Source organism: Populus trichocarpa, chromosome 3, assembly GCF_000002775.5.
Source record: "Populus trichocarpa isolate Nisqually-1 chromosome 3, P.trichocarpa_v4.1, whole genome shotgun sequence".
Taxonomy (NCBI): Eukaryota; Viridiplantae; Streptophyta; class Magnoliopsida; order Malpighiales; family Salicaceae; genus Populus; species Populus trichocarpa.
Genome location: NC_037287.2, coordinates 8,904,339 through 9,048,517, shown reverse-complemented (window position 1 = coordinate 9,048,517; position 144,179 = coordinate 8,904,339). Strand labels below are relative to the sequence as shown.

The following is a 144,179-nucleotide window of genomic DNA, read 5'->3' as shown; positions in this document are numbered from 1 at the left end:
TTCTGAAATTCCTACTGCTTGAAATCCAGGAGTAGAATTCCTGGAAGGATCGAATTCCACTCCAAAACTGCCAAAGGTCAGCTTGCACCTATCACTCTCAGGGACTCGAATATGTTGTGCTATGATTACATTCTGATTTTCATGAATGTTTACTCGTGAAAACTTGTCCTGCAAATTAGCTGCATTCAATTCCATGCTCTTAGAATTATCTGTGGGAGGCGAACTGGATTTTGTTGGTGTTCCAATAACTCCAGGGCTAGTAATGCTTGATTTCTGGCTCGACTTTGGTTTCCACTCTTTATTATGCTGTGAAGCTGCACAAAATTTTTTGGTTAAACAAGTCCCAGAAATTTCAGAAAATAAGTAGAGCAGTCCAGTCATTGCAAGTTTTCATTAATGTTCCTCATACTTATAAGTGTACAAACTACGGAAAGAAGCTAATAACTCAACTAAAATTAAAAAGCAGGAGAATTTTCATTCATTAAAATTAATAATGAAATATGATAGAATGAGATCAAGCACAGGGGAAATTAACAGTTAATATCAAAACCCTATTAGGCCATTTATATCAATTTTCAAGTACGAAGCCCCTTTGCAGCAAAGGTGTATCTCTAAAACACTCCAGAATCTGGACGACATTCAATGCTCAACAATCTAAACCCTTGAAGAAATAGCATCATTAAAGCCCAGTTGTGATGTAACACATGCTGTAATAATAGTACTTAAGTTCATATAGAAATCACGCCATAATAACAACCATGAGTGGGCAGATTAATGTAAATAACGAGCGCTTTTCAGATGTCAAAAAAAAAACCAGAAATGGATGATTCAAAGCAGAAAAGGTCATCACAGACTATTGTTATCGAAACAGCAGCAAGAACAATTTAAAGGACAATAATCTAAGAAAAGAGCTTATGGAAGATGTAAAACCTTTTGGATAACCCACAGTTTGTTGATGAGGCCTGCTGTTATACTGGTTGTGTAACAATGATCTGTTAACAGGAACGCTGGGCATTGATTCAATCACAGCAGTTTGACGGACTTGATCGGTATTAGATATTGCAGTTAAAGGATGAAATGATTCTGAGAATGAATTACTTGATGACAAATCTTTGACAGCATTTTCAGACTGCCGGCGACCACCCACCACCCCAACCTCACGCTTAATCGCCCCAACAACACCAGATGATCTAGAATCGGGAGATGGCACATGCACAGGATCTGTCGAGGAGGAGTACACCCCAACAACAGAATTGCTTGAAGCTAGCGATGCATCATGTTGTTGAGAATTATTGGGTTTCACCACTTGTGCCCGTGAAGTAGTAGCATTAGAAGCTGTAGATCGCTTTTCCTCTGATACCACTTTCCTATCACCAGCCCTTGACTTAGCATCTCTGTTGTATCTAGGTTCAGGATAAGTAGGCCCATTAGAAGTTTGAGATGAACTTTGTGCGTTAGAAGGCTTTAAGTTGTTGTTTGAAATTCCTGCTGAACTGCTAAAAGAAAAATAAGGATCTTGTTCAATTCCTTAAAAATAGTCAGTTCGATTTTCAACTGAAAGTAAATAATGATTCAATAGCAAAGAACATAGGAACGATCACTTGTATGATGCAAAGCAAAACCACAGTGGAATTCCTTCATTGCTTCTTTTTTCAGTAAAAGTTGATATTCAACTCTTTAATAATAGTCACCAGGTTCCCTTTTTTTTCTACTGTGCCTTCTAAGTTAGAACCCTAGTAACCAAAGATTTTCTCAGAATAATAAGAACTTTCAAGGTGGAAACTAAATGAAGAAAGAATATCTCATTAAAAGGATACCCAAAAATCCTCTATTCTCTCAATTTCTTTTTTCCTTTCCACAATATCTCATTGAAAGTCCTATTTACCCAAGCTCCATTAAGTTTGCAAAAGAAATACCCCAGTGGAAATTAAGGGTTTCTTCATTATCTACAATGCACTGTTTAAAACCAGAATAATTGTCAATTGAATTCCGGAAACTCCAAAAGATTAGCCTCCCTTGTCCTGCTAAGAGTTCTTAAAAGAGACTAGCTGTGCTAAAGCAGCAATAGCTCTTGGAATCTAGGCACCAAGAACGGGTATGCGCTCTACATGAAAATAAAATTAGCCTATCAGCTCAAATTTGAAAAAAATAAAATAAAATAAAACCCCTCAGTTTTGTCTAGGAAAAACATGGACAGAAAGGGGGGAAAGGAGTGGTGAGAGAAAGCAAAGGAACTGAACAAAATAGAGAGAATATTTTCCCAAAGAAACAAAAACAGAGAATTTATCTTTTTCTCACCTAATTAACTGATGAGGTCTGCACTTTAGGTGCTCATTGGCCACCTCATGTAGGCCTAGGTAAAAGCACCTACCCTAGGAACTTACAAACACATTGACTTTGAGGTTTTTTAGCACTATTCCTTATCAGCTAAGGTTGTGGGTTGGGAAAGCTAGTAATTTGGCATGATTGCATATGTGCTTTCAGGTTGGTGAAAACACACATAATATAACAGTAACACTAACTGCATTAACAGAACCCTGCATGCTTGGATGACAGCCAATGCTTTTAGAGCTTGTTGCCCTTCTTTTTCCAAAAAATACAAGTAAAATTTAACATTTATCCAAGTTATGTAGCAGCTACTTATTTTAACTGTAAAAGTGAAACTTATAAGCTATAACTAAGTTCACAATGTCACTTCATGACCATTGCTAGTAGAACGGAAGCTCTCAAGCTGAGGATTGTGGTTTACTAAGGTCATGATCATATCAAATCTGTCTTAGTTCAGAAGCTTGAATGGTTATGTGATAAATATAAACAAAACGCTTTTGCACCAGCAAAGATTGCTAGGGTTTGTGAAAATAATTACCAGACTAGCATTTTGCACTCGGGCATAATAGGGCCACCAAGAACGACAGTCAGCGTAAGTAAATGAAAACAAACAGAAAAACAACGGCATGAAAAGTTTGTGAAAGAACCTGAAAAGGCATACCCTTTTTCTGTAACTCCACTGCCTTTCTCCTTTGCTGATGTTGAACCTTGCGGCAAAGCAGGCTTTGGTTCTCTATTTGCATTTTGATTAATTCTGTTGTCTCTCACGACACGGAATTCTCTGTTAACTCCTCTATTACCAATCGAATCAGTTCGAGTATGGCCTCCTCGTTGAGCATAGCGATCCAAAAATGTACGGGGTCTCATCCCTTGATCAAAATTCTCAGGTTGTTTTCTTGAATCCACAGAACCCCTGTAACTCATACTCTGAGGCCACAAGCATGTAAACTCATGAGTAAAATGTTAGATCAGTGCAAGCATTGACACGGGAATTAATGCAATAACTGTAAAACAAAACACTTAAACTTCAATTTGAAACAGCATTGTATACCTTTTAATCAAAGACCTTAATCCATGTAAATTATGTTCAATCTTAGCAGCTGTTCACCCGAATGTATTTAAGAATTTTTGACAGAAGAAAAATTAATTAATTCTGATGCAAGAGAGCATAGATACGAGAATTATGAGAGCACATTCTCCAAACAACAAAACTCACAATATGACATATCAAAAATTCCTTGAATGTTTGAAATTGCAAATTGAATTGGATATAAGATTTCCTTGAATCCTGTATTGCATAATTATTTAAGAGGTAGTAGAGACAAATTCCTTAAATGTGAACAGTTGCAAATTCTTAAATGGCATGGTCTAATAAGTTCATATTGGACTAATTGAACATAATAATAAAGCAGAAAATTTCAATCTGAAAACACAGAAAATAATGCAATGTCGGATGTTAATTCCAAAACTCTAATGAATTTATAGAATCAAATGTCTAGCAATCAATGATGATGGAAATCATGTGAGAAGAATTTAACAGATCAGCACTTTCCAAATGTTAAGCATAAAGCATATTGTGACTCCACTACAATAAGTAATAATTCACAAATGAGATCACATTAGCAATAGCATAAATATCAATTGGGAAAAATGATCAAGACAACAGGACAGAATTCAATTAGGAAAGATCACAAAATCATACCTCTTTCTTCTTATCTCTTTTTCTCTTCACCTCATGAAACGGATCTGATAAGAAAATCAAATAAAATTCATTTGAATAAGAGGGTTATACAACTAACACATCAAAATTAAATACACTTTCAAAAATGACCAAACCAACAAGGTAGCCAACACAAGCCAGAGAGGGGAAATCACAGCACACAAAGATACCATTTCATAGGACTAATAAGAAGGTTCAAGAAACACAGATTTTTATTTCCAACAAACTAAGACATTTTCTAAAAGAAGTCATGGGTAGCTACACCCATCTTCCTAACCTCCCTAAAACTCAAGTGATATATCCACACACATCATTGAAGAGCATCAGCTTAATGACCAACCAACTTACCTAACTTCCATGACAGGGACCATAAGCAAATGAACATGGCTCGGTGATGATGCACCACAGACCAAGCATGATGAACTATAATGAACCATTGAGCAGTCTACATTAAAGTAGCTGAAAATATGGATAGCAGATAATCATGAAACAATGATACTCAAGACGGACAGATTTCATCCAATGCTGTGACAAAAGTATGAATTAAACATGCCAATCACATTAATATCATGTTCCAGAAAATGCACATCAATAGAACTATAATTTTGGCATTCTCACACTGACAGCATTCTCACATCATAGAACAATCTGCTGATGACTTCTACTACATATAACAATTATCATTAACCTCCAAATCAATATTATAAGAAAACAATTTTACTTCAATAACATATGCGTAACCTAATAACCATTACCTCTTACCTCGCCCTTTTACTCTCACCAAACAAAGAAAAATCATATACCTCGGATGGTCTTTTCACCCCCTTCTATAGTTCCCCTCCCTTCCTTTCCACTCTAAAACACCAAACACACCTTAAAAATTTACTCTTGGCCCAACAACCATCAAGTTAAGAATTTCTTACCAACAAGCACAACGCAATTCCAATGGACCAAGATAACATGAAGAAAACAAACTTTTGAGAGGTCATTTGTTTTTCAAGCCTGGCACATTGAGAACTGCACACTCACTTCTATAATAAAACATCAACAGAAAGCACCTAATACCCACTACTCAAAACACATCACAAACACCAAAGCACACAAAAACGCAGCAAAGCTAAACATAACGTCGTGACAGTGAAAACCCCAATAGAGACCATCAATTTTCAACTTCCAGACTGGAAAACAACACAGAAAAAAAGGCCCATTGCACAAGCCATAAACGCCAGAACCAAAGCCAAAAAGAATTAACTTGTATTTAAAACTAAAACCCTTAGAACCCGGAAAATAAAAACACCATTCTTTAGCATATGCCCGTTATTTTCCAACTTGCAAAGTCTAAATACTTCTCACAGGAAACACGCACGCACAACAACCATCAGTCAACACAGCAAAAAATGAATAAATAAAAAAAGAGCAGACCTTGATTGAGCAGTTTTTGAACGGTCTCATTAGGATCCATGTTGGTCTCTTTAAGGACCATATAAATATCAGCATCAGAGAAATTTCCCACAATTTCTTTAATCGATTGTATAATTTTCCTCACTCTCGCTGACAGTGTATGCTGCTGCTGTCGTCCACTACCAGCACCACCACCACCAGTAACGGCAGAAGTAGCATCAGTTGTAGCAACCATTTCTCCCATGTCTCTCGATAATCAAATAAGAAAACTAAAATAGTAGTAATCAGAAATGTTTTGGGTATAATAATAATAGTAATAATACAGAGAGAGATATAGGGAGAGGTTAGGGTTAGGGTTTTGGGGGGTTTTTTAATAATTTATTGAAGGGGAGGGGAAAAGAAAGGGGAAGAGAAAGGGGCTATGGAAGAAGAAAAGGGTTGGGGTGGGAGGGTTATGTTTATGAGTTTTGCTTTAATTGGAACGAGGGTTTTTGAAAATCTCTCGTATCCATCTCCCTCTGCTGTCCCTTTCTTGTCATCCCGGATTTGCCCCCTTTTTTTTACTTTATTTCCATGTTTGCTCTTTTGTTTTTCTTCCTTCTTCTTCAAATGAAAAGGCATAATTTGCGTGCTTTCAATTTTGATGTCTAAACTTTACTGACCCTGTCAATTCGGTGCATCATTGTTTTTTTATTCCTTCTTAACCAAATTCCATATTGTTTAGAGTTCAACAACGTGATTTTGGATGCTCACCAGATAATTGTTTCGTAGCTGGTGCAGATTAACTTGTTTGTAATGTTGTTAACTAGCCAACTCACACGTGATTTATTACGGATTAAGTTTGCTGATATTTCAAAATATTCAAGTGGTTTAGAAGTAGGGTTTATGGATTGGATAATTGATTAATTTATTGGTTCTAGCAATTTGATTTATTCATTTTGTTTTAGTTAAGGTGGCTGGGAGCTTATACCTGTGTCTGGATAGGTCACGGTAACTAGTAGCTAGTACCTACAAAAAGTTCTCTTTTTAAAAATTTGATGACTCTCAAATGTTTAAATAAATATTTTTAAAAAAAGAAAAAATACAATAGTATTTTAAAGAGATGGTATCTGAAAATATATATGCTAAAAATATTCAAAATGAATTGAAATCTAAATCTTACGCTCAAAAGATTCATTGGGCATTTATAGCCTATGAATCTTTTCATTTTGATGAGAGAAGGATTTGAAAAGTAATTTCCTTCTGATAATATCAATGAGTGATAAATACCTCATACACATCATTAATAAAAGATAAATATCTCTTACACGTTATTAATATTAATGGAATTGTGGTATGTCCTTAAAAGACTATTTTACACCTAAGAGTGTTTGAGATATGACCTTAAGATTTTATGTTAAGGATTACAAGAATAAACAAATGAAGTATTGTGGCCAAATATGGAGCCTAGAAAGATCATTAATTCTATATCCATTTGGGTTTGGCATGATGTCGAGCCTAGAGATGTTTGGTCTAACAATTTAAATATCTCTTACACGTTATATATATATATATATATATATATATATATATATATATATATATATATATATATATATATATATATAAACACTGATCTATCAAGGTTAAAAGGTTTTTTAAATATATGTGTTGTTAATGTATTTTTCCATATCATAAAAAAATTAAAATATTGAACTAAAATATTGATACTTAGTAACTCCCCAAGTTTTGTGTATTAAATACCCAAAGATTTGAAAAGTTATCAGTTTTAATGAGAATCTTTTTACATGAGAATTGTATGTCCCATTAACAAGAGATTTTTTACCTTCTTTGTGAGATTTATTTGTCCCCTATAGAATTATTGGGATTCATTATAGTCAGGTAGCTCATCTTTATTAAAAAAGATGTTTTTTAGAAAACAAAATGGCGACGTGCATTCAATGTAATATTTGAGTAGATTTCTAGATATCTCAAATGACTGAAAAGTCATTCTTCCAACAACAAGGGTGAAAAGTTGTTTTTTTTATAACCCTAGTCATTCTTGCTTTTATTTTTTACTCTTTGTAACTTTTGTAAAATAGTTTTGTTGAAAAATCCCTAAACTAGTTTTGCCTTAACCTGAGAAGAAAATATCTTTCTAGGTATTTCCCACCAAAACCTTTTTCTTCGTTTTCTTCTTAAACATCAAAATAGACCCAAAAAGAGTCAAATTTATCCTTATAAATAGGGATATCGTCGTAGCCTCAGGTGAGGAGTTCATGTTCCAACCTAAAACTAAAGGAAGTAGCAGGGCACAGAGATCCATCAGACTAGGTCTCAAAAGTAGAGGTGGAACCTTATTTTCCACCTCTAGTAAGGGGGAAAGTAGTTTTCTCTATCAGAACAGTTTTTTTTTTTTTGTTATTACTAAGGAACCTCAAAGAAATAAAGGTTGTCTTAGGCCTTTAAGGATGATGCCCTTAACACATTGGATTCAAACGACATGGCATTTATTAATAGTCGATAGCTAAAAGAGTACATAGCTCAAATGTCTACTAGGACTAAGCGTATAAGCCAACTGACCTCTTTTTTTCATGCATGCGTTGCGGTATTTTTTAATGTGTTGTCCTTCAATTGAGCTCCTCTAAAAAATAGTTTGGGATGGCTTATAATGAATATGATGCCCTAAGACATGGGATTGATAAGGCGAAGGTCACTTAAGATAGTCTGAGAGTTTTTCGAGTGCTAGTAGATAAGATATCCCGATATTTAGTAATTCCTGAACTCCTTGCTATGAAGAAAGAAGTCTAGAGTTTTTCGAGTGCGGTTGGAGACTGAGGAATTCTCTTAGGGAGTTCCAAGAAATTTTTAGAGAATTTATAATTTTATCCGAGATAGTTGGGGCCTTGGGGCAAAGTCTTTCTTGTCATGTCTATATTTTCATCACGTTATATTGTTACAGCATGTTTTAATGATTCGTGAATGCATATGATATCTATATAAATGTTACTATTGCCGGTAAAACCCCATCGGGCATGCTTGCTGTCCATGAGTTTCATAATGCATTTATATATTTGTCAATTGTCATGAGAAATATACTTTCTCCACGCGTAGTCATTGTGTGTGTATACAATTCTAATTACTTTTTCGTATTTTTTTTCTTCTTCTGAAAGTACACAAGTATATGTAAAAGCGGAAAAGAAAACAAGATTGGTTGTTTTTATAGATCATAATTTTAAATATTGTATTATGCCAAAGTGGATAAAGAATCCAAGAACAAAACTTGCATCAATCACATTGTTTGTTGAAAAAAGTCATGTCTAAATGGGATTTGTGTTCATCTTGATCATGAAGACTGACTTTGAACATAGGCAGTCTAAATGTTCAGGTCTTAAACTAATTTATGCAAAGATTAATGGCAGTATCAGATACATCGACGAGGAGGGGCATTGGATACAACGAAGAGTCGATCGGGAAAATTTTTGTTGGAGGTGCACAGTACATAACAATTCTAGTTGGGAAACCAGCATATCCCTTTTTTTTTCTTTCAAGAAATAACCACAGGTATCCTTTTTCCCTTTTCTTTTATTTTGTTTTTAAAACATATCCCTGAATTATTTTCTCGGCAGTGCTGGCTATGATGATGGGTCAAACAGGCTCTCTTGTTTTTCCCAGTCAAGTTGGCTATGAATTAACAACATGCAGTCAGGATGGCATTTGCCAGCTTGTTTCTGAGAAAGAGCTCGTCGGCCCTTGCTTGTTGGGGCTCCTCTTCAGATGTTTCGAATCAACTTAATCCTATTTTCTTCAACAAACAGATAATTATGTAAAAAAAAGAAGCTTGTTATTGAATGGGTGCAACTCAATCCTCTAATAAACACTCACTCCAATGCAGGAGAAGAAAAGACTCTTGAGAGCAAGGCGACAGAGCAATTCTTCGACTAGGGAAATGGGAGAGAGGCCTTTCTTTCCTTGTCAAGGCAGGAAGAGCGAAATGGTAATCATAATTAAATCATTTTCAAAAACAATCAAAGAAAGCGAGAGTCGGAAAGATTCAAGTTTCTATAGTTGTTCCTGGTATCAAGCAAAATATTTAATTCATTGAAAACCAAAAATGAGAAGCATATGCGTATGACAGACAGGGAGATAACAAAATTTTGTATATGTAGCAGCAATTAACATTACCACTGGGATTAAATTATGAACAACGACTCCTATCTTCAAGAGAGAATGTTAAAATGATTAGACCATTTTAAATTATGAACCAAATAAAAGAAAAGAAAAGAAATATACTATATGTAGCATAACCTAATATATAGTTCAACATTATCCAACCAGATGAAAAGGAATAGACAGGAAGAAAAGAATCAAGAAGTTTTTAAGCAAAACATGGAACTGGGCGAACAAGCTTCATCTATTCAGCCCGCAAGATCCATGGAATGCTTAACCTGTGTTAGTTAAAGGTATACACATTTTCCATGCGCCACCATCTCATCTGTTTGCTAATCTACAAGTACTGTTCGTGTATCCTGGCTCGGTTCTCCTCCCACCACAACTTTGCACGCATTTCTCCAAGCGCCACCATCTCATCTGTACAAGTACTGTTCGTGTACCCTGTCTCGGTTCTCCTCCCACCACAACCTTGCACGTGTTTCTCCAAATGTTTCTCGGCTGCATCAAGAATATAAGAAAAAAAAACACATCCATTACACATGATTTTGATCATTAATTTAAGCAAAAAGTAAATATCAATGCCTACGTTGTTGTTTTGTATATGGGTAATGGAAAATTGGAAAAAGAGAACCCAGATCATTGAAAATTGGAAATATACAACCCTGCCCATTTAACCAGTATGTTATCAGTCAGAACAGTTTCATCACAAATCTCAAGCCCAAAATTCGCCTTGGTTTCTAGATCATCCATGAGAAATAGTTATGGCTCCATGGCAATTCTTTGCAGGCAACTAAGATTATCTAGACCACTATGATAGATGGCATGAGCTTATGGTGCAAGAAGGATTTGGCTCATTCCTTGACAGGAACTGAGAGGCTCAAACTATATTTTATAGCTCCAAAAATCTTCTAAAATCTAATTATAAGCCCCATCTACCGTGAATTGGTGCCATGTTTAGCTGTTGTTCTAGCCCAGCAAAAGCAGGTGCTAGACAAGTCAGCTCCGTCAGCAAACATCTCGATCAGTTTATTTGTCCAAATAACTAAAATCATGAGCAGTTTCAATTCCATCTTTCTCTAAATTATTCAGACCCACTGACCTGAACCTGACACGTCTAAGCTCTCTGGTGCCACCTGGCAGTGCTCTGATAGTGATGTATACCCCTGGTTCATCCTGTTCAACCCATTCAGTCTCCATATCACTTGCATTACTGATGGAAAGTTCTTCTGAGCGATCTGACTCTCTTGACATACTAGTCCTCACAGAACCATCTATTGATGATGTCTCAGTTTTAGCCCCAGCAATGCTAGAGAGCTTTGGTGTTGAAGCAAGACCAGCTGACTCATAATATTGGTGAGATTGCATTGGGTGGTGGTCAAGTGAATCTGATGACGAATAACCCATTCCTGTTGGATGGTGGAAATTGCTTGGGCGTTCTTTGCCCAGTGGAGGAGTCGTGGGACTGTCTTTGGCTGATTCAGGCTTTGAGCTCTGCAAAAGGAGACAGGTAAAATTAAACAATAAAACTAGCTCTATTATCAATGCCAGTTTTGTGAAGTACAATGAAGTAACTCTGAGCTCTAAAAAACACTGACATCCTGTATTACATTAAATCATTCAAAACCTAAAAGAGAATTAAGGACTTTAACAGTGCTCTTCAACAGTCTAACAAGATTCATGCTGATTACAATAGAGAAGGAAATGATTCATTCCAAGCAAATCAGAGCAAGCATTTCCTATCCCTAACCAAATGTTGCTAAACTTCAAAATTTAATTCACACTCACCTCATCTTCAGATCTTGGTGGAGGTGGAAGTGGGACTGATTGGTGATTGAACTGTTGAACATTGTATAATTCCATGACCTTGTCATAGTTCTCAGCCCACCAGCTTTGAGCTTGCCATTTATTGAACATTTCACGACTGATCAAAACATCAAAATGTTAAAATGATGAAAAAGGACCTGTCAGCATCTATAAAACCCAAGCAAAATGTTGGAGAAGGACGAATCATCCAGTTTTTTCTGGTATTAAAACTTTAAGGCAGTTGGTTATTGATGGTTACTCATCTAACAGATTCGCACTGCTATCATATGAGGGAAGCTAGTTTATCTTGATAGCAAGACACCCAACCATTGAAGGAAAGGCTTGACAGAGGAAGGGAAATGCGGTAACATCATATATCATTACTTATAAAGAAAACAACAACAACAAAAATCATGAACAATTGAGAACATCACAAACATGAAATGTTGCATAACTCTAATCAGGTTGGCATGAAACATGAATCTTGTTGTAGGTGAACAAAACTGTATATGTTAAGAAACCCAATTAAAGAAACACCAAGGAAAAAAAAATCAACATAAAAGTAGCATCGCTTTCGTTACAAGAAACAGATGGGTTATTACTCATTTCATTCAACATTTCAAACTACAAGTAAACCAGTGTAAATTCAGATTGAGATTAAGTGAGATAATTTCTGGCACAAACACACTGCAGCTGCTCTTTATCTTATAAATAAGTAGTTTGGCCACAGATTTCTCAGCAAAGCATTCTCAAGATCAAGAACTGCACAAGCCAGGTTCATGAAACATGAAAATACTTGTAAGTGCCAAGGTATATTATACAGCTGTAAGTTGCACATGCATGAATAACATTGTATTTGTCTATATGTAACAATGACAATCTGCTAATTTGACATTCAATGATCATAAGAGGATTAGAAAAGGTTCTTATTGTGTTTCAATTGCCAAAGAAATGATAGCTTAAGCAGAGAACCAACCAAAAAGAGTGAAAGCAATGAAATATTTCTTTCTTTAGTGGGAAATTTTGCTTATTCAAGCCTTCTAGAGCTGTAAGCAATATTCCTCATCAACTCTCAATTGTTGGATAGAGGGTGATCACTAAACTAACCCATCAAAACATCTTCTCCAGAAAATTTACAAGTTAAAACACGAACATTGCTCATAACTCTTCAAAGTTCTCATTTTCCCTTTTCTTTTCTATCTTTTCATTTCTCGTTGGCAAGATAGGAGATGATGAATGATTCCAAGTGCAGATAGTGAAGCATAAGCTGTTCTTGATTCCAAAAGAGAATAAGAAGAAGCGGGCAAGCAAAGTATAAGGCATCTACCGTGTAATTGTGTTGTGGATGGTTATTTTCTTTAGGCAATGCAATTTTCCTAGTATCTTACATTCAGGACATAGAACATTGTGGGCACCCATACCCACGTGCACATAGACACGTCTTTGGTCATTATTCTGCACTTGAATTCACCCATCAGTTTCCCTACATTTTCTACTGTTATGGTACAGCTGACTCAAAAGTTTTTGTCCTCTGCAGCTTTCCGATACCGTTCAGGATGACAAAGCTGTGATAAATGCCCAATTCAGCATCAAGAGCCATCTAACAACAACAACAACCCCCCCCCCCCCCCCCCCCACACACACACACAGAGCAAGAAAACATATGATTGCATTGATAAAAGAAGAACAATTAGTACCTGAATCGAATTCGCTTCAGATCATTACCGCCATCAGGCAATGAAACAAAAGTGATGAGCACACCAGGCTCAACTTGCGCAACCCACTCCTTAGGCTCATCTTCCTCCATAAAAACCACCGACTCCGTCCGCCCACTAACTGAAGCAGGTGTGCCTTCGCCACTCGATAGCCCTTTTAGTCTTGCCTCCGACTCTTTCCCCCACTTTCTCGGGGTCGAATTGGAACTTCCTGCTCTACGATACAAGCAGTGGAACCTCGCTGAGTCTGAGGCAGCATCAGACTCAGCATAGTTCCTGTTATTGTTATTGCTCGAGGATCCTGAACATGGCTTGCAGTTTCTATATGCTCCTGAAGCCTTTACAGCCATATCCTTCATCTATAACAGCAACAACAACAACCCTTTATCACTTTGCAATAAAACAGAGACAAAAAAACACTAACACGGTGTTTGTTAGGAGGGATTGAGTGTATTTTTCTTTTGACAAGAAATATAAGGATTTAATGAAGGATTGGATGGATCCTTATACTTTCATTTGTTTATAATTTTCAATGCTTTCAATTTGGATAGATTGACTCTTACTCTTCCCCTTCCTTGTTAACTGAAAAACTAGAGGAATGATAAACCATCCATCCTTTCTCTTCCCTTCCCCTTCTCCCAATCCATCCTCCCTGACAAACAGACCCAATTCCGGTTCAATTCTATTCATCCACCTTCTGTCCCAAAAATCTAGAAAAATGAATTCAAGAAAAGCCATATTGTGCTCATGGTTCCAATCTTGATTCAATCAAGCACTATAACTTTTTTTTTTTTTCAAAAATAAATTTGAAAGAAGTACTGCTGTGACATACGGCAGTAATATTAGACCCATATCACACAGTAACTAATTCCAGTTCTTCTTTCACCGTTTTGGTTTCAGCTCAAGCAGTCTCCAAGGGCCCGGTCGAAAACCCAGGCCCGAGTAGAACGAAAAGAAAAGATTGGAGTCGTTCAAAGGAAAAGCGAGGACCGAAAATGCCTACTCCCCTGGTAGGGCTATCCAAAGCAATCACCCAAGACAAGAATAAAGACAGCTGAACAAGACCATGCGGATAAAAGAAGGGTTGTGTGATTAGATTTTCACTTGATCTGGAAGACCAGTCTAAGAGACTGGCCTTTCTTAGTTACTCTCACCAGAAAGAGAAGGGGATCCAGGGGAAGTCGAAAGACAACTTACAGGCTTTCCTCAAAGCTCACAGCTAGTCCTCCTCTTTTTATATAATTTCTAAGCAGGCGGATTAAAAGGTAAGGAATAACAAGGTCAACCTAAGCTTAGTCGAATTATTACCCTCCTCCAAAGGACAGGGAAAGAAGAAATAAAGGCAAAGAAAATTTTGGGTTCTGCAGAAACTAGACAAAAACAAAAAAACAAAAGAACAATCATTAGTTTTTTTTTTTGGTATTTTCACTCAACCTATAAATTAAAAGTTGAAAAAGAAAATGAAACATGACCCCTCAAATCCAGCTTGTTAAAACAAGAAGTGTAATTCATATTTTTCCTTACTATATGCTTCGGTGCTTTCTGGGCTTTAGCTCCAAAAAAAATGAAAATAAAATTTAAATCCTTGACTCTACTACAGCAACCCAACAGAAGATAGAAAGGTGAATGAAGCAGAGCATGCATACTTGAGCTGTGAGTGCCTTCATGGCGTGCTTAGTCCTAAGCGTCTCAAAAGCAGCAACATCAACATCCTCTTCTCTGTCTCTCGGCGGCGAACATCGGTTGTTGAGTCGCTTTGAACACGCAATACAAGTCAACATCCTCTCCCGGTTTCTCTATACCTACAACCCAATAACACAGATCAGAGGCGCTTGTGCATAAGAAAACAAAATGAGCTACATATTCCATCCATAATCAATGCTTACAAGGAGAAAAGGGAGAGGTTGAGTTGCAGATGGGGTTCGGCCTATTTGAGATCCCACGGTTTGTCGTGATGGGTATATTTAATTGGCAACATAAATGTCAGGAAAGAGAGAGGAGAAGTGACCGTTAATGGAGGAATGAGAGGGTGGCTTTGAACCTATTCGTTAAAAATCATTATAATAAATATAAAGAGAAAAGGGGCTCCTTTCTTTAAAAATACTTACTCTTCACAGCTCTACACTGCCAGTTAGAATGAGTAACAGCTAAGAAATACCAAGACAAAGAAAGAAAGAAAGAAAAAACAACACCCTCTCTCTCTCTCTCTCTCCCCCTCTCTCTCCCCTTCACACAAGAAAAGCCAAAGGCCAAAAAGCATATTCTCTTCTCTTGAACGTGCAAGTGGGTAATCCGAGGAGCTGAGAGTTGAAAAGGTAAAAAATGAAACTATTGTTTTGATTCCGGGAGGCTTTAGACGAGGTCAGGGAATCAGTGTGTTGGAGACGCAAGGGGAAGCTTTTGTTTTTGTGTGTTATATTCGTTTTGGGTTTTTGGATGTTCGTTTCTTTTTCTTTTTTACCGCTTGTAAAGAGCTCTGTAGCTATTTATTTTTAAAAAGTTTATTATTTAAAAGTATTTTAAAATAATATGTTTTTATATTTTTCAAATTTATTTTTAATATCAGCACATTAAAATAATAAGATTTAAAATTATTAAAAAATTAATTTAAAAAAATTTAAATTTTTAAAAAGTTATTTTTTAAAAAAAAATAATAATTTTAGCTTGTTTGGGTATGAGATACCTAAAGAGAGAATAACAGTATTTTATAAAATTTAAAAAAATATATTTTTAAAATATAAAAACAAATATGATTTTAGTTTGTTTGAGTTTGGAACACCTAAAGAGAGAGTAACTGTATTTTATGAAAATTTTAAAAAAAATTATTTAAAAATTATTTTTATATTTTTTAAATCTTTTTAATTTTAATATAGTGATTTTAAAAATTATTTTAATATATTTTTAAATAAATAAATGTTTAAAAAATAATTATACTGTACTGACAAATACTCCTTAAAAGTAAAAGTAAAAAAAAAAAAAAAAAAAGGACACTCTATGCTCTCCTTTATTTTAGTAGTACTTTAGCTTATTCCATTTTATCCTTATTTTCATGATTGCGACTCATCCTTTTTACTTTCCAGCTTTGTCTGTTTAGCTTCCGATCTTCACTTTCAAGGCTACCACGGGCACGGTAGATTAAAGTTATACCGTGTTTAGCATCGTCTTGAACCCCTTTATGAAATATTTTAATTTTTTTTAATTTGACATTAATTATTTTTATGTTTTGAAATTATTTTGGTATATTAATGTAAAAAAAGAATTGATCTCGTAATGCCTGCCACTCGAGTAAAAAGTCCGAGGAAACCAAGAAAAAAGCCAGCAGAAATCGGACATGAGACAGGGAATTCCCTGGAGATTATTTATTTTGTTGTATTATTATACAACACTGTCACAGTTTGATTCAGAGGAGATAAAAGGGAAGATGGTGCCCCATGACGGTGGCAATCAGTGAGGAATTTTGGGTGGGCACATTTTCGGAACTGCATTGAGAGCTCCGGCAGGCTTTTATCAAATCATAAGGTGAAAAGGAGTCTGAATGATGACGGTGATGACGGTGATGAGGAGGAGCCCTCAAGAAATTCTCATACGAGAAAAGGCTGCCCTCTGTTTGTTTGCTAACTTCTATAGACTGCTTGAAATCAGTAAATCACATCTGGGCTCTTGCAACAACTAGAGGTGGTCCAAAGGGAGCAGTTCTAGAACACGTCTTTTGTTATCTGTCTTCTTTGCAAAAAGTACGATCCATTGTTTACAAAAAGTGTAAAATGGGATTGGAGTCTGCGGAACCTTTTCCTCCCAACATTGTTTCAAATTAAAAGCAGCTTGTATTCTTGCGTGTTTGATAATCTAGTGGAGGGTGTGTTTTTTTATTGAGTTTTTTTTTTTTATATATTTTTTTGTTTTCAGATGAAAAACAATTTAAAAAACATATTATAACGCAAAAACTCTCGTTTTAATAAGATAGTATTGATTGTGCTTTTTATTAGCTTAGGTTGCATTTAGTTAGTGTTCCAGGATAGAAAAGACAATATAAAATATTTTTAAAGTGAATTTTTATATTTTTAAAATAAAATGTACACGAAAACATGTCTTATTTATCCTTGTTCTCTTTGTCTCTTCTGTCCAAGATAAAGATCAAATGCTATCTTAAAAACATAAAATATCAAACTTGAATCTTTTAATTGATTCAAGTTCATTTAAAGTCCAACTAGTTTAATTTGTTAAGAGTATATAATGTAAGGGTGAGTAAAAGAATTGAAAAACTGAATAAACCGGAAAGACCGGAAAAAAAAATAACCGAAATAACCGAACCGTGAATAAAAACCGATTAAAATTTTGAAAAAATTGATGGTTCGGTTCGGTTTCGGTTTTATAAGCCTGAAACCAAAAAAATCGAACAGAAACCAAAGTCAAACCGGTTTGAACCAGTTTTTGTCCTAAAAAACCGAACCGAACCGAAATCAGCTGGTTTGAACCGGTTTCGGTTCGGTTTTTTTTTTAAATTCGGTTTGGTTACTTTTTTTTTATAAAAACCGAACCGAATCGAAAATGATCACCTCTGATATAATATGTATTTTGAGCTATAAATTATACTGTAGATCAAAAAAAAATTTAGTTTATATGACATGTACTTGTACTTTTCTAGTAGATCGTTTAGTTTAGATAATCATACAATTGAATCTAATCAAGTTAATTTTGCAATAAAATAAAACAATAAACTTAGCATGCATTCTTGGCATATAAATCAAAATTTATATGTAAATTAATCATAACATGCATGCAATCATTTATAATAACAATTATATAATTAATCTAAAATCAAAGTACAGCTATGGTACTTAATAGTTGAAAAAACTTATAATTAATGTGATTTAGTAATATGTTGTTGTCAAGAATCTATCTTTTGTCCTTGAAGTTTTATTGCGTCTCTCCTAATGCAAAGACATGATGTCAACAAACTTCTCATTATTCTAACAACACTATCTTGATTAATTGCACTGTTTATTAAGGTACATAAACCAAAGGAAAGAAACTCGCAATCTCTCTAAGAAAGATTAAGACTTAAGCTCTAAAATGGAAGGGGAGAAGCAAAAGAAACTGAAAAAAATAACTACTGTAGAAAAATATACAGAACCTCTCTCATTCAATCTCTATTTATATTGATTTTTAGAAACAAAATTGATGTAGAATTACAAAAATTAATTCCTGACATTTTGCCTTTCTACCTGTCATAAAAAATAATAAAATTCCAACTATTTTTTGCCTTATAAACTAGACATTTTATCTTTAAAAATAAATTGTTCATGAGAAAGAAGAGTATTCAAATTCTTTATTAGTAGACTATATATGTGTGTCTGTGCGCGCGCGCGCGCGTGCATTTGTGTATGGACAAAAAAAATAATTTTTTTATAGGCTAAATAATTATTTTATAATAAACTTAAATCCAAGTTTAAAATAGGTTAATAAAAAACAAACACAAATCAAAGCTCAAGACCTGGAAGAGCCCAGGACTCATGGCCTAAGCATGAGAGGAGCCGCGGTGAGCGCGTGCATGTAGTTAAATCCATACTATTTTGCTTAGGCTCACTTATAACCTTTTAACTTCTGACTATATAAACTATATGACAATCTTATATTTTTTCTATATAGGATTGAGGGTTTTTGGTTTCACAAAAAATAAAACCAAGAGTTCATTGAAATCAATTTCTCATTATGCATTTGTAGTTGATAACTTAGTGTATGTCATGATTTGTGCAAGGTTGAATATAACTCATGTTATTGGTATGGTCAGTTGGTTCCTCACCAAACCTGGTTAATAGTGAAATGGATACTCAAGTATCTTAAAGGTACTTTCAATTTTAGTTTAATAGTGAAATGGATACATAAATGCAAATATGGCTGGTGATGTTGATTCTATAAAGTCTATAACGGGACACATAATGACCTTACAAGGGGAGTGGTTTTATGGAAATCAAGGTTACAAAAATATGTTGCATTATCCAGTACAAAAGTTAAATACATTACTCTTACTGAAGGGGGTATAAAGTTGTTATGAATGAAGAAGTTTTTACATGAACTTGGCATAGTGTAAAAGAACTTTGTGTTACACTACGACAATTAGAGTACAATTTATCTTAGTAAGCATCCTACTTATCATTCTCGATTAAAACACATTAAGTTTAGATACTAACAGATTCGTGATGCTATGGAAATGAAGTTCTTTATTGTTGAGAAGATTCATACCGATAATAGTGTATCAGATATGATGGCCAAACTTTCACCGAAAGAGAAATTTGAGTTTTGTAGAAGGCAAATGGACTTGGTAAAGCCTTCGAAATGAGTTAGAAGGGGAAGAATTATTGGGTTTAGTCCCTCTTTTTTTGGACTATAACCCATATAAAGTAAGAAAAAAAGAGAAAAATGCTTAAAGCATTTTAGGTTATATAGGCGACTATGTATAAAAGTCAAATTTGACTTATTTTCAAAGTGTGAGCTGACATATACAAAAAAAAAAGGAGAGATTTTGGCCACAAAGTGAGAGAGAGTGAAGAAAAAATGTTATTCATTTTTGTGCCTTAATCTGGCGGTGATTTTTTATCCAATTAATATGGGATTTTGATATGTTATTCTTGACAACGAGCTCTTCAACTTAAATAGTGTTTATCACTTAGAAGCTTTCACCTTTGGATATATTCAAAAGATCTAATTAGTGAGATCTATCTCATTTACACTAATTGACAGCAACCAAACGTCTAGCAGCCAAAATGTTAGAAAGGTGAGAGAGAAAACTACTCAAACAAAAAAACTATTCCACATATATCTTTTAAATTTTTTTATGTGCGACAAGAGTCCTTCCCTTACAAGTTTTGGGTTTATAACGAGCATGTCCATATGTTCTGCACTTGATCAACTCTGTATTTTCAAGGTAATACAACATGCAAAAGTTTGGACAACTGTCAATTTTTTGGTATCCTAGGTTGAAGGGTTTCATCATGGATTTAGTAGCATAAAAGTTTAATTTTTAACTTATTTCCTTCAGATAAAATGTTTCTCGCTCATTCGAAAATTATGTCATTACCAACCTCACTTAACCTCTAATCTGACTTAATAGTGAACACATATGCAATGACCGATAATTTACTGTGATTTGTGGTTTGTGCATTCATCCCATAATAGTTCATCGAAGTTTTATAAAAGATCAAAAAACCTGATCGTGTGCGTATTTGATTCTTCATCTATGATTGGACATTCACCTGTATAGCCCTAATTCATTTTCATTACACTCATAACCATATTCCTATAAAGATTATTATTGTCATCTACAACTTCATGCACATTGCTAGAACTAGAAGTTGACCCAACCATCTTTTCTAACATGATCTCGTAAGGAACATATAGTTCTCCGTGTACAAACCAACATAGGTATTTCTCTATGAATCTTTTTTGTAGAAAATGCATCGTTAAAACATCTAGATCGAGAAATTTTTTATTCTTACACCTCTTACATGGACATCTAATACCGCCTCCACTAATATTTCTTGGATTAGATAATACATAATTAATAAAATCCTCAACTCCATTACAATAATTCATCATACGCAACTTTATTCTCACACCTCTTACATGGACATCTAATATCGCCTTCACTAATATTTCTTGGATTAGATAGTACATAATTAATAAAATTCTCAACCTCATTACAATAATCCATCATACGCAACTCTTTGAGTGAATCTTGATACATTCATGAACGATCATCAATTACTTATATTAAACCTATATAGAATATTGATGACAACATGTATTAATTAATTATGTAAAATAAATAAATTATCTAACATTGGTTTAACTCAAACTTATTCAATCTATTTTAATAGTACTCTTAAATCATTATCAATTATTTACATAAATTCAAATCCCTATATATTTACCAAAATTTTCAACTCATCAATAAAATTGACAAAATATAAAACGGACCCATTAAATAGGTCATCATTTATTTCATTACAGAACACATAAGTCACAAAATCAAAATCAATTTCACCAAATTACAAACAAATACAATTTTTTAAAATCTCAAACAAACTCTAACATGTACAAATCATACATTTATAGAACAAATTTCTATGGGAAAAACTTATAAAACAAGTAAACACACAAACAAATTACATATATATTACAAAAATATGCAATAAAAATTAATATTTTAAAATATAATTCAAATAAAAAATGGGTAATTTTATTTACTTGATATGAAAAATCCTAAAAAAAATTGAATCAAAACAGGAATACTAACAAACTGAGTGTTGGGATGGCTGGAATAAACACTAACTTTTTTTTCTAACCCTAAAGCCTAAATCGAACCGACGCCACCCCCCAAAGTTTTCTCTCAATCTCTCTGTCACCCCAGGCTTTCTCATCTGTCTCTCATTCTCTTCTCAATAGCCTCCATCGATCGCTCTCTCTATCATTTCCCTTTGTTATTGCTTTAGAGTTTAAATTTTTTTTTTTTTTTTGCCATGATTTTTCTTCTTTGTTAGTTTTTTACTTTCAAGCCATGATTTATCTTTTCTGGGTTTTTTTTTGCCATTAATACTATTATTTTGCTTTAGATCTACTGCTTTCTGGCAAACCTTTTCTTTTTGGGTTTGATTTTTGCATGGTACACTTGTTGCATGCTCTCTGTAAAGTTTTGTGTTTTCGTCTAAGCACAGGGTCAATATGTGCAGCTTTGTGATTGGATCTGCCTTGTTAACATTGTACCTAAATCCAATACATAGCAAGGTAGGCCATGTCAACATGTAACAAGAAAGGGTTCCGTTTGCTTTTCCCTACAAGGAGATCATGGCATTTAATGTCTGGAATTATAATCTGCAGGTAAAATAAATGGAAAGTAAAATTAACTTCTCAGGTTTTAAATTTATATTTTAAAGATTACCGGTTTGATTATAATAAACCTCATGGTCATTGAAGGCTTATCTAATTGTTAACTTTAGGGTCTCGAGAGATTAATCGAGGTGCGTATAACCTGGTTCAGATATCTACAATTAAAAAAATAATAATAAAAGTCTACGGTTGCAAAAAAGCTTAAAAAAATTCTAAATAAATAAAATCAGTTTTTTCAGGTTTTTCTTTAAATAATTGAATCAAACCAAATCAAAATTGATTGGTTTGAATTAACTAATATATTTGTGAATTAGTTTTTTAACAGAACAAAAAAACAATTGAATCGAACAAAAAACGCTCGTACAATTTGAACAATTTCATAAGCAGCTTGGCTTATTTGCCCCCTTGCTTCAAACTACCATGTTGTTTCAAGCTATATTTATTGTGGCTTTTCTTTTTTCGTACTTTCCAACGTATACCTTATACGATTTGTCTTGCGATTAAGGATTCACTTGAATTGTGTGAATTACATATCTCAAATTTAATTTTCAGTAACGCCAGCTGCAAACAACAATTCCACACTCTAATTATATATCCAAGTTTTAGTCCGCAGCTCTCTAACGTACGTGGAAGTGTGGTTATGAATTTTTAAAGTGTTTTTTATTTGAAAATATATTATAATAATATTTTTTAATTTTTAAAAAATTATTTTTTATATCAGCACATCAAAATAATTTAGAAATACCAAAAAAATTTTAATTTAAAGTAAAAAAATAAAAAAAAATTAATTTTTTTTTAAAACACTTTGAAAACATAAAAATAAATAAAATCACGTGTCAATGAGAACCGAAGTTATTTAGGGAGCGTTTGGTATTGCGTTTGTACCTGCGTTTCGTTTAAATTTGAATTTTTTTTTTTTTTTTGCTAAAATTGAGTGCGGTTTGTACTTTTTGGATCGTTTTGATGTGCTGATGTCAAAAATGATTTTTAAAAAATAAAAAAACATCATTGGCATGTATTTCGGTACGAAAAGCTATTTGAAAAGCACCCGCAACCACACTGCAAAGACGCTCACTTATCTCTGACATGATTCCCTGCGAGTCCTTCATTTTTTTAAGGAACTCTATAGTCAAAGTTCGAATCAAGTTGAAGGAAGGGTTTAATTCTAGTATCTAAGAAATTGATTAGAAAATATTATTCTAGAGAGAGAGAGAGAGAGAGTTGATCACGAAAGGAATGTCTTCTAATAATTAGTTGCATTAATTCTTATTAATCATTCAAACATTAGCACTTGCTACAAGAAGTCATGAACTTTCTACTTTCTTATGATTAATATGTTTGATGGTTTTATGTGTTGTTTTTTTAAAAGGAAATTGTTTGAAAAAACATTAAAATAATATATTTTTATTTTTTTAAAATTATTTTTAACATCGGTATATTAAAATTATCTGAAAATCCTAAAATAAATATTAATTTGAAAAAAAAATAAAAAAATTTAATTTTTTTAAAATATTATTTTTAAAATATAAAAACAAACAGGCTGATCACTCATAAAAATTAGATGAACGTAAACTAGTAAATTTGAGGGAGGGACATGTATTTGATATATATATATATATATATATCGAGGGTGGATTTATTTTAGGCCAAGAAAACGCAGAAAGATCTAAAAACATCATGATCATATCAAAGTGCTGTAATGTGGCCCAGAGAAGAGGAAGTTATGATCTGGTAGGACCATCCCACACCCCCACCACAAGGTCTCTGTTTCCTGGTCGTGGTTTTATTGGCACCTGGTTGGATATGTTTTAGACTAAAATGTATTTGTGATTTTTTTTAAGTATTTTTTATTTAAAAATATATTAAAATAATATTTTTTTATTTTTTAAAAAAATATTTTTAATATCAATATATCAAAATGATCTAAAAACACTAAAAATATATTAATTTAAAATTAAAAAAAAAATTAAATTTTTTTAAAAATACTTTTAAAATATAAAAACAACACCTTGCCAGTTGCCACGTCAGGATGAGAATAGATTTAAAAACAATACTTTTAAAATATAAAATATTTTCTGGTTATTGTGTTTGAATCATTTTGGCCTTGCAGGCTCATTTTCTATCATGAATTATTATCCAAAAAAGCTAATCCCTTCAAGCGATATAGCACAGATTACTATTCCTTACAATAGTTAGCACAGATTACTTCGGTAATTTTATGTTTTGTCTTTGTTACGGGGCTAAAGTGATCTTTTTACATTGACATTTTGAGTATTGTGTAGGATTACTTTTGATAATTATTTTTTTTATATAGTAAAAGTATTAATGTAATTCTTGAATAAAATAATTCAATGTTTTTTGTATAAAAGTATTTTTGTATTTTCATGTTTGATACAACATATTATTACCGTTCAAATTCTTTAGCATTGACTTCAGGGACTTTGTTGTAGTTTTATAATGGTTTGTTTTGTTATTATTGTTTAGTTCTAAAGGTATTTTTGATTTCGTAACAACAAAAAAACTTAAAAACTATTGACGCATGCGGCTGGATCCGGTGGTTGTTTTATTTACATTGATTATTTTTAATTTTGATTTTATTTTTTATTGCATCCTTGGTCATTTGATTTTTTTAATTTATTTTCAAATTTGGTCCTCATTTTGTTAATTGCTACATGTTTTGTTTTGAATCATTTTCTTGATTGATTTTTTTTTAATTCCACCCCTACGGATTTATTTTCATTTAATTTTTATGTTAAATTTGATCCTAATTTTTTTAATTTCTATTTTTAAAATCATTTTATTAATGGATTTATTTTTTTTACAATTCTATCTCTAAACATTTAATTTCATTTGATTTTTCCCTAAACATTTAATTTTATTTAATTCTTATGTCGAATTTAGTCCTAATTCTTTTAATAGCTAATTTTTTTTGTTTTGCATTGTTTTTTATTAATTTTTTTATTAATTTCATCCCTCAATATTTGTTTGATTAAGAATCTTGCTTCTTTATTTTTTCGGATTTGTCTTTAATGGGATCACCTCGATCTCATGACTTGAGTAATAGATCTGGAAGATTAAGCCGAGTCAACTTCTGTATATTTTGAATATTTCCTTTTGCTTTTCTATTTATAGGGTCATCCCAATTTCAAGTCCTAAGTCATGTATTTGATTTGTTAACATGTGTTGACTGCCGGGTTCTCTTGAGACTTTTTTTGTTATTTATTTTTACTTTGACAAGTTTCTAATATATATATTTTTTGAATTGGCTTATAATAAAATTCATTAATTGATATTTATTTTATTTGAGATTATTTTTTTATTTTTTTAATTAAATTGCATCCTCCTTGGGTTTTTTCTATCAAATTTTATCTTCATTTTTTTGTTGCTTTTGTAGGTTTTTTTATTAATATTTTTCTACTAATCTCATCATTCAAAATTAAATTAGTTGAGAATTATACTTCTTGATTAAATCTAGGTAAAAAATTCACGAGATATGATTTTTAAAGATTAGACTAGGTTTAAAAGTTTTGTCGGGTTTACCCTTTTTTTTTTCTTTTTCTAAATTGATGTTTTGTTCTTTTTGTTATTGATATTTTTATATTGACCTCATCCTTGGAACTTTTGTTTTGTTATTTTTGTCAGTTTAATCATCTTTTTTAAACTTTTATTTTCTTATTTTATTTGATTTAATTCTATTGGGTTAGCCCTCAATAATTTTTTTTCTATTTAACCATTTATCATTTTTTTAATCTATAAATAATATACCATATTACAAATGATTTTTAATTTCACCCCCTATGATTTTTTTAATCTTTCAAGTTTGTTTCTATTTCTTTTAATTGCAATTCCTTTTGTTTGAGATTTTTTTTTAAGATTTCATCATCATTTGATTTTTTTTCCTGTCATATTTTAGCCCTATTTTTTTTGTTCTTTTTCTTTTATAAGTTTTTTTATTGATAGTTTTTTAAACGATTTATTCCTTCAAAATTAAATTGAATAACATTTAAATTTATTGATTGAACTCGAATCCGTAATTTAACAAGTTGTAAGTTTTTTAATTTGACCAGGTTTAAGAGGTTCGTTTAGGTTTGCTTGGTTTTTCTCTTCTTTTTTTTAAGTTGATGTTTTTTGTTTTTTTTTTAGTTTGACTTTTTTTGTCTGTTTTCTTTCAGTTACGGTAGCATTGAGTTGTTTGATGATTTGAAAAGGTTCGGGTTGAGTCATTATATTGGTTATTGATTGATGTATGGACATTCTTTTTTGTTTTTTTATACAAAATAAACCAAATCGAGTTGAACTAAAACAAATCAATTTGAATCCGGTTTCTAGTTTGGTTTGGTTCTAGGTCTTAAAAAAAAAACATGTTTGGTTTTTTTTTTAATGTAAAAAACAAGTCAACCCAAAAATAATCACTTCAATCCAATTGCCAAGTGAATTTGGCAATAAACCAGTTGGCTATATTCGAATTGGCCACATATGAGACCCCAGTAAAATAATGAATCCAAAATGAACTCTCCCATGACCCAATTAAGCAAGTGATGAAGCCAATGGAATATTTATTAAACAACGTATTTAAATGGATTTTTTTTCCAGAGCAAGAAAGCATTTTTAACCACAAAAATTATCTTGCATTACTCATCTAATTTATTTTTTAACAATCCCTTCATTAATTGATTAAAAGATTAAAATAATACCATATGATCTTCCTTTTTCTTTTTTATAAATGAAGATATATCATTAATAAAAAAAATAAGAATCCACTTTTAAAATTATATTATTTTCATGTCTTCAAAAGCTTCATTATTGATAGTACAAGATTTTCAATGGTAACTCAACGCCTTGCAGATAATGGTTTCATTTAAAGAGGACGATAGGGAAAAATTCTGGATACCGGAAAGGTCAACTACGACAGTGAATCGTTCTGAGTATGAGGACTATCGCGTGATATCACGTGCACGGCCCCACATAGATGCCAGAGATAAGGAAGTGGGGCCGAAAAGGGAATCTTTGCCAGGTTTCCGGATTTCCCCTGAAAAACCTCCACTTCACCTCCATATATAATAATTAATTATTGTGATTTTTAGGATTTTTTAAAATTAACATTTTTTTTTAAATAATAAGCAAAATAACTCGGTTTCAAAAAGAATCGATAAAATATACAGTTTATATATATTACAATTAAAAAACATGATTTTTAAGGTTTTTGCTATTTAAAAACACAATATTTCAAATAATTTATGAAATGTGCTACACAAATTACAACAAGAAAAAATAAGAGAAAAATTAAAAAAAAAAAAAAACCTAGAAGACACAACAAAGCTTCTATTACAATAACGCCTGTACCTTTAGTATGTTTTTGGGGTCTTTCTCTTTCTTTTTCTCACATCTCTCTTATCTCTTCATTGTAATTTGTGGAGAGCCTTGAGAGAGAGAACAAAAAAAAAATCCTAAAAACACGCCAAAACTTTGATTATGACATTATCTGTACCATAAAAAATATCTCAACAAAACAAATCCAACGACACTAGTTAAAGTCATTAACAATTACTGAAGTGAGTTACACATGTCACCAAAGATAAGTGAGTCACTAGTCATCTTTGGTTAGCAAGTGTGACCCACTTGGGTCACCGTTGATAATTTTTCTTGATGTCGTTGGATTCGTCTCTTCAATATCTTATACGAACCAAGTCATGTTCAAATTTGACATTAAAATGTTTGATGATTAGTTTTGCGAGATCGAACATATCGCTCAAACTGTACATCGGAACGAGCTGAAGTTTTACAGGGAGATACTAGACTCATGAAAATGTATTTTGATATTTTTTCATGTCAAATGGAGTTTGTTTGAGAACATATTATTTCAGAAGGTCGAAGTTACTAGACAAATTTTATCAAATCTACCAGAATAGATATTTGTGTACTGTTTAAGATATATCTGGAGCTACAGGTAGAATTTTTCTGTGATTCAAGTCGGTTTAAAATTAGACATCTCAAGCTTCTCAACCATATATGACAAGCCAAGTAATTCATCCAGATGAGACAAAATGACGTGTTTGAAGTCAAGACTGAAAATCTGTCAGAAATGTGCGAAAATTAGAGATTTAGGCTACATGAAGGAATTTTGGCATGAAAACTTTGTTTTTATTGAACTATTTTATTTATTTACTTAATGTTTAATAATTATTTTTAATTTGGGTTTGTTCTGACCCATTAAACATTGTTTGTGAGTTTATTTTATTATTGGACATATGTTAATTGATTATTAGTTTAAATTCATTAGCTTGCAACCCAAAATGGATCTATTAGGGTTAGTTAGAGGAGACTATATTATATTTTTTTAGCTGCAAATTTCAGCAGCAAATTGAAGAATAAACATGAGTTTTGTTTTTTGTTTGTTTGTGGCAAAACAACCTTTCTTTGCAGGGACAAAGATCGCACATTAACTTATCAAAGATAACTAGCTTCGAGGCGTCATTCACATACTTAGGGTTCTTAGATACAATGTTATATCTGGATCCAAGTCTTTTTCCAATATCTTTGGTTCTTAGGTACATGATTATCTCTAGGTCAAGGTTCTATCAAACCTGATTTTTTATTTTTCGGGTTGTTATCTACTTTGTTGGAGGTTATTTGACCACGTGATCAAGAGGTTCACATCAAGATCTTTTTAATAGTACTGGTGGTGTTGTAATTGGAGTTTCTGTATACCTTCAATATCTCTTTATTTATTTATTTTTTCCCTCCCTTCTCTAATCTCATCTCATCATAATTCCATAAATTATTAACGTGGAGAAGCTTAAAGGTTGTATTTTTCAATCACGACACGTACAAACTGTCTTATTTCATCAATTTATTTGAAACTGTGTTTTTTTTTTAATTATTCTTTTTATAAAAAAAACATGCTAATACATAAAAATATTAATTTTTATTTTAGTTGAGCAGCCAGCTGCTTTGTATCAAGAGTATGAACTAGTAGGGTTTTTTTTTTAGGTTGTTGCAAGGATTTATTTGTATCCCTGCACTTGATTGCAAAATCAAAGATTCCAAGAGATTAAAAAAAGACAGTGTTAGGTTAAGAAATCATTAATATTTGATAAACATGTAAAAACTAACTCTTGAGTCAAAGTGCTTTTTTTAATTAGAAAATGGCTACATAGAAAAAAACTTTATAGTTGCACATCATAGTGTGCCTACGCACGCACTCATCTCTTATGTGTTATTTTTTTTAGGTTTTAAAATTAATGTTTTATGGTATATATATTGATAAAAAAGAAATTTTATAATGCTTATGAATTAACTAAGTAATAACTTAAAGAAATAAATAGATATAAATAAAAGAGAATGAATAAAATTCATGAATTATAGAAAATAATGAAAATATATTTACCTTGAATAACTATGGTACCATAAATTTTTCCATCAACATATGTAATTTCAATGATAAAAAACTATTTACATCAATTCTTTAATAATTAAAGAGATTCATTTCCTTTTTTTAAATTTGAATTTTAAAACCACCATTCAATAAAATTCATATTAATTTTAAAAATCAGGGAGGAATTAGTAGGGGTGATCATTTTCGGTTCGGTTTTTATATATATAAAAAAGTAACCAAACCGAATTTATTTTAAAAAAAACCGAAACCGACCGGTTTCGGTTCGGTTCGGTTTTTTAGGACAAAAACCGGTTCAAACTAGTTTCGCTCGGTTTCGCTCAGTTTTTTTTCGGTTTGGGTTCGGTTCGGTTTTTTCGGTTTCAGGCTTATAAAACCGAAACGGAATCGAACCGGTCGGTTTTTTCAAAATTTTAATTGGTTTAATCAATTTTTTTTCACGGTTCGGTTTTTTTGGTTATTTTTTTTCGGTTTTCTCGGTTTAATCGGTTTTTCGATTTTTTTTCTCACCCCTAAAACTTAATGATATTCTATTAGTTACTCATTGTGTGTCGATCTTGTAGAGAGAGATAGATAAAAAAAGACAGGGAAAATAAAATATATCACCTACTAAAAGTGATAAAAATAACTCTACTTCGGATTTCTTTTTTTTATTTGTTTTTTCCTTAAAGTGAGTCCAATGAGTAACTACTTTCTTAAATTACTAAATTAATGAGAATAAATGTATTTAAAACCGTGTAGTGTTTTTTTAATCCCAATTAATATTTAAAGTTATGTAAATATATCATTTATCGTCGTTGAAAAAAGCATTAATTGTCACATAAGCGATGTGCACGTGTTTCCATCTTTTTCTTTAAACATCGTTAACATGCAAAATTAATTAATGAGATCTCTATCAAATAATAATAATAATAATGAGATTCGTTGGCAAGCAATTCCCTCGTTAATTCTGCATATATCAAACTGTAGGTTCAGAATCATAAACTTTGTTTGTTTCACCTTTCCAGAACACAAGCAGCTGCTAGCGAGTTCCTAATCTTTAATCCGATTGTCTTAGATATTCTTTGCCATAACCTGGATCCAAGGAATACTTCTCTGGGTAGACCCTAGTTGCCTTGAAAAATCAAGCATGGCCACCAAAGATTAGTTAACATTTAATATCTAAACGTTCGGTAATATAATAGCGGTTGTTTTTCAAAGTGTTTTTCGATTGAAAATATATTAAAATAATTATTTTTACTTTTAAAAAATTATTTTTAATATTAGCATACGAAAACGGTTTGGAAATATAAAAAAAAATTAATTTAAAGTAAAAAATAAAAAAAAATTAATTTCTTTTTAAAACAGGGCTAAAGCAACACTATCTCACGTCCCTTTTACTCCCTTCAAAGGTGGGGAAAGTGGAGAATGCATGTTAAGAGCTGGATTATCAATCACACGCCATGTCTTCAAGCTAACCCTACAATATGTACTTTTGGAACTTCCTCTTTCTCCTCGTAAACCATATGTGACTGTGAAGGTATACAAGTATAGCGTAAAACTAAGCCAAAATCATAGCGTTCATCTTGGTAAGTAACTTGAGCTACTCAAATGAAAGGCTATAGGAAAAGATATGCTTTGCCTGTGAGGATGCAAAGAAAGAAAATAAAGTCTAGCTGTAAGGTTCTGATTATATCAAGTTTCTTTGTTCCTTGGCACCACAAAGTACGTAAAAACCATTGGAGCTTAAGGGGGCTCGTTTTTTTTTTCTCTCCCTCCCTCTGGTGCTTTGATTGAACATGAATGGTTTACTCTCACAAAAGCTTAGTAGAAACACAGGGGCGATGACCCGTGTAAGCAAAATGAACAGGAAAAAATACTGAAAATAGAGTTTAACTGGTCAAATTTTAGATTTTTTTTGTAGAGGTTATCGGTTTAAGTTTCACAAACCTTAAGGCTATTAGAAACTTACATGGTTGTTAACTTCAGGATCCGTTGGATTAGCCGAGGAACGCGTAAATTAATCCAGATATAAACCTATCTTAATAAAAAAAATAAACAAGAAAATAGATTGAGTTAAAATGTTACAAGAACGTCAATGTAAATACAAATGAAAACTAATCTAGCAGTGGAGAAGCACGTTCAAACTAATTGTTCCATTTTTTAAAGTTTAAGCACCCATTTCATAAAATCAAAGATCAAATAATCAATTAGAAAACTTCAATAAGTTCAAACAATGAATATATCATTGGCCTCTCTGTCCATTGTTTTTTTATTTTTTTATTATTATTAGAAAATAATATAAATCATATCTTTAAACCTCATTTAACAATTTAAAATATTAGATTGAGATGATTCTTTAACACTAATCCAGAACATATCCATAAAGCTTTCTAAACTAAAAAGCTCATTTTCAATGGAAGAAATTACAGGTGCATTTGGGAAAGCTTTAGCTTTTAGCTATGCCTTTTGGTTGGAGATATATATGTGGTTATTATAGCTATAAAAAATGATAAATCCGTATAAACACCCTTCAAATTACTAATGATTTGGATGATAAACCGTTATTATTATTTTTTTTGGATGAACACCCATTTCACTATATTAAATTATTAATAGACCCTTTTTTTATTGACATTATTCTTCTCTTTTTTTTTTTTACCATATGAACCATGATAAGTTTTGATTAGAATCTCTTTTGTCACCGTCATCTTTGGAACTCCACCTTTGTAACCACTAAAAATCGATACTAAAAAAAATAAATGTGAAGGATGCTGGTACATATTCAACTAAAAATATGTTTGATTATATATAATGTTAAAATGGTTTTATGTTTTGATAAACTTAAAAAGATAATTATAAAAAAATCTTTTAAGGGTGTGTTTGAAAACACTCTTGATGTTTTCACTTTTCATCCCAGAAAGAATGAAAATTAAAAAAAAAATTAAAAAAAATTATCTTCATGTATAGTATAATTAATTAATTTCCAACATAACCACTGATCTTATCTTGAGTGTTTATTTATGAGATTCGCCGCCCTATCGCTCCGCCGCTTTATACTCCTTTTAAAAGACGCTATACTTAATGGAACTAAAAATGTCAAAGAGAATGAGCAAGTGTTAAGCTTTTTTTATACCATTCTGTGTCGTTGGGCAGAGTTCATTGGTAGATCGACCACTCACTCACTTGGAAAAAATTGACAAGCCATCTGAGAATCTAAAACTCTTCAAGGCAGATTTACTGGATTACAGCTCTCTTCGTTCTGCTATCGAGGGATGCCAGGGAATCTTTCATGCTGCCACTCTCGTTCCCTCCACTGCAGCACCAAACCATGTCTAAATAATTAGAGTGGTAGACTGATAGTGAATGATCAAGAAAGATGCAGAGGGCGAGCCCCTTGGCTTGCTATCTTATTCTCTTCCACCTGGGATAAAACCATCACGTCCGTTCTGATCGATTTGGGTTTCGAGAGATCTAACCTATCTGAAGAGATGTGGTTTGCCATGTCTGGCGGTGCACTGAAAACTACAGCTCTAGGATTTACCAGCAGCATGAGAAGCATCTAGAAGGACATGTGGGTCCTTAAACACCTGACAGCATATTTTCTAACCCTTATCTAGATCAGATGCCTCCAATTCTTAAAGGGAATCAGGCGCCCACGGGGTCAAAGTCAAACCATTTGGCCCCAGTTCTGTAGCCATGCCCGCTTTCGAGCCATTGTTCAGTGCTCAAGCATGACTATCAACAACAGTGGTACATGGCTGGCTGTAAAAGAATGGTTTTATAGAGTAATATTATCCTTGTAAATCCTTTTGGACTCGTCAGAATCAAATTCTTAATTTCGCCATGATTTCCACGCCCATTGCCTTTTGGGATTAACAATGGCTCAAGTTCTCTCGGCTCATTAAGGCTACCAATGGCTTCTCTGTAGACAACCTTATCGCTTCTTGGAAGGGTCTAGTGGGGAAAGTGAAAATGGAACTTTTTCGGATGATAAACCGAAACCCCCCAGAGAAAATAACAGTAGACAAAAAAATTGAAATTGTTTGAAGAAATGCTTTAAAGGGATTTGTGCTCATACAATTAGAATTATAAATGACATTATTGTAATTATAAATTATAAATTATAAATGACAATTTTTATTTTTAGGCTCCAAGGGATTTTTCTTAAGAGAATGTAAAAAGCTAGCTCACATATAAAATTCAATTCATAATATAAAATTACATTGATTTTTTTTTTTTTTTTAAAAAAGCTTCAAAATGTAAATAAATACCAAAATCCCAACATTCCCAAACGGAAGATCATTACCCCTTAGAATCCAGTAGATTAATAATAATTAGGCCCAAATCTGGAGAGTGTATATGGAGGCCGTGGGGTCGTTATGTGTGTGTTGGAGTTGCGGGGATTTGAAGACTTGGTGCCGACAATTCTGTATAATAATTAGGCCCACATCTAAATCCAAAACAGAGGCTACAAGAATGCATTAAAAAGGGCCCCCAGTCCACTAAAAATAGCCTTAAAATTATATATAAAAAGAAAAACAGCTTTCTTCAATATTTATTTGAAAGTATATAAGAAATTGTTTTTGTAATATTTTTTACTTAAAAATATAAAAAAATAATAATAAAATTTTAATTTTTTTTTTAACATTATTAGCATACTAAAACAATCCAAAAATATGCAAATAATCTAAAATAAAATTAAAATTTTTAAAAATACAATTTAGCTCAATGCCAAACACACCCGAATCAAACAAAAGTAGGCAATTATATCAGCTTCTGTTTCGCGTTTTGTTTGCCTGTTTTTATTTTTTCAAAATAAACATTTTGTACTGTTTAATTCAATTGAACAATGAAACTAGTGACCACTCGATGGTGACTTTAGCCTTCGCTAAGCAATGGTTATTTGAGACGTGTTATTCTTGATTTGTAAAACATTGGTCGTGGTTTGTGAACATCCGTGAAGTGACACTAGCGGAGTAGATATTTTTATTTTTTATATAAAAAAAATTATTAATATTAGTTTTTTCAACATATTTTTATAATTTAAAAAATTTAAGTTTAAATAAAAAATTTATGTATACATGTAATTAAATAAATCAAGAATTATATGCGTAAATAAATAAACAAAAAGCTATTAAGGATACTTAAAATAAAACTGTTGAAATCAAGAGACAAGAATAAATCAAGATATTTAACCTAAAAAACTTGATATTTATTAGGTTGTGGTTGCTAAATTTATTTATTAAAATAATTTTTTTGTTCAAGAAAATAATAATAGAAATAAAGACACAAATTAAATTGATTGAATAAAATAAAAGGGAGAAAAAACAATATGCAAGGCTGCACATATAAGAAATATTATCTGAAAATAAATTTTTTTATTTTTAAAAATAAATTTCATCCATATAAAAGATTAAAAAAAAATTTAGATAAATCCAAAAAACTCTTCAAATATAAATACATAACTAATAAAATAATCGTTATTTAAATTAGGCTCTCCAAACAAAATAAAAGAGAGAAAGGGTACTAATTTAAATATAAATTAGAAAAAAAAAAAGAAGAGGAGAGGTGACACTATTGGGCCTGGAAAGTCAAGTAAGTTCGTTTGACCTATTTTTTTAGGACCCGTGCAAATGAACCCTTAATTTTTTTTGTTTGCAATTGGGATGGACAACATGTTGTATATCCCAAATTATTTTATCTAAAAACTCATTTTTCAACTCATTGTTTTACCCAAAACACCTATAAAAACCATAAGAATCGTGATAAATCTATATATAGCCTCAAAAAACTACCCCGAAAACCAAAATCAATCCAAGCTTAAATCTATTTTTTCATAAACTTTAAAGGTAAAATAATACCTAATATGAACTCTCCTCATCAAACAGAATTATTTCAAAAAAAAGAAAGGTCACGCTATTGGATCTGGAAAGCCAGGCCAGCCCGTCTGGCCTATTTTTTTAGGCCTTGCGCAACTAGTCCCTTAATTTTTTTGTTTGCAATTAGGGTGGACGATATGTTGTCTGCCCCAAAGTTTTTACCCAAAATCTAATCTTTTAACCCCCCCTTTGTTTTTATCCAAAACACCTATAAAAAACCATAAAAACCATGATAAATCTATTTATAGCCTTAAAAAACTTCCCCGATAATCAAAATCAACCTGAGCTTAGATCTGTTTTTTCACGAACTTTAAAGGTAAAACAACTCTTAATATAAACTCTTTTCATCAAATGAAACCATTTGATACAAAAATCATCTGTTTTGGTAATCTAAATCGGTGTCAATAACACTTTTCTCTTTCTACCACTGGAATCTGGCGATCTCTCTCTCTCTCTCTCTCTTAAATAAGGACTAAAGAATAACAAAAATTAACTTTTATAACAAAATTGAATTGGAAAAATATTGAGGTACTGAAATTGTATAATTTGCATGATTTTTAAAGTTTAAGAACCAAAATGCATATTTTATGAAACTTAAGGCACGCCACCCATGCTTGATGCCTTTTTCATTTCCGTTCCTCTTTTTCCAATCTCATAATTTCATATAAAAATCAAAATTAATTGGTTTTCAATTAGGACTAAATCACCAAAAAAATATTTTGAGGACCAAATTAAAAAAACAAAAAAATTTCATAACACATTCACAAGAATATGTAAGAGGACGAACAATAAAATCTTGCATAGTGAAAAACTCACTAGTTTTAGAGTTATACTTGATCTTTCAAGAGTGTTTGGAAGTGTGGTTGTGGTTGCACAACAATTTGTGAGTTTTCTAGAGAAAGAACTCAATTTTTATGCAACTCATTTAATTTCTTGAAAGAATGTTTAATCTCTTGAAGAAAATGATTACTTTAAGTTTTATTTGTAATAATAATTTTAATCTCAAGAATATGATTTTTTGGGATGTAATTGTTTGTTTGTTTTTTTTTTTGTTGAAAATAAAATTCATAGTGCTGCATTTGGTTTATATTTGCATATTCATGAAATATTTAAATAAATTTACTATTTATTTAAATTTTATATATCTAATCTAGCAATAAGGTGTGTTTTTTAGATTTAATGACTCCATTTGTCCTTATATAATGGTGTGTTTTTTTTATATGTTCTTATAATTTTAATTGAGCCTATTTTATCCTTAAATATATATTATAATTTTGAACAAGATTTTTAAGCCAACTCATGAAATCAGTCATTTGATAATAAATTTATACCTGGATATATTATAGTTTTAATTACATCCAAATCAAGATTTTTAGATATCGTCTTTTAAAATATTTTTTATTTAAAAATATATTAAAATAATATATTTTTTATTTTTAAAAAATTAATTTTGTTATTAGTCTATTAAAATAATGAAATAATGATTCAACTGCTGTGATAAACAGTAGTTGAAATATATAAGATTGCATCGTAAAAAAAAGAAGAGAGATTGCTCTTGATTGACAGTACGGATCATAGTTGACGAATGCCTATGCTCTGTGCAATATAAAATGCAAACATGAAACATTGCAATGCCTTACTTACCCTCCTGACCATAGTAACCAACTACAGCCCGACCTGTTGTGGATTGCTATTCCTCTATTCGCTCGTTTTTGCTAATATATATATATATATATATATTTTTTTTTGCTATCGAGTTTCAATTTGTTTTTTTTTTTTTTGAGTTTAACGTGGGTGTCCAGTCCAGCTTGCACGCACCTCGACTAATTCCACGGGCCCTGAAGTTAACGACCATGTAAGCCTCCAGTGGCCATCATATGAGCAACCACAGGGCTCGAACCTGAGAACACAGATAGAGCAAACCTTTTGATCCCAAGCTTTTTATTTAAATTTAAAAAATATATATTTTTTAATTATTTTGATGTATTAATATTAAAAATAAATTTTAAAAAATAAAAAAATATGTTATTTTAATGCATTTCCAAGTAAAAAACACTTTGAAAAACAACTCTACCACGCTCTTAAACACCTCCTACTTTACTTACATAATAGATAGATTTTTCTTTGATATTATGGTAGTAATTATTTTTTAAATTTTTTTTATTTAGAAATATATTAAAAAAATTTATTTTTAACATCTTTACATAAAAAAACTAAAAACACCCAAAACATTACTTTAAAACAAAAAAAATTCAAGTTTTTTAAAAAGCATGGCAGCATAACCGCAAAGACAAACAAACTCGCAGGTCAGAACTACTCTAATACACAGTGGCGGAGCCAAAGTTTTTTTAATGAGGGGGAAAATTATTAACAAATAATATATTATATAGATATGCATTAGAAATCAATTCAAAACATATATACTAATTCATATCAAGTAAAATTATTTAAAAATACTTTAAAACTGAAAAAACTTACATTATAATTGTTCTTTTCGAGTTTTCATATTTTGAAACCGCTTCATAATAGCTTCATTATCAATCTTATCGAAGATATCTTTCTCAATGTATACAACCAAACTATCATTCATCCACTTATCTCCCATCCTATTTCGCAATCTACTCTTGACAATATGCATAGCAGAAAAAACTCTCTCCACTGTAGCAGTTGCAACTGGTAAAAGTAATGACAATTTGATAAGCATATATACTAATGGAAATATCAAATTCTTCTTTGTTTTTACCATTTTCTCTGCAAGACTAGCAATACCTTCAATACCAGAGAACTCATAATCACCACATAGATCAATAATATACGTATCAAGTTGGTCACCAAGTATCATAAGGTCCACTATAGAGAATTCACTGGGATAAAAAAGAGCAAGGTGAAAAAGCTTTTCTTTGTTGAAAGCAGAGAAAGAGTCACTTGGGTTTAAATATGCCACACAAAGAAGTAACTTTGTACTCGTCTTAGTAAAACGATCATCCAACTCAGTAAGTTGCATGTCAATGATATTGTTAAACAATTCATAACGAAAATGGTGTAGGTTTGTAATCCCTTGAGATTTTCGCCTTGAACGCCCACGAAGCTTGTACTCATCATCCATGTTTAGAATATCAATATCATGTTTGATGCAAAAAGATGACACTTCTTCCAGTAAAGATTCCCAATCATTCTCTCTCATCATTTTGAATCGTTCCTTTGATGTTTCCAATAAACTCATAGCATTTTCTATGTCTTGATCTTTTCTTTGTAATGCTTGTGAGAACTCATTAGTAACTGCTAGTATCCTTCTCAAACAATGAAGCATGAATACAAAATTAAATGATTCCATAATATCTGTTAAAACGACTGCTTCTGTTCTCTGTTCTGAGTTCATCCCATCCTCCCTTATAATCTCAAGCACATCAAGAACTGATGAAAACATTGCAAGTAGACGAATAATTGTAACATAGTAGGAGCCCCAACGAGTATCACCATACCTTCTAAGAGAAGTTTCTTGATTCAAGCCTCGTCCACTAGAAATTTCTCCATTTTCAAGTCCTTCAATAATTCTAGCATATTGTTTTTCTCTAATGACCTCCATCCTTTTACATGATGCTCCAACTATGTTTATAATGCTAGAAATAAAATTGAAGACATCTCCAACTTCATTATGCTTCTTTGTAACAGCTACAAGAGTCAATTGAAGTCTGTGAGCAAAACAATGTACATAATATGCACTTGGATTGCTATTTAGAATAAGTGCTTTCAAGCCATTAAATTCACCTCGCATGTTACTAGCTCCATCATATCCCTGACCACGCAATCTTGATATGCTTAGCCCATGTTTAGAAAACAAAGCTTCAATAGCTGCCTTGAGTGAACTAGCAGTTGTATCTCGCACATGTTGAATGCCAAGAAAACGTTCAATTATATGTCCATTGTTGTCTACATATCGTAGAACAACAGCCATTTGTTCCTTGATTGATATGTCACGTGACTCATCAATTAAAATTGAAAATAATGAGTCACCTAGATCTTTGATAATCACATTTGTAATCTCCTCTGCAGCAGCTTGAGTAATGTCTTTTTGAATATCTAGAGAAGTCAATTTGTTATGTCTAGGAGCTTCGCTGAAAGTAACTCTTTTAATAGCTTCATTATTTCTGGAAAAAAAATGCAAGAGCTCTAGATAATTTCCTTGGTTGCTTGAACATTCACATTCATCATGCCCACGAAATGGAAGTCCTTGGTGCAACAAAAAACAAGCACACTCTATTGAAGCATTCAATCGAGTTCGATAATCACTTTAACTCTTTATTGTCTGCTCAGATAACAAAGTCATGATACTTTTTTTTCATTCATCAAATTCTCACATTTTATCCGAGCTGCATTGTGACAACTATTAGACTTTCCAATATGAAGATCAAATCTTTCCTTTTTTTTCCAATTTGAAAACCCTTCACCCACAAACGAATCAACACCCCCTTTTGACTTGAAGAGATAACAATACAAGCAAAAGACAGCATCTTTAGCTATGCTGTACTCCAACCATGTTGGGTATGCACCAAACCAAGCCGGATTAAATCGTCGTAGTGTTGATATATTCCCAAATTGTTTTTGAGGAAAATCACAGTGTGAAGGTTGACAAGGACCTTTTTGTAGATAAGCTCTTCGGATTGCATCCCTATCATTTATATGGTATTCATAAATTGGTCTTCTTAAGCCAGGGTCAGCAAGGAGAGTGTCGGGGTTGATTTCAATATGATTTTTCTTTGAACTTGATTGAGTTACATGACTTGAAGCTTTGATTGACTCTTCATCCTCAAGAGATTTACGCTTGAAATACTTGTCTAGTGACATGTTAATTTAATATGAACCTGCTGGATTTTGTTTATCATCATTAGTGTCTATATAATAATTAACATAACTACACAATAATTCACTGTTAAATAAAAACCAGTTGAGTTACACAATAATTCTAAATCTTCTATATGAAATTCATAGCAAAATACACATCAATTCATCAAAATCAAAACCTATTTCAATTCATATCTATATGCATATAATAAGTATATTGATTAAATTATACTTAATCATTTCTAGATATTTAATTGAGGAGCAATGCCTCGTGTATGTGTAAGAGGAACAATTCTTGAAAAACATGCTTTCTACTTGATATTTTACTTACAAACAAGTCATGTGAAAATATTAAATTTCAATAAACTACTCTACCAATGCAAGAGATGTCAATAATAATGGTTTTGCATGAATATTAATTTATTCCTTTATAATAAAAAAAGAAACATTTAATTGATTAAATTAATAGATTTAAACATTTATTTTGAACATATTGGAACATATTCATATCAAAACCCCTAAATTATCATAAACCCTAATATTTTTAATAACTAATTATAAAAGAATAAAATTAAAATTAAACAATGAAATAAAGAAATAAAATAAAGAAAATTTACCTAAAATATAAATTAAAAAACAAAAAAAATTAATTACTTAACTATATTTTATGAGAAATTTACATACCAGAGAGGCAGAGAACAACAGCTAATGGAAATAATAAAGCAAACACAGCAGCTCAAAAAAAAAAGGTAGGAACAAAAAAATACTCTGTTAGTCAGGGATTCTATATTTTTAAGCCGGTACTAATGATTTAATATAGAAACAAAAAGGAAAAAGGAAAAACTTTTATAGAATGAGCTGTGTATATATATTATATTATATTATATTATATTAATATATAAGTCAACAATTATAAACAAAATCAACTTTCCTTTTTCCTTCCCTGCAGTAACATTTTCCTAAACTAATATATTAATATTTTAATAAAAAAAAATTTAAGAGAGGCAATTGTCCCTTTTGTCCCATTGTGGCTCCGCCACCGCTAATACATAATTAGAATTCAGCTAGAAATACATACAACTCTAATACATAATTAGAGTTCAGCTAGAAATACATAGGTTTTCCCCAACCATGAGATATGAGATGTATTCTTTCAGTCGTTTGAATATCATCACTCTTTTAATTCCAATTAATGATACAAGGAAAGAAAAAAAAAAGTTTATTTCCCCACCCCCCCCCCCTCCACACACACACACACACACACACACACACACACACATATCGTAAAAGATCCCTTACTAGTATGGCCAACCCTAGGTGGTCTTTTATACCTTGTCCTTTTTTTATATTCCAATATTATTCATTTATTTTTATAACAAAAATAATTATGGTAAATATTTTCAGTTTTCACTCAACAAGTTTTGATCGATGCTACAATTCAATACTACTAAATATATAAGAAATTGTTTTTAAAATATTTTTTACTTAAAAATATATTAAAATAATAAATATTTTTTTAACATTAGCATACTAAAACAATCCAAAAATATTCAAAAAATCAAAAATAAAATCAATTTTTTTAAAAAAATACAATTTAGCTCAATGCCAAACACACCGGAAACAAACAAAATTAGGCAATTATATCAGCTTCTGTTTCGCGTTTTGTTTGCCTGTTTTTATTTTTTCAAAATAAACGTTTTGTACCATTTAATTAAATTGAACAGATGAAACTAATGACCACTCGATGGTGACTTTAGCCTTCGCTAAGCAATGGTTATTTGAGACGTGTTATTCTTGATTTGTAAAACATTGGTCGTGGTTTGTGAACATCCGTGAAGTGACACTAGCGGAGTAGATATTTTTATTTTTTATATAAAAATATTTATTAATATTAGTTTTTTCAACATATTTTTATAATTAAAAAATCATGTATACATGTAATTAAATAAATCGAGAACTATAAACATAAATAAATAAACAAAAAGTCATTAAGGATACTTAAAATAAAACTAGAAAAATCAAGAGACAGGAATAGATCAAGATATTTAACCTAAAAAACAGAATATTTACCAGGCTGTGGTTGCTAAATTTATTTATTAAAATAATTTTTTTGTTCAAGCAAACAATAATAGAAATAGAGACACAAATTAAATTGATTGAATAAAATAAAAGGGAGAAAAAACAATATGCAAGGCCGCACATAAAAGAAATATTATCTGAAAAAAAAATATTTTTAAAAATAAATTTCATCTATATAAAAGATAAAAAAAATTATAGATAAATCAAAAAAACTCTTCAAATATAAATGCATAACTAATAAAATAATCGTCATTTAAAATAGGCTCTCCAAACAAAATAAAAAAGAGAAAGGGTACTAATTTAAATATAAATTAGAAAAAAAGAAGAGGAAAGGTGGCACTGTTGGGTCTGGAAAGTCAGGCCAGCCTGCTTGACCTATTTTTTTAGGACCCGTGCAAATGGATCCTTTTTTTTTTTTTTTTTGCAACTGGGATGGACGACATGATGTCCGTCCCAAATTGTTTTATCTAAAAATCCTTTTTTTTCAACTCATTGTTTTACCCAAAACACCTATAAAAACCATAAGAATCGTGATAAATCTATCTATAACCTCAAAAAACTACCCCGAAAACCAAAATCAACCCAAGCTTAAATCTATTTTTTTTTTTTTACAAACTTTAAAGGTAAAATAACACCTAATATGAACTCTCCTCACCATATAGAACTGTTTGACTCAAATATAATTTGTTTTGATGGGTTAAATCGGTGTTAACGATATTTTTCTTTCTCTACCATCGAAATCTAACGATCTCTTTCTCTTCTCTCTCAACTAAGAACTAAAGAATAAAAAAAATTAACTTTTGTACCAAAATTGAATTGAAAAAATATTGAGGTACTTAAATTGTATAATTTGCATGATTTTCAAACTTCAAGGATCAAAGTGTATCTTTTACGAAACTTATGACACGCCACTCGTGCTTGACGCCTTTGTCATTTCGGTTCGTCTTCTTTCAATCTCACCATTCATAAAAAAATCATGGTTCTCTAAAACCTTTTTTAGAACCTTTTATTTGCCTTTGCAATATTTATTCTAGCATATCATCTTTTCATAGAAGACATCAAGAACCCTATTATGGTTAATGATTTAATTTCTTATCTCAACACTCTATATGCTTGGTCTTATACTAACATTTCAATATTAAATTCAAAAACAACATATGAGCTCTTCCTTTCAAAGTTAAAGGAAAAACTTTATATAAAATCACGTCAGGCATATTATAGTACAAACTCATCACTTATTTGTAACTATTAAAATGATTTATGGGATCAAAACACCCTTGTATGATTCCAAATGAGGAAGTCCATGAATAAGAGGCTCTACTTCAAAAATCTTTAAAAAATAAGACTTTTTCATACTCAACCTTGCTCCTCTTTTAATTTATTTCTCTATTAGTACTTATCCAACCAAATTATCCACTCTCTTCTCTAAATCTACCTCACCATTACTATCATATTATTTTTTCTTGAAACTTTTTTTGCTCAACCTTTACCTTTCTTTTTCTTGTTTGAGAATGTGGCTGTGGTTGCTTTTCAAAGTGCTTTTCACTTAAAAATGTATCAAAATAATATATATTTTTTATTTTTAAAAAATTATTTTTGACATCAGCACATCAAAATGATCTAAAAACACTAAAAAATATTAATTTAAAGTAAAAAAAAAATTCAACTTTTTTTTTAAAATATTTTCAAAACACAAAAGCAAACAATAAAATATCCAACATTTGTTGCACAATCATTGTCGCCTTTTTACGCGGGAACTTATAGATGAAACCAAATATTGTCTTTTTTTTCATTATTATTATAATAATGATAAAATTTGATATCCTTTCATCTTCCTTTCCTATTTATAAAGGATTATTCCATTATTTGTTCTTGGTGGTCTTTGATGTTCTTTATACCTTGTCCTTTTTTTATATTCCAATATTATTCATTTATTTTTATAACAAAAATAATTATGGCAAATATTTTCAGTTTTCACTCACCAAGTTTTTATCGATGCTACTAATTTTTTAGAGTATAAAAAATTAAATCTTAAAGGGAAAATTATGTTAAACATTTAAAGGTTTGTTTGTTATTATACTTTTTTTTTCAAATTAAAAAGCATACTTCACATACTATCGTTAAAGTCTATTTAGAAACTCGAATGAACTTGAGTTTTTAAAAAATTCAATTTTGTTTTGCTAAAATTTAATGTTTTTATATGTTTTGGATTGTTTTGATGCGCTGATTTTAAAAATAATTTTTAAAAAATAAAAAAATATCATTTTAATGCATTTCGGCATGAAAAATACTTTAAAAAGTAACTGTAACTATACTTCTAAACAAACCTTTAATGTAGTTAATAACATTTTATATACCGGGTCATGAATCCGCAAACTTAATAAATAAATTTTTTTTAAGATATTTCAAGTTTACCCATTACATTATAATTGATATAACATCCAAAATGCCCTTTCAACATCATTTCTATGTCTTCTTTCCTAATCCGTTTTTTTGTCTATATCTGGGTATTTTTTTTATTTTCAAATCCATGATACAATTAAGCAAGCAACATGTCTTTCTTCTTTTTGGATCTTATGTCCAGCTATCATTGAATAACCAGAGCACCATTGATCTACTCTCTCTCCTCTCCTCCAACACTCATAAATTACTGTTGAAAAGTCAATCTTATTCTTCTTCGGTTTCTTCTTTTCAAAATTAAATGCAAATTAAACAAATGACATCTAGAAGTGTACACACAAATTATTTTCTTTTGAGAAACATGCAAGTAATTAAAGGTAAGACAATGTTTAAATAAACCATAATTATAACATTTTAATAGGTTATAATCCTGTTTTTTTTCTTTGAATTCATTGAAGAAATTACATTTTTTTTTAATTTATATTTAATTTTGAACAAAACTTCATCTTTCAAATTGGGCATAGTCTAACGTGTTATGAAACCCATTTATAACATGTCTTAAGAACTTAAGATCAAAGAAAGAACGGATGGTAAATAGTATACAAATCTATATGCTTTAATTTTCATCTTAACAAGAAGTAGTTTTTTTTTCATAAGATAAGTACAAATATTTAAAAAAAAAAATAATTACAACTTAACAATAATTATTATTTTTTATTTAAAAAAACATCATTAGATTTTTTTAAAAAAAGAAGCTGACAATTTAATCACAAACCCATACATCTATTTTAAGTAATTTTGAACATAAAAAAGTATAATACAAAAATCATTCAATTATAATATTAAATTAATATCTACTTATAAACTTTACTAGATCATTGGTTCACATTGTGCTACGAGTTAGATTAATTTTTTAACGTAAAAAAAATTATTCAAGCATTGGATGATGGTTTTTTTTCACATATTGATACTACGACATATTAGATCGACCTGTCAAATCTATGATCAGGATCAGGAGACCATGATAACCCTATATGAATAAATCAAAATAAATTATGAAGGCTAATTCCTAATCAAACCAATGTTTAAAGAAAAAATAAAAAATATATTAAATTAAAAAAGACAAAAAAAAAACTATCTAAGTCAACTCGAATTAATTATCAATCTTGCAATCTAGGTTATGAAATTTAGATAACTTCATAGAAAAAAAATAAAAAAAAAATATAAAGCCCAATTTCCAACAAACTCAATATTAAAAGATGAAATTAAAAAAATCAATTAAAAAAGGAATAAAAACCTCAAGTCAACCTGAACTAACTTGTTATATATTAAAATAATATTTTTAAGGATACTTAAAATAAAACTGGAAAAATCAAGATACATGAATAGATCAAGATATTTAACCTAAAAAACAGGATATTTACCAGGTTGTGATTGCTAAATTTATTTATTAAAATAATATTTTTGTTCAAGCAAACAATAATAGAAATAGAGACACAAATTAAATTGATTGAATAAAATAAAAAGGAGAAAAAACAATATGCAAGGCTGCACATAGAAGAAATATTATCTGAAAATATTTTTTTTATTTTTAAAAATAAATTTCATCAATACAAAAGATAAAAAAAAAATTATAGATAAATCCAAAAAACTCTTCAAATATAAATGCATAACTAATAAAATAATCATCATTTAAAATAGGCTATCCAAACAAAATAAAAGAGAGAATGAGTATTAATTTAAATATAAATTACAAAAAAAAAAGAAGAGGAAAGGTCGCACTGTTAGGCCTGGAAAGCCAGGCTAGCCCGCTGACTTTTTTTTAGGACCCGCGCAAATGAGCCTTTAATTTTTTTGTTTGCAACTGGGGTAGACAACATGATGTCCGCCCCAAATTGTTTTGCCTAAAAACTCATTTTTCAACCTATTTTTTACCCAAAACACCTACAAAAATCATAAGAACTGTGATAAATCTATCTATAGCCTTGAAAAAACTGTCCCGAAAACCAAAATCAACCCGAGCTTAAATTATTTTTTCACGAACTTTAAAGGTAAAATAACACTTAATATGAACTCTTCTTATCAAATAGAACTATTTGACACAAATATCATTCGTTTTGGGGCCTAAATCGGTGTTAACGATACTTTTCTCTCTCTATAATCAAAATCCGTCGACCTCTTTCTCTTCTCTCTCACCTAGGGACTAAAGAATAAAAAAAATTAATTTTTGTACCAAAATTGAATTGAAAAAATATTGAGGGACTTAGATTGTATAAGTTGCATGATATCCAAAGTTTAAGGACCAAAGTGCATCTTTTACGAAATTTATGACATGTCATCTATGCTTGACGCCTTTTTTATTTCGGTTCCTCTTCTTTCAATCCTGTCATTTCATAAAAAAATCAAAATTAATTGTTCTTCAATTAAGACTAATTCACTAAAAAAACATTTGAGAATCAAATTAAAAAAAAACAAAATATTTTACATAACATCTTACAATAAAACCTTGCATGGTGAAAAACTCCCTCGTTATAGAGTTATATTTTTTTTTTTTCACGTGGGGTGTCCGGGCCAGCTTACGCGCACCACGACTATTCCCCACGGCCCACTGGACATCCTGCAAGCCCAGGAGCAGGTAAGGCACCGCGGGGGTGACAGGCGTGCACAGAGAGGGTCGAACCCGGGAGGGGGGCGGAACAAGTCCACGATGGACCATAGCAGCTAGACCCTTAAGTGCTGGGTACACACGAGAGCTCAAACCAGGGCACTTAGACAGGGCAAAGCCTGCCAAGGCCACTGAGCTACAAGCCCCGTGTGTGTTATAGAGTTATACTTAATCTTTCGTTAAGCAGCAGTGAGGTCTCTCAAGTAGTTGTGCATGATTAGCAAATTAATGTCGGACAATGGAATGATGTTTCGCTATCAGTTTTCTTACATTAATTATTTTGCTTTAAAATAAATATTTAAAAAAGTATTTTATTAGAATTTTAAAAATAAAATATTTAATATTTTTATTTTATAAAAATAAAATACTTTTTTACTTAAAAAACATGACAAATTATTTGTTTAGATAGAATGATACTTGTTCTATTTTAAAAATAAAAATAACTTTAGATATTTTTAAATTAAATATCCTCGATTACTTTTTTATACACAATAAATTCTTAATATTTATTACTTAATCAATAAACTTAGATTTTTTAATAACAACTAGTTTTAATTATTTTGTTTTAAGTGTATTATATTTCACTTTGTATGGATATAATTAAGTTATTTATTAGTTATATCTATTAAAGAACTATATAATATTTTGATTATTGTTTTTTTACTTATATTTTTAATGATATTTGTGAGTTTTCTAGAGAAACAACTCATTTTTTTTATGCAACTCATTTAATTCCTTAAAAGAAATCTCTTGCAGAAAACGATTACTTCAAGTTATATCTGTAATGATAGTTTTAATCTCACGAATATGATTGTTTGGGATGTAATTGCTTGTGTTTTGTTGAAAATAAAATTCGTGAGGTTGCATGTGGTTTATATTTGCACTTTGCAGATTCATGAAAAATGTAAATAAATTTACTATTTATTTAAATTTTAAATATCTAATCTAGCAATATGGTGGTGTGTTTTTTAGAGTTAATGACTCAATTTGTCCTTATATAATGATAATGATGTGTTTTTTTTTTAATGTTTTCAATTTAGTTAATTTTATCCTTGAATATATATTAAATTTCTAATCTAACCTTTGAACAAGATTTTTAGGCCAACTCATTGAAATCAGTCATTTGATAATAAATTTATTAGGGGTGATTATTTTTTGTTCGGTTCAGTTTTTACCAATAAAAACAATCAAACTAAAATTTTGTAAAAAAAAACCCGAAACCGAACCAAAACCGGTTCAAACCGACTGGTTTTGGTTCGATTCGGTTATTTTGTATTAAAAACCGAAACCCAACATATTGGTGTTGGTTTTGTTTGGTTCGGTTGGTGTTGTTTGGTTTAGTTTCGGTTCGGTTATTTTATATTAAAAACAAAAAACTATATTGTTTTTTTTTTGTTTTTTTTTTACTTTTTTAATGGGCTTATTTCGATTTGGTTCGGTTTTTTTATTTTTCGGTTTGGTTTGGTTTTTCAGTTTCAGGCTTATGAAGTCAAAACCAAACCAAACCGAATATTTTTTAAAATATTTTATTCGGTTTTTTTCATGGTTTGGTTTTTTCAGTTTTTTTTTTCCAGTTTAATCAATTTTTTTGCTCACCCCTAAAATTTATACCTAGATATATATTATACTTCTAATTACATCCAAGACTAATTTTAACACGTTGGCTTAAAAATCTCACTAGAAGGATAAATTATAAACTTAACATATATCCAAATATGAAATTGATTCAATTAGAAATATAAAATCAGAATATCAGATTATAAGGGTACAAGGGTCTACATATTATGTACATAACACAAGTGAAATTGAATAATAAAAAAAAGATTGTTATTTTTTTTACTAATTTAGGATTAATAGGAAAAATCAAAGTAATTTTTTTTTGGGTACCGGAAAATTGATAAATACAAACGGAAATACTGATGAAAATATTTCGTCGGTAAATTGCAGTGAATTTTACTGACGGAAATATTCCCTTGGTATATAGCGAGAGAATTACGGTGGGAAAAAATAAATGAAAACAAAGCAAAAAAATATGATGACGTGTCATTTATACCAACATGTCGGTAACATCCGTCAGTAAAATCATTGGTAAACTGTTAACACTGTTCATTATGTCAATTACAAAGTGAATCACCAACGGAAAATTCTGTCTGTGCTTTCTAGAGAGCTCTTAGAACTGATCACTTTTCAATTGTACTGTTAATTATTATTATTTACACAAAGTCATTGACGGATTGAAAAGGTAATATATATAAAATTTCAGCTCAAAGTTCCATGCCAACATGTAGCATGGATGGCACTGAAAAACATCATTTTTTAAGGATGATTATTAAGAACAATTGTTTATTAATGCAATTTAATTGATTCATAAAGGTGATGTGAGATACACTTTCCTAATAATAATAAAAATAATAATCATAACAATAACCCACAAGATCGGTCATGTTATGATTAGTTATCAACATTATTTAAGGATGATTATTATAAAGATTGTTTTTTAAAATATATTTTAAAAAAAAATATTTAAAAATAATATATTTTTTATTTTTTAAAAAATTATTTTTATTATTAATATATCAAGATGATTTAAAAATATAAATAAATAAATTTAAAATAAAATTATTTTTTTTTCTAAAAATAGTGAAATAATGATTCAACTGCTATGATAAACAGTAGTTGAAATATATAAGATTTTGCATCCTTAGAAAAATGCCGCGATTGCACCATATTAAAAATCACGTGACAGTGTTGGTTCAAAAGATTCGCTAATCGCTATAAAAAAAAGAAGAGAGATTCCTCTTGATTGGCAGTACGTATTATAGTTAACGAATGCCTATGGTCTGTGCAATATAAAATGCGAACATGAAACATGGCAATAAAGTATCGAATGATTAGGGTAAGAAGAAAAACTAAAAAATTGATTAAATTAAGAAAATTAGAAAAAAATAATTGAAAAAACTGAACCATAAAAAAAAACTGATTAGAATAGTTAAAAAAACCGACTGGTTCGGTTTCAGTTTTACGAGCATGAAATCGAAAAAAACCCGAGCTAAACCAAAACCAAACCCATTAGAAATTACAAAGAAACCCCAAAAAACAATATAGTTTTTGGTTTTTAATATAAAATAACCAAATCAAACCGAAACCGGTCAGTTTGAACTAGTTTCAGTTTTTTTTTAAATTCAATTTAGTTATTTTTTAAGATAAAAACCAAACCGAACCGAAAATAATCACCTCTATGTCGAACTGTCATTTCTTTACTTACCCTCCTGACCATAGAAACCAACTACAACCTGACCTGTTGTGGATTGCTTTTCCTTTGTTAACTCGTTTTTTCAAATTTTAAAAGATATATTTTTTTAAGAAAAAATTTTAATCGTTCTAATGTACTAATTTTTAAATATAAAAAAAATATTATTTTAATACTTTTTTAAGCGAGAAACATTTTAAAAGACAATCTCTACCACACTTCCAAACACTTCAATTATAGTTAGACTTTTCTTTGGTATTATGGTAGTAATTGTTTTTCAAAGTTTTTTTTCACTTAGAAATATATTAAAATAATATAATTTTTTTAACATCGTCTAATAAAAAAGATCTAAAAACACCAAAAATATTAATTCAAAACAAAAAAAAATCAAGTTCTTTAAAAAGCATGGCAGGATGACCACAAAAACAAACAAACTCGAACAGCAGAAGAACTCTAATACATAATTAGAGTTCAGCTAGAAATACATAGGTTTTCCCCAACCATGAGATATGAGATGTATTCTTTCAGTCGTTTGAATATCATCACTCTTTTAATTCCAATTAATGATACAAGGAAAGAAAAAAAAAAGTTTATTTCCCCACCCCCCCCCCCCCCTCCACACACACACACACACACACATATCGTAAAAGATCCCTTACTAGTATGGCCAACCCTAGGTGGTCTTTTATACCTTGTCCTTTTTTTATATTCCAATATTATTCATTTATTTTTATAACAAAAATAATTATGGTAAATATTTTCAGTTTTCACTCAACAAGTTTTTATCCATACTATTAATTTTTTAGAGTATATAAAATTAAATCTTAAAGGGAAAATTATGTTAAACATTTAAAGGTTTGTTTGTGATTATACTTTCTTTTTTCAAATTGAAAAGCATACTTCACATACTACTGTTAGAGTCCATTTAGAAACTCGGGTAAACTTGAGTTTTTAAAAAATTCAATTTTATTTTGTTAAAGTTTAATTTTTTTATATGTTTTGGATTGTTTTGATGTGCTGATATTAAAAATAATTTTTTAAAAATAAAAAAAACATCATTTTAATGCATTTCAGCATGAAAAATACTTTAAAAAGTAACTGTAACTATACTTCTAAATAAACCTTTAATGTAGTTGATAACATTTTATATACCGGGTCATGAATCCGCAAACTCGATAAATAAAATTTTTTTAAGATATTTCAAGTTTACCCATTACATTATAATTGATATAACATCCAAAATGCCCTTTCAACATCATTTCTATGTCTTCTTTCCCAATCCCTTTTTTTGTCTATATCTGGGTATTTTTTTATTTTCAAATCCATGATAAAATTAAGCAAGCAACAAGTCTTTCTTCATTTTGGATCTTCTGTCCAGCTATCATTGAATAACCATATATAGCACCATTGATCTACTCTCTCTCCTCTCCTCCAACACTCATAAATACTGTTGAAAAGTCAATCTTATTCTTCTTCGGTTTCTTCTTTTCAAAATTAAATGCAAATTAAACAAATGACATCTACAAGTATACACACAAATTATTTTCTTTTGAGAAACATGTAAGTAATTAAAGGTAAGACAATGTTTAAATAAAACCATAATTATAATATTTTAATAGGTTATAATCCTATTTTTTTTCTTTGAATTCATTAAGAAATTACAATTTTTTAATTTAAATACATGTTCATACATCTTAAATGAACAAAACACCAGTTGAATTCAAAACTTCTTCTTTCAAATTGGGCATAGTCTAACGTGTTTTGAAACCCATTTATAACATGTCTTGAGAACTTAAGATCAAAGAAAGAACGGATGGTAAATAGTATACAAATCTAAATGCTTTAATTTTCATCTTAACAACAAGTAGTTTTTTTTCATAAGATAAATACAAATATTTTTTTTAAAAAAAATAATTACAATTTAACTATAATAATTATTTTTTATTTAAAAAGGCATCATTAGATTTTTTTAAAAAAGAAGCTGACAATTTAATCACAAACCCATACATCTATTTTAAGTAATTTTGAACATAAAAAAGTATAATACAAAAATCATTCAATTATAATATTAAATTAATATCTACTTATAAACTTTACTATATCATTAGTCCACACGCTATGCTATGAGTTAGATTAATTTTTTAACGTAAAAAAAATTTATTCAAGCGTTGGATGATGATTTTTTTTCACATATTGAGATTATGACATATTGGATCGACCTATCAAATCAATGATTCAGATCAGAAGACCATGATAACCCTATATGAATAAATCAAAACAAATTATAAAGGCTAATTCCTAGTCAAACTAATGTTTAAAGAAAAAATAAAAAAATATATATTAAATTAAAAAAAAAAACAAAAAAAACTATCTAAATCAACTCGATTTAACCTATCAATCCAGCAATCTGGGTTATGGAATTTAGATAACTCCATAAGAAGAAAATAAAAAAATATAAAGCCCAATTTCCAACCAACTCAATATTAAAAGATAAAATTCAAAGAAAATCAATTAAAAAAGGAATACAAACCCCAAGTTAACCTGAACTAACTTGTTAAACATGTGACTCGAGTCATGAGATTGAGATAACTTCATAAAAAATAAAGAAAAAAATTATGAAACTTCATTGTCAACAGATCCAATGCTAAAGGTTGAAATAAATAAAAAATCCATGAGACCCAAATATTTTCATCAAAAGCAATTTTTTTAAAAAAAAAATACGAGTCCAATTCCCAAACAACCTAATATTAAAATATAAAATTGAAAAAAAAAACTAAATACAAAAACTAAAATTGAGTTGTTGGAGGGTGAAATTGAATATATATATATATATATATATATATATATATATATATATATATATAAATTCAATTTAAAAACCCAAAAAAGAATTGAGTTTGTCTGGGTCAACCCGCCAATCTCACGACTTGGATTATGTGATCAGAATAACCCTTGGATAGCAAATAAAAAAAATTATATAGCCCAATTAATTAAAAAAAATACATGAAAAAAATTAACAGAGTCAACCCGTCAAATCTGTGACTAAGATCATAAGATCGGAATAGTCCCAAGAAAGAAAAAATTATGAAAATTAATTTTCAACCAGCCCAATATTGAAGGGAGAAATCGGAAAAAAATCAATTAGAAAACGCAACTAAAAAACAACTCGAGTTAACCCAAATTAACTTGTTAAATCATGGACTTAGATCATGAGATGAAGATAAATTCAAAGAAACCAAATAACAAAAATCATGACCCATTTTCAACAGATTTTATGTTAAAGGTTGAAATAAAAAAAAATATTATAATTCTCAAAACAACCTAATATTAAATAATAAAATTTAAAAACAAAATGGATAAAAAAAGATTTAAAAAAAACACAAAAAATTATTCCAATGAATAATATTTTGTGGACGTGATTACAATGATTTAGCCACACCCTTTAGTGTTTTGTTAACTAGCTATTTGCTTGCTCTTCGGTACAGGTTGGATAAATTCTTCTTTCAACATAAAAAATTGAATATGATGGCATTTCATAAATGTTTTTTGACTTAAAAAAAATCTCAATATTTTAAAGTTTATGCATACATATAATTAAATAAATTAAGAATTAGTTATGCAACTAAAATAAATTATAAAGCCCGACTTTTAACCAATTGAGCTCAACAAGCCAAACTCGTAACCCGGATCATAGACTCAATCGGGGTTCAAGGAATTTTTATATATATTTTTAACTATATAATAAGAAAAATAGACACTCATAAAATTGAAAACCAACTAAATATTGGGGCTTCTATTTGAGATCGTGATAAACCTACAAATATCAAACCGAAATGAGTTATGTTGCCCAAGTAAAAACCAACTAAATATCAAAGGATAAAGTTAAAAACAAAACTAAGAAAAATCAATAAAGATGCAATTGTGAAGGATCAAATTGAAAAAAAAATCACCAAAAAAAAAACCCAAGTGCGTGCCTAGGCCTTGAAAATCAAGGCCTAGGCGTGTGGGCCTGGGGCCCACTTGTTTAGGCCCGTTTCAATTTTTTTGTTTGTTTTTTTATGGGGTGGGTAACATGTTGTCGACCTTTTTTTTTTTTAAAAAAATAACAAGCAACTTGTCAGCTTCTCTAACCAGATTACAATAACCTCTAGTCACTTGAAAGATGATGCAACAGTGTTTTATACCTAAAAAATTGATTTTTAAGCAATTTTGACCAAATACCACCTAAAGAACACTCTAGAGAAACAAACAATCATGTTTACGCTTTTAAATAACCCAAAAGGAGTTTTAGAAACAACAAATTAACTTGAAAGTCAAAAACTTACTGAGGTCAAATATGATTTTTTAGGAAATTTGAAGGTGAAAAAACATCTTAGTGGAGCTCTTTTTCTACCATCGGAATCCAGTGACTTTCTTTATTCTTTCTCAAACCAGGGACCAACAAATAAGAGAAATTAAGTTTTGGACCAATAGTAAACTTTTAAAAAATTAAAGGGATGAGAAATGAGTATGTTGCAAACTAAGAGGATCAAAGTCAACTTTTTTAGTCAATTTCAAAATGGCCACTTATTTTCTCGGTGTTTTTTGTATTGGTCCCTTGTTTTTCAATTTTGTCATTCTTTAATAACATAGAAGCAATTTGCCTTTAATTTTTCCATAGAATGATGCAATTAATGTGAAAAAAAGTTTAATCAGGAAAATGAAAAAAAAAACCCACGGTTACTTTTGAAATGAGCTACAGTGGTTGGGGGAACAATATTTTCCCCACGCCTTTTAGTGTTTTATACTAGGTTATTGGTCGATGCTGCACTGCGGGTTGAATAATTGTTTTTTAACATAAATGAAAATATTCAAGTGTTGTTAACGTGTTTTCTAATAAAAAAAATTTAATCATGAACTCAAAATATAATGCATATTAGAAGATATCTTTTTTAAATATTGATAGGAAGATATATTGGATGATATTTTAAAAAAAAGTATCAAGACAACGATATATAAGATCTATTTGGGTTAATTTGTCAAATTTATGACACTGGTCATGAGAGCATGATAATCCTATAGAAAAAAAATTAAAATAAATAATGAATGTCAATTCCTAATCAACTTAATGTTGAATGATGAAATAAAAAAAATTAAATTAAAAAAAATAAAAAACTATCCGAGTCAACCCGGATTAACCTATCAAACCTACTACATGAGTCATGAGATCAAGATAATTCCATAAAAAACAAATAAAAAAAAAATATGAAACCTAATTTCTAATCAACCCAATATTGAAGGATAAAAAAAAAAGTCAATTCATGAGACCATAATAACCTTATACAAAGTAAATAAAAAAATTATCATGCTCTATTTTTAACATATCCAATGTTGAATGTTTAAATCGAGAAAAAAAAAACTAAGTCCATGAAACCGAGATGACTACACATAAAGAAAAATGAAAAAACATTACAAAGCTCAATTCTCAAACAACATAATATTGAAGAATAAAATTGAGAAAAAAAAAAAGAAGATTGAGTTGTTGGAGGGTGAAATTAAAAAAAAATTATTCAATTAAAAAAAATAAACCAGGTTAGCTCGGGTAACCTTGCTAACTCGCAACTTAGGTCATGATATCGAGATAACCATATAAAAGCAAATCAAAAAAATTTACAAAACCAATTAAAAATTATTCAATTAAAAAAGAACAAAAAAATAAACAAAGTCAATTTGGGTAAACCTGCCAAAGCTTTGACCCAATTCATGAGATAGAAATAACATCATATAAATAAAAAAATAAATAAAAATAAAGCCTAATTTCCAGCCTACCTAATGTTGAAATATGAAATTGAAAAATAAAATCAATTAGAAAAAGCAACCCAAAATAAATGACTCGAATCAACCTAAGTTAACATATTAAACTTGTGACTTAGATACTGAAATTGAGATAAATTCATAGAAAGTAAATAAAAAAAAATATAAAGCGCTTCCAATAGATCTAATGTTAAAGGTTGAAATCGATAAAAAAAAAAAAACAAATACATGAGATCAATATATAACCAAATAAAAAAATTATGAATCACAATTCTTAAAATAACATAATATTAAAGGATAAAATTAAAAAAAAAAAAAAGTTTGGGTTGTTAAAGGGTATAAAAAAAAGAAAAAAAAAAACACAAAATACAAACCAATATTCCATTAAATAATGTTTTGTGGGTGTGGCTATAATCATCTGGCAATAACCTTTAAAGTTTTGTTAATTAATTCAACAATGAATAATTTTTTTGTTTTGTTTTGCAAAATACAAAAGCTATTAAAATAACCATATGATTTTTTCTCTATGATTGGGCAACAAACAAAAGCTACCATAACATCAGAAAATCCCTAATTCTCCACCATTTTTTTGAGAAACATGCTGCGCCCTGTAAGAAAAGGGTTACCCATCACCCAAAGAAAAATCACCATGCTACATCTTTAGTTTTCTAGATCATTCTTTGACCCATAATGTATTGATAATACTAGCTTCGTCGCGTGTTAGATAAAAAATATTTTTGATCAAAAATAAAATTTTCAAGCTATGTAATCGTGTTTTAAAAAAGGGAAAAAAAGCTAAAAAAACATAAAAGGAATTAGAGAAGAAATTTAATTAAGTATTATTCATTAAAAAAATTAATTAATTACATGTAATTGCAATAATTATGAATAATTAAATAAAAATTTCAACATAAAAGTATCTTGTTATATTAGAGAAGAAAAGGAATTACCTATTTGATGAAAAAACCATTTTTAAATGATTATGAATTATGATCACTTATATTTTATATATCATAAATCTCATCTCATCAATTGGTAAATTTAAAAAGTGGTGGTCAGTGATAAAAGCTTGGAACCAAGAGGTTTGCTCCTCCTGTGGTCTCAGGTTCGAGCCATGTAGTTACTCATATGATGACCACTGGAGGCTTACATGGTCGTTAACTTCAGAGCCCGTGGGATTAGTCAAGGTGCGCGCAAGCTGGCCCGGACACCCACGTTAAACTAAAAAAAAAAAAATTATAATTATTATGTGCCTTCAATCAGCCATAGTAACTGAACATAATTCTATTTAAAAGCATCTATAACCCTTGGTTATTGTTACACAAATATAAATATATTTAATTTCAAATTTTATTTTCATGAGAACGTTTTATCTCATAAAGCAAGTAATAAAATTTGATTTTGAGAGGAGTATTCCTCCCCCACTTCTCCATCACCAAAGTTAACTGTTTACATTGTACTAGAAGAATCATTTAATTTTAAAAAAAATATTCTAAGAGGTGACAAATTAAAATTTGATTAGTTTCAAAAAGAAAAAAAAAACAAATGAGATTTCCACTTATTTAAATAATTTATTTGTTTAATAAAAAAATATCAGTTATTTTATTTTTCTTTTATTTAAACAAATAAAATAAAATACCAATAAAGTGTTGGTCTAGCGATAAAAACATTACTATATCCTTGCAATGGTGAGAAAACAAGATCAATTTTTAGAAAATAAGGGAGGAGCAGCTACGAACCCCGAATAAGACTAGTCTCATCTTTTAAAAAGGTACGAGGATACCCGACTAAACAAAAACTAAAAAAATAAAATTAGTATTCATTCATAGCATACAAAAAATAGCAGAAGAAGTTGAAGAAAACGCAAAAAGACAATCCAAACTCTTTTTTTTGGTGCAAAAATGTTTTTTTAGAATTAAATTTTTAAATTTGTTTATTTTATTTTAATGTGTTAAAATTAAAATTTAAAAATAAAAAATAATTATTTTAATATATTTTTTAAAAATAACTACTACAGGTTCTTCAAACAGGCTTTTATTATTTTCGTTCTAGGAGAATCGGTGATCCTTTTTATGCGCTTATCAAAAAGTTACAATTTTTTTCTGTTTTAGACTTTACAGCTCTCTTTCTCTTTTCATAGTAATAGAAGACAAAGACACAAAACAAAGTCAATTTTAATTTGGCTGCCTCTCAGTTTAACTCCAACTGCCGGTCTATTTCTGGTATTAATCTACGCTCTCTTCAATTTCTATGCTCTCTCTGGTTGTTTTTTAAGCAAATTAAACCCGGAAAACAATGGCTTTAATTCGTCGCCGAAAACCTGTCGAACCCAGTAAAACCTCAGTGCAAAGAGAGGAGGGGGAGGAGGAGGGGGAGGAGGAAGACAATAGTAAAAACAAACACCCAAAGAAGAGTTACACAAAATCCAAACCAAAATGGACATGTTTAGACAATTGTTGCTGGTTTGTTGGGTGCATATGTGTAACTTGGTGGATTTTATTGTTTCTTTACAACGTTATGCCTGCTTCTTTCCCTCAATATGTGACTGAGGCAATCACTGGTCCTTTGCCTGATCCACCTGGTGTCAAGTTGAGGAAAGAAGGGTTGAAGGCAAAGCATCCTGTGGTTTTTGTTCCTGGGATTGTTACTGGAGGGCTTGAGCTGTGGGAAGGGCATCAGTGTGCTGATGGATTGTTTAGGAAAAGGCTATGGGGTGGAGCTTTTGGTGAAGTTTATAGAAGGTATGGATGATTGGTGGTTGTTCCTTTGTTTCGACTTACTGTTGATAGAATACTCTCTGTTGACATGGAAATTGAATTGGTTTGTTGTTTCAATGAGTTTATACATTTCTTTGCCAAATATAAAATCCGGGGTTTGTGAATTTAGAGGCATTTAGTTGTTAAATGTTTCGTGAGTTTTGTTCATAAGTGTTATTATTAGGCTTTGGCTGTCATTGGTTTAGTTTTTTGTGTGCCTTTTTTCAAGCTTTTAGTAGAGTTGACGTGAGTATATTGCTGATTGATTTTGTGTGATGAACTATCATGTGAAGAAATGTGGTCAGTTGTTGAGTAGACAAATTAATTTGCCAGTTTAATGGTGAGAAAGAAAGTTGGTTCTTGGTTGTTTGTCAACTTGTTTCCATTTATGGAAATCTTGATATCTATTTTAGATTTTTAAATGACTTTCCTTTTTTCAAGACTGGTGTTTTAGATGTAGAATGGAAGAAGATGGTGAATTGTTGTCAATTAAAATTGCTTCTTAGTGGTCTTGTTCCAATGATAAATAGTCATGTTTCATCATTTTAACTGAACATTGAGTAAACGACCTTGCTCCTCTCCTGGCTAGCTTGGAGCTTATACTCTAACATGCTACACCACGGAGAAAGAGAAAGACAACAGCTTTCTGGATCAATAATCTTAAAGAAATTCCTAGTGCACAACATTTCTGGTTCAGCCTATATATCATTGCCAGCTTTCACATTGTTAGTTGTCTGTGAACTTATGAAGCTCCACACATGCCTTTCGTGCTTCGTCAGCTGATTCTTCATTTTATTCGTGGATGTTTTATAGGCCTCTCTGCTGGGTGGAACATATGTCACTGGACAATGAAACTGGATTGGATCCTCCAGGTATAAGGGTCAGGCCTGTCTGTGGACTTGTGGCTGCTGATTACTTTGCTCCAGGATATTTTGTATGGGCAGTTTTGATTGCTAATTTGGCACGCATTGGATATGAGGAGAAGACAATGTACATGGCATCATATGATTGGAGACTTTCATTTCAGAATACTGAGGTTTTCTTCTATTCTTTTTTAGGAACTTGATTTTATCGTTCGTGTTGTATATGCTGGTGGTTTTTTTTTTTTAACTTGCTACTTTCTTTGAATTCAATTAATCAGGTCCGTGACCAAACTTTAAGCCGCATAAAAAGTAATATTGAACTCATGGTTGCAACAAATGGTGGGAACAAGGCAGTTATTATACCACATTCCATGGGTGCTTTGTACTTTCTGCATTTTATGAAGTGGGTGGAGGCACCAGCTCCAATGGGTGGTGGGGGTGGTCCAGATTGGTGTGCTAAGCATATCAAGGCAGTGATGAATATTGGTGGACCATTTTTAGGCGTTCCAAAAGCTGTCTCTGGACTTTTCTCTGCTGAAGCGAAGGATATTGCAGTTGCCAGGTTATCTGGTTTAACTCTGTTGTAGTTAATGAGTAGTAAGCTTCTTATGGCTTGTTTAAAGATGAGTATGACTTGCTAGGCCCAATAAACAATCTTTACACAGGGAAAACAGTAAACAATCTTCAAACAGGGAAATCATAACTTGCAGAAAAATTACATCATATCAAACATTTTCCCCATAGAGCATGACCATAATAATACTACCTATTTAACTCCATTTATTTCTGTGTCAAAGTCTGTTCCTTGATGACATTCCAAGATGTCCTGAAGGTGTTACTCCAATAGCCTACTTTATAACACAGCTTGGACAAAAATTCCCCTAATCCATAACTTGAAACACTGGCAATGCATGTTAACTGGGAGAAACTTTTTTTATGCGCAAAAATAGTATTCTGCTATGAGTAGTGTTCTGAGGAAGTTATTTTTTTTGCTGTACTGACATTTGAATTCTTGGTTTTTGAGTGGCATATTTTCGCATTCTAATTTCTATACATTGTCTGTCTTAGTTATTTTCTCAAGTACAAACCATAACTGATTTGAATGCTTGGTCTTTTATTTATTGAAGGCATAAACTTTCACATTGTGATATAATTGTCGATAATTTTTTTGGTAGAGACTAGTCACTACTACAGTTTTAATGGGAACCACTGTACTTGCAAAATATGAGATTTGGGTTTCTTTCCTTGGTCAAATTTTTAATATCTCTGTTGCTTTATACTCAGCTCTTTTCAACTTTTATAAATCTGCTTTATCTTTATCTTTTTGTATTTTTGAGATGAGAAATGGCTCTTTTATTACTGAAGGACAGTTGGTCATGCTATTGCTTCTCTAGAGGCTCTTGCTCTTATGGACATACTTGACACAGTTTATTCAACTATCTGGACTTGACTGATGATCTTAATTTATATGTATACCAGCATTGATCTTGTATATAGTGAATTTTCTGTAACATGCCTCATTCTGCAGGGCCATTGCACCTGGTGTCTTGGACAAAGATTTATTTGGCTTTCAGACATTGCAACATATAATGAGGATGTCTCGCACATGGGATTCAACCATGTCAATGATTCCAAAAGGTGGTGCCACTATTTGGGGTGATCTTGACTGGTCACCTGAGGAAGGATATATTCCTATTAAGAGAAAGCAAAAAAACACTGACACACAGAAAGCAAGCCAAGATGGCCCAGAAAGAAAGATCTCTGAAATAAAGAGAGCCAATTATGGAAGGATCATATCCTTTGGGAAGGATGTAGCTGAGGCACTTTCATCTGACATTGAGAGGATTGACTTCAGGGTAAGTTTATCTGTTTCCTAAATTGGTGAAAAGATGGCTGTATCTTTAAAGATATACTAAACTCTCTCTCATTCTGAGTTTCAGTGCTTTTACACATCAGAATTAGATTTAAGAAAATTAATGATTGCGCCAATTCTTTCATTAAATACATTATTTGTTATCTTAACATGCAGGATGCTGTTAAAGGTCAAAGTATTGCAAACACCTCCTGTCGTGATGTGTGGACGGAGTACCATGACATGGGATTTGGAGGTATTAAAGCTGTTGCAGAATATAAGGTTTATACTGCTGGATCTATTCTAGATCTGCTGCACTTTGTTGCCCCAAAGATGATGGAGCGTGGCAGTGCTCATTTCTCTTATGGAATTGCTGATGATTTGGACGATCCAAAATACCAGCACTACAAATATTGGTCAAACCCTTTGGAGACAAAGTGAGGATCTTTCTGCCCAGTCAATTATGGAAACTGTGATATGTTAGTCTTCTTGGCAATAGTTTTGTGATATATTCAATGATGGCATTTAGTCATAGTGCTTCATACACTCCCATTTCATCAGGTATATGCTTATATATAAATGTGGTGAGCATAAATAGCTAGATTTCTTAAGAAAGTCAAATCTTTGATGGTTCAACTTTATACTGATTTACAGTGTGTATGGTGCAGAGAGATATGAATCCTATGAATTAATTCGGCAATTTTGAATAACTATTGCACCACAAAAAAAGCTAAATTGACACTATCAAGTTCAAACACGGGAAATTATCTGATGTAGATTTTTTATAAACATGCAGTTCTTTTAATAACATGCCAGTATGCAATTGTTGTAGATGCCCTGTACAGCATTATGTTCTTGATATCTAAGATTTTTTTCTTTCCTTGTTGTCACACAACCTCTTTTGAATTCCATTTCAAATGTTTTCTACTAGCAAGCCTCCTGGATCATTATCTTTTTCATTTCTTTTGAATGATGTTCATTTACTTGATTGAGTGGCCTAATCATGGCTGTCTATACAAGGTCTTCATATCGATTGCTGATAACTTCTCACTCTGGTTTTACAGATTGCCCAATGCCCCAGAAATGGAGGTTTTTTCCCTGTATGGAGTGGGCATACCAACCGAAAGATCTTATGTTTACAAGTTATCTCCTTCAGCTGAGTGCGCTATTCCATTTCAGATTGATTCATCAGCTGACGAACAATTTGAAGACAGCTGCCTGAAAGGTGGAGTCTATACTGTTGATGGGGATGAGACTGTTCCTGTTTTAAGTTCAGGCTTCATGTGTGCTAAAGGTTGGCGTGGGAAAACAAGATTCAACCCTTCAGGAAGTCGAATGTATATTAGAGAGTACGATCATTCTCCTCCAACAAACTTGTTAGAAGGTCGGGGCACCCAAAGTGGTGCTCACGTTGATATAATGGGAAACTTTGCTTTGATTGAGGATATAATGAGAGTGGCAGCTGGTGCTACAGGAGAAGAGTTGGGGGGTGATCAAGTTCATTCAGATATATTTAAGTGGTCTGAGAAGATCCATCTACAACTGTGATTGCAAATGGTATGTACCTTCTTATTGCGGGCTTCAAAAGTTTTCTTTTTGAGAGTGCATTTTTCTTTTGCTCCTTGCTGTTCATCCAGTTCTTGTATTCGATTTTGGACATTTGTGGCAATATCTACTCTGGACCATAGCTACAACAATACTAGGCCTCATCCACGCCTTCGTGGCTCCATATTCATGTTGTGGATGATGTCAATCTTCATGGGATGGGTTTTTAACAGTATTGGACCCTTCATTTTGATGTCATGCTCTTTTCATTTACTGTCAGATTTGTGGTCTATGTTTCCAAGATGCTGTTGCCCTATGCCTGTTGGTTTGGCATTCCTATTAACTGTCAACTTTCTCTTAATATCCTTTCAATTTTTTTTTATAAAGAAAAACAAAGTCTACAACGTTCTGTAATGTGACCCCAATATTTTCTTCATCTGTACTCATACTCTTTTCATTTCGTTGTGAGACCCGCACTCAATTTGGCAGTCCCTATTTCCTATTTGAAGAAAGTTTGGCCGAAACTTAGTTATTTTTTGTCTGTGCAGAGGTATGAGGCTTGAAGACAGCGGAAGTGATTCACTCTTGACAGACGTTCTGTGTGCTTGTGCTTGTCCTGAACATCGGTACTCTAAGACAAGGTAGGCAATGAAATCGAAGCTTGTTGATTTCTCCTTTGAAAGTGATTGCGAAGGAAGCAGCAGAGCTGGTTATAAGTTGATGGATCAATGGATTTAAACCGAATTCAGCTGCTACTTTTGTTGTTTCTCGCTCTTGATTATTAGTAGGTTAGTATTCATTCATTGCATTTGTATAATTCTTCTATTGGTGTTCTTAAAAATGAAAGCGATGTATTCAAAGGAAGTAATGGAAACTCAGGTAACTTGTCTTGGTTCTGTAGGTTTTTAATTGTTAGTAGTGTAGATGAAAAATCACGAAATCACTACAAAAGGATTGTATACACCTTTTCGGATTTCTTTGGTTCATATCAGAAGTGTTGAATCTCTTGTAACATTTTATTCCCCACAAGGGCTAACACGAATAATTGTCAAGAATCAAGATCATTAGAGATAGTACTTCTTTTTTGGTGGATTCGTTGCTTCGACTTGTCAAAAGACTCTAATTTTTTTTCTCAAATTTTTACCACAGCTTTTCTAAGTTGTTTTGTGAATCTGACATTTTTCCCACATTGGATGATTGAAGATGTAGCAAATTCTGCCTGTTGTGAGAATTAAACCGCCATATATTTCTGCTTTCAGAATGTCTTTCTTGGATTTGAAAACCTACTTGAATATCTCTGAATATCTTTGAATATAAGAAAAACAAACTTAGCACCTTTCGTAATTTGGAAATCCACATTCGTCCCCGATGGAGTTTTGGTGGCTGCATATATGGAGCCATTTCTAGCACTAAATTGAATGCTGATAAGGATTCTGATATGACGCTACTGTTTTTACAGCTGCAGATGATGCATTGAAGTTATGCTTGAGCGGCGCAACTTGATCAAAAAAACAAAATAACCGACCTCCCCACCATAAAAAATATTGATTTTGTTGTTTTTTTTTAAATACTTTAGATTAATTTTTTTGTTTAAATTTTAATTAATACTCCCTCTTTTATTTATTTATTTTGTTATTTTAGTTTGCATTAGTTTTTTGTTTAAATTTTAATTAATACCCACTCTCTTGTTTTTAAAACTATTTAGTTCACCTATTTAAAAAATAATTAATGTTTTAAATTTTTTTTTAATTTCATAATGTTTCAAAAAGACTATTATAATTTTCTTTAATTTTTTTATATTTTATAGAAATAAACTTTATTTATATGATATATTTATAAAAATAAAAATTATTTGTTCTTGACAACTAAAGTTACCCTCTAAGATAAAATAAATAAAAACATATAAAATAAAATATAAATTTAAATATTTGTATGTGTATTTATCTTTTGTTTTTATTAAGAAGATTAAATCTTCACTTTAATATTTAATTAATATTAATAATTCCTTTTTAATTTATTGATTTTTATATTTATTAATTTATTTTATTAAAACGCAAATACTATCTTTTCATTTATTAATTAAAAAATCATAATATCTAAAAACATATCTCTAATGCTTGAAATTAACCTGAAAACGTAGCTAAAACAAGCAAGTGAAGGTCAAGATTACAATTTTGGATAGTCAACTCGGGTCAGTGCTAAAAACATTTATTTAAAAAAAAATCAATAAAAAATTGAAAATAATCAAAGAGTTGAAAACTCAGGTTAGATGCGAATCAACTGAATTAGCAGATCAATTCAAGTTTTTAACTGGATGATCGATCAGTTTCCAAGTCGATACACAGAGGGACTAATTAAAAGTAAAAGAAGAGCCACTCTAGCGTTATACCGACCATTCTTCCTCAATTTTTAATTTGTCATCGCCCTCTCTATATATTTCAAGTTCTCTTTAAAAAACACACGCCCGAAACTCTCTCTCTCTCATACGGTCTCTCTCTCTCTCTCTCTCGATCAGACCGAGTTCGCTCACTTCCCATCGCTAATACATGCATATGCACCCCCGCCTCCTATTTTATGGTCTGTGATAAAAAAAAAAACCCTAACTCACCGAGTCCAATCCTTCCACTAACTGTATCTGATCTCAACCACTCGAGTCGTCGACGCCGCGTCAAAAGCAAATTACAGCTCAATTAATTAAAGCTTATTTCAGGTAAATTTCGATCCTTTTGTTAATTACTTCTTTCTCTCCTTTGATCTCACACTTTCAATATCTTTAAACTCGAATTATTTAAATGCCTTAAGTTTTGAATCATACATAATAGTTCTATAAGCAGATTTTGCATTAGGGTTACTTTAATACAGCCCTTCTTTTGTCTGTTGAGACTGGTTAGAGAATGCATTCTTATAAGATTAGGAGCAAGACTGTAGAAATAGTAGTGGAAGTAAGAGGGTAAGAATTCTGAAAATGAGAGCGACGGGAAGGAACTGAACTAATGGGATTTTTGTTGACACGAGGCTATTCTAGATTTGAGGAAATGAGCTATATAGTTGCTGGTATTGGGTAATCTTAGTTTTCCTAAGTTGTGTATTGGCACTTGTCTATATGTTATATACTAATTTAAAGGTGCATATAAAAGAATGATGTGGATAATAACCCATATTGCTAAGATTAATAAATGAATAGAATAACACATATGTAGTTAGCCCCTTGAAAATTGTCACATCTTTTAGGAGCGTGGTGATATCTTGTCTATTATGCAAGTGCTAAATCAGTAACTGCATGGTACCCGTGTAACTAAACAAGTTACTTGTTTCAAACATGTCAGGGATGGGTAAAATTATATTTCTAATGTTTCTTTATCTAAGTTTATATTGCCTCCATATGCGTGGAAATTTTGATGTACCTTCCCCCCCTAAAATCTGTTTGCTACTGCATCTGTAAGTGCTTTCAAGGGATCTACACTCATCTTTGGTGCCATACTGTATCCCAATGATCTGAACTGATTTCAAACATGTTTTTGTTTGTCAGAAGAGGGTGCTGCTGTTGAGATGAATTTGCCACAGGCTATGCATCCCAAATCTTCTGCTAATGGTTTTGGTCGTCGGAGAGCTGAAAGGGATTGGGGGACGAGGTTTGAAAATAAGGTGCAATCTGGAAAACCACATACCAATAGATCGGGTAATGCTGGTAATCTCTCATGGCCTGAAGCACTTGTCACTCTAGATTATATATTCTGTTCTAACAATATTGATATAGGTGCGATGGGAAAAGTTGGAGTTTATGAGAGTCCTTCGCGTGAACGGCTCATATATTTAACAACTTGTCTTATTGGGCATCCTGTGGAAGTCCAGCTGAAAAATGGATCCGTATACTCTGGAACATGTTACACAACAAATGTTGAAAAGGAATTTGGTAAGTTCTGTTGATTTAGTTTAGTTGAAGAGATTTCACTCATGTTGTTAGCCGTTTTGTAGATTGATTCTAATTATACCCAGCTTTTACATGGAATCTTCTGTTTAGTCTATTTCCTTCTCAGCATTCTCTTGCTTTTCTCATTCAGCCATAATTTTGAAAATGGCTCGCTTGATAAAGGACATTTCTTTCCGAGGCCAAAAGGCAGAATTTGTCAGCAAGGCTCCATCAAAGACTTTGATTTTACCTGGAAAAGAAGTTGTCCAAGTTATTGCAAAGGTTCTGCTACATTTTCTTTCTTTCATATTCTGCTTGTTTGAATCTGGTCTCTTGAGTGAAGTTGATTTTCAAGTTGTTGACCTGTGGTTCTGAATGGAACCTGGGGTGATATTTATTGGATAAGTTAACAAAGAACAATAGAGGAAAAAAATGCATGTGATTTGTTAGTTAATGTTGTAGAGAACAAGTTTAGGTTGTGTCAGATTAAATGGATGTTTATGTATGCTGTCTGATATATGGTGCCAGGATGTCTCCGTTACCGTAGATGGGATGTCCAATGAGCCCCAACATGCAAAGCAGCAAGAAATTATGATTGACTCCTATATATCACAACCACGACAAGTTGAAGCGGAGAGAGAGCTGGAACCTTGGATCCCTGAAAAAGATGATCCACAATGCCCTGAATCAGAGAACATATTTGATGGCCATTGGAATAGGTTGTTATAATAAGTATTTCTTTCCCCAAATTTCTTGGTAATTGTTCTACTGTCTTTAATATATTCTCTGGTTCACTAGAATTTCAACTGCCTAATCTTTACTTTGCTGTCAGCAGCTTGTATTTTCGTGAATGAATTTGTTTTCTCCAGCTTTCTAATCATGTTTTCTCATCCTCTCCCTATTTAAACTCATCACAATTGTAGTGTTAATTTGGATTGTTCTACAAGATACCATAGAAAACTTATTCTGAAAACTTGCTTTCTATAGATTACTTCCCCTGAGAGATGTCTTTGGGAAGCATGTGGACATATTTTCTGTTGTGCCTGATCCTTACCTGTGGTTAGGTTTTTCAGGATTCAGTTAACTTTACAAAAACAGAGGTGTTGAAGTTTGGTTACCGTAAGGCTAAGGTTAAACCTTCTGTGGTTGATACAAATATATAATTGAAAAGGGATCCAGTGTAACATAGATCTTAGAGTTCTAGCTTATATTACCCATGTTAAATGTCTCCTATCCTTTCTCCATTAATACATGAGACTTAAAATCAGTATCCTTTATTTTTTTCTCCTTGTGGTTGTAATCTTATGGTATCCTTATGTAATTTTTATTACTGATTTGATACTTATTTTGTTTATTTGCATATTAGGGGCTGGGATCAATTTGAAACAAATGAAATGCTGTTTGGAGTAAAAAGCACCTTTGACGAGGAACTTTATACAACAAAGCTGGAGAGGGGTCCTCGGATGAAAGAATTGGAAAGGGAAGCTGTGAGGATAGCAAGAGAGATCGAGGGGGAGGAAACAAGCGACCTTCACTTAGCAGAGGTGAGGTTATCCCTAATGTCATTTTCTGCTTCTATTTTGGTTTATTTTTTCTGTACATTTTTTTGACTGCTTTTGCTACTTCATCCAACAGGAAAGAGGCATCAATCTTCATGAAAGTTGTAATATCGATGAGGAGACCCGATACTCATCAGTCTATAGAGGTGGAGCCATTGATGATGGTGGGTATGAAGAACTTGATGATATAGTGATGAATTCTCACAACAGTGAAACTTTTGGAGGGCCATCTGCCTCTTCCATTAAGAAGTTGGCTGATTTGAGCCATGCAAAAAGCAATGATGGGCCTCGAGTGTTATCAAGCTCTTCCTTGGTATTTCCTCAAATAATCACTAAGTTTATATAGAAATTGTTGTATTTCAAAATGGAGCATTTTTTGACTTGCTTTGTAATTCTAAAGAAAAAATTTCAGCATATTTTCTACTTGGAGCACTATATAGTCATTTATTTTCATGCATCTCCTGCCTGGCAGTTAGTCTTGATTTATGTTAATTCTTCTTTAAGTAATTACTACCTGCTGTCGTACTTGTATTGAATTTCTGTGTTTCTTTTTGTCCAAGGATGAGGCACAATGCTCTCAATCAAGTACTTGTGCAGATCTGCATCATCCAGGATCTCATGATCTTGCTGCACAGCTGTCATCAGAACCTTCTAAAGGTTTCTCCACTTCAGATAGTGACAGCAGGTTCTTGCTATTGTGTTTAATTCAGTATTTCCTCAATGATAACTTAAATTGCATCTCATTTCACAAGAATTGTTCTTGGGAGGACAAATGAATTTGTTGATTTTTGAAATTCTTGAATTCTACAATTGCAATAGGGTCCAAGAGGATCGGCATCATGAACATGGAGAACTTGACAGCATCAAGGAGCTTGTAGAAGAGCAGATAGTGAGTAAAACTTTAATTACTTACAAATTTTCTGCTCAAAACTTAAAAGAGAACATTATTAATTGCCTTTGGTTGTGATGCCTCTAATATTGGTGTGTTCTTCATTTCTGTTCATGTAATCTCCAGCTAACTCAGGATGCTCAATTGCCAAAAGGTGAGGGTGAGTCAATTATTCTGCTATTCCTTAACTTCATCCATCATTTAAGTTGTAGTATGAACAACTTTTATTATAAAGTTGTTGCATGAACTTGTCAAAAAATAAATTGAGTTATGAAAATATCGTAATGAAGTAATCATTAATAAAATATGTTGGGTTTACTCTCTTACATTTTTCCAGCTGCACCTGGCCTATATTGTGTCGCATGTTTTGCGTAGAAATGTAGGATACTTACTTTAATGGAACTTATGAATTCTAAACTTCATCTTCTTCTTTCAAACAATCTTTCTTTTATTTTCTGTAGATTCCAAGTTACTGGATGGCAAGAAAAATGAATCTGATAAAGGGAGGCCATCCTCTAATACCACTGCTTATGCCCCTTCATCCAATGTCTATCCAAAAAATAATGAAAAGGCTAGCCCCCCTGGCCAACCGTTAGAGGATGCAGCATCTGCCAAAGGATCTGGAGAAACGCAGCCTGTGAACTCTCGTGGACGACCTGGTAGTTCCACTTCATCTAATTCAGATTGTGCAGGTGCCTTGCTAGCTTCTAGTGGTCCTGGTTTATCACCAAGCTCATCAATGGGTTCATTATCTTCTGAGAAATCAACATTAAATCCCTATGCCAAGGTTTGTTTGGAAATAATAAAAAATATTTACCTTGATTATTTTCTTAACATGCCCTTGGCTAATACATTTGGGTGTTTGTTTCTATTTTTTTATTTCGGTTATCAGGAATTTAAACTTAATCCCAATGCCAAGAGTTTCACCCCTTCTCAAATGCCTCCTAGGCCCCCTTCCCCAATGTCAGATGGTCCCTTCTATTTTCAACCTAATGTTTCTAATCTACCACATATGCATGGCATGCCTATGGGAATTGTAAGTACTGAAATAACTTTATTGCCTCTGCTAAGATATAACTTGATTGCTTGATTGCTTATTTGTTCTCCTTTTTGTGTTTAGTTTAAATATAAGAAGAGTTAGGTTTTCGTGATGCTTTATTATATATTTTTAGTCTCCGCACTGTGGTTGGAAAACTGATGAATGGTTCATTGCATTTTTCCCTGTAGAAATGAACTCTAAAATAATGGTGAATAATGAAAAACTGATTTCCAATATCGTTCTTGGATATCTTGATTTAATGTTGTGATTATAATATCTCCGCATGTTTTCAGTACTCTGGGGATGGTGATTGTGTCTTTTAAATGTAAGAATGTGCATTCAACAGATGTTATGGGTGGTTCTTTTCGAACTTCACATCCAATTTCATTTATTAAAAGTGACTAACTACCAAGATTTTGCAGCTTGGACCTTCATTCAATGGGCAACAGCCTGTTATATTTAATCCACAGGCTGCACCATTGCAAACTCCGCAAGCATATTTTCATCCAGGTGGACCTCAGGTACAATATTTACCACCTTGTATATTGGGTGATTCTGGCATTCTGCAGCGCATGTCATCTCAATGTAAAATTGTTCATGTATACATATGAACACACATGTATAATTATATATGACTAGCTGTATGCATATAACTGCAGTTTGGGCAGCAGATGCTTGTTGGCCACCCTAGGCAAGTCTTGTACATGCCAAACTACCAGCCTGTAAGCAAAATTCTGATCTTTTAATTTTGATAGAGAAGTGTCTTGTTTTTTACTATATTGCATTATAATTAGTGTTCTATTAAGAAAAAACACCGAAGCTGGTTTCTTTATGTAGTGAAATTGAGAACAGTATTCATAATTTGTTTTTTTTTAAAAAAACAAAAGCCTAAAATAGCAATTTCCATTTATTAACAAAAAGAGAAACATAAGCAATCCCATAAATCACTAGTCATGAATGTGGTTGAAAAATTGAGGAATATATTACTATTTTCTTGAAAATGGTGTAAAGCTCACCATTCCGTGCTCTTATTAGATCACTGGAGCCGGTTTCAGTCACCTCATGTAGATTATTTTGTTCTCCATACAGGAAATGCCATATAAAGGACGAGAGTTTTAAGATTCTGTATTTCTCGACACCCCCGGTTGGGGCGGAGGAAGTGGACTTGTGGGATATAACCTCATGACTTGTGTGCCTCGTTTACACTGACTGGACTTGTGTGCCTCCTTTACACTGACTGGATTCTTGTTTTTCTTGTACTTATTTTCTTTTGATAAAGTAGTTTTGGACAAAATAAGGTGCAAAATTTCCTTTATTGTTTATGTCCCCGTTTCTTCGCATTGTGCGATCAACTTTCCGCTTGATGCATCGTCATCTCGTGTCGACCCAGTATAATGCTCATTGTTAAAAAAAAAAAAAAAAAAGAGAAAAAAACTAAAAGAATTAGAATGGATTGTTAGATTATGATCTTAAAGTGTAATTTACTTGTAGGTTTTACTATTTCAGTTTTTTATTTTCCTTAAGGTATGTATGCATGTATATAACGGTCCATTGTATTTTTATATCTGGTTGTGTGTGTAATTCTTTAAATATTGATTCATTACATATTTACATTACAAGCATTGTATATATGATGGGTCATTGCATGATTAAGAACAATCATATAGGAATTTAATTGTAAAAAGTCTTTAATTATTAGACTTAAATTCTAGTTTTTATAAAACACAAGGATCAAGAACATTTTCAAAAAGGGAGCATTTGTAAATAAAATATGTGGATTAAAATAATTTTTTTTGAAAATCACAGAGAATTTGTCGCACCTTCATTACATATGATTAAATCTTAGAAACCGAAGTAGCTATTGAATTATCCTATTACGTTACATTACTTTTTTTCGTTGCATTATAAATTTGATTATATTATATAACATTGTCTCAAGTATGCCGTTAATGTTTGACATTATAAATTATTATAACTGAAAAACGAAACAACGCTTTATTCTAGGGTGATGTTGTATGAAAGAATAGTTTCACTTGTTCTTTGTTTGTTCTTTTTTGAAAATACATGAATGAAATTTTTTATTTTTATTTTTATTTTTATTTTTCTTTTGAGGTTTGTGAGTATTAAAAAAAAAACCTAAAAGCCATCAACAAAACTTTGTGATCCAAGATTTAGAGCGTGTTTGGCAGTGTGGTTGCGGGTGCTTTTCAAATAACTTTTTGTGCTGAAATGCATGCCAATGATGTTTTTTTATTTTTTAAAAATTATTTTTGACATCAGCACATCAAAACGATCCAAAAAGTACAAACCGCACTCAATTTTAGCAAAAAAAAAAAATTCAAATTTTCACAAAACACAGGTAGAAACGCACTACCAAACGCTCCCTTAGTGGAATGACTATTTTGCTCTTAAAAAAAAGGTGTATTTGAGGGTGAAATTATCTTTTCCAGAGAATTCATTGGATATTATAAAATTGATTGGGGTTAAATTCATCTATATATTTATTTTAACACAGTAAAATGATTTTGTTACCCCTAAAAACAAAAATATATATATTTTCTTTTTATCCAAGGTTTTTTTTTGTTTTCTCACTATTTTTTGCAAAGTAAAATTATTCTTACACCATTAAAAGCTAAAAAAAAAAAAACTAAACTTGCATGAAGAAGCTTATTTGTTTTTTTATATTTTTTTGAATAGTGAAGTGATAAAATTACACTTGGATTTAAAAAATTCTAAGGTTGGGTTTGAGGGTGTTTTACTCTTTTTTTTTTTTTTTTTTGTAGTATTAAGGTTTGTTTAGGGGTTATTTGGTAATTTTCAATCCCCCACCACATTTTATTTCATTTATTTATTTTATTCAATTATGTTACTTATTATTTTTATTGTTATTTTTTATTTATCATTTTCTTAATTTATTTTGTTTTTTAATTTAGTCCCTATTTATTTTCTTTCATTTAGTTTTTATACCAAATTTGATTCTCATTATTTTTATTGCTATTTATTTTTTTTTTAATTTTTTTTATAATTGAAAATCTTGCTTCATGATTTTCTATGTTTTCCTTTCTATAGCGTAATCTTGATCTCATGATCGGTGCCTGATTTAAGTTCAGTTTTTTTTTATATCCTTTATTAAAAAATGAATTTTTCTTGGATTTATCATTGAGCTTCGTTATTTATTCCACTTTTTTTTTTATGGGTTATCCCGAGTAACGGGTTAGTTGAGTTAATCTAAGTTAACTTTTTTTTCCTAATGTTTTACTTATGATTTTTTTTTCAATTACATAATTTAGCATTAAATTATTGGTTCTTGAGCTTTATGATCAAGTTAACTTGGCCCTTCACTTTTCTTTATGTAGAGTTATACTAAGTACAAGTTAGTCAAGTTAACTTGATTTTTTTTGCATTCTTTTTTATTTATTTATCTACGCTCTATTTTTGCTAGTTTTTTTTTTAAATCTAGTTTTTTTATCCCGATCTCAAATTGTGGGTGACGGATTGGTCAAATTAACTCAAGTTTTTTCCCTTCGACATTAATTTTTTTGAATTTTTTTTTTGTTTCATTCTTTGATATTTGATTATTGGTCCTTGAACTTTGTGATTTTTTTACTTTCTTAGAGTGGTTATCTTTATTTTATATCATGGGTGCATGTTAATTAAAATTAACCCAAATTGACTCGAATTATCATCACCTATATATCTTTTTTAAGTTTGGAAAAATTTAGCGCAGCACACGACATAAGACATAAGACAACCACCTATTTAGTAGGATAACTAAAATTCAACCCCTTAAAATCCTTACATTCAAAAGAGTTGTGGTTTTGACTTTCTTTTTAGACATAAAACAATGAAAATTGACTACAAATTGTTATTTATTTAGGCATGTTAGTGCAACCGATTCTTATAATTAATGATTTTTACTATTTGTAAACTAGTGTTGAAATTGACAAGCTCTTGTTTGCCATAAAATAATTTATTTTTAAAAACTAGTTTCTATGAAAAGTAAATTCTTAAAAAATGAGTTATTTTATTATGTTTGACACTCTCACGAAAAACATTAAAAAATATTTTTCGATGTTTTGTTATGCCATGAAAAATAAGTTGGAAAATAACTTATTAATGTTTTGATTTTTTTTTAAGTTTATCTAACATATATAGAATATTAAATATAATTATTTGACCATTTACAATAAAATAATGAGATATAAGAAATATAATGGTGGAATTTTTTATTATTATATCATATATGTATATATAGTTTATTTTATAAAATGTAACTATACATATAATATAAATATTTTAAATATAATTTTATAGACATATAACCTTGTTAATTATTTTTTAAGTAAAATCTACTAATATGTTTTTCATTTTTAAAACCTTAAAATAACTTTTTTCTCATATTAAGGTTGTGTTTGTTTGCTAGAAAGTGAATTCCTTTTAAAAAATAATTTCTAAGAAAAATGATTTTCAAGAAAAATAAATTGGAAATTATTTTCTAGTATATAAACATATCAAATAAAATAAGATAAAAAATAATATATTTTGAGTTATTAACTTTTTAAAATAGTAGAATTTGTAGAGGATGGAGAGGATGGAGAGACCTTTCCATTAGAAGAGGACGAAAAAGTGGCACATGGACGGAGAGACTTAGAAGCGAGCAAAAAAATTAAAAAACCGATTAAATCGGAAAAACAGAAAAAAATAATAACTGAAAAAATTGAACTATGAAAAAAAACTGATTAAACCGATTAGAATTTTGAAAAAACTGACCGGTTCGGTTTGGTTTTATAAGTCTGAAACCGAAAAAACCGAACCGAATCCAAACCGAAAATAACCGAAAAAAACCGAGCCAAACTGGTTTGAACCAGTTTTTATTATAAAAAATCAAACCGAAATCAATTGGTTTGAACCGGTTTTGATTTTTTTTTTAAATTTCAATTTGATTACTTTTACCTCGGGTTGTTACTCTCAGGAACCTTTCTCTGCAATATTATCTAGACCACTTTTTAGCATTTGTAGAATTTATAAACTACTATCAAGGTTCTTTTTTTGGGTGAAATTGTCAAGAAACTTCCTTTCCATATGCATCCAATGTGGCATGGTTTTCTTTGGATTTTATTACTCAAATCATAGGAAACTCATGTTTTTTAAAATTAAATTCAAACAATATAGAAAATTAAAATATAATAAAAAAATCATAGGATATTATACAATATTAAAAAGAATATAAAAAAGGCACCTAGGTGCCTAATATGCTCGAGACTTTCTTGTAATTAATATGAGAATTCATATAAAATATAGTTTTTGAAATAGAAAGTTTAGGCAAAAGGAGTGGAAATTCTCGAAAATACGTTCCCCTTTATTCTATTTTTTATTTTTTTTTTACTTTTCTGGGTGACATATATAGAAAATAATGTATACGGAAACAAGATCAAAAGCACCATACTTGGAAAATAAGATTTGAAACCAATTTATTGTGGGAAAATTTCCATTTTACTACCGACGTGCCGTTTAGTCAATAAAAACTCCGAGATGTCGTTGAGAACTTCTCCGCAGTGCCCAAACGCTTCAATTAGGCTACACGCTGCTTTGGAAAAGCCTAAAATCACAGGAAGAGGGTAGAATCAATCACAATCACAAGAGTAGAGAGAAGAAAAGGAAAATGGGTTGGATCGGAGACACCGTAGACTCCGTTAAATCGATCCAGATTCGGCAGCTACTCACCCAGGCCGTCAGTTTAGGTCATTTGTTAAAGTTTGAATTTTGAATTAATTTTATGCTTTTTTTATTATTGTTCTTTGGATAGTTGAATTGTTATTTGGTGGGTGAAGCAGCTAGGCAGGCAGTGATGATACTGAGAAGGGTTTGGACTTTAATTGGGAATTGCTGTTTTGCCAAGGTTTAAGAATTGGGGCTTTAAACTGAACTTTAGTGTGCTTAGTGTAGTCACTGGACTCATACTGCACAGTAAAGTGAGCTTTATTTTTATTTTTATTTTTTTAGAGAGATGAATATGCCATAGAATACAAAGATGCAAAATGGCCAGAAAATTTTCATTTTTGGACACCGTCTTGTCTTTATATGTTCTCAATGAATAGTTGGTTTTAAGCGTTCGAGGTTGACTATGATTTTGTACTACTTGGTTGCTTGCCATTTAATCATTTATTGAAAACAAACTGTGAAATGATTGCAATCTGTTTATGTAAATGCTTAGCCCTTGCATGGTTCAAAGCAATTTTCAGTTACAATTGAGCCGAGTTTCAATCTAGTATAATTTGTTCATTTGAGTTTGGGACGGGTTGCGGTTGACATTATCAAGCGTCCAAAATTCCCCCCTTTTGTTTGGTTCCCAATTGAACTACTTCATGCAAATCTTTAGATCCTTTCATAAAACAAATAACATGGCACAAAAACTAGCAGGTAATAACTAGGCCCTCTAATGTTTGATCTACTGTAGTTCCTTAATTACTACGCTACATAATTCAGTTTAGGACACATTAAGCACTCCTGTTATATTTGTAATTCGTTGGCACATGGTTAAGTTACCTCTCCTTAACTTTGACATTTTGGATAGTTCGCATTATTGAATTTCAAATATTCAAGCACATTCAGTTTGCCATTAGAGAAGAAACTGCAGTTCTAGAGAACTCTTACTTGGTGTCTGGTTGTATTCTATCTGCTAGGATATCTGTTGTTTTGAGACATCTGCATTTGGTTCCAGGAATGATTGTTACATCTGCGCTAATAATATGGAAGGCATTGATGTGCATCACTGGCAGTGAATCTCCTGTGGTGGTTGTTCTTTCTGGAAGTATGGAACCTGGCTTCAAGAGGGTAAGCAGAATAACATGGGAATGATAGGAATTATTATTGGTATAAGATGATCCTTAATTGGTCATGTTGTCCCATTTTGCACTCATATTCGTTTTCTAAGTATGTGATAATATACACAAACAGTTACAATAAAAAAGGAAGAGAAATGCATTTTTCTGTTATTTTGTCAAGCATGGAGGACAGAATCACTCGCTCAAGTTTTCACAATTATGGAAGCTGAGATTGAATTCTTCCTCAGGCTTGATGTTTCTCTGTTAAATGACCTTGTCTCTTGGAGGCTTCAGAAGAAGTAAAAAAGTACCATGTCAATTTCTGTGAACAGTTACGTTTCACATGCAGATGCTTTTATGACAGAATGTTTAGCCATCTGCATGCATTCCTCTTGTGGTTTTTACCTTCTCTTTTGAAGTTCTTTGATTCTGAGCACCATTTTACAATTTAGGGGTGCAACGTCCAATTTGTTATTACCAATGCTTTGTCTTAGCACAATATGATTTTATGTCCTTCACTAGAATTACACACTTTTTCATAGGATTTTCATTTTCATTAGAAAAAACAGAAATATGATTGGAAATTTACATTTTTTTAACCATGCACAAATGAATGGGACTAAAATATTTTTTTAAGTTCATTATATTGCACCTCTATGCTTGAATTGCTGGTGACAAAAAGTGCCTTGCATCTCATACTAGCAGCCTTGATGATATTTAATTTACCCCTTTCCCTATACATAGCTACATAACTATTTGCATTATCTGACCCATGCTTCGGGTTAAGCTTAAACAGTGGCAAAATAAACAACATTTTGTAAATAATTGAATTGGATGCACTGGAAGTCTTACAGGACATCATTTGCATGTTATTTATGTATTTAATTGCTCTGATCTTGCTGAATATTTGCAATGAAATTTAACATCAAGCTTTAGTTTGCTAGTTGATTTAGTAAAATCCATTTTGAATATTTTAGGAGATTATCATAAAAATGCTTTGTCTAAATATTTGCAACAGGAAGTTATTCTTAATGCTTTAATTGTTATTTTTTAGTTTTGATGATGATAATACAATTTCATCGCACTTAAACTCCTTCAATTTTTACTATTCAAACTGTATGACTAATTATAATCTCTTTTTGCAGGGTGACATTTTGTTTTTGCACATGAGTAAAGATCCTATTCGTGCAGGAGAAATTGTTGTTTTTAATGTTGATGTAAGTTTCTAATTATTCTTATATTTTGTTTTGCATAATATCCCTGGTTGTATTTTCAGTCTGCTTTTGGGTAAATTGATGAGGCTTCCTTCTGTTTTCCATCGCCTGCTTTCTTTTCAATGACTTTGAAATGAGGTTTTGGTTCCTGTGACACTATAACTCTATTATAGTATAAGTTGGATGCTTGATAGTAGTGGAAATAGTGGCTGGCATTTGGGTTATGATTTTACAGAAACGAAGGTCCAAGGCTGTTTGTACTTGAGATATATGCTTGCCATCTCAGCATGGATAACAGAGGAACATGTTTGGGTTCTTAGGGGCCTTCTCTTTGTGAAGGTTTTTCATGTGTTTTTATTTATCGCTATTTAGTCTGGTTTGAGATAGCTTAACACAATTTTTCTCTTTCCTATTATTTCAAGCCTTGTATGTAGGTTACCATGTTTCCTTTAGTTTAATATTACTATGACATTAAAACATAATTAACTAATAAATAGAACTTGCTTGCTATATGAAGATTGGAGATTAGGGAAAGAACTGTCGATTTGATTGAACAATTGCATGAATCATATTTATAAGTACTGCCATGTTGCTTTTACCTCTATATTGGATGAAAGGTGACAGAGTTTAATAATGTATTTTTACCGTAAATCATTTGTTATTTGTGAAACAAAAATTTGTCGGTCGTTCATGAAAACTGCTATCAAGTTTTTACCGTCAGATGTGAAAAGGCAAATGGATGGAAATATGTAAATCTAGCAATTAAAAAATGGTTTATGTGTTTGAGCATTGAAGTTTCAGTTGATGTGATTATTTGGGGCTATAGTTTGAATACATGTATACATGTTGTAATGATCTTGCACTTTAGAATATCATTTGTTGCTTGTGGAAATTCTATGATTTTTTTTTGTATGCTTGTAATAATTTTTCCTTCAATATCCGCTGAGGTTTTGTCATGCTTCTACCTGCTTTTCCCACCAATATGCTAACTCTGAAAATACTTATTCATTGACCAGGGTCGTGAAATTCCAATTGTTCATCGTGTAATTAAGGTAAAGATTTGGCTGATCTTACTGCAATTTAGTTTAATGCTATATTGATACTGAAAACTATGTTTGGATAAGTTGAGTGCACTCTGTGTGTGACAACAAAATTGAAGTGATGCATTCTGGATGCCCATACAAGTGTGAGAGTGTATATGGGGTGACAGTAGGGGTGGGAGGGCTGTGTCCTGGTTTGCCAATCAGTGAAACACATCTCAAGTATGTGGAAATGGATGTTGACAATTTCCTACATTTGCTAAGAAACTACCAGGGTAGATAAAATATAAGTTGGATAGTTGCTGATATGGCCTCCTTATCCTGATCTCAAATCAACATTTTCTTTCATGAAAATAAGAGGGAAAACTGAAAGTCCATCTTTCTCAATTGTCAATTTCACTCGTAATTTAGTTAATTATCATCAAACTATTATGTAGTTACATATAACATTTACTTTTTTTCACAGGTCCATGAAAGGCAAGATACTGGGGAAGTTGATGTCCTCACAAAAGGTGCTGGCTGCTTCTAGATATTAAAACTGTTAAAATCATAAGTTCCATTAAATAACCCTTCTCAATATTCAAATTTTGTATCGTTTCGTACGTGATTGATCTTACAAAAATGTTAATCTTCTTGTTCTATTAAAATCCCTAATTTTCTAAAATGATGTTTTTATCAGGAGATAATAATTATGGGGATGACAGGCTTTTGTATGCTCAAGGGCAGCTCTGGCTTCAGCGGCATCACATCATGGGCAGAGCTGTTGGGTACAAATTTTGACCGTAACTCTATCTTTTTTTTCCAGGTTTTTTCTTTGTAGGATAGTCAGGCTGTTTGAATACTGGGTTTGTGTCATGGTATTTGAACTCAATAGTACCAAGCAGGTTCTTCATGTTGCTTGCATCCATTTTTGCAGGTTCTTACCTTATGTTGGTTGGGTAACGATTATAATGACCGAAAAGCCTATTATCAAGGTATGGTTTCTCTGTCGATCATCTGCGAAAACTAAAATCTTGTTTCATGCTCACCATTTGTTGTGCGTATTACTGTCAGTATAGTACAATTATGACCTTCCTTCATTTCTTGCAGTATATTCTTATTGGCGCATTGGGACTGCTTGTTATAACTTCAAAGGACTAATGGCTGAAACAAAATTCAAGAGCTGCAATGTAGTAGTTAGCACCCGCCGTCCTGGCTTGACCTTGAATGTATCAACTTTGCTATCCATTTTGTAAGGTGGACAAAAGAAAGATAGATGATTGTGCACCAGAAGCACTGTGAACCTTGTTTTGTTCGCTATGTTTGTAGATTTTTGGCTGAAATGTTCCAGGATTTCTGCTTATGCCTAATCCCGCTTGCAAACCATAAATCTGTTTGGATCTTAGGTTTGTTTGGAAACACAGAGCAAACTGTGTTTCTCAAATTTTAATTTTTTTTTGTTAAAAATTGTTTTTTTTTTAATGTTTTCATATCTTTTGATGTTTTTATATTTAAAATAAAATATATTATTTTAATATATTTCTAAATAAAAAACAACCTATTTCAAACAAACTTACAGTCAAGAGATGCGGAATGTAAGTCAAAATTAGTTAAATGAGAGTTCTTGTGGTTTAAGCTGTAAACACTCATGGAATAGAACCGAGCTAAAAGGGAAAAACGAACTTGGTTATTGAACTAACATGTAACAAACAACTCAATAGGATCTTCATTTTTTTTTTTTGAAATAACTTTAAAACAAATCAAATTAACAATCTTAATTATTTTATTTTTAATTCTAAAAAAATTCATTACAAATATTCTTATATTTATTTTTCCTTTAATTCTTTATTGAATGATGGGACTTGTTAATAATCTTGAAAGCACAACACAAGAAGAAAAATAAAACCCAATTATTTGCCTCTAGTAGCACGTAATCGATTTTCCCATTTGGGGTGTCGATGATTATTTTTAATATTAATTTTAAAAAATAATTAAGAATAATTGATTTTGCAAATAAGAGAGTTTCTCGTCTAATCTGTGACACGGACCTTTTGGATCATAGTTTTGAAATCCAGTCCGACGAGGTAAAATCACCTGAAATCTAGTTGATTTAAATTAAAACTGTATTAGATTAAAAAAATTAAATTAAAAAAATAGAATAAAAAAAATTTAGTTGATCTGGTGTTAATCCAATAAAAAATTTAGTTGCAATTAGAAAGTTATTCTGATTTTTTTTTTTAAAAAAATTAACTTGACTAATCAATCCGGAGAAAACCCGAAACTTGAATTTTAGACTAAATCAGCTACCGAGACAGGTATTAAAACTATGCTAAAAACTCACTCTGGAAACTTTTGAGGGTTAAATTTGTGACACGAAACCTAAATCCTACCCCAAAAAATAATAATAAATAATAATAACAGCATGGCAGCCCACAGTATCTTTCTTTCTGGCTTTACCATGATCTTCCCAAAACACTTGACAAAAAACTTAGAAGTCCTAACTCCAAAACCTAAATCCCAAAACAACAAAAGCCCCCTTCCCTCCCAGAAGATCCAATCCTCACTCTTTTTCTATTCATATTTGTTTCTATAGCCACTACTGTCACTCTGTGTAACACTGAACAAATATATCCATACACTGCTCCTTTTTGCTTAATTCTTCTTCTTAATTATCTCAAGATTGCTTTTTTTGAGTTTCATCTTGTTGGTTTTTCTATTTTCCACATGGGTTTTGAAGATTTCTTCAACTCAGTGCCTGGTATCATTGTTTTAGCATATGGGTATGCTTCTGTTTGATAAAATTCCTCTGCGAGTTTTCCATGTGTAGTGGGTATGGATTTTCATTAAAAATCTTGTTAAGATAATCTCTTTAATGTGGGCAGGCTTTTGTGTTTGTTTGATAGAAATCCTCTTTTTTGGTTTTTCATTTTTTTTTAAATGTGCTGTGAAGGTTTCTTGACGTTATTGCATTGGATCTTGAGGATGGAACATGGGTATGTTTCAATTTGAGGAAGAAACCAAGACATGCTCTCTCTGCGAAACACTCGCAGATTCTGCAACTTTGCTGCTTCCGTTGCATTAAGTCGTAGTCCTGCAGCTGTATCTAACCGCATTCAGAATCAAAACCAGAAACCTTTGGAGGAACCTGCACTTGTTAAGCTTAAAGCTGAGAGAGACCCTGAAAAGCTATTTAATCTTTTCAAGGCCAATGCTGAGAATAGGCTTGTTGTGGAGAATCGGTTTGCATTTGAAGATACCGTTTCTCGCTTGGCTGGTGCTAACAGGTTTGATTACATTGAGCATTTACTTGAGCACCAGAAGCCTCTTCCACAAGGTAGGCGCGAAGGGTTCATGGTGAGGATTATAATGTTGTATGGAAAGGCTGGAATGATAAAGCATGCTATTGATACTTTCTATAATATGCATTTGCACGGCTGTAAAAGGACTGTTAAATCCGTCAATGCTGCACTGAAGGTTTTGACTGGAACCCGTGATTTAGCAGCAATCGAGGCCTTTGTTAATGAGGCGCCGAAGAAGTTTGATATTGAGCTAGACATATTTTCTGTTAACATCATTGTTAAGGCTTTATGTGAAACGGGAAATTTGGATAAAGCATATTTGCTCATGGTAGAGATGGAAAAGTCAGGGGTAAGGCCAGATGTCATCACATACACCACACTTATGTCAGCATTTTATAAGAACAACAGGTCAGAGATTGGCAATGGATTGTGGAATCTTATGGTGCTTAAAGGATGTTTACCCAATCTTGCAACATTTAATGTTAGAATTCAGTATTTGGTCAACATAAGACGGGCATGGCATGCAAATGATGTGATGCGTTTGATGCTAAAAATTGGGATTGTGCCTGATGAGGTTACATATAATTTGGTTATAAAAGGCTTTTTCCAGACTGGTAAACTTGAGATGGCCAAAATGGTGTATTTTTCTTTACGTGGCAAGGGGCATAAATTTAATGTTAAAGTTTACCAAACAATGGTTCATTATTTATGCAAGGGTGGGGAGTTTGATTTGGCTTATACAATGTGTAGAGATTGCATGAGGAATAACTGGTTTTTGAATGTGGATACCATTCATACGCTGCTTGAAGGGCTGAAGAAGAATGGGCAGCTTAACAAGGCTAAGGTGATCGTGACTTTAGCTCAGAAGAGAGTGCCTCCTTTTCCTTCAAGTCATTTGCGTTCCTTGCAAGCTGTATTGTCTAGAAGTTGAATTGAGGTTATGGAAATGCTCAGATAAGCTTGGTTTTGTAACACCACAGCCTCACAGCAGGGGATATTAATTTCATTTTGTCCTCTGATACATCCACAGAACCATATGGATATCCTCGTCCTTAAACATCAAACAAAGGGAACGTTCCCTTTATTCAATTAATTTGTTGTAGCTTTTAATAAGTTCCTGATGAAATGAAATTTCTAAACTTCTAACTGGATGGTGCCATGATTCTTGTAAGTTTTCATTCAATTTCTTCCATTATCTTTGTCTGTTTCAAATGCATTACTCTTTTCTTTCTAATCTACGAGTGTTGGAGCATGTGAGTTTTGGATGTTCACCTGTCAATAATTGCTCTACTTACTGAATACTGATGTCTCATGCCATCTTTTATACTTGTTATTTGCATCTATCTTCATGGATTTGGGGTGTTCTTTTTAAATCATCATGCAACTTCCTCATTGTATGTATTTATGAGTGTGAACGTGTCTTCTGCTCTGACTTTCATGTTAGGCATATTTACATCAGATGTGATATAAATTGGCTTAAAGTTTTGATTTGATTTGATTTTCTAATATGATGCCTTTTATTTGAAATTTTTGCAGTTTCAATTGACGAAGAGCTGGTTAACCAGCCAAAAGAGTGTGTTATCTCTTTGTTATCTATTGCTTAGATGCCAGCATTGGTAAGCATCAATTATTTTGCTCATTATTGTTTGTTGGGCTTAGCAGATGCATCAAGTTGTTTTGCAGAACTTACCGCTTCATTGTTCTAGATGCCTACTTTTTCTAATTTGAACTTTTGTGAAGTATATCAATGTAAGCTGATATGTGTTGATAGTGATGGCTGATGTTTTGATTCAAATTTTTTTATGTTCAATGTTGTATTGAACTACATGATAAAGGACAGCTTTGGTGCTGTTTTACAGATGTGGACATTAACATTTTAGGGTTTGAGTTGGTCTTTTGATGGTCAGTAACTATAGGACTGATTGGGCTTGAACGTCTGGATGCTTAGTAATTCCATAGAGGCTGTTTGAATATGGGATTTGAGTTGCTGGAAATTGTAGAAGCTATCAATGTGGTTTCTAGGAGTCACACCTAAGAGAAGATTGAGTCACACTATCAAAGGCAAATTGCTGGATTTTTTTTTTCATGAACTGATTTTCTCTTGTATTGAACAATTACATAACCTTTATATAGAGTTCTTAGGACTTATCTTCCTATATAAGAAAATGCTTATAATCCTATTTGAGAATCCTAATAAAGCTAATTACTCTTTAGGACTAATAAAATACTAAATAGAAAAAAAACCAAGACCTATAGAATTTACAGCAAATCTAGAAATTTCAGAAATACCTTGTCTATGAAAATCATGTTAGAAGACAACAATTTTGACTCTCTTGTTTTCTGCATCATCACGACTAATAGTTCTAGTGGGTGTTAGTGGTTTCATCTCTTAAAAAATAGTTGTTGTAACATGAAACATCCAAAAAATAGCACTAAGATAAACTGTCAAAAGTTATTTTAGTGTATGTTTACATCAAAGGAGCATATTGTAGTTATAAAATATGGTTACCTTTTTTTAGGGTAGATAAACTGTCAAAAGTTATTTTAGTGTATGTTTGGTAATGCGGTTGAAAGTGCATTTTTATATGTAAAGGCACCAAATTGATGTTTTTTAAAATTCTTTTTGATGATTTTGATATTTGCATAACAAAACCATTAGAAGCACCTAAAAAGGCATCAATTTGGTTCTTTTCAAACAAAAAAAACACTTTGAAAAGAACATTAAAAAGCACCTAAAACGCAATGTCAAATGGTGCCTAATTTGGTGAACCTGCTGTTCTGATAAAATAAAATTGAAAAGCAGAATTGTATAACATTTTTTCAGGTCTTGCATGTTCCTAACAAGCGATTCAATGGAATTCTTTTTTTGGAAATATGCATACACAAACAAAAGGTGCTTCCTGAGCTTCATGAAATGAATATTCAACTTTACTTCTTTATGAAGCCGAATTCACATTAGGTAAAAACCAAAACAATATGGTTACCCCTTCCTTGGCATCCCCACAGTGCACCACCACTATCTGTTCCTTCCTTTTCTAAACAAGCTGCTGACTTGCCTGAAGTTGCATCAATATAAAGATGAAGCAAGCTTCATCGTGCAAAGTCATCTGTTGGTGATAATTGTTTTTTATAGTTCCTTCTGATGATGACATGAAGTACATCAAGTAATATAGTTTGTTTATCAATAATAAAAAAGGTAGATTTTGCTCCTCCAGGTGAAGATGCCTATTGGAGTGAACGGCTATTACAAAATCATACTATTCCTCACCCTTCCTATCTCCTAATCTACATGTTAAATTTCCTTGTAGAGTCGATTGCTGCATGAACACTAGGATTAGACTGAATCTCTTCTATTAATGTATATTTAATAATAGATAGGTAGGAACAGAAACTAGACACATTAGAGGTTTTAATGAAACTTATTCATGAATGCATTCTGCCATAAGGGAAGAAAACCAACCTTTTCGGTTCTTCAAATCCATCCTTTTGCTCTAATGATAGGAATTCTTAAACCTTTTTCATAATTGTACCTGTGCAGGACAAAAGTTGCAAATCAAAATTGGCACAGCCTGAAAGGGAAGAGAGGAGTGCTGGAGAAAGGATACTGTTGTGAAGTAATGGGGTGACGGTTGCAAGGTGGAATGTTTAATGGTGCTCTTTGGCAGCAGAAATTGATTCTGAAGTGTTTCTTAGTTTATAGCTTTCTAGTAGAAATTTGATGTCTCATTTGACTGAGGCAGTCAGTGTTCGACGGATTAATTCTTCATGGCTAGATTGTGGTTGCAGATCTGGATAACTAGCCAATGTTGTCAAAGGCGAAAATGCCCATGGTGTTAGGTGCACGCCGGAATGAACCAAGATGATATGTTATAACATCAAAAAATATGTATGATATTATATACATAATCATATAAAGTTACATTTTTTTTCACCTTGAAAACAAAATAAACAAAATAAGAAAGTTATTTCGCCGCGAAAAGGCACCATGTAGTTCGTTGAAATTCTTTGTCTAAGCATCTGAGCGTCTTTTAACAACATTTTATTAGCAATGACTGGTGTTGCATCCTTGGACATGGACGATAATTTGTTATGATTGAGTTGCCTGAATGCCCTCTGCTGCAGAGAGTTTGGTTGTTTATAGTAAGTGCTCTTATGTTTTGCCTGATAAACCGGCAACCTCAGATTTTACTTATGAGCACTAGTGCGATGTACGAAGCTCCATCCTGTTGCTCGGTTCCATGCTTCAAATTTTTGCTCCTGTCAGAGATATCCAAGCATATTTCTCATAAATCCAATACAGAAAAGCAGCTATTGGCAGAGATGTATCCTGCATTCCCAAGATGCCATATGTATAGTTGGAGTTATTTAAATGGAGAAATTATTGTTTGAGATTTCAAGTGGTTTTTTATTTTGTCTTCTTCGAATTCAACTCTTTGCTGTAAAAAAGGCCTCAGAAGGTATAGTATTCATGTTGTTTATTTATTGGTGATTAGTGAGAGGCACACACACACACACACACACACACACACACACACACACATATATATATATATATGGTCTCTCCTTTGAGTTTTCATGGTGAATAATTGGTTTTCCTTGTTACAGGGGCGATAAACTCAAGTGGGTTTATGGAGAGGATTATAAAACTTTTTATGAACAAAAAGTCTCCGACAAGGCGACAACCCATGGTTGTAGAAATTCCTACAGCCCAATGTGGCAATTTCTCAGGCAACCGCATGTGCATAATTAATACAATATTAGTTGTTCATAATTCTGTGGTCAATAAAAATTCTCATACTATCTTTTGCTCATTCAGAGCTGCTAAGAGTAAAATGTACTGTTTTTGATACACTGACAATTTCGACTTCCAAAATGCTGCATAACACATCTCGGGGCAGTGTAAATTCCTCGTTCCTACTTCCAAAAGCTACAGGAAGGTCCTGAGATGAAGAAGAAATGAGGTTAGAGAGCGAAATGTCACTCCTAGAATTCACAGGAGAACAGGGAAGAAAACCAGGACTGTAAAATTACTGTGAAAATCCCAGTTGAAAGAAGCACGACTTCCAGATAATATGAATCTGAAGCCTGTTAAAATATGCATAATGAATTTGCAGCCATCTCGTTTTTTGTTGTTCTTCTGCCAAAGGTTTTGAGGGCATTTGTTTTGCATGAAGCAATTGCAAAATAAATTATAAGGAAATTCGAACAATAAGCTCTTGGAATGGGAGCTGCAATCAGTGTCAAATTACATTACAAAATAAACTGAAGGATGTAGGGAAAGGTACAGTGCGTTGGTTAATTTCCTCCATAACCATATCCATTGTTCATTGCATTGTTTATATGAACACCTTTTCTTTTAGATTTTTTTTTTAATTTCATCTTTTTCAAGTTATGTTAGTATTTTTACATGCTAAGATTTTTTTTTACTTTAAACTGTATGCAAAATGTTGAACAATATTCTAACCATAAACTAAAATCAATTTTGTGAAATAGAATTTTTATTTGTAGTTAACAATAAAATTAAGAGAACAAAAACATTTTTTTTTTAAAAAAGAAGAAGATTCATTTGTATTTTGGTGTGGAAAACTTTAGTACTCCTTGAAGTTTTAGTTTATATATTATTTTGATCCTTTTTTAATAGCATTTTACATTTCGATCCTAAACTTTATCTTTTTATATTTCAATTCTTAAATATTGAGAGACAAGAGAAAATAGCTAAAAAATATTGAAGATGAGAAAAGTGCTTCGATGATTACATTCTTACAACTAAAATATAGGTCTTAGTGCTAATAGGTTTGTCTTTTGAATGGGAGTTCAATAAAGGTTGTGTTGCTTTTTAATAATGTCAAAAAAAAAAATAGAACATGGTTTATAAAGTTTTTTTTTTTAAGTGATTAGAGGGTGTTTTGGTTTTAAAAATAAATTTATTGATGTTCTTAGATTATTTTAGATGTTTTCGTATGAAAAAAAAATTATAAAATAGATTTTAAAATCCCAAAACTCAAACCTTAATTTTTCAATCTTCCTTAGTGATTAAAAAATTATACAGATAACAATCAATTATCTACCACAACAAACATGTTGTCCCCTTAAAAAAAGACCTGAGCAAACGACTTAAAAACAATCTAATCAACAAAGCACGAGGGTTAAAGGTTTTTTTTATGATTGGCCAAGGCCTAGAGGTGCTTGGCCCTTTTTTTTTTTATTTAATTTTTAATTCATATTCTTTTTTTAAAAAGAAATGTTTATTTCAATTTTTTTAAAATAGTAATTAATCTTTATTCTTAAAAGAAATTATTGTAATTTATTTTTAAATTATTAAATTTTATATAAATAAATTGTATGAAGTATAAAGTTCATAAAAATAAATATTTTTTTTTAGCACCAAAATTAACCTCTAAAGATAAAATAAATAAAAATATATAAAATAGAAAAACAACCATTATAAAATATTTGCATACAATATCTTTAGCTTTTACTAGAAAAATTAATTTCTCATTATAGTATTTAATTTATGTTAACAAGTTATTAATTTTATTAATTTATTTATTTTATCATGCATAAACAATAAACTTTTGTTTTCTAATTAAAAAAATCATGATATCCAATGTCAATAGTTTCTCTTACATGTTACAGGACTAGTCATATACAAAGAAATTCGAACAAGTCAAATCCTAAAACATGAAATCACGATTTGAAGTCACAAAAGCAGTCAGGCAGAGCAGACCCTCTTCCCATGGCATAATCTTCTTTGTGAGCCAGCCATAAGGCTTGCATCAACTCCTTCCCATCCAAGCCCTTAGAAGTGAGCTCTGCATAAGCTCTCCGGCTTAGGAATAGGGTATTATGCAACCCCTTATAAGCTCGCATTGCAGCAACCATCTTATCCATGTTACCGAAAAAAGTAGCCACGTAAAAATCACTGTTGATTGATACAAAATAATCCAGTGCAGCTTTTGTGTTCCCGTGCATATTTAGGAAATCCTCGCCACTGAGAAGTGCAGATTTGGTGACCACGTTGGTGTAAATAGATTTTAAACCTTCAATTTCCATCAGGCCATCCCCAGCTGCAAGGTATATATTTGTGTTCGTAGGGATGGAAAGTGCCTGAAAAATGAAGGCTGTCTCGTTAGGCGTGAGGGGACACTTCCCTCGGTTTCTCCAAGTGCGAGCCAGCTCCCCAGTCCATGGTTTTCTGTCTCCCCTTGCAGCTTCAATGGCTTCCTTGGAGGCAGGGGAAAGGCCTGGGTATTCACATTGGCTATATGCTACCATGTCAGGTTCAAATCGAAGATGAAGCGAAAGAAAGGGTTTTGGTATAGCTTCCAGAAGTTCTGCGGCTTTCTGTTCCAGGGTTCTTGTAAGGCGTAATGAACCATAACAAGCTTGACAAAGTGCAGCTTTTGCATTCAGAGGATACCTAAACAAAGAAAAGGTGCAAACTCTTACATAACAAACTGCATGCTATTTTACCATTTCTAAAATGAAAACAAAGCCTAGGGCTAATAAAAATATGCATGTAGTCAAACTTACAGGCCTAACAGTCATTGTCATGTAATCACTACACACAAAAAAAAAAAATATTGAAATTGAAATGCAATCTGGTACCTGTCCCTTCTTTGACTCATTGCTGGTGTAATTGAAATATATTGGTATTTCAATAAAGATGGAAGGACACTTTCAATGTAATCAAATTGGCCTTTTCTTTTGCTACAGTCTACATGAAAGGGTTCTTTTAATGCAACCTCTGGTGGCAGTTCCTTAACAACTTTAATGAAGCCATCCATCTGTTGAATGAAGTAATCAACATCAAATACATCTGCAAATCCACTGAAGTACAATTAAAGGGTCATTTACTGATATTGTCCATGAAATGACAGCAATCAATTTCAAACACATAAAGATGCTTTTAGCCTACATTATTTGATATTGGATTATAGTACATCTCAAACATTTTCACAATGCTACCAAGAAAAGAAGAGTTTCCAATTCAGTCTATTACATTAGATACACTGCTTAAAACAGTAAGAATAATACGAATATCAAAAATGAAACAAGCGCAACAAAATCTTCATATTACTTATGGATAAAAGAAGACTTTCCCTAGAAGAGGAGAAATAATTCCCTATTGGGGGGTTGAGTGGCGGGGAGAGTGATTATGAACAGGGAAATTACACTGTATATCTGCTTATTTTGAAAAGAAATAGAAGTAGAGATGAGAGCTTTACTGCTGCTCCACAGAATTTTCTTTCTTTTTGTTTTTATGAATGGACATAGATAATCTTAGAGTAACAGCACATTACTTAAACTTCTAGTGGAAAGCATCGTGCCCTTTTCACCATATCTGCGACCTTCACATTTTTTCACTACACATTGGATTGGCTGGGGAAGATAAACTAGGTGCTGTTTATTTCCTTTTGAATTAGTAGTTTGACTTTTAGTTATGAATTGGACCGATTTAACTTTCAAAAACCCACCTTATTTGCACCATCTTATTGACCTCTTATAAACTGACCAAAGAAATCTGCGAGTGAAGGAAAAAGGAGAAAGGAAATAGATCATGGCACTGGGCCGACACTGCCAAAACCTAGATGACCCTTTGTCAGTTTGTTGTCATCATCATATTCCTTTGCCCAATTTACATGGCTTTTACACCTAAAATAAGAAGGATCAAGGAAAAAAAATTAAGTTGTTTTCATTTTGTGTTTAGATCTTGAATTTAAAAGATGAATTGAGGTTGAAAACTGGAAAGACAATTTAGTATTGTCTTGGGATCAGATTTAATTATTTTGGCGGCCAAAAGTTCATAAGAAAAAATGTGTTCAGCAGAGGACTCAAATGACACTGAAACGGTGACGTTTTACTCCTAAAAGAGGTGCCAACTAGTGCAGATGACATGCATCCGCTGGTGAGAGCAAACAAGACAACATGTCTTTGGGTTTGATGCATTTAGATCTCATAATCATATGCCATCGGTAAAGAAAATGAAAAAAAAATGAAGCACCAATATAAACATGCGGAGCGGCAATATCAGCTCCAAAAAAACACAAACGTCAATCTAACTGCACTGAATCAAAGTTCAATACCTAAACACTCTACACTCCATTAAAACATACCAAATCACCACAACGTCAAACACAGCACATCCATTTAAAAGTATGTTCTACCAAACATACTAAATTTTGATCCATGATGACAATAGCCTAATAATGTTGCATGGAAATGCATACAAAATTTGAAGTCCTGAAAATCCCAGACACAATCTACTTGGAGCAGTTATAACATCTGGCAAAAGAATAAAGTAAATCAACTCATGTTTGATATTACTTGGATTTCAAAATTTTTCCTTGGTTTATCTAGTTATTCAGAATGCAGGAATGAGGACCATCTCCATAGGTTGCACATTCAATCTAAATTATTCTGAGTTTGTAACCAGTGGTAATTGATAAACGTGATCAACAACTACCTTGACTCATTCCAATAAGCAGCTGCTTCAAACTTTGGCAAAACCAGAGTAGCATTTAACAAGCGGGCAATGCCAACGCCATCACAGAACTGCATAGATCATAAACAAAGAGATTTTATGAACACAGCATACATTAACGAGCATTACCTGGAAATAACAACAAATAATGTTTACTCCACACTCACATCTCGTCTCATCTGATTGAGGCCACCATAGCAATCCACACGGATATATCCATTACTCTCTGCTAGTAGGGCTGCATGATTTCAACAAAAAAAACCAATGCAATTTTCTGCAATGAAAACCAATTAAAATTGACTCAGGGAAAAAAAAAAAAGAAGAAAAGAAAAATGCAGGAGAATTCCTTTACTTTGACTCAAACCATATTCCGAGCAGCATAGATGATGATTAGAAAAAAACACCTGAATCCCTCCCGAAACAGCAGATTTATCCCAGATTTCAATATTAAGTAAATAACGAAAAAACTTGTGCATAAACAAATCTTCACCAAAATCCAAGCCATTTACAAACCTTGAAGCAGTAAAAATTTTAATTGACAACACAGTAAGAAAAGAACTTGCTTCCCATAACTCAAACTCACTGCCATTCTAAGTTTCCAAATTCTGTTCTCTTTCTATTCAAAGCCAAGTAAATGAACTATATCTCGTATCTGCTTTTAAAAAAAAAATTAAATCTCACTAAAGCTATATAGAGAGTTTGGATTTATTACCAACACCCTTTAAGTGCATAATTCAGTAAAAGAGGAAAAAGAAAAGAAACCAGAAACAAAAGAGCCCACGCAAAAATCAGATGCAGAGAAGAGACATACCGATGCGAGGTCCATGAATCCACCACTTGCACGGCCTCCAATCCACAAGCCTCTTAACACCCCATATGTCCGATTTCCCTCTAAATAAAATACAAGTAAATAAACCCAATTACAATCGCACTACATAAAATGGCATCAAGCAGCTCTAGTATAATGTGACTTACGCTTGTTTATTTGAAGGGACCGATGAAAACGGCGAAGAAGGAGACAGCAAAACGATAGCTAGGAAAAGCGAGAGTGTGAAGATGGCCGTGAACAATGGCTTCACGGAGACAGTAATCATTTGATGATTCAGAAAACAAAAGATTTTCTTTTTAATGTAAAAAAAAATGATGATTGGTTTGGTGTTTTGTTTCACTGAGAGAGAATTTGCTATGCTAGATCGGATCGAGTCTTCAAGGTAAGGTACGGATGGAGAAGGTATTCTCATTAATTAAAACCTGTTTTTAAATATGTCATTCTTCTCTATTTTGGCACTTCTAATTTACTTTTATTTCCATTTTAGTCACTATAAAAAAGATTGTTACAATAGTAGACTCGGAGATTTTTTATCAATGCAATTTGCCACCTTCATCTCTTGGATATTGACATATATTTGCTGAGTTTTTCATGGTTGAATTCTACTCTAGGATAACTTAGATTGCTTTTGAAAAACTAGACCTCATAGGAATAGAGGATATTTTGATACTTAAATCATTAAATATAAAATGATAGAATATGTATAAAATAAAATAAAATAAAGTTGTAAAGAATACTTATCTGAATGTAGTAATTAGAAATTATATGTTCTGACTCTAGCTAAATGCTCTAGCTTTTGTGTGGCATGCACCTTTGTATAGCTATTTTTGTGTGGTCAATGGATGGGATCGATATTTTGCAGGGTGATTAAGTGTCTTTATACACTTGGAACTTAGACTTCCTTAATGAAAAAAGAGATATATCATTAGTGGAGAAATTGATGTGCTATCATCAACTAGCCATGGTGGCTATGGTGGTTATTGTGTCATGTCATGATTATTGTGCATGTGAAATATTGATGATGAGCAATGTTATTATTGGCGGAAAATAATGCTTGCTCTACACAGAAAAATTTGGGTGTGCATAAAAAAAATTGTGTGCATGAAAAGTTTGTGTGTGTTGCTTCTGGAAACTCAAAAAGATTAATTGAAGGTTGTGTTAGGGTAAGATTGGATAGATCATGATCAATTTTAGTGTCGTGTTGAAAATCCTAGCCAGTAAGGGCTTGCATTTTCTTATTATGCATAGCCTAAATGACTAAAAATTGTTTTTCTTAAGTATTATCAATGTAAATAAAAAGCTCATACCTACTCATTTACATGTTTTTTCCTTTGGAAAAACAAAAGCCCTACTATTTACATGTATCAAGTAAAGTAATGATAGTTATGGTAATAATGATAATGAGGTAGGAGAGAAGATGGTGGTTGTAGAGTAATGGGATGATAGTGGTGAGATGATAGTGATATTAATAGTATAGTTGTAAAACTTGAACCGACCGACCATGAACCTAAACTAGTTGAGGTTGAAGGAAGAATAGAAAAAAAAATTAATTTGGTTAAAAAATTAGGTTGACTTGCAACGTAGTTAACCCAGGTAAAACCCCTGTCTAAAACCCTAAACCCCCAAATTGAAAATGTCTTCTCTTTATATAGAACAAATGATAGAGAAATGGATTCCATAAAAATTGATTTAAAAATTCTTGAAAAAACATAAACAATAAATCCAACACATATTAGAATGTAAAAGATTTTTCACCAAATTTAGATCTAGGTCATCTCTCAAACTCATAAAATCACTCTCAAAACCTGTCCCAAGGTTAGAGCAACTATAACTTTGGGTTTTTCCAACTTCAGGATCATGAAAGTTAAGATGACAACCAACCTTATGTTTTGTAACATGGCATGATTAAGAGAAGTTAGGAGAAGGTTTTTTAGAGGTATGAAAAATATAAATATTGATAGTTTTAGTTTTTGGTTAGTGAAGGAGCAGAAAAGATATAAAAGAAAGAAGGAGAAGGTTGAATGTTTTGTTACATAAAATGGGTGGAAATGATGTTGTAAGAGAAGAGAGGGTAGAGTCAGCTAAGGCAAGATGAGATGAGATTTTAGTTAAAAAAACAGATTTTGGATAAGATATAAGAGAATGAAAGGTTGTTTTATAAACCACATAGCTGATTTTAGATATATTAAATTTTTTAAGTTAACCGGGTTTATTCTTTCAATCTATGACTTGAATTTTATCTCTAGTCAGTCCTCAATTGAGTTTAAAAACACCTAGTAATAATATTGATGATAATAAAAATGGTGATATGATGCTAATGATAACAACGTGATGGTTGTTTAAAAATAATTAGAGGTGAACTATCTAGTAGGTGGCTCAGTAGTAAGAGCTTGGGACCAGGATACTTGCTCTTCCTGTTGTCTCAGGTTCGAGCCTTGAGGTTACTAATATTGATGGCCACTGGAGACTTACCTGGTCGTTAACTTCAGGGCCCGTGAGGATTAGTCAAGGTGCGTGCAAGCTAGCCTGGACACCCCACGTGAATAAAACAAAATAATTAGAGGTCACCAGTTCGAGTCTCACAAACCTTAGAGTTACTAGAGGCTTACGTTGTCGTTAACTTCAGGGCTCGTGCGATTAGTTGAGGTGCGCCCAAGCTGGCCCGGGCATCCACGTTAATAAATAATAATAATAATAATAATAATAATAATAATAATATGAAATTTTGAATGAAATATTGTTCAGATTTTTGAAATTTAATTAGTTTAAAATTGTTTCTAATAAATAAAATAAATGTAAAATATTTTATATTGATTAATTTTTTTATAAAAATATTTCAAGAAAAAAAAATTAAAATATTTTATGCAAGACATGAATCTGGTTTGATGTATCAATCTTCCATTTAAGTTATTTTGGAAAATACGTTGGACTTCGGAGGATTAAAGAGTGTTTGACTTAGAGGTGTGGTGGCTTTTTTTCAAAAGTACAATACATTTAAGCACAAATCACACCTCCAAAACCTATAAAAACATGCTTTTTACTCAAAAAAGCACAAGCTACCTCTCCTCCAAACACACCCTTAATTGTGTGCGAGATGGACCTTTTTGTTTTTTCATGGATCCCGGAAAGAGAGAGAGTGTGTTTTGGCAAACTGGACTTTGATTTGGTGATATAAGCCCACCTCCTCGTGGGCTTGACAGGTACGCTTTTGCCTTCAATTAGATAAATGAAGCGAGCGAGCACCTCTAACATTTAAATATTTTTTTTCTTCGAATTAGCCCCTAGGCATTGGGCTGGAGCCCAGCAGTACTTGTTCATCAACTCCTCAAATGAAGGTGTGAGGACGCGGGAAAATAAACTCTTCGTTTGTGGCTGTTTCAGAGAGGGTTGTTTGGGTGGAGTTGGAGTCGTGGATGGGTTGAACGTTAACGGCGTTGCTGGTTATTGTGGGTGGAGGAGAAAGAGAGTGACGAAGTTGCGGAAGCTGTCGTCGCCGGCGTGCAAGGGCAACGTCACTGCTGTTGGTCGTGAGAGAAATATTGAACAGTGGAGGGGCTTTCAAATATGAGAATGATGATTTTGTGTGAGCTTTGGGGTGTTGCATGGACCATGGGTAAATAGGTCTGAATGGAGGTTGAATCTTCGGCTAGACTTTTGTGCTGACCGCTGGAGCAATGTTGGAGGGTCGACTGTGTGGTTCACGGCGTGGAGAGAGAGCGTTTGGAAACGTGAGCAATCTGTGTTTCTATAAAAGTTAAATTTATTTTTTTATTAAAATTTAATTTTTTTTATATATTTTAGAATATTTTGATATTTTAATTTTAAAAATAATTTTTAAAAATAAAAAAATATTATTTTAATATATTTTAAAATAAAAAACATTTTAAAAAGTAATTCTAATCACATTTCTAAACAGCCCGAAAGCAGTGTGTTGCTGTCGGCTGGAATTGATGGTGACCAGGAGAGGGACACGATGCTCTGTTTTGATTGATTTAGAAAACAATAATAAAATATTAATGACTTTTTATTTTAGAAAGCATGAATGTAATAGCTCTTTTTAATCAACTAGCTAAAATAATTAACTTTCAGCTATTTTGGTTAAAATTAGAGAGTAACTGAGTAAGGGTATGGATGCTTATAGAGATATAAAGAGATTGTTTGTTTTTGTATTTTAAAAATATTTTTTTAAAAAATTAAACTTTTATTTTATTTTATTTTATTTTATAAATTAATATTTTTTAATGTGTTTATATTATTTTAATATACTAATATCAAAAATAACTTTTATAAAATAATAAAAATATTATTTTAATGTATTTAAAAAAAAATATTTTAAAAAATAATTACTATCCTGTTCTTAATAACCAAAATCATGTACATGTACAACTGATTCATTAATCAATCACTATGTAAATGGTCATATTCAAAAAAAAAAGAAAAAAAAAAGAGACGGAGGAGAATAGCGTGTAAAAGGAAAGAAACATGTGTAGGTATTAGGTATAGTGTTAATTTGGTTTTAATCACTTGAAATTTATTGTAATAGGCATTCAATATTAATTTCGGGTGTTTGAAAATGTAATAATGATTGTTTTAAAGTGTTTTTTTATTTAAATATGTATTAAAATAATATTTTTAAAAATTATTTTTAATATTAACATATCAAAATAATTTGAAAAACATAAAAAGATTTTAAATTTTTTTAAAATACTTTTAATACACGAAAAAAAAACCCTAATTCTTGACCAACCTAATAAAACAAATTCCATAGTCAATCCTTTGGTGCCAAAGAAGAATATTTTGTAGAAGAAAAGAAACCAATAGGAAATTTTTTAAAAATTATTTTTAAAACATAAAAAAAAAAAGACCTGAATTCTTGACGGGCCTAATAAAACAACTTCCATTGTCAATCCTATGGGGTGCCAAAGGAGAATATTTTGTACAAGGAAAGAAACCAATAGGAACATAATAACCTTCCCCACCAAGGACCAGCCCAGTAAATGCCTCCTCCAGATGAAAGAATCACGGGACTTATTTTGAATTGATGTTGAATTTGTTTTTTTTTTAATTGAGTTTTTTTTTAAAATTATTTTTTTAATGTTTTTGAATTGTTGATGTAGAAAATAAATTTTAAAAATAAAAAAATAAATACTTTACAAAATAATCATTATAATACTACAAGAAAAACCCAAGTCTTAATGGACGGGGGAAAAAAAAAAGAAAAAGAAGAAGAAGAAGAGGGGGCAACGGACGTCTTATTTCTCTTTTATCAGTCCAAGTGTGAGATTTAAAACCCCGGAATTTGAGCAGTGATTTGCCTTGTCTTTACTCAGATATGTCTGTCTTGTGATTAATCACGTCCGATTAATAATTAACTATATAAATGATCTATGTCGTCGTACGAGCTACAAGTTGCTGCTGCATGTTAATTCGTCTCCATCTATCTGACAGCCAGTCTCAAGCTATCTCTCCGTTCCTCTTCCGTAGATCTTACTTCCTTGTTCTAATTATTGTTTAGTGAATAAAAAACTGCAGGTGGTCTGCTTTAAACATCATGAAAAGGAGCTTTTCAGTTCCAAGCTCACCTAATTTTACCAGTTAGTGGACATCATGCTTTATATCTTGCAATAATGTTAGTGCTTGTTGACGAGGATGGACGTGGAAAAACATAGGAAGTTCTTGTAAGCTACACAACTTTCTTCATCAATCGCTTTCATATACATGCACAGATTCATGTGTCTGTAAGGCTACTTGTTCTTTAAGTTTGTTTCCTGTCTCTTTTTCTTGGTTATTTTAGCTTCCTCATTGTCTTGATGGCGTGACCTTTCACATCATATTATTTAATGACAATAAGAAGGCACTGACGAGAGTAAGGTTACAAACACTAACCTGTATGCCCTCAATAGCGATCAAATTTAGGTTAATTCTTGATGCGAAGCTCAACTGATTGCATTTTAAGTTTGTTTTTTAATGGTCATGAGTTCAAGTTTTTTTAAGGGGTCATTGGAGGCTTACATGATTGTTAACTTCAGGACCCGTAGAATTAATCGAGGTGCGTGCAAGCTAATCTGAACACCCACGTTAATAAAAAAAAAATTAGAATGTGGTTGACGTTGCGTTCTAAATAGGGTTTAGTAAAATTTAAAATTTTTTATTTAGTTTTTTTCATGTTTTTTAGATTTTTTGATGTGTTGATAAAAATAATTTTAAAAAAGTAAAAAAAATATATTATTTTATTATATTTTTAAATAAATAAATATTTTAAAAAATAATTATTACCATACTCTCAAACCCTAGTACATTTTCGTCGGTCTCATGGAAACTATTTTGCATCCTTTAGTTTAGTGCTATTTTGCGTTGAATCCCATTCTTGCCGGCCACCGCGTAATGGAGGAAAAATATTTATAATATAATACTATGCATCGATGCTTGACAGAGACGATTCATTCATAAACTAGTGCAGACAAAGACAAGATAAATTAACAAAATATGGGAATTAACCCATATTTGACTTATATGTGATGCCATGGAACCTTTCGTGTATCTCTGTACTATCTTGTCTCCATTGAATTCTTCTATAAATGAACAAGTGTTATACGTCAGTGTTTGACATTGGTGAAGCTTTTGCCGCTGTGATTTAAAGATTTTAAAAATATATGTTTGATTAGAGTTATTATATAATAAATTTTTGCATGTAAAATTAAATAGCAAAATATTAATGTGGGTCCTATTTAATTAATCAAACAATTTTTATATATCTTATTAGACAAAAAAATAAAATAAAAGCTATCACGAAACCGAATAGTTTTTAAATCCTAGTTAGAAGATAGATCGGTTGAAATACAAAAATAAAGTAATTTCTTAACATGAGCATATTTAGTGTATTGATTAAGATTAGCAAACGTAGAAAATATGATTGCTTCTAGTTAGAACATCATTTTCTCACTTTAATTTTAGTTAGGTGAGGTTCCATGATATGATTTATATTATTGTTTTACACATCCTCTCAAATGAAAGCTCTTTGAACTTGAAACTTGCACAGACTCACATTACCCTGTACTTAATTTTTATCAAATAAATAGAAATGATGAGATTCAAACTCGTGACCGCTTGGCCATCAAGGCTCTGATACCATGTCAAAGAACCAATTCAACCCAAAAGCTTAAGCTGTTAAGTGAGGTCTTATAATATAATTTATATTATTCTCTAACAATTATTATAATCATTTTTTTCTCATCTTATAATAGTTAGAACATCATTTTTTTTATTATAATTTTTCAATTTTAGCAAGCATTTTTATTTTTTTAATAATGAAGCTATCAAACAACATTTTATGCTCGATATTTTAGACAACCCATCAAAATCAAAATTGAAGTAGTGTACTTGTTGAAAAATATTTTCTTTTCTTAATCTCTTCATGAAACCAAACAGCAATAACGTGTATAACAAATCTCTTTACCCTTGGACTCAAGTCCACAAACTTGTAATTTGCACACGCTTGATCTTCGGGTGCTGTTCGGATAAAATACAAGATTGAGAATGTAAATTGTTGTTAAACTTGTAAATTATATGATGAGAAAATATAATTTTTATTTTAAAATTTTTATTGATTAGTGCATTTAGTAATGTGTTGGAAGTTGTATTTTAAAAATATTTTTTAATTAAAAATATATTTTTTTAGATTTATATTTTATTTTTCACACAACACATCAAAACCATAAAAAAAACAATTAAAATAATATTAATTTAATATTTTTATATAAATTTTTTTAAAAAAAACACAACCAACTACGATACAAAACCCTTCACTGCAAATTGTTGAAACCTTATTATATTCATATGATAAAGACAAGATAAGTTTTGTGACAGTAAGACAATGGAAGGCAACACTAGTGTGCTTCTTGACAAAACAAAGAAAAACAATCAAGGCAAGTGGACATAGTATTGCTGGACTCTTTCAAATTATAAATTTTAAAAGATACATAATTTAATAAGGAGAGAGAGAGAGAGAGAATAAAATAGAAAAGATTTTGAAAACATACTGAACTTTGATGATGACTGATACTGTTGAAAAGATATTGACAAAACGAAACTAACGACTCTAAGAAAAATCATCAACAGTGACCAGAGTGGGTCACACAAGCGGTCCAAAGACAAGTGAGCCTCGACACCTCTGGACAACTCATGTAGCCCACTCTGTTCACCGTTTTGTGACCTTTTTTGGTGTTGTTGAACTCGTCTCATCAAGATTTTTCTAACAATACCGGTGATATCATCATCAAAGCTTCGGTGTACCTCAAAGATTATTTTTTCTTTCTTTGTTTTTTCTCTCTCCTCCTAGTGATTTGTGAGGAGAGAGAGAAAAAAAAACACCCCACTCGTGTGACCCGTTTTGCTTATTGTTGACATATTTTTTTGTATTGTTGAACTCGTCTTGTCAAGATATTTCAAATGATATTGATTGTGTCATCATTAAAGTTTAAATATATCTCCGAGATTTTTTTATTTTTTTTATTTTTTTTCTCCTTTATTCTCTCTCCTTATTAAATCATGAGTCTTTTAAATTTTACAATTCTAAAGAGTTTGAAAACTATATTTATGACTCACGAATCATATAAGTCATTCGCAAATCTCTAAACCATGTTATTTTTTTAAATATTTTGTATGGTGTTTTTTTTTCTAACTAAGCTAGAAGTAAAAAACAAGTAAAGTACAATAATTATTTGAATTTATCCCAGAAGAAGAGTTATAAGACATGGCAAATGATAGGAGATGGCTCTTTGAAACATGGAGAATACAATAAGATTAATTAAATAGTTAACTGTGTATAAAGTTTTTGTCTTTATTTATAACTATTATTATCATAACTATTAAACAATTATATCTCAATTCAAATATGTTATTACCTACTTTAATAGTCAAGTAATTTATCCTTAAGAGTGGTTTAAATTTGTACAATTTATAATTTAGCCACCATTTTTCATTTTATTTAATCTTCTCCATTATTCTATAATTAAAGAGTAATACGGTACTAAACCATGTTTTTTTTTAAAATAGAAATATGATAAAGTTAACTTCTTGTTAGTTGGTTAGTAGTAAAACGCAAAATTAAAAACCATAAGGGTGATATTGAAAAACTATAAATTATAACAGTAGAAGTTGATAAATCTATAAGGGTAAAAATATAATCTACCCTAATATTTTTTTATTTTTTTTCAAAATTCATATTTGTTTGTATTAAAGTGAAAATAATTAATTATGATAATGGTAATGTTATTGAAATGCATCAATCATTATAGTGTAGCTGTCAAATCCAATTCTACAATGCATCAATATCAATTGTATTGATAAGATAGTTGAAAATTCAATTTTAATATATATCAATTATGTTAATGATAATGATATTGACATACATTAATATAGCTGTCAAATTCAACTTGATTTTGTTAAGATTCTACTACATGGGTAGTTGATCCAATGGTTGTATATATAAAAAAAAAAATCAAGATTGAACTCAAATATTTTTTATTAAAATTAATTTTTGATTTAATAGAATTTCAACAAAATTTGATCAAATTAATCAGATTTTAACTTGATAGATTCGTTATTTGATTCAACTTTAAACTTGATTTGAGTTATATGTCAAGTAAATAGATTTAATAACCATGGTTAATAGTAATATTAATGGTTTAATATTTTGTGTTTTTTAATATGAATTTAAAAATATATTTTTTTAATTCTCTTTTTTCATTCTTACTTTTCATGGAAATAAAATTATAAATTTTACATTCATTAATTATGTGAAATGTATAATTTTATTATGATTTAGATTTTTTAATTCAAATCATCATTGAAATGTGAGCATTTTTATAATTTTATGTTATAAAAATATCACAAATGCAACATTTAATATTTTTAAATTGATGTTTTTTTTTAATCTTAATATTTAATATCATATTTAACTCATGATTATATTTACAAGATCGTATCATTTGAGAAAATTCTCTAAGACGATAGCGACGGGTTTCAATATGATACAATGTCATAGCACATTACATAAGAGGTTTTTTTTTTAAAAAAAATACTTTGGTGTTCTAGTTTCTATAAAATATGTCAGACATCTAAATTAACAAAAAAAAAATTGACTTATAGTATTTGTTGATGTAAAAAAGAACAGGAAGATATATGTTCTGTTTGGGACCCCAAAAATTCATTTTTGTTTTTGCTAAAATTATTTTTTTTATGTATTTTAGATCGTTTTAATACGCTGATCTCAAAAATAATTTTTAAAAAATAAAAAAATATCATTTTAATGTATTTTAGCACGAAAAACACTTTAAAAAACAAACACAATCACACTCTTCAAAAAACAAGAATTAATCTTCTAGCTTTAAAATAATTTATTATCTTCTATCTGGTGTTAATAACATGACAGCAACATTGTTTTCTGGTCTTACCAGTTTGGGATAAAAGAGCATGAGAATTTTGATAGCATAGTATATAGGAATAAAGAGTTTTTGAAAGAGTAAAAATATTTTTTTTTTCTCATCAAAACTAATAATAGATAAAATTCTTTATATGTACACAACTCTATTTAAAAATAACTTTTAAGCATACCTAACTTTCTCTATACTCCAATATACAACTCATGCACAACACGGCACCAACTCAAAGATGAGAAGCTAAGGGCAGGAGGTGAAAAAACAAAGTATTATATATATATATATTTTTTTTTTAGTTTAACGTGGGTGTCCGGGCCAGCTTGCGCGCACCTCGACTAATCCTACGGACCCTGAAGTTAACGACCATGTAAGCCTCCAGTGGCCATCATATGAGCAACCATAGGACTTGAACATGAGACCACAGAGGGAGCAAACCTCTTGGTCCCAAACTCTTACCACTGAACCACCACCTAGATGGTTATTTTTTATATATATTATTATTCCTTTGAGGTGATGGATTTTCAATCACAACGAAACTTATGCTAAGTACAAAAGAGCCTCCAAACCTAGACAGAGTTTGCTTTCAAAAAACAATACATTAATAATCAATGCGTTTGGGAACGGGGTGCAAACCGCGTTCCAAAAAAATTTAATTTTTTTTATTAAAATTTAATATGGTTTGTACGTTTTGGATCGTTTTGATGTGCTGATGTCAAAAATAATTTTTTAAAAATGAAAAAAAAATCATTGGCATGCATTTCAGCACAAAAAGTTATTTGAAAAGCAACCGCTACCACACTGCCAAGCACTCTCAATAAGGGTCTCTTACCTTGAGGTGCTTTTTTTTTAATTAATATGGGTGTTCGGGTCAGCTTGCGCGTACCTCGACTAATTCTACAGGCCTTGAAGTTAACGACTATGTAAACCTCTAGTGACCCCGAGGTTTGTGGGACCTTCAGGTACTTATATTGATATAATATGGCATAGTTAACTACTTAGATTTGTAATCCACGCTCCATCACTGTTGAATCATTAAAAAAAAAAAAAACAATTAAATAAATGCACAACTAACATTTCTGTTATAAAAAATATAATTCAATTATAAATTTAAAATATAATACATATTGAACAACAACTTTTTTAAATACCGAGACAGTAACATAATATCCATATACTTTTTGTTTAAATATTGAGATGATGACAAAATAAATTTATCAGAGTCAACCCTGGTTATCTTGCAAAATTTGTGACCCGAGTCTTCAGACCGTGATTATACCATAGAATGCAAATCGAAAACAATTATGAAGCTTAATTCCTAAACAACCAAATACTAGATGAAATTGAAAAAAAAAATCAATCTAATAATATTTAAAAATCGGCCTAGGTCAATCCAGGTAACTGGCCAAATCCACAACATGGGTCATGAAAATGAGATAATCTTATAAATCAAATCAAAAGGAATTATGAAACTCAATTCCCAACAAACCTAATGTTAAAGGATGAAAATAAAAAAAAAATTATATTTTTTTCTAAAAAAGGCTTGAGTCAACCCTAATAAGCCTTTCAAACCACCAGCATGAATCATCAGAACGGAATAACCCCATAGAAAGTAATTTAAAAAAATTATGAAGCCCAACTACCAACCAACCCAATATTGGATGACAAAACTGCAAAAAAAAAAATTTATTTTAAAGAAAAAAATAAAAAAGACCCAAGACAACATCGGTTAACCCTCTAAAACCGCAACTAGAGTTATGAAACCATAATAACCACATAGAAAGGGAAAAAAATGATGAACCTCAATCCAAATCAACACAATGTTGAAGGATGAAACTAAGAAATGTTTTTTTAAAAAAAAGGCAAAAAAAAAAAAACACCTAAGTCAATCTGGACGAACCTTCCAAACCCACGATTCGGGTTATGAGAATGAAATTATCTCATAAAAAGCAAATAAAAAATAATTACGAAGCTCAATCCCTAACTAAGCAAGTAATGGAGAATGCAAAAAAAAAAAAAAAACTCATTTTAAAAATACAACCCAAGAAAAAGACTAAAATAAATTTACATCAACCCTAAAAACTCATGACCTGGATCATGAGATTGAGATTACCATATAGAAAGAGCATAAAAAAATTAACGAATCTAATTTTCTAACAAACCAAATATTGAAGAATGAAATTAATAGAAAAAAATGATCGGTAAAAACAACAAAAAAAAATGATAAACAAATTTGATTAAAAAAAAAGAAGTTTGAAAGCCCATTTTGATCTTTAACCCTCTAAAACCACAACTAGGGTTATGAGACCATAATAAACACATAGAAAGGGAAAAGAAAAAAAATGATGAACCTCAATTCCAAATCAACACAATGTTGAATGATGAAACTAATAAAAAAATTAATTTCAAAAAAAAGAAAAAAAAAAAACACCCAAGTCAATCTGGACGAACCATCCAAACCCACGATTCGGGTTATGAGAATGAAATTATCTCATAAAAAGCAAATAAAAAATAACTACGAAGCTCAATCCCTAACTAACCCAGTAAAGGAGGATGCAAAAAAAAAAAAAACTCATTTTAAAAATACAACCCAAGAAAAAGACTAGAATAAATTCACGTAAACCCAAAAAACTCGTGACCTGGATCATGAGATTGTGATTACCATATAGAAGGAGCATAAAAAATTAACGAATCCAATTTTCTAACAAACCAAATATTGAAGGATGAAGTTGATAGAAAAAAAAATGATCGGTAAAAACAACAATCAAAAGAATGATAACCAAATTTGATAAAAAAAAAAAAAAAGAAGTTTGAAAGCTCATTTTGATCTTTCAAGAGTACTTGACATGGAAATCGAGGTGAGAGGTGAGAAAAGAAAGAGGAAAAAAGAGAGAAGAAGAATGGTTTGTCGGATTCAAAACGGGCATCTGTCGTCAACATGCGTTACACGTGGTGGTAGACCATAGCGAGGAAATTCAAATGACATCAAAGAAGGGTGGAAGCAAATGTCAGAGGCCGCCACACATTCCACCCAAGTAAGGCGGCCTCTCCTATTTGTTAGCGCGTTCAAATCTCCCTAATTATTTCCCTTTTTTGTTCGAAAGCAATCCTTGAATTGTCAATTTTAGAATTAGTCTTTGAAGCTTTAATTGTTTTAAATCAATGAGATTGATTTTTTTTTTATCCAAACTGAACATCGATTGAATGTTGTTTCTTTCCCCGATACCATGAGAGTCCCATGCGAACCGATTCAAAACAAACCATTAGTTCCAATCCAAAATAAACCAAACAAAAAAAATAATGAAATTAAAAAGAAAAATAATTGAGCAATTGGAAAAAGAAAAAAAAGAGAGAAGATTATGGATTCATTATTGTAATTAGTTGTGTTTATGTGTCTTGTGTTACAATAGGAATTGCTAGAGCAACTTCATCACCAATTTCAGTTTCTTTTGTAATTGTAATGTAATGTAATGTACTATTATATACTATACTAACTCACGCTATATACTATAGGTTTGCCCAAAAACAAATTTGAATGTAAGAAAAAGTTTAGGTCAGAGGAAATTCTTTGGCATTGATATTTAATCAAGTCCAACGGGCTAACCTTAAAACTTGTCAACCCAAATCCTTGCCTATCATGATTTTTAATTAAATTATGTGAGAGTTGTCCTAATATTATTCAATTGACTAAGTGGGTTTAAAGGTAACCTGAATTACTAGTAAAAATATAATTTGACTTAAAAGAATATTCAAGATGATATTTTTTTTAATATTAAGGCAATAACATATTGGATTAACTAGAGCTTCATACATTAAACTCACTAAACTCGTGACCGTAGTCATGAACTCCACTTGGTTTAATAACTTTTTAAGAAAACTTTTTGTTTATTTAATTATATGGTAATGAATATAAACAGTAACAAAAAATTGTAATGAAAAAACCAAAAGGCCCTTAAATTCACAATTTATATATATATCAAGGGTAAAGATGTCATTCTATTTTGTTTTTTTTTTTTTTAATAAAAACACCCTCATCTCTTAATTTTAAAATTTTTAACTTCAAAAGGATAATTGAATCATTTTAACATGCTAAAAAATTATAAAAAACACGTATACAACCCGTAGTCAATTTTTTAACGCATGCGAAAAATTCTAAACACCCTAGCACCATCGCCATTGAATTTTTGGGGAATAGTAAAAAGTAATTACATGGTTAAAGTGAACACTAAATTGTGTTTATATGCAAAGTGAATTTGCCTTCTCTTTCAGTGTTTTTTTTCTTTTTTTTATTCTCTTAGGTCATTTTTCATTGTCAAATCGGTCCCCTTGACTATGTTCTTCCAAAGTCTTTACAAATTATGCTGGACTTATTCACTCATTTATTTTGTCACAAACATGATGAACTTTTCGGTGACCAAACCTTTAAATAAAGAACTTTGATATTCGATTGTCTCTACCACCTACTACAATTATATATATATATATATATAAAGAGAGAGAGAGAGAATCGATTAAATTCAACAAAGTGAAGAAAACTACGAAGAAATTGAACCATCACTTAACGAAATGATAGAGATTAAGCTCATGCGGGCGTACTATTTACTTATAGATATATATTATATATTGAATTAATTGAAGTGGATCCATTGATAAGATTTGATGTAGAATACTCAATAGGTGGTCCGCGCTATATTTTGGATTTGGTCAAGTTTCTTCTAACGTTTAAAAAAAATGCTCATACAATGATAGTATTTTAAAAAAAACAAAAACAATTTAAGATGCAAGTTATTGATTAGAATAGGTTTAATAAGATTAATTAATTTAATAATATCATTATAAAAAAAGCAAGCAACGAAAACAAAAAACAAAAATTACTAATAAAAAAAATAAACAATTACCAATATTATAAAAAGATAGCTTATAAATATTCTTAAAAGGCCTTAACACTCTTTTTTATAACAAAACAAAACTTGAATAAGAATGAGATAATTTCATAAAGAAAAAGAAAAAAAAATCAAAACTTAGTTACTAGCAAATCAAACGATGAAGAATGAATTAAAAAAAATTATTTTTTTAAAAAAAGACAAAAGAACATGACTCTAGTCGGTATGTCAAATTCACGCCTTGCTTGTGAGGGCGGGTTAACCCCATACAAAAAAAATAAAAAAATAATAGAAGTCAACTCTCAAGCAAACAAAATAATAAAAGGCAAAACTGAAAAAAAATCAATGAAAAAAACATCGAAAGAAAGACTCGAGTCAACATGAGTTAACTCGATTAACCCTTTACTTGGAATATTAAATCGAGATAACCTCATAGAAAAGAAAGCAGCAAAAATCTTGAAGTTGAAGGCCTATTAATATAATATCAAATGATGAAATTGAAAAAAAAAATTAATTTTGAAAAAGGAACCTAAAAACAGACTAAAGTCAAACCGTGTTAATCTTCAAAGCCCATGATCCGGGTTATGAGACCGAGTTACTCCATAGAAGAAAAACCTAAAAAAATCATGAAGCAAAATTATAGATCATTCAAAATTAAAATAAATAGCAATCAAAAGAATAAGGAACAAATCTAGTATAAAATTTAAATGAAATAAAACAATGATGGATGGAATTAAAAAAATAAAGAAAAGAATAACAAATAAAAGTAGTAATCAAAAGAATGAGGACCAAATCTGGTATAAATATTAAATGAAATAAAAAAATGAGGGATGAAATTAAAAAATTAAAAAAATAGCAATCAAAAGAATGAAGGCCAAATATGATAGATGAAAAAAAAAAAATAGAGGATGGAATTGAAAAGTAATTCTAATTTTATAAATGATTTCAAATAAAATAAATAGTAATCAAGATAACAAGAACCTAATTTAAAGAAAAATAAATTTAAAAATTACTTTAAAAAATTAGAGGGTTTGACATGAAAATTGAAAAGAAAAAGAAAGAAAGATCTTCGGCACCAAATCATAGATCCGCTGACCGCACAAGCTACCTAGGCATGGAGGAGATGTTGAGGAGATTCCAATACCACCCTGAAATCCAGTGTTTGGTCACCGGACGATGTCGCATACGCTGTGTAAAGCCCGTCAGCACAATCCACATTCTGAAATGTGCACTACACATGTCAATTAATTGTTTTTAATAATATTTATATTTAGCAAATTACCAAATAACCCCGCAGTCCATATGATAAAAAAACTATAATGAAAAGGACATAAGAGCCTTTGATAATAAATTTAGTTTTTTTTTTAATAATTTAATCATTTAACTATTTTTGAAAAATAAAAAACATCAAGACAAGAAAGACAAATTTCATTGGAGAAGGTGGCTAATGCAAACTTGATAACCAAATACGTAAACCATAAAAATATGGTCATAGAGATTTTTTTTTATTTTTTATTAAAGCCTAAAATGACTCAACAAAATTATGATAAAAAAGACCCTCCTGGAGAGAATAATATTAAGAAAAAAAATTAGTTAGGTTATTAAGAAATTTACATCAAGTCTAAACATGAGTTTTGGTAACAATATTAAGATTGCATTTGTTTTCCGCTGGATTTTGTATTTGCGGTGAAACAAACGCAACAAGTTATTTGGTAACACACCAAACTGAGTTTTATGTTGTGGGGTATACTAAAAAATTGAGTTTGAAACGCAGTTTCTACTTGTTTTTTTAACTAAGTTTTGAAATATTTTATACATGTGTTTTGCTATACATAAACTTTAACCATAATTTTTACCAAACATGTATCTAAATCCAACTATCCACAGCTAACTGCACTTTTTTAAAACTTACTTTTTTCAAATTACAACCACAAAAGTTACCTAAAAAACAAACACACTCTAAGAATAATTGAAAAACAATACATGATCAAATTTTCATAAAATACATGCTTTCTAATTTAATTTTAAAATACAATAATAATTGTTGCGTGGGACATCTCGACGAGCTAATTGGTAAAAATAGAAAAAAAATAAAAAATAAGTTGTAACCTAGTTTTATGGTAATAAGCAATCCTAACTAGTTTTTAAAGTTCTAAGTAAGGGGCTTGTTAAGCTAAATAAAAAGTAAAAATTATCTTAAAATATCTTATTTAAGATATGTTGTATTGATATTTATTGTGCTTTGCTAAATTTGATTTAAACTCGTATATGCATATTTGATAAAAACTATTAATCCTAAGAAAATAATTTGCAAGATGAGGTTGACTATAAGATCCTATCCTTATTTTGAAAACAAGGGCATCGAACTTGAGAGGATATCAAATAACAATTAGGCTTTGAGCCCATTTCATGGGTTATGTCTAAAATGGACCAAAAAATCATAACTGAATAATGATGAGTATTTTTAGGGTCACGTTAAGCCAACCTGAGTCTACTCACAATGATGAGTAATATCCTAACATATGAAAAATTATGATCGAATATTTGCACACATTGATAAATAAATAGAAGATAAAAAATTTACAAACAATAAAATCATGTATTAAGTGAATCTATTATCTTTTCAGTCACTTTTTAAGGATAAAGCCCATTGATGATTCGTTTATCATAGGTTGATACATGAATAATAAAAATCATTAATATATAACAAAAATTTCAAAACAATAATTACAAAGTTTTTTATTATAAATGGAAAGGTTTGGAAATATTTAACACACAATAAAGTCATGCACTTAGTAGTTTCATTGTCTTTTTGGTCAAGTTTCATTGTCTTTTTGGTCAACTCTTTAGGATAAAACCCATTGATGGTTCAATTATCTTAGGTTGGTACATGGATAATGAAAACCCTTAATACACAACAAGAAACTCTAAACAATAATCACAAAGTTTTTTATTATTATTAAAACAATGGTTTAAAAAAATTTTGTACACAATAAAGTTATGCAACAAGTGATTTCATTATTTTTCTAGTTAACTTTTAAGGATAAAGCCCATTGATAATTCAATCATCTTAGGTTGGTACACGAATGATAAAATCCTTAATACACAAAAACATTGTGTGTGAAACTCCAAACATGCAAAGTAACAAATTAAAAAAACAACACAACAACAAGTCAACACAACATTACAACATAAATTAAAAAAAAAACCAAAACTAACATCACAATATCACAAATCAAACACAATATAACCATTCAAAAGGAATGTCAACATCCATCATGTAATAGCAATCATTCACAGTAGATTGAAAATCATCAATAATAATCAATTCTTTATAAAAAAAAACTCAATAGCATATTAAAAAAATTCAAATATAAATTTGAGGATCAAAAGTGATCTTCTAGAGTGGCTGGGGCTGACTAGAAGTAGCTGGAATTGTCCTAGTAGTGGCGGAAGAGAAAAGAGATGGGTGTTGATAGCTTTTTTATTTTTGCAAAGAAAATGTTGTTGTTTCCTTTTATTCTTCTTCTTTCTTTTTATAATTTCCTCTATGCCCTCTATTCTTTCGTTTTCTTTCTTTTCTCTCACTATATTTGTTGTTCTTTCTCTCTTAAAATTATGTCTCTTCTAAGAGGAAACCTTTTATCCCAATAATTAACCAAAGGATTTTCATGAAAATCTTTTTGATATCAGTAATTAACTAGAGGATTTTTATGAAAATATTCTTGATCCTAGCAACTAATTGAAAATTTTTATAAGAATCTTTTTTATTCCACTAATTAATTGGAAGAGTTTTATGAAAATCTGTTTGATCCCAACAAATCTTTCTTTATCTAGCAATTAACTATAATATATTTTATTTATTTATTTTTTTCGTTTTATCTTAACTTGATATACAAAATACAATAATGAAATGTTTTGAAAATGATATCATGGTGGTTTGTTAGGAGAAATCCTAGCTGAAAATGAGATGTGCTCCTTCATTTTTAGCTATAAAGTAGTATTTTTTTATCTGCTCTATGTTGCGGGTCAAATTATTATTTTTTAATTTATGAAAAACATAAAGACATTATGAAGTAAAAAATTTGATGTAAACTAGATAAAACACTTTTAAAATACTTAAATAGTGACATATTTGTCTTGATATTTTTATTAAAAACATATTGAGATGACAATACTTTAAATCAACCTGGACCAACCATGATTAACCTCTAAAACCCGTGATCTGGGGTATGAGACGATGATAACCCCCATGAAACCCATATCAAAACAAATTAGAAAACCTAATTCTAACGAACAAAATATTAAAGGCCAAAAATGAAAAAAAATCCATCTTTAACAACCTATTTTTTTATTTAGTTTTTTTTTTCAAATTCATTATTCAATATGAAGTTGTTTTGGGAATTGTGCTTTATATTTTTTTTTATTTCTTTTCTATTGGGTTATATACTAGTCTCATGGATTTAGTTTTTTTTTCCTCTCAATTTTAACCCTCAACATTAGATCTATTAGAAGCGAGGTTTCATAATTTTTATTTGATTTGGTTTCTATAAATTTATCTTGATCTCATGACTCAGGTCACAAGTTTAACAAGTTAACATAGGTTGACCCAAGTCGTTATTTTGGGGACACTTTTTTATATATATATTTCAATATTGGGTTGGTTGGAAATTGGGTCTTATAGTTTTTTTTATTTGATTTTGTAGTATTATTCTGATCTCATGACTTGAGTTACGGGTTTGGAAGACTGATCTGTTTTGACTCTGTTTATTTTTTACATCCTTTTTTAATTGAACCTTTATTTTATTTAATTGGGCTTTGTATCTTTTTTATTTTCTTTCCATAAAGTTATCTCAATCTCATGACTCGGGTTGCGAGTTTTGCAGGTTAACTCGGGTTTGCTCGGTTCTTTTTATTTTGTTATTTTTTAATTGATTTTTTTATCAATTTCTCCATGCAAGAAGTCAATATTCTTTTTTTTTTCATTTAGTTTTTTTAATTTCATCTTTTAGTATTTTGTTATTTGGGAATTCAGTTTCGTAGTTTCTTTCAATTTGTTTTTTGTATAGTTATGTTGGTCTCATGTATTTATTATATTTTTTAATTAAATTTTAACCTTCAACATTAAATCTGTTAGAAATGGAGTGTCGTAATTTTTTTATGAAGTTATCCTGGTCTCATGACCGAGATCGCGAGCTTAACAAGTTATCTTGAGTTGATTTGGGTTGTTTTTTTTTTTTATCTTTTTTAATTGATTTTTTTCGATTTTATCCTTTAATATTGAGTTGATTATAAATTGAGTTTTTTTTTCTTTAATTTACTTTTTATAGGGTTATCTGTATCTCATTATCTGGGTTGCATGTTTGGCAGATTAACCCAAACTGGCTCGGGTAGTTTTTTTGTTCTTTTTAAATTTAATATATTTTTTAATTTCTTCTTTTAACATGTAGTTGATTAAGAATTGAACTTCATAATTTATTTTAATTTTCTCTCTATAGGTTTATCACGATTTTATGATTTAGATCGTAAATTTAATAGGTTAACCTGGGTTAATTTATTTTATCGTGATCTCAATATTTTAAAAAATAATCACCTAATATGTTGCCATATCAATTTGTTTTTAAATACCATTCAATATACATCATATTTTAAGTTAATGATTAATTGTTTTCATTAAAAAATATAATAGCAACCCTTGGAATTTCTTATGTTAAAAAAATTACTCGACCCGTAGTGCAACACATACCAATGTTAATGTTGTAGTCACAAACTATTATTAACCTCACAACATTAACAAAAGAAACTAGTCTCCTAAACCATCATCATTATAGAAACCAACCCATCATTATAGAAACATCTATCACCTATCAAAATCTCCATCAATAAACCTAAACCCACCAATACACCTTATTTACTCGTACGTCGATTAAACACCTTCTCTTCTAATTATAGATCTGATTTATTTTATTAAGTTATACCACTAAAGAAGCAAAATAATTTCCAAAACCTCCGTCATCATTATTTTCAATTATTGTCTCCTAATTCCCAATATTTCCAAAAAAAATCATCCAAAATGACTATCAACATGGCATGAATAACCATTTGTAACTCCATCTATCAAAAAGTTTTCAAAATGTTAAGTTCAACTCTATTACTCCATCAACGTTAAGAATAAAACGAATAATAGAAAAATAACATCATTAATTGATAAAAAGCGTGGAAGAAGAACTACGTTTTAAACCACTTCTCAATTCAAACATCAAAGCAAATTTGGAGAAGTAACATTGTTATGAATTTCCTAATTCATACATGTCAAGCTTGTCTTTTACTGCATAAAAACGCGTCCTCAATTTTGTTGCGAGAAAAATAGCATTAGCTGAAAAAAAAAGAAAAGAAAAAAGAAAAGAAAGGTGACATAGCTACACGTCCTCGAGGAAAACTCCAAAAGTTTATGGTAAAAAGGAAAAACTTTTTTGTTATTTATTTATTTATTTATTTCAGTGTCAAATTCCATAAGTTTCCGTTTGTTTTAAGAAATACAATCTTATTATATTTTGTCAAATCAAGTATTGTCTCAATGTTGAGATATTTTTTCAAAATTATGGTGAGAAGCTAACCGAAAAACATTATCATGTCCAAATTTAAGTTAATATAATATAAAAAGATAAAATTAAAAAAAATAATTTGATAACCAGAGTATAAAATTCTCCAAGAGCCTAAAAAAGAAAAGCATTCTGCGAATCTATAACACTTTCTTTACAGTGAAATCAAGAGGTTAATTGGTTTTTTTTGTAATATGATTATTTCTTAAATAATTAATACTTTTAATTGCTTAACAAAATAAAAAAAAACAAGAAAACTTAGCCGAATCTCCTAAATTTGAATTAATCTCTTAAACTTGCAACTCTAAAATCCTAGAACCAGGATTTATCAAGAAGCTCAATTCCCATCAAATTTAGTGTTAAAAAATAAAATAAAAAAACAATATCAATTTAAAAATTTGTTAAAGTAAGAAAACAAAAAAAAATATCATGAAAAGAATAATGATCAAATTTGATAGGAAAAGTATTTCAAATAAAACAAATAATAAAAAAAATAAGGATCAAATTTGAAAGATGAAAAAAATTGAAGGGGGATTAAATTGAAAAAGAATTTTAATTTTATAAATTATCTAAAATAAAATAAATAATAATAAAAAGAAAACAAATATGAAGGAATAAAAAATAAATGACTGGTTTGAAATTCTAAAGGGGAAGGCATGAAAATTGAGGAGATGAGAGAAAAGAAAGGAAAAAAGAAGAGAAAATGTCATTAACGCTAAATTAGAGGGCTACTGGTTGCATGTGTTATCTTATCATGGAGGAGACATTGAGATGATTCAAACACCAACATGGAAGGTAATGTTTAGTCACTGGACGACCCTGCACACGCTATGTACTTGCTGGCATGCAATGTTTTTTTTTTCTTATAAATAATTTCTAATATATATTCAAATACAAAAGTACATCTAAGTCAACTCAATATTAACAAAAAAAAACCAAGATGAAAGGATGGAAAAGTTTCTGAAAGATAGTTTAATGTATTTTAATTTAAAGGTAATTAAGTTATTTTATTGTGCTTAAAAACAAAAAGACTAATTAACCCCCTGGATGTAAATTTAATTTTTTTATTCGAGAGGTAACAAAGTTCTTTTAATGTATTAAAAGATAAAAAAAACTTGTGTATGTATGCAAAATCTGAAAATAACAATTAAATCATTATAAAAAGTTCATATATATTGCTCCAAAGACTAGTTTAAAAGTTTTATGATTGAAACACAATATTATTGTCATCCTATTACTAAGAATAATATTCTTGGCTAGATGGACAGCAACTTCCCAAAAGATTTAGTTTTTTTTTTGTTTTTTTTTAATATATAGCAAAAGAAAAGTTTTCGAAATTATCAGACGGTTCAAGACAGTAGTCAAAGCACGAGACAAGTCTATAACATACCATTCAACTCTCACCACCCACGTGAAACTCTCTAGGATAAATACGCCCTTTACGTGGAATGATGAAAAATCTCAACTTATAAAAAAGGTTACAAATTATTTCTCGTTAATCAATTACTAATATCTCACGGTCTAATTATATATATTTTTTTCTATAGTGAGAATTGCAAGAATATCCATATATAGCTGTGTTAATTTATACAAATTCCACGTCACTCAAAATTTCTCTCAAATAATTATTTTCTTTTTTCTAAATTTACAGAGCTTATATATATATATATATATTCGTTTGGAGCGTGCGAGAATGCATGTTACGTGGAATGGAGCTGGTGGATCGTCGTGAAAGGAAATTGAAGTGGGTAAAGGGTACATGCCCGTGACCGTGAGCCAATAGAGTAGGTGGGAGCCTACTCAGCATGTAGACTCTGACGTGTCAGCATCATCCAAATCCAACACGTCGTTTACAGCGACACGTGGCGGGCATGAAGAGATCATCTCCTCTGCCGTCCCCTGTGTTTTTTTTCTATAAATTAAACCAAAAAATGATGTCCTCACACAAATCACAGCTGAAGTTGGCCGTGACTAGCTCGAATAACTCTTTGTAGAAGTCCTTCTAACCCTTCTTTGTTCTACTTATTCTATTTGATTCATTACTTTCTTTTTGTTCTTGGAGTTGTGCTGTTCAGCTCTTTTGAAACTGAATTAAGGAGCATGGGAAACCCACTTCATCTCAAGTCTTTGAACCACATCTCACTTCTGTGTAAATCACTTGAGGAATCCATTGATTTCTATGAGGATGTTCTTGGTTTTGTGCCGATAAGGAGGCCAGGATCTTTTAACTTTGATGGGGCATGGTAAGTAATTCCGTACACGGCCCTTGCAAACATATAAGAAAGATCACAAAAGCACCACTTTTTTTGACGCTGTTCTTCTTTAAATTTGTTTAATTGTTCACTTAGGTTATTTGGTTATGGAATTGGAATTCATCTATTGCAGTCAGAAAATCCAGAAAAGATGCAGAAGAAAGGTAAAATTAATCCCAAGGACAATCATATCTCCTTCCAGGTAATCAATTAATTAGAATGTCAATCATATTAAGCTCAACGTAGATCCTCATGAATTGTGTTTGTTTCTTGCGTAAATCGATTGTTTGTTCTTTTTCTTGTTACTGGTGCAAGGCTGTTCTCCGTTCCGATTGAACCGTCGTTAATTTCTTTATTTTAATGTATTTCAAAATAAAAAAAATATTTTGAAATATAACCTCATTCAAATTTCAAAGCGGAATTACAGTGTTCGGTAACGTGATGGAGATGATTTTCATAATTTGCTTTTACATCAAAATTATTAAAAAATATATATATATAAAAAAAACATCAATCTCCGCACTAAAAAACAACGTACAGGACAACCGCACTTCGACCCCTCACTTAGGTTGGTGGGTGTTCAAACATCATATTGTCCGTCCATGATAGTACTGTGGTTCCAAAAGTGATGACGTCATTTGAGTGATAACGACAAAATTGCTGGTTTTTATGCAAAACAAAAAACAATTTTAGACAATTAAAAAATAAATAAGGGACACAATAGTTTTGTGCTGTCCCTGCAATTAGAAGGGATCAATTACCTGGATAAAGCCATAAGATGAAGCAAACGCTAAGCATGCAATTATAATTTTGTTCATCACAATTTTGTAGTCTCGCTTTAACCATACATGAATCCGGAGGGTCATTCTGACACCCAATACATTATTTTTAATTTTTTTTTTCACTTTGTTTATAACAAGTATGGCTATACTTTGGTCTCTTCACTAAGCAATTGCATCACGTATAGTCAGATGGCAACAATTATTACCAAGAATGTTAAGAGAATATTTGGTGTCGACAGAGTTTTCAGTACTTGTGTCTGTGTTTCTCTTGTATGGATGGCCCATCACTATAGTTTGTCGAAGGCAATTCGGGTTTTGCCTACTCTTTAGTTAGTCAGACGTTGGGACAGATAATCCCAATATGTAGTCATCTCATCATTTAGTCAAGAAGTTATACTAAAACATGTAGCTTTGTTTTGTTAAAAAGAAGAGACATGCGTGGCAAATGTAAATGTGTTAGCTTGTGTCGTATACAGTGTGAGAGTATGGCAGCTGTGGAGAAGAAGTTGAAAGACATGGGAATTCAGCACGTTCGAGCTTTAGTGGAGGAAGGTGGGATCCAAGTTGAACAGCTGTTCTTCCATGACCCTGATGGATTTATGATTGAGATTTGCGATTGTGATAACCTCCCAGTGATCCCTTTGGCTGGCGAAATCGCACAATCATGTTCTTACTTGAACCTCGAAAGGATGCAGCAGCAGATGCAGCCAATGGTGCAGCAGGAGAGAGCAATCTAGTTGCTGCCATGTTATCAATCAATTGCACGAAGCTTCTGGGTCTGCGGTCTCTGTTCCGTGCACTTTTTTATAACTTATTTTCGTTGGTTAGTGACTAGTTCCTGCACATAAAATAAAACAAAGCATATGAGATCCCATGTGGAGATGATCATCTTGTTTCACTCTACTTAAATAACAAGAGAATCTAGCGAACTTTCTTGTATACAATTGTATTAATCTTCCAGATTGGATCTGTTGCGGAATTACTCATCCTTTACTCATTGTTTTCCCTTCCTTCTAAAACTGATATAAAATCAATGTTTATGGGCTGGCACAGCACAAGGGCCATGCCGTCCCTCTCTTTCTAAAAAACTGATAAAAGTTCAGTGTTCATGGACTGGTTTAGAAGACATCGCAGCACGAGGGGCATGCCACAGGTGCCTTTAACTTAATTTCTACTTAATTTATGTTGGTGAATAGCGGCGGTTCCCTTCTCAGACGCCAACAGGCACCCACGCATTAATTTTGATTTTCTGGCTAGACTTTCAATCATTTCAATCCATTTTCTTCCCATGAGCACAAGTAACTAGCTATTTTGACCAGAAAGATTCTTGCCTTGAGCCTGGATTCTAAACTGAAATGGTTGAATTGCTCCCGTTCTATGGGGGAGGTAAGAACGAAAAATCAACAATTTTTGCATAATTGGTCATTGATTTCTGTTTCTCCTACTCCTCCTAGAGTACTGGTAGCAGTGGAGCACCATTCCGCCTAAAGGTTGACCACAACCTTATCAATATTGTTTCTTGATTGGGTGTATCACTCTGGGTCTGAGCCTACTCAATCCTATTGGTCCATGCCCATTTAATTGTACGTCCATCTATTTACTCGATTCACAAAGTTTCCTATGGAGCTCGGCCCAACCTATTTCGGTGTACAAAATCTAACCCTTTGGGTTTTTTTTTTCTTTTTTCTTTTTTTAAAAAACAAGGTTTATGAAAATTAATGGGCATCTTTATTAATTAAAAAAAATTAATTTATTTGTAGTGCAATCAGATTCTCTTTATTCCAAGATCTTTCAATCTAGAACTTTTATATATATATTAAAAAATTTTTGAAAACGCTTCTAAAACACAAAAACAAATAAGACTATATGTCTTGGGGGGTCTTGAGGGGTATGACGCAACCAAAATCTAACGAATTTTTCATTTTAGTTCTATAACTTTCAATTTTTTTTTTCTGAATCTATATACCCTAAACTATAAGGCTTATTTTGAAGATTTTCCAAATTTTGCAGCTTTAGGAGTTTAATTATATTCTTTGTCATTATTATTTTATTTCATTTTTTAATGTATCCTAATAAAACTCAATCCCTTAGTTCCTAAAATGTTAGTTTTTCCTTATGAATGAATGTATATTTTCAAATATACATCATAATATTAGATAATACTTCAAAATATGATTTAATATTCTAAAGCTTTTTTATTTTAAAATTTACACTCACACTCTCTTGTGCTAATTTTAATTAGAAAAAAAATAAAAATAATGATATTTAAATTCATAATTATTTAATTATTAAAACTCTATGATAATATATGTTAAAAAAACCATTTCAATCCAAGTGATTGTGTTATTAAGTGATTATATTTTTCTCTAATAAAAATAAAAGAAAGATACCCTACCAAGCTAATAAAAAAAGAGTGTAAAAGGTGTCAGTAGTCAAAGTAAAAATGGTTTTGGAATGAATTATTCAATAAATATAATTAGTTTCTACGAGAATTTAATCAAATCTTTTTGTTAAGTAAAACCAGGTTGCAATCTAAATTAGTTAAAAAACACATAGGAGAGGCATGATTGACCTAACAAAATTATATTAGGACTAATTTTACTTAATCCAGGGATTTGATTAAATCCCTATTTTATTGAGAGACTATGGATAACACTAGTTATTTGATTTGTGCTTGGATAATATTTTTTTGGATAAAAAATATGTAAATTTTTTAAATATGTTTTTTTAATAATAAAAACTATAATTATAAATCAAAAGGCATATAAACGCATTTAATTAATTAATTAAATTGAGAATTATTTGTGTTAATAAATGCAAAATAAAAGTATTAATGCATCTTCTAACTGCAGGTTTAATATTTTTTTTAGTGCAAATGAATTACTGTGTGATGTTATTAATGTATTTTTTGACAGCAAGTAAACAAATATCATTGTGAATCAATAAGCCGATACTTATATATAATAAAGTATAGTGAAGATAATATGTGTTAATAAAGATTTGTAAAATCTCAAGCTCATTTTACACATAATTTTCTTAGTCTCTGTTTAATAATTTTTTAAAAAAAATATTCCAAGAAAAAATTAAGAAGTGAATTATAAAAGAATAAAGATAAGAACAAAAATAATGATATAAATAGGTCAAGTGTAGAATGATAAATATTCCAAGTGTAAAGAGTATATTTTTTTTTTCAAAAACAAAAGTGTAAAAAAAGAACTAAAAAAATAAAGGTATGAAAAAAAAATAGTAATAAATAGGTTAGGTGTAAAATGATAAAAACTTTTGAGTATAAAGAGAAAATAAATTTAAGAAAAACTTGTAAAAAAAAACTCAAAAATTATAAATTTACCACCATAGCAATAAAAATTTAGAGAAATTTTTTTAAAAATAAAGATTTATCACCGCTATAATAAAAAATTTCAAGGAGTGACCCTCCGAATCAATGGATTCCACAACAGATCCCATGAATTTCATTGTCTTTTAACACTTGAATCAGAAACGGTAATTTGACTTTTGTTTGAACCAAACGAACCATATCCTGCCCTTCGGCTGTTCCAAGTATCCTGGTTCCATTATGGGATTGAATCCGAAGGTTATTATTTCCAATGAAGCTTTACTATGACTAAAACCTGGGCTGATCAAGGCGTGGCACCAAAATATATTGGAAAATGGAATGCATAGTACTCCACTGATCAGAGAGCCATTAAACACTATGGCCCTTTCTATATGATTTTCGCAGACTGATTCTTCATCTTTGAAAGATAAAGATGTTTCATTGATCAAATCAATAACCAAAATCACAAAAAATAGAGAGAGAAAAAAGGGAAAGAAGCCGATTATTCATACAGAAGATACAAGTATACAAACTTTAGCACAGAAGAACTTCATACTCAATTGAGCAACTTTATTCTTCTGATGCATGCTTGCTTTCTAAAACATACGTGCACATGAGATCATTAAAGAGAGGAAACAAGTTACAACGCATAAAACAATACGAGATTAAACATAACCATGACATTACATATACTCAAGGATTACGTACGATGGCAAATTAATCAGAGACCTCTTGCCAGCATCTGCTCATAATTCTCAATTGATTCAAGCCTCTGGATCATAAGTTGTTGCCTAAATTTCTTAATGAATGCCTCAGCGCTTGCATCTATGTCTAGAGATGGTTTGCTCGCTAGCTTGTTATGTGTTGCTTTATCCTCCACAACATGAGACCTCACCGCTGCTTTATCCTCTTTGGACCTGTGAACATCATTTCTCGCTTCAAAAGTTATTGAGCCCTGGTGTTGATGAGGTATGGATCTGTTGCTCTTCATCTTGGCTTCTCTTCTCTGTTCCTTCTTTCCCCTGTCAATAACCACTATGATTTCCTATAGGCATTTCATGGCCATACGGGTTCTTCTATATATTTATACATAGAGGAAGAAGCGTAGGAAGTGTGCAACTGTTAAATGTGTTCACCAAAAAAATAAATAAATCCATGAGCCGATCGAAGTAAGAAGCTTCTCCCTCGTGAGGGTAAAAGAGCATGTTGCTTGAGTGGTGGCTTCTTGGGTGTCACTGTATTCATATTTTAGCACTTGATTTACTGAATTTCCAAAATTTTGACTGTTTTCACCGAAACTTTGTATAGTTCTGACAATTTATTTTCTCATAGAAAATTAGAGGCAAGTGCCTTCGGAGTACTCGAAAGCTTATGCAATATTCTATCATTTTATGACAATTTGTCATATTATCACCCATGATTAGGGAAAAAAAGAAGATAATTTAAGTTTTTCCAACATGATCCTGTATCGTAAACGAACTTGCAATAATATTCTTAATAAACACGCATTATGCTGTTTAAGGTTTTTTCACCCCTCCCTTTCCTAAGCAAAATGAGGAGTTCCCCGAGGAACCTAAAACCGAATTTGTTGACCTAGCAGAAGGAATTTGCCTAATATTATATCGAATCACCCACACGCAAGCATGTGATGGGAAGAGGACTTTTCAAAGCAAACGTGCGGCTTAAAACGAGGGCCTGGGTCGAAAGTTGGCACCAGATACGCCTTTGTTGCCGAGACTGAGGACCGTTACAACTTTCACTAATACGAAGACCCACAAGTTTTATAAAGTTCATTGAATAATTGCATATTGTACTAAGATTAAAATATAAGAATATAAAACGATTATCTAAGCAACATATAATTTATGTGTATATTCAAAATATTAATTTAACAAAATTTAAAAATAAATTAACTAGAAATTATATCATTCAAATTTAAAAAATAAATAAAAATATGAGAGTTGACTTGATATTATCCAATTCACTCAATAAGTTCAAAGACAACATAGACAACTAATAAAAATATAATTTGATAAAAAAATTTAATGTGGTAATTTTTTTAAAAAAAGTATTGAGATGACAATAAATGGCATTGACCTGGATTAACTCAGATTAAACTTTCAAATTCACAATCCAGATCATAAGACTATAATAATCCTAAATAAAATAAATCAAAACAAAATATGAAGCTAAATTGTTAATAAATTCATTATTGAATGATGAAATTTGAAAAAAAATTCAATCTAAAAAAGGGACACAATAAAACAACTTAAGTCTACTCGAGTTAACTCTCCAAACTCGTGACATGGATTATGAGACTAGAATAATTTTATAGAAAACAAACTAAAACAAATAACAAAGTGTAATTCATAATCAACCAACTGTTGAAAATATTGAATGATAAAATTAAAAAAAATCAATTAAAAAAAAATCGAGTCAACTAGGTTAACATGTCAAACTCGTGACCTCATGAGTCATGAGAATTAAATAATCATAAAAAATAAAAATAAATTACAATAAATAATTAAAATATTCTGGCTGAAATTTCTGGAATAAGTTGAAATTCTAAATGAAATGAAATCTATTATAGTTTATTTTATTTTTTAAACTGAAATGAAATATACTGATATTTCTTAACATAATAGAACATAATTAAATACCTTAAATTCATCTAATAGACGAAATAATTAAGGATAGTGCTGCATGGCACATGTTTGACATTCATTGCACAACATGATAACTTGTCACCCATATAGGTTCCTTCAAGCATACAGAAAGATGCCTCTCTTAAAAAATAAAATATAAAAAATAATTTTGTTTTGGAATAATATATAGTTGCGTGTCCATCAATCAATTTAGATGATATATTATTTGTTTTTGTACCAAATAAATTAAGTATTTTTCATCTTCATAAGGACAAAAATCTTTTTATATTTGACTATATTAGAAGAAATAAAGGTTACAATTATCATCTGAAATAATAATTCTCTTTCTTTTTAAAGAAAAAAAAGAATCTCCATTATTATTTCTTATATTAATGGCATTTGACTGCATGCGGCTTAGAAACAGTATTTAGTTAGGAGACTTTGCTATCACGAGAAAAAAAGTTTCCTTACTCACTAAAGTCAACCATCACCTATAAAAGATTTTTATATGATGAGTTATGAAAATCTTACTTTCCAGAAAATAATAGAGAAAGGAAAAATACTAGTGATTAAAAATGAAATACATGACAACTAAAAAAATTAAAAACATAATAGATAAATTAAAAAGAAAATATTTAATATTTATATTTAATACACTTGTACAAAACAACAAGTCAGCAAAAATATCAATTTGTGACAATTCTTTTAAGCTATGATTTTAGATATTATTTACCATATGTCAGCATAAAATTGTTGCCAAGAACTTTTCTAGTCCTTGAAAGATTTAGAAATAGATAAATGAAAGTTTGTTGTATATATTGAGAAAGATATTTTTAATGAGATTAAAAATAAAATCATTATGAAGTAGTTTTAAAATATAAAATCTCTAAGAGAACAATTATAATGTAATTTTTTTTATTTTAAAAGTATTCTTAAATTAATTTTACTTGACTTGAGTTGGTATATATATTTCAAATTAATTTTTTTATATAACACATGTCTGTATAGCATATAATATCAAATATTTATTAGTAATTTGCCCCCTCATTTAAAACATCTTGGCTCTGCCACTGGTCGGCTCGTCCTACTTTTTCGTTTCTAGACTGATACTTTTCCAACTAAAACCTTGTTTATTTGCTGGAAAGTAATTTTCTTTTGAAAATAAAAGCGATTTCTTTTGAAAACAAATTTTTGAAAAGTTAATTATTTTCTGATATTTGATAGTATTATGAAAAATAAGTTGGAAAATATTTTCCAGTGTTTGGCTATGTCATGGAAAATGAGCTGAAAAATAACTTATTAATATTTTTTTTAAGTTTATTAAAATAATGAGGAACAAATCTTACAAATTAAAAAATTGAGTGGAAATGAAATTGAAAAAAAAAATCTAATTTCATAAATTATCTAAAATAAAATAAATATATTTGATTTAATAAATTAATGGCATTTGATTGCATGCGGCTTAAAAATAGTATTTAGCTGGAAGACTTTGTTATCACGAGAAGAGAAGATTCCTAACTCACTAAAGTCAACCATCGTCTATAAAAAAATTTCATATGATGAGTTATGGCTCGAGGAAAAGAATAGAGAGAGGGAAAAAGAGCATAGTTTTGAAATCCAGCCTGGTCTAGCGGGTCGATCCGGGACCTGATTGACCCGGAGCTGGAACCGGGTCGAGTTTAAGAAAAAATATGGTAACTTCAGATTCTATTGGTGAGTGTTAAAAAGAGGCAAGTAACTTTAAAATGTTTCTTATTTCATCAATGAAAATCCTTTCTCTATGTCATGAGATTGGTTCATCCCTTGCCACACCCGCCTACATAATAGAAGTTATTATATGGCTGGCTCGTTCTATTTCTTCTTTGGCACTTTTTGCTGAAAGTAATTTTTCTTTCTAAAAGTGATTTCTTATTAAATGGTCGGCTCGTCCTATTTTTTCGTTTCTAGACTAACACCTTTTCAACTAAGATCTCGCTTGTTTTTTATATATATATATATTATTTTTTTGAACTTTTTCAATTTTTTTTGTTTTTCTAATTTTTTCTGATTTTTCAATATATTTGTGTGGGTCCCTAAAATAAGTAACAACATATGTCCCATCTTCAGAATACTTACAGAGTAAGACTTGTCAAAAACTTTGCATTGTAAGTTTGTAAAGACAAACATATTGTTCTCTAAACTTGTTCTTCTCAAAACTTTAGTTTGGTTTACCTGAAACTTTATCTTTATAGTGATCCCCTTCAACCAAAACTATGATTCAATTGTTTCTATCGAGAGATGAATTATGTCATCTTGACAACTTTATTTTCAACTCAGTTGACTTGAAATCCTGAAGCTCAACAATTCCCTTCAACTAAAACCTTGATTTTAATTATTCCCGTTTAGAAAATAGTTCTTTTGTTATTGCAACTTTCTTTTTATAGTCCAGTCAACCTAAAATCCTAAATCTTAATGATGTTTTTCTACTAGAACTTTGGTTTTGTAATTACTAGGAGAGTTGTATTCTCACAGCTCTTCTCCTATGCAATTGTTTTCCTAATAGAGTCATATTATCTCAACGACTCTTATTTTTAGCTTAGTTGATCTGAAAACCTGTATCTTAATGATTCCTTTCAACTAGAACCTGGTTTTACAGTTATCAGGAGAACCATATTCTCACGACTATTCTTCAGTGCAACTGTTTTCTAGTAGAGACCTGTCATCTCAGCAGCTCTTGTTTTCAGCTCAGTTGACCTCAAATCCTACATCTCATTGATTCCATTCAACTAGAACCTTGGTTTTACAACCATTAGGAGAATCATATTCTTATAGTTGTTCTTCTATGCAACTATTTTCTAGAAAAGTTATGTCATCTCAGCAATAACTATGTTAGATACCCATTGTGGATATTTAACTACTTCTAAAACGCTTGGGTTCCACTGCTTCTCAATTTATGTCTTGATTTTGTTCAGGACATCTGAGTGCGTACTTATTAACTTTTGTTTAGCCGATATGTATCCTCCTATAAGTGTTGCCCTGTTTACCATAATATTTGTATCCAAGATAGTCATATCCTTGTAAGACTAAGCAAAAATATTTGTATATTCTTGTAGCAAGACAATCATTTCTTTTTCTTTTTTTAAGGGTGATCAAGGTTCCCATTTTTAACTCTTCCTTAACCTGTTCATCACCCGTGTTTATGGTCAAAAGCTCCTATATAGCTGATTTTCAGGCTTATTCATGTTGCTATATTAATATTATAAATTCTTTTATATTGTTTTCATCTCATTCTTCTTCTTCTTCCATAATTACTACATATTTGTTAAAGTTTTGCCATTCATTCTCAGTGTAAGGTGTATTTAGTATTTTGGAAGACTCGTTTTCAAAATTCCTGAAAGTGAAAATATTTCGGTGTAAATGCACAATAAAAATAAAAATAAAATTTTACAAAATATATAATCTCATTATTTAGAAAAATATTGGTTCAACAACAAAGATAAAACCTAGATGATATCTTGAGCCTCGATTGTCAACCAGGAATAAAAAAAGCAGACAAATAAAAAGAGAGAAAAAAACACTTTGAAAGTAATGTTGATTTACATTTTAAGTACCACTTGAGCTTCTTGGGTCACTCAGTTGTGAAACTTTCCGTCTTTTATCAGCTTTTGCACCAAGGTCTTGACGAAGACTTTTTCCAAAGTATGAATGGGCAACTGTGGCAGTACTTCATCCTTATTTTCAGACTCCATAATCTTAGTATATACATTTATTATAGAGAGTTTTTGACCAAATTTTTCCTGTCTTTTATCAGTTTGCATCACCCATACAACCTTTGGGAATGAAACCCTGATTAGAGGGATGATCAAATCTTTTTTAGGCTTTCTTACCTAAATTTTGGCCATTATCTTCTCTCTTCTCATACCAGTAGCCCATCTATAATCTTTTTTTTAGGCTTCTATCCAAACCCGAATATCTAATCAACACATTTCATCTTTATTAGATCGGTCATTTTACATCATTCCAATGGTAGGGTCATATTAAAATTAAATACCATGTTTTAGAAAACATTTAGCTGTCATCTTTGCTATTTCAGAGTTTTTAGCTTTCTTAGTATAATATTTTCAGGAATCCGCTCTACATTCACAATCCCAAAAGCATAAATACTTTCATCCCTACAATCCTTTACTTTAATGAAGGGTACCACCATATTTCTTATTATGGAAATGCTTTCTCCAGCTTTGACTGTTATCAACATTCTATTTATGATATACTTCAAGCATTGATGTAATGATGAATTTACTACCCCAGCCGCATGAATCCAAAGCCTTTCCAACAACATGTTACATGAAGGATGAGTGCTCATCACTTGTAGTGTAATAAAAAAAACTTATGGTCCCATATACAACTTTACTTTTAAAGTCTCGACTATATGTCTTAGTAAGCCATCATATGCCTTTTCCATCATGGTATATGGTTTTATATGAGATGCATTAATATGTATCTTCACGAGCATATATCTTGACACCATATTAAGAACCTTGCCATTGTCAATGAACATTTTCCCAATGAGGCAATCTTTGCATTTGATAGTGATGTATAGGGGCTTGTTATGTCTGTTTCCCTCGACACTCAGTTTATCTTTCATTAAATACAAGTAATTGGTCGCATGGATTTTCCCTACCAAATGTTCCATGGTTTTCTGCTCAATGTCCCGAGGTATATAAGTCTCATTCAAAACCTTTTGTATAACATTTCATTGAGGCTTAAAGCTGAGCATCAAAGACATGATAGAGATACTGGTCGAAGTTTTTTTAGTTGATCCACTATACAATATTCATTATACTTCATTAACTTTAGGAATTCACTCGCCTCTTCCTCAATTACAAGTTTGTTAACTTCAAGTTCCTTATCAAGGTCTATCACCTTTTAACCTTTAGCTTTTCTTTGCTTCTCTATCTTTTCAAGTGTGAAGCAATGACCACTCCGAGTCAACCTATTTATCTCAATTTTGAACAAAGAAACATAAGTTTTGATGTTGGAGGTATAGTCATAATTGTGAGGCATCACATTATAATCCATTTTACTTGTATATGAGGGTTTAATCAAGATAAGTTTAGGTGATTTATTAATTATTGGTTGGACCCTACATACCTCCAACCTTTTCTCTTGACTCTCCATCATCCTCACCTTATCATTGTCCTCCATGGTCTCAATCCTTAACTCTCTCAAGGTCGAACATTCTTGCAACCTTTTAGTGAAACTCAATGCATTTATTAATGTGATGTCCTTTATTTTCAAGAAAATGACAATAATCACCTCTCTCCAGGTGATAATGAATGAACTTTTTCAGAAATCCTAACTGTTCCAACATACCATACAACCTCTTCATGGATACTTTTAGCACTTTTTATTTATTACCAATTTCCATTACACTCACTTCAATGTTACCTGCAACATGGTTAGGTAAATGATTCGAATTAACATTGGGTGAATCCTTAAAAGTTACTATCCTATTTTGATTAGTTCTAACAACCTTTTCTTGAAAGTGTAATAGGTTCCAGTATCATGGTTGTGATTGCCAGCATAATATTTATAAGTCAATTTTGATTTATACCAAACAGGAAAAGGTGGTTGTAATGGTGGTATAGAAAGAAGAGCTTTATACCTAATACTTAGTAATTTGACATATAACTCTTTTAAGGGCATAAGAAGAGGTGGTAGTTACTATAAGGTATTTCTTGTGTTTTATTTTTTGTGGTTGTTCTGGTTATTTAATTAACTATTTGATTGATTGGATTAGTTTGGGGCAAAGGGCTTGACAAAGTTAATATTGATAATTTGAGAGGTAGGTATTTGAGAGCTATTGTATTTCTTGTTTTTGCCTTTATACCCACCTTCTAAGTTGTTCACATCATATTCTATTTTCTTCCTAGCAAAGCCTATCTTTTCCACTAACTCGACTATACGACTAAACTTAATCTTTTGTTTTGTCCTTTCGACAATCCTCATAACATCATAGAAATGTTGAGCTGAGCTTCCCATTAAATGCTTATAATAAGAGGATTTGAAGGTATTGGCAAACAACATCATCATTTCTTTTTATATCAATAGAGATTTGACTTGTGTTGCCTTATCTTGCTATATATGTGTATATGCCGTTACTGACTTTTGACTTTCAATTTAGATGGTCATTAAGATAGTTCTATTGAGGGTAATTTCTAGATTGAATTTGTACTGCTTTAGAAGGGTTGCCAAGTCTTTCTATTTCTTAATCCGAGTATTATATAGTCTCATATATCAACTCAGTGTAGACCTTGTGAGACTATTTTGAAAGAAAAGATTAACATTTTATCACTATGAATCACTTCAATCATTTTATTATAGTATGATTAGAGATGTGTGTTTGGGCATTCTAGTCCAATATACTTGATGAAGTATGACACTCTAAATTCCTCTGGCAACATAATGTTTGGTACCAAACACACTTTATTTACTCGTACAGGGTTAAATAAAACATTACCTTCAATTGCTCATAATATCTCTTCTGGACCAATCCATTTATCATAGTTTATAGGACCAATAGATCTATTATTAGAGGGTCCTTCAATTGTCAAATCCATAATGACCAAAGTTTGAGCTAGTAGGATAGGGGAAAAAAGGGTAAAATGCTGTTTATTTACCAAATTTCCCCCAAAGTTCTGAGGAGTATAAGGGACATGAGCTGTTGGAGCTTCCACAAGAGGTTATGCAAATGTTCCCTTCCCATTCCTAGACCTTAAAGGTTTTTTGAGCAGATTGTTCATTCAAGAAACTCCATTCTTTATAGATTATAGCTCTCTCTGATAATGTAATTCCAGGTGAGCCCTATGTTCATTCTTCATTCTATCTCTCAGTCAGGTGTAGTAGACTATAGGTGAGGAACCTATGTTTCACAACTTATAATGGATATGACAATTTATAAGCAAATGCATGATTAAATGCATGAACATGATACATATTCCAATGTATATTGGATATGGATTTAGCCTTTTCAAGAATGACTGATGCCCACCACTTTATTTGCATAATGAGTGTGGATTTTTTGTCACATTTCTTGTCAGGAGTAATTCTGCCCAAGTCATTGCTTTAAATCACGCTTTTCAACAGACAAATTTTACACAAAAGATGGCTTAAAGCCTTTTTTTATTAATAATATTGATAAGTCCATTACATTGTTTTTGGAAAAGAAAATACAAGGAAAGAAAAGGAAAAGTACGCCAGTCTTTCTCTTCAACCATATCTCTAGCTATAGGTAGGAAAGCAAAGCAACGATTCTCAATTTTCCCAGAAAAATCGATCTCAACTAATTTTTTCCAGTAGCGAAGGATGTCTTTTCCCACCTTTTGAGCTTTGGCCCTAACAATTTGAGCATATCCAACAACTTTGTCTATATGCTCATCCATTTTGGTCATCTTTTCTATGAGCAACATGTTGCTTCAGTTCAAGATATTGTTGTTGGTGTCGATCTGGTCTTTATGCTTTTCTAATGCTAACAACTTCTCGCTCAAATGCTTTACCTTTTCTTGTTTTTTTTATTGAGCTTTACTCTCATCACATTGATTTCATATTTCTTATTTATTAGATCTGCTTTAACAACCTCGATTTTTTTCCCTTTGCCTTCAACCCTTGCTACCTCTTATGCTTCGGCTAGTTGGCTTTCCATCATTATATATTTTTTGTTTAGCTCCTCGTATTTCTCAATTCTGTTTACCTTCTTTACATGAACCTGTACAAATTTATTTTGATAATATTATATACTTCCTTGACAATCATTAAAGTCAGACCTCAATGCTTCAAGTTTGGAGCTACTTAATTTGCATCATGTTCAAACCTAGTTCTTCTTTGTCTTTCTTAGATTCTTCTTTTGCAGTCTTTTTTTTGCTCAATTGTAGTTCTACTATTGTTATTCTTGCATCTCTTGATTGAACTTGCTTGTCTAGAAATACCATCATTTTATCTCCTTCCGGTATCATTCTTTCTAAAGTTGCCTTGTCTCTCTTACTCCTACTTAACTATAGTTGGAGCTTTTTTACTTGCTCTTTCAACTCCTCCTCATTGTTGACTGTCATAACCTAATTTTTGAATAAATAATAAAAAATAAATGGATAAAAATATATTTGAGAATGAGGTTAAAACAACACAAATTCGAAGTTTAGGGATGAAATTATCAGATTTGAGAGTAAATTGGTCAGAAATTGAAGAATTAATAAGTTTGGAAATTTAATTAAAATTTGGATTAGTTTAATTAATGAAATTAGAAGAATTAATAAGTTTGTGGACTTAATTAAACTTTGATTTAATTAATTAAATAACTTCAGGGACTTAATTGAAATTAATCCAAGGGTAATATTAAAAGGGATTTTAATTGAGGTCCAACTGTCAAATTTCCAAAGAAAGCAGGGGTCAAAATGAAAATATCACTTTCTGCCGAAACGTCGTCGTTGCTGGTGGAACAGCCATGTGGTCTTCTTCATCCCGATTCAACCTGAGACCTGAAAATCTGCAACAAATCCGATCATGGACCACGTCTCTTGCCCATGATCTCGTTCGTGGATTCCATAACAGTCCTGCAAAGGCGGGACTGGTTGAGGGGCAAGCTTCTCTATAAATGGGAGAAGAAAACCCATAACAGGGGGCGTCGAAAATCAGAGGAAGAAACAGAACCAGGGAGGAAACATAGACGAAAAACCAGAAGAGGAGAAACCCAGAAACAGGGGACACACAGACGAAGACAGGGGAAAAAGAACGAACAGCAGTAAAAAAAACAAAAGGGTACGCTCTTGACCTCTTCCTCGGTGGCTCCAATTTCAGCAGCCACTGTTGTTATTGCTTGAGAAGGAACGAACAAAAAAAAAACCACAGGAGTATACAACAGAGACAGAAACAGAGAAGGAGAGAAGTTAGCTTTGGCCAATCAACACATCTCCGCCATTGTCTTCGTCATCAAGCTCCAGCACCAGGCAGACATTGAGAGAGACAAGGAGAACAAGAGAAGCAAAAAAAGACTAGATGCAGGGAAAGCAAGAAAGAGGCAGGTTGATCAGCAACCGCGCGCCTTCGCCTCCAGCAGACCAGGTAAGCGGCTTCTTCTTCTTCATTTTGTTGCAGCTAATTAGCATTTACACTGTGGAAGTGAATTTTAATTCACTTGCACAGTGTGGCAACACGCGTGCGTTAACGCACGCGTGTTGCTCAGCCCAGCCAGGTCACTGGCTTGGGCCAGTGACCGGGCCGGGCTGGTTCGGTCCAGCCCATCCCACATGGGCTGAGCTGGGCCCAGCCCAAAATATAAAAAATAAAAAAGGTAGAAAAACAGAAAAATAAAAAAGGTAGAAAAAAATAAAAAAATAAAAAATGTGTATGCACAAATAAAAATAATGTAAATTTATTGGTTTATTCATTTACGCCAGAGTCAGGAATAAAAATACCGGTTTAAATTTATATTATTTTTTATTCGTTGTATTTTATTTTATTTAGCTAGAAAAATAAAAAAATATGTGCATGCGTAAAAATAAATTTAATTTTATTTATTTATTCACTGGCGCTAGAGTCGGGAATAAAAAAATATTGATCTAATTTATTTTATAGCTACGTGATATTTACCAACGCCAGAGTTGGAATTATCCGTAGTTGAATATTCACTAGCGCCAGAGACAAGAATATTGCAAGTAAACCATCAGAGCATAAACCAATAAATATTTAGCAATTTAAAACAAAACCAGCAATGCAGTCTGCCTCAGGCAGAACGTTTAAGGGGTGATAATATCTTTCCTTTTACGTAACCAGTCCCGTACCATAGAATCTCTGTTGACCAGTTAGGGTTCCTAGTGACCATAATACTAGGTGACGACTCCTTAAACAAGACCTTTTTTCTAAAAGAACCAGATGTCAGAAATCCGTTCTTTTTCCATAATCTAAAATAATTTTAAGGTCGCCGCGATGTCGGGTGCGACACTCTGGCATCAGTGAATAAACAAATCAAATAAATTTATTTTTACACATCACACAAAAAACAAAATAAATTTAAATCAATATTTTTTTTTCTATTCTCGACTCTGGCGTCAGTGAATAAACAAATCAAATAAAATTTATTTTTTACGCATACACATTTTTTATGTAACTAAATAAAAGTAAAATACAATAAAATAAAATAAATTTACATCATTATCTTTATTCCTGACTCTGGTGTCAATGAATAAACCAATAAATTTATTTTATTTTATTTTATTTTATTTTGCATGCTCGCTATTCAGTCGCACCCGACATCGCAGCGGCCTAAAAATTATTCTAGATTATGAAAAAAGAACGGATTTCTGGCATCTGGTTCCATGATTGGATTTGTTGCAGATTTTCAGGTCTCCGGTTGAATCGGGATGAAGAAGACCACATGGCTGTTCCACCAGCAATGACGACGTTTCGGCAGAAAATGACATTTTCATTTTGACCCCTGCTTTCTTTGGAAATTTGACAGTTGGACCTCAATTAAAATCCCTTTTAATTTTACCCTTGGATTAATTTCAATTAAGTCCATGAAGTTATTTAATTAATTAAATAAAAGTTTAATTAAGTACACAAACTTATTAATTCTTCTAATTTTATTAATTAAACTAATCCAAATTTTAATTAAATTTCCAAACTTATTAATTCTTCAATTTCTGACCAATTTACTCTCAAATCTGATAATTTCATCCCTGAACTCTGAATTTGTGTTGTTTTAACCTCATTCTCAAATATATTTTTATCCATTTATTTTGTATTATTTATTCAAAAATTGGATTATGACATTGATCTTTTTTTCAATCGGCTTTTCTACAACTTATGAAGGTCTAGCTTGAGAGTGTGGCATCATAGGAACAATGGCTAAGGTCAAATTTCTCCATCTCGTATACTCTTCACTTGTGCTAAGGCCCCTCAGACTTTCAGACTCCTTTATGATCGTAACCAAATGCTTCCAATCTTGTTTAATAATTTTCAGCACCTAATATACAGACAAATCTTTGAATGACCAAGAAAATTAGGTAAGTCCAACAATTCTTGAGACGTATTGTATGCCTTAGTTGTCTTATCGCAAGGGTCGGAACATAACTTACATAACCTGTAATCCCAACTAAAGATATCCAACATCTTTGCTCACAACTCATCAGGATATTTACTGTTGTGATCCACTGGGCTTTCCAATCGAAATTGTTATTAGACAACTCTTACAGCTTCTCCATCCAACCTTGATTACTCAATCTTCACCATTTTTTTTCTTCCATCAACTTCGAAGACCTTTGGTTAAATCACTAAAAAATATTGAAGATTGGTGTCTTTGTTTTAATATGATTTGTTTAAATTATGTTAATATTCTATGTTAAATAACATATATTGGAGATTAAATTCCAATAAACTTATAACTCAAAAGTGAGTGAATCTTACTTTTAATTTGGTTTAAAATATGTCTATTAATCATATTCTTTAAACAAATTTCTAACAACAAGACGGTCCGAAGAACATTGAGAAATGTGGAAAATTTGGATTTGCCACTTGTTGAGAACTGTCCGAAGCTTGGTTCTCACTAGCAGCTGTTGGAGGTCAACTTCCAGTTTGAAATCCAATTTACATGACATTGTGAGATCAGTTAACTAATTATAGTATCTATTTTAACCAAGTTAACAAAGTTTTAAAAATTTTAATCATTCATCTAATTATAGTATCTATTTTTTAGATTTTATTATTATTTATAATATTTATATTATGTTATTATGACGGGTCAAGTCAGACTAGCTACGATAATATAAATATCATAGTTGTGCAGCCGGTTTTTCGAAGCACCCTTATCTAATGCTCTATTTAAATTTTCAAATATTGAAGTGATATGTATGTTGGTGGCAAACTCCAACCCAGGCTAGCACGTCAGTATAAAAAGATTGCAATTGATATCGACCTTATTATATCTTGTGTTCGTGGGTATCTTTCTTGGCACATTCATTAAAACTATTTAGGTTTGGGCCTTCGTTACACATCAGCCTATAATCTCCCAAATCATTCCTTTGCACAAACAATATCATCCAAACCCTATATCAACTTGAGGGTCTAGCTGCTGTGGTCAACCGTGTGACTTGTTCCGCTCCCGTCCCGGGTTCGACCCTCTATGTGCACGCCTGTCACCCCCGCGGTGCCTTACCTGCTCCTGGGCTTGCAGGATGTCCAGTGGGCCGTGGGGAATAGTCGTGGTGCGCGTAAGCTGGCCCGGACACCCCACGTAAATCAAAAAAAAAAAAAAAAAATTGTTGGAAAAAAAACAAGAATTGTTGGTGAACTACGAAAAAAAAAATCCCAACTTAAGACGCTGTGTTCAATTACCATCTCGGTGTGAGTTCGAAAACTTTAGCCTCAGTAAAATGCAATTCAAATTTCCATTTTTTTTTAATTGTTGTCTATCTTCTTTTAATCAATAACCAAAAAACAACAAAAATGATATTATTTTTTTTACCAAAATTGAATTAAAAAAATATCAAGATATTGAAATGGTATAATTTACGTTATTTTTAAAGTTTAAGAACCAAAATGTTTCTTTTTCGAAACTTATAGCACGTCACTTATGTTTTGCGTCTTTTTCATTTTGATCCCTTTTCTTTCGATCACATCTTTTCATAAGAAATTAAAATCAATTGATTTTCAATTGGAACTAAAACTAAATTGCTAAAAAATAGTTTGAGGACCAAATCAAAAAAACAAAGAGAGGATGAATAGTGGAGCCTTCTAAGGTGAAAAGCTACGCCAATAATTTACGTGATTTTTAAAGTTCAAGGACTAATATGCATCTTTTGCAAAACCAATGGCACACCATCTATGTTTGATGTCTTTTTCATTTCGGTCACTCTTCTTTCCATCCCATACTTTCATAAGAAATCAAAATTAATTGGTTTTCAATTAGGGCTAAATCATCGGAAAAAAAAAGTTTGGAGATCAAATTAAAAATACAATATATAAATATATGGATCGCTATACTTATGCATTGAGCGTGTAAGGTTTGGTCCTTCCTTGGTGATGACTAGCTCTGCTTTCTAGAATTTGCAACTCATTTTTTTTTTTGTTCTGTTTGACATTGCGATCTAATTATATTTTTGAAAATTTTTGAATTTTTTTAGTTTTAAATTATTTTTTTATGTTTTTTTTATTATTTTAATGTACTGATATTAGAAATAAAATTTTAAAAATAAAAAAAATATTTTTTAAAAAATTTAAAGCAAACTCCCCTACGTGTAACTGGTCACACTAGGTCATCCCAGCCCCTAGGTTGACAAGGGCCCATATGTTTTTTCAAAAAGACGCCCCTTGTCTGGCAGCCCATAAGATTTAAAAATCCACGGGCTGTTAGACCGTCTCTACTGGAAAGGGAAACGAATTTTTTCAAAATATATAATTTTTGAATGAAAGACAATGAGAAAATCAACCCCAACCGAACTTCCTGATAAGTTTTCAATTACCTGTTATAGATGTACATTATAAAACTTCTATTCTTTACACTTTGATCCTCAAAAATTTAAATTATTTTCATTTTGATCTCAAAATCTTTTAGAATTATAATCTAATCTTGAATCCAATTTTCTTACATCTTGAATTCATCATTTATCACATTGAAAAACAATAGTCAAAATGAGATGTTTATCTATAAGATGGATCCGTTTGAGTGCATCTTTGTATACATGGCTTCATGCATCTCTTCAATACATATAAAAATTAGGCTTTACGAGAGTGTTTAGCTCTGCGGTAGCTGCTGTGTTTTTTTTTTTTTTTTTTTATCAAACTCAATAATATAATGTTTGGTTATAAGTAGTAGCTATGGTTTGGCTCATGTGACCCATAAAAATCTGATGTTTAACCGCAGGTTCTGCACAAGCAATTTTTTCATGCTTCTTACTGTGTTTTTGTTTAGTGGAGGGTTAAACTCCACTGTTCACATGAACAGTGGAGTCACTCTCCACTATTCCGATCGGACCGGATCTGGTCCAAAGCTAAATGCATTGAACCGGGTCCGATTCAGTTAAAAAATTATTTTTATTATTTTTAATTGTGTTTTATTTGAAAAATTAGAAGGAAATCGCTTAATGATATAGCATTTGCAGAATTCGATCGCAATCCCAATTTTATTCTTGCCGAGTCCGACCCAGTTAAAAAAATTCAATTTTAATTTTTTTTTAATTTTTTTAATTGTGTTTTATTCGAAAAATTAAAAGGAGATCGCTTGATGACGTAATATTTACAGAATTTGATCGCAATTCTAATTTTGTTCTTGATTATATTTTACCTGATGTTGTTGCGCGCTTAAGAAACCATGAAAAATATAGTTCTTATTGGATAGATTTCGTACGTGATGAAATTACACATAATTTAATGGAACAATAAAAAAATATTTGATATCAATATTATTTATTTAATGATGTCATAGCAGTAGTTAAATCTACAATATTTAAATTAAAAACCATCAATATATATATATATATATATATATATATATATATATATTTTATTACATATTTTACATAATAAATATTTCACGTTAAAAATAAATACAAAAAGGCAAAATAATTATATTTTTTTATCAATAAAGTTCTTCTCGTTATATGTGAACTTTGCACAACTTAGAGATGCGTCACCCTAATTCGTGGGTTTGTATTATTGTTTTTCCTAAAACATAATATTTAAATATTGTAAATATGTTTTAAAAAAAAATATTCAAGTTATAGTTCAGTGGTCAAATAAATTGGTTTTATTTTAATTGAACCATAAAAAAATAAAAAATAATTGTAAACAAACAAAAGTTTAATTTTTCAAGAGTAGAGAATTAATGTAGTTTATTTTTCAGTTAATTGAGTATAGAGAGATAGAATTAGGCTAAAAAACAAAAAAACTAACTCCAGTTAACTCGAGTTAGCATGATAAACATATAATCTACACAATAAGGGTCGAGCTAGCTCGAGTTAACATGTTGAACTCATGTTTTTTGTCATAAGATTATGATAACTGAATAAAAAAACCAAAAAAACCAAAAAACCAATTTTTTTTTAAAAGAATCCATTAATTTAAAAAAAAAACAACAAAAAAATATAAAAACTAAAATTGAAATACCAACAATAATAAAAAAATCAAGCTATAGTTTTAAGAGGTGGAGAGAAAACACAAAAAAAACCCATCAACAACAAACCACCCCATCACCATTAACACTAACACACACTAACACACGCTGCCCCAACATTATAATGCAAATTCATGATATCCTAATAGGAGAACTTAGCTGGAAAAACTCATTCCCCAAGTCCACCAACCTTAAATCACCTTGTAGAGTCTTTTTAATAAATATGTATTCCTTCTTTTATATCATATAATTTTGAAAATTAAAGATTGACCGAAGACTTGTTGATTTTTTTTGATTAATATGAATATTCATATCAGTTTATATATATCTTAATTAATTTTATAAATTTTAAAATTAATAATTATATAAATTTTCAATAATTTTGAGATTTATAGGATTCAAATTAATAATTTTTAAAAATTAAATTTAAAATCTAATAAACTACACTACACTACTGTATATTAAGTCTAGTTTGTTTTCTCTTTAGCAGACAATTTAATTAACGGGCAATCTATGCCTCTTCTCCCACATCACCCTCTTCATCATGGTCTGAAATATACTCATCCATATGACAGGCTTCAATCATCTTCTGATCCAAATAAGAGACTTCTACAAGGGAATCTCCATAGCTGAGACCCTCCTCGAGTTCCTTGGGCTCTGACAACTTGCTTTCCTGTATCGACTTTGATTTTTTTATTTATCAGAACATGGTAATAAACCAGCTTCCTCTAGTGAAATCTAAATGTTATCACCGAAATAAAACTAAAAAATAAAGTAAAAGTTTTGTGTTAGCTTAAACAGAATAGGATGGACAGCATAAAAGCAATCAATTTAAATGTAACCTGAAAGGTTAGCTTGGTGGTTAAAGAGGTTGGTTTCATTTATTTATTTTTGATTTTTTAGGTTTAAATTTAGAGACCAGCATCATGAAGATTTATTAAACATCTCTAAATACATTAGACCTATATAGAAAGTGTATGCTTTTAAAAGGAGTGCTTTTAAGATCGCTTAGAAAAAAGAACTTAGTCTCAAATTAATATACAGGTTAATCCAAGGATATCCCTTACCATTGAAAAAAAAATTAAATGGATGAAGATTTAAAAAAATAATAATTTATTAAAATTGAATAAGATCAATTTGAATTAATGAGTCTTTAATTGGGGTATTTGTTCGAGACTTTAATATATTGATAAGTTCTGTTTAATTTAGTTTGACTCGAGTCAATTTTTTTTTATTTTTAAAATCAAAATCTAATGAAATAATTTTTTTTAAAAATTTTCTAACGGAAATGATTCAATAAACTAGAAAAATTGTTTGGTCCAGTTAATTTCATAAAAATCTTACTGATATTTTAAATAATCAGATTAATTTACTTATCCTACTAAACATATAACTCATTACTTGAAAAATAAAAATAAAAAAATCAGGTACTATTTTTAATAAGATAATGTTACGAGAGAATCTAAATCTACCCACCCCCTGCCCCCACCTCACCACACCCCACCGAAATAGGAAAAAAAATAATATTGAGGATTCTTATCCAACCATGTGGTTGGAACTAAAGCCATCATGGCATCATCATCCGAGCGCATGTGAATGCTTCGGTACAAAAAGACTGGCTTGTATTGTATTATATATATATAGTTACCCACTTACCCACATACATTAAATGCAAAATGGGATTTTTCGGAGGCCGGTTCGAATATCACAGATTGATCAGACCATCATGGCATTACCTGCCGGACTTGACTGGTCCATAATTATATAATCCAGCCGGGGCTAATGAGTGAAGTTTCATCCGTTAAATGTTTTTTTTTATATAAATATAACTGTTTTTTAAAGTTTTTTTTATTTAGTAATGTATTAATTTCTTTTTAATTTTAAAAATTATTTTTGATATCAACATTTCAAAACAACTTTGAAACATAAAAAATAATTAAATAAAAAAATTTAAAATTTCCCTAACTTTTATTTAAAATACAATACCAAACAAGATTTCGGGTGTGTTTGTCATTTAAAATACAATACCAAACAAGATTTCGGGTGTGTTTGTCATTGTGATAGCGGTGACTGTTAAAAATACTTTTTACTTAAAAATATATTAAAATAAATTTTTTTTATTTTTTAAAAATTATTTTTGATATTAACATATAAAAAAATTTAAAAAAATAAAAAAAATCATTTTAAATATAAACAAATTCAAATTTTTAAAAAACCCTGATTTTACCTTGTTTCTGGTCACACACTTAATATAATCACACTCTTAATATAAAACTCGACATTGTTTTGGTTTTTTTATAAAAGAAATATTCAAAACTTCGGTAAATTCATGATTTGACTTCTTTAACCATGACCCGAGTCTTGGCTTAGATTAAATGTCAACTCAGTTCTTGTAGCTACAGCCTAGCTGACCTCAGATTGAGATGTATCAGTGGGGTTTTGGTTCACAATTCGGTGGATGCTGATTAGGTCCGTGTCAGAATAAAACTGCAGGGAAGTTGGTCACCTAAACCACTCACCCTTAAAATTTGTCTGCGTGGAGAAAAGCATTGCTACTAGAAATAGTTAACGAACTGCAACAACCTATTTAACAGGGTCCAGCAACCTCTGGTGATCCCGATGAATCTCTTCCGAGAGGAAGCAGAACTGAGAGGTTAGATTCACCTAGATTGTGCGTTTTCTTTGACAATTTGGGAGCGATGGAAGATCCCAAAATCCTAGCTTGAAAAAAAATCTGAGTCGTTTGCAACATGTTCAAATCCCATCATATATCAAGGATTTCAGCTGGTTTAGCGATGATTAGAATAAGATTCCGGATACAAGGCAACTTGACTAGACTTGGAAGAGAAAGAAAATTAAAAATTGATTTTGTACACAAAAAAAAAAAAATAATAATAATAATCCTCAAGTACTCGACCATATACACATAAGTGGAAGCACCAAGACAAGAAAACATACCTAAAATCTAAACATGTAAAAAGCATAAGACAATAGACTGCCACGATAAATTAACAAAACAAAAATGCAATCCATAACTCTTTTTTTTTTTTTCTCTCTTCTAAAAATTCCTATATCTCACTTTATTGAGATGAACTGACGAGTTTTAATAAATCTACAAACCTGTATGAATATACCCATACTATAAATAACCACACCTCATTCCCACCGGAATATTCCATCGAAATAACGAAAACTATCGCGATCTGCCCTTACCGGATTTTTTCCGACGATTCTTTGCTGGTTTTCCGAAAGCACCACAAAACCCACATGCAGACACCTTCGGAGAGGGAGGCTCTATTGCCGGAGACACCCTGCCGGTGCGGTAGCCACGTTGTCCACCGTTGGATCGACTTCTCTCAATGGTGATGCTGGGCGTCGTTGAAGATCTTGAAGTTGGTCTGACATCGTTCTCTAGCTTGATATCTGTCTTCTGATCATGCTGTGGCTCTTGTTCTTCGTGTTCTTGTTTTTGGTTGACTTTGTTTAGCTCTCCTGAGATAAGCTTATCATCCCATACAAGCCCTGAGGAACCTTGCCTCCTGAAAGACATGGCAGATCTTTGCAAGCCCGCCATTGATTAATCCTCTCTCTAGACCTTTCTCTATGGGCTGGCTATAAATGAATGAAATATATACGACTTTTCTCTTCTTTCTATATATGAATATTTATAGAAAGAGACATATGTAAAAGAAGAAAATAAACAATGGTCGCGGTGGTTTGGTTGAGAGAGAAGGCTCATAAGAAGGCAACTCGGTCAGATATAACAAGACTTTTAACCTTTGTTCTTTCTGTTGAGATTCATGTCATCCCATTATCTCAAAAGGATTGGTTGTAATTTTTATTTTATCATGGTAAATTTGTTTACTTAATTGTTACCATACTCATTAATTAATTGTTTGGCAAATGAATTTATTATCTGTGATTTCATTTACTATGTATATCGTGTATTATATGATCAATTCAGGTATAATATAATACTAGATTCTAAGCATATATGCATTACGCCGCGGACCTGTAAAATTTTTCTTAACATAAAAAAATCTTAGAAGATGACAATTCAAGCAAATTCAGGTTAACTTTACTAATACACAATCCAAGATATAAAATCAAAATCACCCACAAAAAGAAAAGTAAAAAAAAATTACAAAGTTCAAGATTTAATAACCAAATGCCAAAGGATGGAAAAAAAAACATTTTCAAAAAATATAACGTTGAAAAAAAAAAAACTTGAGTCAATATGAGTTACTTGACTAATTCATAGCTTGCGGTATAAGATTTAGATAAAAAAAATTCAAAGGAAAGACCTAGTAAACAAAAACCAAAGTTCAATAAAAAAAAATAAAAAAACCGAGCTAATCCAAGTTAATTTTACTTATATACCTGGTCTCAGGATAACTTAATAGGAAAAAAAAGCTAAAAATAATAAAGGTTAAGGGCCAATAATTTAATTTTAAATGATAAAATAAAAAAAATAAAAATCAATGTTATAAAAAAAAGTCGAGGGAAAAAAACTCGGGATAACTCAACTAACTTGCTACCCGTGACATGAGATCGAAATAAAAAAACTTAGACTTTCATAAGAAGAACCTAGCAAAAAAACACCAAATTTAAATAAAAAATATTGCAAAAAAACCCGAGCTAACCCAGGCTAACTTAACTAACCTGTACTGAGGATAACTCAAAAAAAAAAAAAAAACTAAGTTAATCCTAGTTAACTTTACTTATTTGCTCTCAGG

General features: G+C 31.1%; 10 protein-coding genes across 23 annotated transcripts in view; 5 read left to right on the top strand and 5 right to left on the bottom strand.

Annotated features, from left to right (window-relative positions):
• Nucleotides 1-5,925, bottom strand: part of LOC7475703 (GBF-interacting protein 1-like) — an 8,354-nt gene extending 2,429 nt beyond the window's left edge. The window contains exons 1-5 of one of the 5 annotated variants that reach the window (XM_024597742.2): nucleotides 5,471-5,925; nucleotides 4,031-4,074; nucleotides 2,990-3,255; nucleotides 931-1,496; nucleotides 1-314 (exon numbers count right to left, since the gene is read on the bottom strand). The exon at nucleotides 1-314 is cut by the window's left edge and continues 26 nt beyond it. In XM_024597742.2, the coding sequence (XP_024453510.2) occupies nucleotides 1-314; nucleotides 931-1,496; nucleotides 2,990-3,255; nucleotides 4,031-4,074; nucleotides 5,471-5,693 (1,413 nt within the window). In that variant the 5' untranslated portion in view covers nucleotides 5,694-5,925. Of the gene's footprint in view, nucleotides 315-930; nucleotides 1,497-2,989; nucleotides 3,256-3,379; nucleotides 3,429-4,030; nucleotides 4,075-5,470 lie in introns of those variants that run through there. The other 4 variants (XM_024597743.2, XM_024597745.2, XM_052451529.1 and 1 more) reach the window with 4 other exon arrangements.
• A 3,734-nt stretch (nucleotides 5,926-9,659) lies between these two features.
• On the bottom strand, nucleotides 9,660-15,501 carry LOC7475705 (protein Brevis radix-like 2). 2 transcript variants are annotated; one of them, XM_024596493.2, is made up of 6 exons: nucleotides 15,228-15,501; nucleotides 14,766-14,921; nucleotides 13,102-13,478; nucleotides 11,387-11,522; nucleotides 10,701-11,092; nucleotides 9,660-10,099 (listed from the first exon to the last, which is right to left on the bottom strand). In XM_024596493.2, the coding sequence occupies exons 2-6, from the start codon at nucleotides 14,898-14,900 to the stop codon at nucleotides 10,015-10,017; spliced, it is 1,125 nt and encodes a 374-aa protein (XP_024452261.1). In that variant the 5' UTR covers nucleotides 14,901-14,921; nucleotides 15,228-15,501; the 3' UTR covers nucleotides 9,660-10,014. The 2 variants fall into 2 exon arrangements, with proteins under 2 accessions (XP_024452261.1, XP_002304146.2); XM_002304110.4 differs by having other exon boundaries at nucleotides 15,006-15,304.
• Nucleotides 15,502-37,845: 22,344 nt separating this feature from the next.
• LOC18096865 (uncharacterized) lies at nucleotides 37,846-40,104 on the bottom strand. Its single transcript, XM_052451455.1, has 3 exons — nucleotides 39,701-40,104; nucleotides 38,003-39,407; nucleotides 37,846-37,917 (listed from the first exon to the last, which is right to left on the bottom strand). Exons 1-3 carry the CDS (start codon nucleotides 40,102-40,104, stop codon nucleotides 37,846-37,848), a joined length of 1,881 nt encoding a protein of 626 aa, XP_052307415.1.
• Nucleotides 40,105-58,371: 18,267 nt separating this feature from the next.
• Nucleotides 58,372-64,396, top strand: LOC7475706 (phospholipid:diacylglycerol acyltransferase 1). Its single transcript, XM_002303216.4, has 7 exons — nucleotides 58,372-59,029; nucleotides 59,858-60,080; nucleotides 60,186-60,469; nucleotides 61,436-61,763; nucleotides 61,937-62,196; nucleotides 62,824-63,316; nucleotides 63,853-64,396. Exons 1-6 carry the CDS (start codon nucleotides 58,584-58,586, stop codon nucleotides 63,305-63,307), a joined length of 2,025 nt encoding a protein of 674 aa, XP_002303252.4. The 5' UTR covers nucleotides 58,372-58,583; the 3' UTR covers nucleotides 63,308-63,316; nucleotides 63,853-64,396.
• Nucleotides 64,397-65,620: 1,224 nt separating this feature from the next.
• On the top strand, nucleotides 65,621-72,330 carry LOC7478359 (polyadenylate-binding protein-interacting protein 3). 5 transcript variants are annotated; one of them, XM_024598052.2, is made up of 15 exons: nucleotides 65,625-66,014; nucleotides 66,837-66,992; nucleotides 67,062-67,217; nucleotides 67,366-67,496; nucleotides 67,743-67,933; nucleotides 68,581-68,758; nucleotides 68,850-69,086; nucleotides 69,334-69,458; nucleotides 69,593-69,662; nucleotides 69,789-69,822; nucleotides 70,124-70,449; nucleotides 70,555-70,698; nucleotides 71,124-71,222; nucleotides 71,361-71,423; nucleotides 71,791-72,330. In XM_024598052.2, exons 2-15 carry the CDS (start codon nucleotides 66,854-66,856, stop codon nucleotides 71,818-71,820), a joined length of 1,923 nt encoding a protein of 640 aa, XP_024453820.1. In that variant the 5' UTR covers nucleotides 65,625-66,014; nucleotides 66,837-66,853; the 3' UTR covers nucleotides 71,821-72,330. The 5 variants fall into 5 exon arrangements, with proteins under 5 accessions (XP_024453823.1, XP_024453820.1, XP_024453822.1 ...); XM_024598054.2 differs by having other exon boundaries at nucleotides 66,834-66,983; XM_024598053.2 differs by having other exon boundaries at nucleotides 66,834-66,992; nucleotides 69,789-69,816.
• A 3,887-nt stretch (nucleotides 72,331-76,217) lies between these two features.
• LOC7478360 (uncharacterized) lies at nucleotides 76,218-81,128 on the top strand. Its single transcript, XM_002303218.4, has 8 exons — nucleotides 76,218-76,442; nucleotides 77,423-77,535; nucleotides 78,671-78,742; nucleotides 79,756-79,791; nucleotides 80,246-80,291; nucleotides 80,459-80,546; nucleotides 80,696-80,753; nucleotides 80,869-81,128. The coding sequence occupies exons 1-8, from the start codon at nucleotides 76,364-76,366 to the stop codon at nucleotides 80,917-80,919; spliced, it is 543 nt and encodes a 180-aa protein (XP_002303254.1). The 5' UTR covers nucleotides 76,218-76,363; the 3' UTR covers nucleotides 80,920-81,128.
• Nucleotides 81,129-82,149: 1,021 nt separating this feature from the next.
• On the top strand, nucleotides 82,150-86,988 carry LOC7478361 (pentatricopeptide repeat-containing protein At1g80150, mitochondrial). Of its 4 annotated transcripts, none has more exons than XM_024598078.2 (4): nucleotides 82,150-82,538; nucleotides 82,709-83,901; nucleotides 84,594-84,673; nucleotides 86,596-86,988. In XM_024598078.2, exons 2-4 carry the CDS (start codon nucleotides 82,783-82,785, stop codon nucleotides 86,681-86,683), a joined length of 1,287 nt encoding a protein of 428 aa, XP_024453846.1. In that variant the 5' UTR covers nucleotides 82,150-82,538; nucleotides 82,709-82,782; the 3' UTR covers nucleotides 86,684-86,988. The 4 variants fall into 4 exon arrangements, 3 of the variants coding, with proteins under 3 accessions (XP_024453846.1, XP_024453844.1, XP_024453847.1); XM_024598076.2 differs by having other exon boundaries at nucleotides 82,150-82,588; XR_002981060.2 differs by lacking the exon at nucleotides 86,596-86,988 and having other exon boundaries at nucleotides 82,151-82,588; nucleotides 82,709-84,224; nucleotides 84,594-84,674.
• Nucleotides 86,989-89,618: 2,630 nt separating this feature from the next.
• Nucleotides 89,619-93,779, bottom strand: LOC7478362 (O-fucosyltransferase 13). 2 transcript variants are annotated; one of them, XM_024596734.2, is made up of 6 exons: nucleotides 93,517-93,779; nucleotides 93,353-93,432; nucleotides 92,709-92,815; nucleotides 92,524-92,612; nucleotides 90,666-90,887; nucleotides 89,619-90,477 (listed from the first exon to the last, which is right to left on the bottom strand). In XM_024596734.2, exons 3-6 carry the CDS (start codon nucleotides 92,718-92,720, stop codon nucleotides 89,745-89,747), a joined length of 1,056 nt encoding a protein of 351 aa, XP_024452502.2. In that variant the 5' UTR covers nucleotides 92,721-92,815; nucleotides 93,353-93,432; nucleotides 93,517-93,779; the 3' UTR covers nucleotides 89,619-89,744. The 2 variants fall into 2 exon arrangements, with proteins under 2 accessions (XP_024452502.2, XP_024452501.2); XM_024596733.2 differs by having other exon boundaries at nucleotides 92,709-92,779.
• A 23,441-nt stretch (nucleotides 93,780-117,220) lies between these two features.
• LOC7475707 (glyoxylase I 4) lies at nucleotides 117,221-119,304 on the top strand. The gene is made up of 3 exons (XM_002303220.4): nucleotides 117,221-117,534; nucleotides 117,640-117,745; nucleotides 118,802-119,304. Exons 1-3 carry the CDS (start codon nucleotides 117,392-117,394, stop codon nucleotides 119,060-119,062), a joined length of 510 nt encoding a protein of 169 aa, XP_002303256.2. The 5' UTR covers nucleotides 117,221-117,391; the 3' UTR covers nucleotides 119,063-119,304.
• A 23,005-nt stretch (nucleotides 119,305-142,309) lies between these two features.
• On the bottom strand, nucleotides 142,310-143,205 carry LOC7478363 (uncharacterized protein At1g15400). The gene has a single exon (XM_024597045.2). It carries the CDS (start codon nucleotides 143,015-143,017, stop codon nucleotides 142,637-142,639), a length of 381 nt encoding a protein of 126 aa, XP_024452813.1. The 5' UTR covers nucleotides 143,018-143,205; the 3' UTR covers nucleotides 142,310-142,636.
• Nucleotides 143,206-144,179: the final 974 nt, after the last annotated feature.

Bases quoted from the DNA above. Each gene is read 5' to 3' on its own strand.
- LOC7475706 (XM_002303216.4), top strand. From the start codon at position 58,584: ATGGCTTTAATTCGTCGCCGAAAACCTGTCGAACCCAGTAAAACCTCA. The intron at 60,470-61,435 runs GTTATCTGGTTT...CTCATTCTGCAG, and splicing joins AAGGATATTGCAGTTGCCAG to GGCCATTGCACCTGGTGTCT. The intron at 61,764-61,936 runs GTAAGTTTATCT...CTTAACATGCAG, and splicing joins TTGAGAGGATTGACTTCAGG to GATGCTGTTAAAGGTCAAAG.
- LOC18096865 (XM_052451455.1), bottom strand. From the start codon at position 40,104: ATGTCACTAGACAAGTATTTCAAGCGTAAATCTCTTGAGGATGAAGAG. The intron at 39,408-39,700 runs GTTTTCAAATTG...TTTTTTTTCCAG, and splicing joins GATTCGTTTGTGGGTGAAGG to AAATAATGAAGCTATTAAAA. The intron at 37,918-38,002 runs GTAAAAACAAAG...CAACTGCTACAG, and splicing joins CTAGTCTTGCAGAGAAAATG to TGGAGAGAGTTTTTTCTGCT.
- LOC7475705 (XM_024596493.2), bottom strand. From the start codon at position 14,900: ATGTTGACTTGTATTGCGTGTTCAAAGCGACTCAACAACCGATGTTCG. The intron at 11,523-13,101 runs GTACTAATTGTT...TGTTTTGATCAG, and splicing joins CTGAAGCGAATTCGATTCAG to TCGTGAAATGTTCAATAAAT. The intron at 11,093-11,386 runs GTGAGTGTGAAT...CTCCTTTTGCAG, and splicing joins CACCAAGATCTGAAGATGAG to AGCTCAAAGCCTGAATCAGC.
- LOC7478359 (XM_024598052.2), top strand. From the start codon at position 66,854: ATGAATTTGCCACAGGCTATGCATCCCAAATCTTCTGCTAATGGTTTT. The intron at 68,759-68,849 runs GTGAGGTTATCC...TTCATCCAACAG, and splicing joins GCGACCTTCACTTAGCAGAG to GAAAGAGGCATCAATCTTCA. The intron at 69,087-69,333 runs GTATTTCCTCAA...TTTTTGTCCAAG, and splicing joins TGTTATCAAGCTCTTCCTTG to GATGAGGCACAATGCTCTCA.
- LOC7478360 (XM_002303218.4), top strand. From the start codon at position 76,364: ATGGGTTGGATCGGAGACACCGTAGACTCCGTTAAATCGATCCAGATT. The intron at 79,792-80,245 runs GTAAAGATTTGG...TTTTTTTCACAG, and splicing joins TTGTTCATCGTGTAATTAAG to GTCCATGAAAGGCAAGATAC. The intron at 80,754-80,868 runs GTATGGTTTCTC...CATTTCTTGCAG, and splicing joins CCGAAAAGCCTATTATCAAG to TATATTCTTATTGGCGCATT.
- LOC7478361 (XM_024598078.2), top strand. From the start codon at position 82,783: ATGCTCTCTCTGCGAAACACTCGCAGATTCTGCAACTTTGCTGCTTCC. The intron at 83,902-84,593 runs GTGATCGTGACT...AAATTTTTGCAG, and splicing joins GGCAGCTTAACAAGGCTAAG to TTTCAATTGACGAAGAGCTG. The intron at 84,674-86,595 runs GTAAGCATCAAT...GTACCTGTGCAG, and splicing joins TTGCTTAGATGCCAGCATTG to GACAAAAGTTGCAAATCAAA.
- LOC7478363 (XM_024597045.2), bottom strand. From the start codon at position 143,017: ATGGCGGGCTTGCAAAGATCTGCCATGTCTTTCAGGAGGCAAGGTTCC.
- LOC7475707 (XM_002303220.4), top strand. From the start codon at position 117,392: ATGGGAAACCCACTTCATCTCAAGTCTTTGAACCACATCTCACTTCTG. The intron at 117,535-117,639 runs GTAAGTAATTCC...TTGTTCACTTAG, and splicing joins TTTAACTTTGATGGGGCATG to GTTATTTGGTTATGGAATTG. The intron at 117,746-118,801 runs GTAATCAATTAA...TGTCGTATACAG, and splicing joins ACAATCATATCTCCTTCCAG to TGTGAGAGTATGGCAGCTGT.
- LOC7478362 (XM_024596733.2), bottom strand. From the start codon at position 93,635: ATGATTACTGTCTCCGTGAAGCCATTGTTCACGGCCATCTTCACACTC. The intron at 90,888-92,523 runs GTAGTTGTTGAT...ATTGTACTTCAG, and splicing joins GCTTATTGGAATGAGTCAAG to TGGATTTGCAGATGTATTTG. The intron at 90,478-90,665 runs GTACCAGATTGC...TTCTTTGTTTAG, and splicing joins ATGAGTCAAAGAAGGGACAG to GTATCCTCTGAATGCAAAAG.